Here is a 144179-nt window from a genome sequence, read left to right as displayed (position 1 = left end):
CTTGTTTCGTGGCCAGTTGGAAAGCACAATGAAACATTTAATGAGAACCATTTTCAGTAGAAATCATGGCAAAACTACACTGCCAGTCCTTAAAAAGAAGGCAATTTATTATTTTTTTTGGGCAATGTCACAGTCATTTCAATCGGTGGTACTGTTTTTGTTTGCCAGGATCTTGTATTGATGATGCGAGAGTTGGACGACTGTGTTAACAAGGTCCAGGACATCCAAAATAATATCCTCAACGGGGTTAAGATTTGGATTCAACCCATCTATCCATCATCTACCGCCTTATCCTGCACCGGAGGGTCGTGGGGGGGTGCTGTGCCTATCTCAGCTGACATAGGGCATGATTTTGGACTGTGGGAGGAAGACGGAGAACCCCGAAGAAATCACACACACACACAGGGAGAACATGTAAACTCCAACCGTGGGCCCTGGACTCGACCTATGTGAGAAAATGATGTCGGATGCTCCATTTGAGCTTGATGAATCCTGGCATTGTCATCTTGGAATATGGTAAAAAAAACCCTGGTCATTCAGTTTATTTAGGTGGGTAGATAGATAGATTAGACTTCCCTTCCTATGCCAACTGTGCTGGAGAACACTCATAGCCTTCAGTTAGAATCAAATCTCAAGTTATTTTGTTTTGTCCATTGTGGGCAATAGTAAAACACGGTGGTCCAAAATGGTAGTTGAGTAATTGAGTTATCCTCTGAGGTGGGGAAAAAAAAAAGATTGGTGATTGTGCTGAGTGGTGTCATTCTGCAGGAGGAGCTGGACCTTTCCATCTTTCATCAAGGTCAGCAGAGAGGCTGGAGCTCTGCCACACTGTGTCGATGCTCTCCCAGAGGCTAACTGGTGCATTCAGTCCTCTGTACCAGCCAATACCAACAGATTAGGGAGCTCAACACCTGGGGTGGCAAAGAGGCAGCGGAGGGTAAAGGTATCATTAGCAGTTACCATAGAGACTTTCCTCCCAGCATTGATTTATTCCTCAAGGAGCAAAGTCAAACCCCATCTGCCTGTGTACGAGAGCCAGGGAAAAGAAACATTTACCTAATGGTACGCCATAACACGCAGTTACCACACATTTGTGGACCATTATTTAAAGGATGGAATGAGCTTGCGGACACACTCCAAGAGACACCTCACTTACCTTCGGCACTGAAACGCATTATTTAAACTCATACTGTGTGGAATCGCGATACATTTTGAACTGAAAATGTGTTAATTTAATAAACCTGTTCAAAACTGTCCAGAAGCAGAGTTAATGGCAGTGATGGATTACTCCAAGCTCAGGAAATTTGGTGGAAATCACTTTAAACCTGAAGTATTCATGAGGAAAGTGAGGCTGCTTCAGTGGTGAAGGAAGTCAAGGAGGAAAATCACCCCTCTCTCTCTCTCTCTCTCTCTCTCTCTCTCTCTCTCTCTCCCAGGGTTAGAGCTGGTTAGAATTCAATAGGCAATACCTCATGGGTTAATGCGCACACGACCAATCCCCCACACCCACACATACATAATGCTGTGGACAGGTTCATAAAGACATCAACAGGCCGCTACGGCGGAAAACGCACTGAAGGAAGATCGAAATTTAGCCAACAGCACAGCACAGCACAGCAGAGCAGAGAGAGGGATTAGATCAATAGTGGCCTGAGATGGAAGTGATGGCATGCTATACACGACACCAGCTTCCCGCCCGCGGCAGAATGACCAGAAATCAGGCTGAGTGACTGGCACGGACGAAAGTGTATCTGCTGGCTTTGTTGGGGCCCCCATTCACACTGCAGACGGGACACTGTGCTGGCTCCAGCCCCAGATAAGTAAGTCAGTGAAGTGGGGGGGGGGGGGGGGGAGCCTATCACGACAGAGCATCTCTTTCATTATAGTGTCTCCTGTAATTGAAAGAGGACAGAGTACAATGTAAACCCATTAGGTCCCGAGTTAAAAGGAAATTAATTCAGAGGGGGGGGGGGGGGGGTGGGTGCTCTTGTTTTTGTGTTTGTGAAAGAGTGAGCCCGGGAAAAAGGGTGATATTTTATTCAGAAGTAATAAGTCTGAAAGACTTGTCGGGGGGTATTGATTGTAACAGTCATGCGAGTAAACAACTACAAACACCTGACCTCTAACTGAAAACGCCTCGTAACGGAAAACATAAAATAACGTCTCTCTCTGAATGACGCGTGCTGCAAGTGCCAGTCCTCTAAATAATTGAGTGGAACTTTTGATTCATGTCTTGTTTTTTTCACAACAGAGCAACAATGCTCGATTGAAAACAAAACAAAAAAAACTACAGCACATTAAAGGCGTTCTTACGTCACCACTGACGGTTGGAATAATTATGGTGTTCTTTTCAGAAAGGTGTGCAAGGCTCACCTCAGGCGTGGGGAAACACTGATGCCACCGCCCGCCTCTTTGGCTGAAAACACCAAAGTTGCAGGCACATGTTTTTGAGCTTTACATCATAACCACTGAGAAACCTTTAGTAAATCTTATAAACCTTTTCAATTAAAGGTCACATAGAGTGGTCCTGTTGCACATATATGTGAGTTATGGAGGTCTACTTACATACATTAACTTGTTTTTATGGTCAAAAACCTCCTAGTTGCTGTAAACGAGTCGATAGAAATCTGTCTTTTCTGACGCTGTGCTCAGCCGCGATATTTCAGACATAAATCTCACACCCAGAAGACAGAGTGTGTTGTGATTGGCAAGCCAGCGTAGATTTTTTCAGCCAGCTTTTTTTCAGAGATTTCGCTGAGCACCGAGATTACAATAAAACATAGCGTTCTCATCAGTGGCTGAACTGTTGGTTTCGGAACTTCAGGGCTTCATAAACGAGGTAATGACGCAGATACACACTAAAGAACAGCGATAATTGGAACTTCCGGTCTAGGTCCGCTTTAACATCCGAAAAGGTGAGTGTCTAAAACACTTCATAATAAGTACACACTATTAAGCATTAGTTAAGCATTAATACATATTGAATTCATCATTTATAATGCATGAATACTCGTCAGTATGTAAACTGCTGGACACACAGAGAGAGGTGAGAGAGCAGTCCCTTGTAAGTCGATCAAATAGCTCTTTTGTTGGAGGTGGATGCTGATTGGCTGCTTGAGTACAGCAGCTATTTGGACACAGTAAAACATTTATAAATATGTTTATAAACTACATACTAAGTGAGTATTCATGTGCTATAAATGATGAATTCAATATATATTAAAGCTTAACTAATGCTAATAGCGTGTATTTATTATAACACGTTAACATTTTCATATTAATGATGAGTTTAAGATGCTATATTGTATTCCCTGTATCAGATATCGCATTGGATTTCAGTAAGAAATGTGTTTTGGACTGAATGTACAATATGTTCTTTGATGGGATAAAAGGCTAAGTCAGATACAAATCCTGCAGAATTTTGAAACCACTTTCCTTGACTCAGGTTTTCTGTCTCTCTGTCTCTCTCTCTTCTCAGGTTTTCTTTCTGTAGTGATAACTATGTAGCTCTGTGGTTCCACTCACTGGTGTAAACTTCAGCCAATTCACGACAATCTGCTGTACTCAGCAGGTTTGGGCAGAGGGGGAAAAAATGGACCACAACCGTGAGCCTGCAGGCTACTGAACAGCAAAGGTGTGGAGGACTCCGTCTCATTCAGGCTGTTCAAGGATACTATTGCACCTTAACTTACTTTGTAAAGTCAAAGAGACATTTCCTACATCGGTATATATGCATATATTTTTCACTCGACAGCTTCAGTTTTCTAGAGAAAAAACACATGCACCGTCCTCTTAGATCACATGACAATTGAGACAACTACCAGTTAAATTTTTCTTCCAGAAGCCTCTCCTGCATCACCGCAGCAGTCGTTTGTTATCGCGGCCAATAAAGGGAAAGAAGCCCTTAGAGAGGAGAACCAGCTAAGCAATATTTATGCTGAATAAAGTCAAATTATCATAGATAATCAATGGTACATTTCAGAGCTCCCACGTCTCATCGCAATTAATCTTTACTGGTCTCACACATGGGAAATTAGCAAACACTTTTCTGCACTAAATTAAGGGATCAAATGAAAAGGGGTCATCAGTTATGGTGCCAGTACATCTGACCGCATTCTCGTATCCCATCAACATTCCCCAAATCTTCCTAGACCATTCTACTCATGTCCGAACACGACCGGCTATTATCACAACAACAACTATAGCGTCCTTACGCCATGGTCGCAGCCAGCAGACGAGATTCAGGGCTGGTCTTTGCCAGAGAAATGGGCCACAGATACTCAGCAAATGGAGATGGATGGGGCTCCATGTGCAGAGCTGCAGACAAGCTGTCCCTGATAAATGGGTTTTCACCAGGACACTTGATCTCCCTCGCTCTCAGCCTAAAAAGCAATCTCGCACTTTGCATGTCTGTGAATATTAACAAACCCTCAAACCCGGCACTCAAATGTCATCTATTGTGTCGCACATGGTGCCAGGCAAGAGAGCCAATTTGATGGAGAGGACTGTTCCTCTGTGTGTTTGAAATAGAGTGTGTGTGTGTGTGTGTGTGTGTGTGTGTGTGTGTGTGTGTGTGTGTGTGTGTGTGTGTGTGTGTTCTTGTACTTGTGGCATACTGAGGACCAGTGAGGGTTTTTAACCAACAAAGTGAGGTCATTTTTACGGGGTGAGGACATTTTGGCCGGTCCTCACTTTGTTTTCATTGAAATCACTTCCTTAGGTTGCTATAACATGCTATACTCAATTTGTTAAAAATATATACAATTTCTATGTTGGACGACATAGTATAGTGTGAATTTTTTTTTTTTAATTTTGGACGAAAGATTTTGGGTCAAATTTATTTTTCAAATTTTGGACGACATAGTATAGTATGACGTTTTTGTCAAATTTTGGACCAAAAATTAAAAAAAAATAATAATAATAATCGAAAAAGTTTTCCAACCCTTTTTGCTCTGTGGCTCCACCTGCAGACATTTTATGGTACTGCAACCAGTAGTTCTTTATAGATGTCATTCATGAAGTAGATATTTGTAATTGTGTTGATTTATAAAGTGGAAATGCTGGTCCTCACTTTGTCAGCAACCCGGTCCTCAGTATGCAGCAAGTACAAGAATGTGTGTGTGTGTGTGGGTCTCTTTTCTCACACCCCTCAGCACAGAGCAGGTATGGTATGGCTCTGGTTCTAAATCCCCATGAAATATTGCTATTGACTGGGTTCTTCAGATTCGAATTGAACAGTCGAGATTTTTCTAATTATTCCATCTCGCTTCAACCTTGAGCGTTTTCAACCCCCGGCTTTGATTATGTGCATTCTGACATGCTGCTTTATTAGTTGTGCTGTGGAGAATGAAAAGTGGTGCGATAACTTCATTCCACGGGGGGGGGGGGGGATGTCTGAGCGCTACGTTGAGTAATGTAATCAATCCAGGTTGGTGTTGGCAAATCTAATATTATCTTACATGCTAGATTCCACCCAGCGTCGGAATCGGTTGAGCAACTGTGGCTGTTGCCGAGCAACGCGGCCCAAGGTTAATCCCGTACTACTGTCCAACATGGACAGATACAGGTGTGACATTCGTCGAATGGAGCCATTTCCTTGTGATCTGTCGGCTTTGTGAATGAAAGCACGGACGACGGTCGGCTGCTCCATTTGTCCATCCATCCATCCTTCTCTTTATCCCTCTCTAACTCCACTCTCCTCCAGTCAAAGTGGCAGGTTGACCCATATGAACCATCTGTCATTCCGGCAGTGCCTCATATACGGTACCTCTCAGTAAGGCAGATGGAGATCAACAGCATATGCTGCTGCTGCTGCTGCTGCTGCTGCGGCTGTGGACGGCGCGGCGGGCTGATATGGGGATGATAACCTATGACAAGGGAGGGACGTGAAGCCCAGTGTCTACACAGACTGTATCGCTACACTACACTGTTACTGCAACCATATTAAAACCCGTAAAACCTGGTTTCATTAATGTTTTCATTACTTTAACTGTCGTCTGATCCAAAAGGTCATCTGAAATGTGTGACAAGTGAATTCTGAAATGACTGTAGATGAGCGATCATGGCATACATGCAAATTGCGTCGTCGAGGGAAAGTAAAAAGGACCTTAAAAAAATAGATAGACACGCATAACCAGATCCGAAAAACAGTCAACTTGCTTATACTAAACCCCGCCTTTCGCCCTATGTCAGCTGGGCTCATGCTTATATTTTAAACAATCACACAAAACCAGATGATTGTTTGAAAAAACGTCTGTTTACCTGCAGTACATACTGTCTACCGCTAGGGGTCTCTCAATTCAAATAATAACACAATACCTAGTTTAGGGCAGCTTGTTTTATGGGAATTGTTGTGTTTTTGTCTCATTTGTTCTCCTGGATTTTCGCGCTTTACAGGGAGAGCTTTAGCGGCGGAAACATGCACCAAAAAAGCAAAAAGTAGTTTCAACTACACTCTTAGAAATAAGGGTTCCAAAAGTGTTCTTCGACAAGGGCTGAAGTTCTACCTGGAACCATTTGTTTTTCAAGGGTTCTTTCGGAACACTAATGCTTCCAGTAAGAACTATTTTGATCCAGAGAACCCTTTAAAACCCTCTTTCCTGAATAAAGGGTTTTAAAAGGGTTCTTGGTAACACTAAGGGTTCCAGGTGGAACCAAAAAGGGTTCTCCTATGAGGACAAGCCGAAGAACCTTATATGGTCCTACTTAACACTTTCATTTCTAAGAGTGTACACACAATGGGTCGCAGCAGAGACAGTAGTGGATGATGTTTAAAGGGGGACCAAATTAAACGGTCTGTTATCTTGAATAGACATGCAGATTTCTATGGATTTAAAGAGTGTTTGAAATAGTTTGAGGTTGGTAAGTACACGACTCAACAATAATGTACCTAATGCACAAATGTTGCATGTTATATCTTCAAATATCTGACTAATAGGGCTAAGGAAAATGATGACCGATGACCTGTCCAGTCCAGGCTGTATTGGCTACCATGACCCTAAAAGCATATGTGGTATAGGTACAAGGTGGATGAACATTAACATAGAAGTATGCACTTTAAAATGTAAAAGAGGGTCTTGTTGAACAGTTAGGACTTTTAAGTGACAACACAGGTAAGTCCTGAGTTTGTCTTCCAGCTATAGGCTGCTGCACACTTACTATCTGTCTTTTTCGTCTTCAGTGTTTTATGGTGTGTTTCCTCTGAACTGAACTCTGCAACCTGAAAGATTTAAGGATTTAAGGATGATGTCCCCCTTATTATTTGTCTCCAGTGCAGCTTTTAGGAGATGAAAAAAAAAGAAAAAAAAAACTGAGAGAAGACAGTAAATGTTCTCTGCACTGTGGGTATTTGGGAAGGAGAAGAAATGATGCAATGACGCAACATTACAGATATAAATACATTTGAACAATAAATATACAAATAAGATGAAATTACACCTTCTTTATTGTGGACTTTTCAGCAAGCTCTGGAGAAGATGGTACAATCTATAAATAATTTCACCCGGCTCACCTCTGTACAGAATCTGCATGTGCTGCGTGTGCCCCTTGTAGTCCACAAGAACATCCACCTCCTACATAATTGCCCACGTCTCCTCTAAAAAAGCCACGAGAAGCTGCCGTTGGAAGACTGAACGTGCATCTCTGCTGCGCATTCTTCTCTTTTTTTGTTTTTTTAAAGCAGTAAAAACAAAACCAAGGCGCCATCATCAAATATTTAGACTCAGTTCACAAGTTCAAGCCTTTCATTTTTTTCAATCTCTGGCCATTAAATCAATTGACCTTCACGCTTATTCTCACACCACATCCCTATAATAAAAAACCACAGTGACTGACCAGAAATATAAGACAAAACCTCCAACAACAAGTATTGAAAGACCTAATGAACTGGGCACAATCACAATCGAGGAAAGAGCATGACTTAAACGCGCAGGAATTTCAGGCATTTAAATGATAGTAGCTTCCACCGAAATCCACTCACATGCCACTGCAACCCCTGCAGCGAGGCGATGAATGTGGGCTTACATTCCTCTGCGCAGCTATTTACGAAGCGCTAAAATTATCCCACAGTATGTATCCATAGTGTCCATGAACAAGGTAAAAAAAAAAAAACAGTTTACACAGCCGAACAGAACGACACAGCTACCTCACTTCCCTGCTCCGTTCTTAGGGCCTGTGATAGTTTTGGTTAATCCGAACTCTTTTACGGCGTCTCACCTTGGCGTCATTCCTCTGATCGTATACACATGAGTCACTCAAGGAACCAGACCGTGTGACAATAAACGATAAACAATGCGAGAAAGCCCTATGATGGGAAATCAGGAATTCTAATCTATAACACTCACTGAGCGTACTGTAACACTGCGTGGATGACAGATCGTGCATTGTTAAATCATTATTATGCTAAATGTGTCTAAGCTTCACTGGCTCTTAGTGGAAGAAAGTTTCTCTGATCGCAATGAATTACTTTTTTTAGTTTGTAACTTGCGGTGGTGATGTTATTATTCTGCCTCTGTTTCATCTTTGTGAACAGAACAGCTGTGTCATTTTTCGTCTGAAAACAAGCAATACTATCAGACCTGACCTGAGGGAGCGTGTGTGTCTGTATACAGCAGTAGCGCAGTAGTAGGTGTGGGTAACTTTTGTGCGCACGTCTTTGTGTTTTTCAGTCGTACTACATCCTGTTTGCAGCCATCTACCTTTATGGGCTCCATATTGCTGCTGCCTCCAACTGTCTTGACATAAAACTAATCACTTCCTCTGTGCAGCGTGGGAATGTCGCCAGGCAACACGAGATCTAAACGCCACTATTCTGAGAAATATGGCACGCAGTGTGGAGCTGGTCAGAACTGCATGGAGTTTGCATGTTCTCCCTGTGTGTGTGTGTGTGGGTTTTCTCCAGGTTCTCCAGCTTCCTCCCCACAGTCCAAAAATATGCAGATTTTGGGATTAGGCAAATTAGACACTCTAAATTGGTGTGTGAGAGTGGATGGTTGCTTGTCTCTATGTGTCCCTGTGATAGACTGGTTATTTGTATGGAAGTAAATCTGTGCCATCTGAGTTTGAATTCGAATTTCTAACACTGAATTTTTTTTTCATCGAAATTAGACTTTGAAGTTTTTTTTTTGACATTGATTTTTTTTCAACGTTGAAATAAATTCAGTGTAAAAAAATTCAATGTGTCAAAAAATTCAGTGTAAAAAAATTCAGTGTTAAAAAATTCAGTTGCAAAAAATTCAGTCTCAAAAAATTCACTTGCAAAAATTCAGTCGCAAAAAATTCACTTGCAAAAACGTCAGTTAATATCCGGGTCACCAGAGAGAAGCAATCGATCCCTGTCTCAATTCATCCAAGTATAATTTAAGTATATATATATATTTAAGCAGGGATCGATTGCTTCTCTCTGGTGACCTGGATATTAACTGACGTTTTTGCAAGTTAATTTTTTGCGACTGAATTTTCTGAGACATCGAATTTTTTGCAACTGAATTTTTTGAGACATTTAATTTTTTTACACTGAATTTATTTCAACGTTGAAAAAAAATCAATGGGAAAAAAAAACAGTGCTTGAAATTTGGTGGTTTTTAAAATTCAAAGTCTAATTTCGATGCAAAAAAATTCAGTGTTAGAAATTCGAATTCAAACTCAGATGGCACAGATTTACTTCCATAGATATGTCCAGGTTGTACCTCGCCTTTCGCCCTATCTCAGCGGGGATTGGCACCACCTTCGTGTGGAGGGTTAAAGCGGTAGAAGATGGATGCATTTGTCAATGTTTTGAATGCAAAGACATTTGTTAATACTTAAAATTCACGCATCACAGCTTTAAATTGAACTGCCAGCGACATATCTTGGCAGTGCGTGACTTTTCCACTGCGCAAATGCCAAATCCCGGTGGACCAGGGCGTCGTACGGTGCCATATGAGTGCACCCACTGTGATGATAATATTTGCGGGGCTGCCAGACCCTGCCGTCTGCTACGTGTATGTGTTTCCTGTTCTTTTTTTTCTTTTTTTTGAGCAAAAGACAGGTTGATGAGAGAGCGAGAGAGAGAGAGGGTGTTTGGGACATGGACCGATCTGTCCCTGCCCTCTGTCCCACAGAGACATTGGTCGGGCCTGGCTGTCACACCGGGTGCATGGATGGCAAAATGCCGGATATTCTAATTCAAGCTTATGCTGTTTGTCGACTTTCTAAGTATGATGCCCAGCGTCTTGGCCGAGCCGAGGGGATGTGAGTCATGCTGTGCTGAGCTGCAAGCCGTGGACTGTAGGTGCACGAGGAGGGGTGTGTCCTGTCCTGAGAGTCATGGGCCTGCAGCACGCAGATATGATGATAACAAAACAACACAAACACAGGACAGGCAGACCTCATGACTCGAAAAAGAACACTGCCATGAGGTCCCTGAATCAAACCAACATTACAAACAGAAGCTTGTCTGGTAGCGAGAAATTGCCGTCACTGACCTGAAATGCACACATCAATCGAGGCATCGTCCATTTAAAATGGTGACACTAATACATTTATCACCGAATATCCCCGAGTCCCAGACTTTACTATAAAACGAGGAGTGATTCAATACGTCAAGTGTAATTACCATGTGCAATAAAGGCGAAATACAGAGAGCAACAGCAGAGCTATTCTCTGCCAGGGTAGATTATAGATTGTGCTAATTGCAATTCTGCCTTAATTATGGACGTAGTGCTTTCAAGCAACATGTCTCAGACGCCACATCTCTAATATCTTTGTTGCTGCGGTGGCCAGCGAAAGCCAATATATCTAATTACATCCCTGCCTTTGTAGTTTACAAATTATTCAAAGAAATGTCATTGATTATCATTCAACTAACTTGTTTACAGCGTCCTAAAAAATCTTTACATTTTCACATGTTGTCAAGTGAACATAGGAAATATATAGGGAGGCCTTGGAGTGAATTTATGCGACGACTCACCCGTCTCTGTTGTCCTCCTCGTCTGGATTCGAGATGAGCTGGGAACCAGCGAGGGATATATCCAGGGCAGCCAGAGGCAAGTCTCTGTAAGCAAAGCTGACCAGTTGGACGGGGGCCACGCACTGGTTGTCCTCTTCCACCTGCTGGGAGATGACCTCCAGCTCTGAAAGTCCAGCGTGTGGAGGAACCCTGAGACAAACAGACAGAAATACATTACAATCTTGGGAAGAGAGGGCTGAGTGGAAGTGGAGCAGTCGGTTTATTGGGTTATCTGTTGTCCCAACGTTAGATGTCACTACTCTTTACACACCGGACTTTTACTAATATGTGAATATATTGTTTACCTGAGCTTTTTGGACAAGGACACGATCACCTGGTGAGCCATGACAAGTTGATCTCTATTATTAAAATATGTTGTGTAGCATATGGCTGTGCAATTCCATGTCTCAAACCGCAATAACAATTATTACCAGTGTATTATTATACATAGTGTTTTTTTTGTTTGTTTTTTTTAACTAGAATTAACAATGTGAATTATTTAATAAATGAATACTTCAGCCAGTCATCACAACAGACTGAAAATCCAAATTAAAACTAAAATTAAAATCAATTGCTCAAACACCAGATATTTCAGAGTCAGTTGGAAATAAATTAGAAATTGTATAAACATACTTTTTCACATACAAATGTAAAATAAGAAACATTTAGTTTTTTTCTTGAAGCTCTACTTAATAGAATGCTAAATTCAATGGAAAACAATGTACAGTGATTAATCAAGTCAGAAATTAATCAAGCATAAACTTCTGTTGAGGAATGCAAGAAGATAACTATAATTTGACATCTTAATCAAGAAATAACCATTTGTTTTCGTACTTTCTTTTCAGTTTTTTTGTAAAACAGTAAATTATACAATAATAATATATATATGTTAGCATTAAAACTACAACTTAAAGAGTTTCTACATACTGATGTATTAACCATTATAGAAACAAAGTATTTTGCTGTGGCATAAACCTCACATTGGGTGGTGGCCTAATAATTTATAAATCTACTGCATACCACAACTTAGAGTTAATAAAGTTACTGATATACAGAACAACTAGCAATTATTGAATCACAAGCAGGTTTGTAAAATACGATAAACGACACGTTGGGTGTTTTTTTCCCACTTTTTATTGATCAAACTGTGTTTCCCCCTCTGTAATTATATTATTTAACCGAAGCGGACAAAGTGCCATTGTCCCTGCCAACAAGGTCTTAAAAATTCAAATATGCAGTCAGGACTGTGATCCTTTGAGCTGACTGAGCCAATGGTGGACAAGGAGAAGTCACCCTGAAACGGGAGCCTCACACAGCTTGGCAGCCGTCCCAGTGCAGCCAGTGTGGAGACATCAATAACCCCAGTGCTTAACGGTGGAGGAAGGAATTGATTACAAGATACAGGGAACAAAAGCCACTGGGTTGGTAAATCCTACCACCTCTGTGCTGGAGGTGAAACAGAGTGGGAGGAAACCGTTGGTGGAGATCACTGAGCAGACCAACCTTCCTGTTAAACGTTAAGTGGGCAGTCGTGGAAAGGAAAATAGGTCTTTCTATTTACCTGACTTACTGCACGAGTAAGTCTTGTTACTCAGAGGAAATTAAGAAAACACTAACTAGAATATGCAAAACAAACTCATTCTCAAGATATAAAATACTTGTTTTCCCACTGCGTTGTTAAAGGTCACATAGTGGTCCTGTTGTACATATAGTTATGGAGGTCTACTTATATATATTAACTTGTTTTTATGGTCAAAAACCTCCTAGTTGCTGTAACCTAGCTGATAGAAATCCTCTTTTCTGACAGTGTTTTTCTGCTGCGAGATTTCAGAGTGAACTTTCACCCCCAGAAGACAGAGTCTTGTGATTGGCCAGTACTATCCAGCAAATCCGTTCTCAGAAGCGCAGCGCCCCCCTCTGGAACGGCGGATGCACTGCTCCTCATTATCAAAACATTGTTTTAACAGTGTTTAAAAATAGCTTCGTCACGACTCCCCGCCGCAGTCCCTTTTATGACTTTAAACCGGAGTCAGACCCAGAGTCAGAAGACACTGTTGCTCGTGAAACACCTCCACAACGGACGTTATTCTTCTTCTGCGGTTCAATGTACGCAACCGGATGTGCCCGGACTACCGCCCGGAGCAGGACGATCGGTTGTTCAGGAGAACCGCTGCTTACGTAACTATTACGGGATTTTCAGTGATCTCGTTGAGCCCCGAGATTACAATAAAACACAACGTTCTCAGCAATGGCTGAACTGTTTGTTTCGAACCGTCAGGCTTCATAAACAAGGTAATGACGCAGATACACACCAAAAAAAACAGCGATAATAGGAACTTCCGGTCTAGTTCCGCTTTAAGCTTCACGATCAAACCATCATATATTAACTTCCTCCACAAAACACACCTGTCAATAGCAGTGTTATGTGTGGACTTGGCACACTCCGCCAACCACAACAAGGACGCTAATCATTCACGACAGACACAAACTGTTCTGTGCATCAAAATCACATTTCCAGATAATCACAACGCAGGCCAGGAGCCATTATGTGCAAAGGCCCAGTGGAGTGCCCAGTGCCATCTAGGGGAGGGTGAGGAAGAGGAAGAGGAGGAGGAGGAGGAGGAGGCTTCACATCTGAATATTGCACCCTCCGATGATGCAGGCAAGGGCAGCCAGTAGCACACTAAAGGCTGGGATCTTTTCAGAGGCATGCGATATTAGCTAACACCAGGAGGAAGGAAAAGAAAAAAAAAAAAAAGGTTGACATAAAGCATGTATGGCTGGAGGGGGGGAAATATCACTCTCATACAGAGAAGTAAGAGCTATAAGGCTGACGAAAAGTACTAACAGTGCATTTTTGAGCTTATTGCACAGACGCACATTGAGACTGCATAAAGCACTCCCATATGTTGCATCTAATGTACACAGAATGTATTATAGTTATTATATGATTTTTAAAAAGTGCACAATTTCAACTGTCAATTCTATTCGACTTCTATATAACGTGTTTTTAAGCAATACTTGTCGTGCGTTTGATTATAAATTTGTACTTTAATATGTGATGTGTGTTTTATATGAATATTAATCGCCTTTATGCATAAGTTTGCACGTTCTCTGGCTTCCTCCCACAGTCCAAAAAACATGCAATATGGGGATTAGGTCAATTGGACTGTGGAGTGATCCGTCTATGTGTCCCTGTGATGGACTGGTGAAGTGTCCAGGACGTGACCCCCCCGCCTATCACCCTATGTCAGCTGAGTTAGGCACAGCACACCCCCGCGACCCTCATGCGGAGGATAAAAGCAGTAGAATATGGATGGATGGATGAATATTAATCTTCCAGCATAACCACAATCCATATTATTCCCCCCAGCATTACACTAAATCACCATGTAGTGAACAATAGAAAGGTAAAAAAAAATATCTATAACGATGCACGATATTGGACTTTTTGCTGGGAGTGCTTGGGCTGATAATCAATATCAATATATATATATATATATATATATATATATATATATATGCTTCCCCCTGTGCTCAAATGCAGGTAATTCATTTTCTTGCAGATATAGGTATGCATTTTATTCATTCAAAATAAATAAGCATAAATGAAAAAATAGTCATTAGCCATGTCGGGGGATCTTTACGCGTTTGTCGATATCTGATTGCATACATTTTAAAGCCAATACCAAACCAATAACTAGATCCCTAATAATTCATGGCCTGTCCAGCTCATTTCTCTTTGTATGGACATAAAAACCAAAACTAAGAAAACAGTGATTGCACTTTTATACGTTTCTTTATTAACATTCGTTCTTTATTTACTATGCGGTACACACAGATAACACCCTCCATGCGGTCATGCTCCGCTTCCGTATCACATTTCTGGGGGAAAAAAAAGACGTTTTTTTTCCACTTACATATTGTCAATTGGAAATTCTTGGCAAGACTGAGTGGTTCCATGGATTACGAGTTTAAATGAATCTCACTTGTAATCTATTCCATCCTCAATTTTCGCCATCGCCATCTGTGAAAGGTACTCAAATACCGCTGAAGTCCAATACTGCTGAACTCACCAGAAAATAAAACTCATTTATATCTTCTTCTTTCTTTTTTTCTTTCTTTTTTTTAACTCTGAATACGAAGAACTGTGCACATAAAGAAGATTAAAATGCTGACGTGAGATACATGTGAAGGGAGTGTTCAAACTTCCAGTGCTGGAGCTGAGGTTGTGACTGGAGTCGTAAAACACCTAAGACATAATCATTGTTTTTGTTTGTCATGGATAAGTTGTTTGCTTTATTATTCAGTGGGTTATTAAGTTGTAGGTGACTGACATATGCATCCAAATGTCTTGGCTGAGTGGGCTTGTCTTTAAAAAATCTCCATAAACCTGGTCGTGGACACGAAGCTGAGGACTGCGTGTGAAAAGTCTATACTATTTTGTGGTTTCCACTCCTGACAACAACAATGACTGAGTGGAAGGTGATAACTGGGAGGGGGGGGGGGGTGGTTGGAGGTTAGACTGATGTCTGTCGCTTCACATTTTTTAAAAATTGCCTATTCAGAGCGATACGTTCTCAGCAGGTCATTCCAGTGGAGCTGAAAGTGCCGCCTCAGCATGAACCGATGGTTTGCAGAAGGGCATCGGTATCATTGTCATTCTCAGTGTTCACTGCCGTGGTATTTCTGGCCAGCTGTCTGCCACCCACGCTCTCTGTCTCGCAGACACTTGGCTACTCTTTGGTGTGCACAATAGCAATTCACCTTCTGATATCATCAGGTAAGTGGGATCAATGTGCCAAATCGCTAAAATTGGCTCAAGCCAGATTTTCCCGTGGCAGCAGCAGCAGGAGCAGCAGCAGCAGCAGCGCGGTCACAAGCACCTGAAACAACGGTACATTGATAAAATCAGATCTTTTAGACGCTGCCTGCTGTTTTGTGGAACTTACAGCAGAAGAAAATTCCGCTCAAGTCCAATTAGTCAAAATATGAATCCATATAGAATATCCATGTCACCTCGATTTGATAAATTGACGTCTTAGACATTTAATTAACATTTACTATGCAGACGTCTCAACAGAAGTCGCTTGATGTATTAAAAAGGTGCCAATGTGATCCATCTATTAGCACTTTCAAAACCATGTGTCACTAAATAAGTAATTAATTCTATTAACTATCAAACAGGAAGTAACACATTCACCTTCATATCCAATGTTGCCAGATTCACCATTTTGTAACTGGATGCACAACTTCAGAGAAGGATATACACTAAATAAATATATTGCAAGAGCAGATGACTTTCTAAAGTCATATATGTACTAAATACTTCATTACATTCAGCTGTAAAATGAGCGCTGGGGGATATAGTGGAGGACATTCAAGAACTCTGATTAGACTCCAAACTCTGCGTTTCAGCACAAAAATACAATAAACACCTTAAAGGTGAAGTAAGTAGTTTATAGTGCCATCTAGAGGCGAGGCTGAAATTTACAGCAAAGAACTGCTCCTCTGCTCAACCCCTCCCTTCCTTGAGCGGCCGTAGCAGACGAAGCAGAGAGAGTGGAGGCGGGACTTCCGCTACAAGTAAAGCGACGCTTGATTTGTTCTCTCGCGTTTGTCCTTACAGGCTCCCGTAGAAACGTGGCGTCTCGCTGCTAACAGTGGCTATGCAACCGCGGCCCGCGACCATGTTATTTTACATGACTTTTTGAAATACTACGAAAATGAAACAAAAACTATTATACAGCGACTAGACAATGCAGGAGCACATAATATGTATAAAAAAGTAGATTTTGGGTTATATAAACCCATAAATACTACACAGTGTACCTTTAAATCTGAATGTAGAGGACAGTGAATTGCTATCAAAGGGAGATTTCTCTTGCAATTATTGTGCTGAGAATGTAAGGGCAGCACGGCACTCGATCATGTGACACCGAGGTTAGTTACAGTAAATGTTAGCTGACCTGCTTCAAAGGCAATGAGTTCCTCCGGGGGTGTGATGTTTGCTCTGCTGTGCACTGAGTTAGGAAAAAATGTATAAAAATGTAGACGGCAAATAGGAAGCGGGACGGCTGTGTAGTTTTTTTCCCTTTTCCTCTTTGCACGTGTTACTATTTAAATGTGAACCACAATTAGACACTGGTTTGTATTCCTGCACTGAACTGTGTGAAATATGTAAGAAAAAGTCTCTTTGAATTACGCCGTATTTGAACATCTAATACACAGAGAGCGAGAGAGATGATTTAAATCGGCATCAACTCTCGCGGTGTAAGGGTGAAAATAACACCCCGAGACCTTTCTCTGCACGAGAGTTCCCCCCCATCTGTCACTACACACAGTCCCGGCAGCATTCAGCAGCATTAAATCATGTCGTTATACTACTAACCAGTCAATATTATACACATTCTCTCTGTTACAAATGCTTTCCATCAACGTTAATGCAACCATCGTGCACTAATCTGGCATCTAAAGCCTGGACAAACTGTGCCTTTAACCAGAAGATGCAGCTGAATTAACCCATTTGGCATTCACCCTTCACTCCATTCCACCTCCTTCCACTCCACTCCATTGCCTCCCTTTTCCCTTCTTTTAGCCCCAACCCTGGCTGTCATCAGAATGCAGGGCCTGTCTGGAGGACCTCACACAGAGTAATTATTAATAAAAGAAGATGACAAGTGAACATCCCTCCTGAATGCTAAGAGATGCCAACAGGGGCTGGAGAAAGGCTGTGGCTCTCACTCTCAGTGACGCTGGACCGGGGGGCAGAGTGCCGCTTTCCCACCTAATCCCTGTTCAAAGTCATTCACAGGAGGAGCCTGGGAATATGGAGGTCACGTTTCCCGATCGTCATCGTATCCTAGCACGGCGAGATGCCCTCTTCCGATAAGACACCGTGTTCATAAATAGAGATTTAAGATTTCACGCTCTCACAGACACACGGTGTCAAACGTGTGGTACTCACTGGGTGTTGCTCATGTTGAGGTCTTGTTGCCGCAAAAATGGATGTCCACCAATAACCAACCTCAGAGTGTGAAATGTGATTTCACCACCACAGATTTCACCTGGCTCCTACCACACCTACAGAAAACACAACAGAACAATATCATGGGAACAGGGAAGATAAAAAAAAAAAACAATTCAGAAAAAGCATGTGGTAAAATGCTGAGGAACACAGACACAATAAACCCCTTTTATTCTGAACTTTCCATCTAAATATGTGAAATATCTATATAGAATTAGATTTTACAACTGATATACATACATGCACAATGACAAGTGTAGTGTCAGTTCTTACACTTCACTCCAAAAAGCCCCATCTCCAGCTACTTCAGCTCTGCTCAACTATTTTCCTGGGGAGCACTAAACTGTAATGGATTTTAAATCTCCTCCAATATACGCTCCGCTCCGTGATTCAGGGACCCGAGGAACATCACACCTCTTGCATAGCAAGTGCAGCAGGACGCTCGCTCTTTGTGCCACAGGATAGAGAGCCATTGATGTCAAAGTCTGCTCAATTAAAGGCCACACTCCAGCTGCTTTGCAGGGAGCAGACATGACACGACCGCACAGGAAAAGCCACAAAGCACTAAGCTTTGGACGTGAAATGTCCACATGCCCAGTTCTCTGCTGTCGATGCCGACAAGATGCGATACGATAGAAACTAAACTTCGCCCGGTTTGTTTTGCTGTGGAAACTTTGTAATTGACAAAAAAAAAAAAAAAAAAACTCACAGATATGAGGAAGTGACACAGAAAAACCTGCAGACATAGAGAGGTGTGGAGTCAGCGTTCACGTGCCACAAATGTGTCATGTAATAAATCACAGCAGGTAAAGTTTTACTTGGAAACAATTTGTACAGGCTATTAAATGTGGTAAGAGAAAGTAAAGTGAGGTTGTTGGATGGAACGACCCACTAACAAAAACATGTTGTCATACTTATTTGCATTATTATTGTGTATGTATAACCATAATACTATTATTATTGCACTGAGCAGAAGAACCCTATAGTTTGGGACTAAAGTAATCACTAGCACCCCAAGTTTCCACCTATGTCTATAATTTATGGACAATTTTTTCTGTAATTGTTTTATTAACGTGCAGAATTATTTTCTATGTCATTTCACCCACCAAAAAAAAAACACCCATATTTCTGTGCAATCCAATGCTTTCTGCCTGTACATACATTGTCCACTATAGCTTTAAATAACAGTTATGATGCTGTTAACATCACCTCCACTATGATCACAGGCCACACAGTTGTTAAAACACCCAACCAAAAAAATGCATCCATTTGAATCAAGCACTGGTTGGAGCGAGAATAAAGAGACACACTAACCTTTTTTTTTTTTTTTCTCCTGTGTTTGTTTTATTGCTCTACATCGTGTGACGCGTGGTCGTGACTCCTTTGCCCTCGCAGAGATGATGGTTATATCTCCCTCCTCCGTTCTGCTGCTGCTGCTGCTGCTGCTTCTGCTGGATGTTGCTGTGTGCAGGCTGCAACGACGCCGCTTATATTTGCGTTGGCCAAGCAGCCGTATCGCCTGACAGAAGACAGCGCACGACGAAGACACTTACTCGGGAGTGAAAGCACCATCCTTCAGACGACGCTGGTGGACGACGGGGGGGGGGGGGGGGGGCTGTCACTGTCACTGGATCAGGGGGGTAATAATGAAGACATCTCGGGTGGGATGCATAATGTTCTCCCACCACACGACCACGAACAGACTCGATCACTCCATACGAGCCCCGGTGGATCGGAGGAGGAGGAGGAGGAGGAGGAGGAGGAGGAGGAGAGGTGGAGGAGCGGGAGCTGTCCAGGTGCTGAAAGCGGGATTCCAGCGGCGACAGATGTGTCACGCGGAAACCTAGACTCTAATTACGAAAACACTCCAAATACTAGTGTTGGATTAGTGTGTTTAGCAGCTAAGATGTGTAAAAATCCTGCAGACGTCCCCCCCCCCCCTCACTCTCTCTCTCACTCTGGAAGCATCGACGGAGAAAAAAAAAAACCACTCTCGCTTCACTTCACCTCTTCAGCTTCAGTGTTCCTCGCGATAACAACCCACGAGCACGAAAAGAGGAAAAAAAAAAAAAAATCTCTAATACTGTGACTTGAAGTGCAGTTTGTGGAAACTGGCTGCAGCGTCACTGTTGTATCATCACTGTAGATTGGCTGAGGTTTGGATTGAATGCTGAATGCGCTGTGCACCAGAGGAATGATGTCCCATAAAAGACAAAAATAGTTAAGGGGGGGGTGGGGAGGAAAATTATTTTGCCTTGTCATTGGTGTAACAAATACTACTGCCTATATACCACACAATGAGAAATCAGTAGAAGCCAACAATGAGACTTACTCTGATGCCAAAAAGGGTTTACAGCCCTCGTTTATTTCTTATATTTGGGTTCCAGACGCTTTTGGCTGGAGCCAACTGACAAAAATGGTTTTCGCACTCTGCTGCACCTGTAATAACACAAACATGCTGGTGAAAATGTGAATAATTGGGCAATAACACAGTGGTGACACTTAACAATACAGTATTTGTGATGTTTTTATGAGAGAAAGGTATGGTTACACCATCTATCCTATCTCTAACACAATTTCCAGTTTGATAATAACCTTGTTTTTACGTTTTTACGTAGTATTATGGTGGTACTATTACAGAAATAAGCATTAGATAAAGGCTTTGTAAAGGTATATTTCCACTCATCCATCAGTCCACTGCAGAGGTTGTGAAAGAGGAATATTATACATTCATAACTTGTATTAAAGTAAATACTGGTTAAAAAAAAAGTAATGCCATAAATATAGTCAGTGGTCACTATTTATATATTATATGCATCATGTCCAAACTATTGCACACATGAGATGGTCATAGCACATATGAGGCCTATACTTAAACAACAGCAGAAACTTAAGTTTACCATCGCCTCTGGGTTGCCAGGGTGTGGTCCAAGCCTTACGAGCATCATCACGACACTTAAGACACATTTTCATGCAAAAACCAAAGCAGTAAACAATTGAACAAACTCAACCAGATGACCCGTCAATGAGTCACCTAACGGTTCTGAGCATCAAGCGTTGGTTATTTGTCTGAAGAAGTGGTGCGACATGTTTCTCAGGTGTCAGAAAAATGTTCCCACGATTCCATTCATGCCTTCGCTTGCATACCTGACATTCAGTCAGTTCCTAACCAACCCCAGACACGTTGCGCTCGCAGTCACAACAGGTGATTTCCTCACCCAGCCTCTGCTGGCGTGTCTGACGAAGGTTTCAACACATTCCCAGAGGCTTGAAATGGTTTTTTGACCTTTAATAGCCATTTGTGAATTACTCACACAGCAACAGCAGCAGCAGATGGAACTATTAATGACACACTTCAAACAATCGCCTGCCTCATCATCAATGGTGCAGCGGTGTCCTGACGTTTTAGGCTGCCATTCACAATGTGGACAAACTGCAATCACAACATTTTTGTAGGCCAAGGGAGGAACACGCCCACGACAGTTTCTTCACAGGTCCAACAAAAAGCAGTGGAGAGTGACAGATTATAATGACTCACCTTCACTAACTACCAAAAGCTGGGATTTTCAAGAGCAGGTAAGACGTCTGCTTTATTATCTTATACACACAGGGTATTGACATCTTCATTATTGACCCTTCACATTTAAAGCTACTCATGGATGTAGGATTGTTTTCATCGCTGGCATCTGAAACTTCTTGTTTTGTCATTCTTTCCTTTGTCTGTAAGAGATTCTTTACTACGCAGTGACAGAAATTCTTGTTGTATTCCCAGGAAGGCAACACAGAACACTTTCTAAATGATGGCGGGTAAAACCAACAAAACATCCACACTAAGCAGCTTTGTTAAAACGGGAATATTCACTTCTGTTACAGCTCTTTTTCTTCATGTTGCTATGTTTGTGTAGAACACGGAGCCCCGTGCAATGGGCAGGAAGTCACATACTGCATGAATGGAGGGACCTGCTACAAAATACCTGCTATGAACAGTCTCTCATGCGTGTAAGTTCAATAGATAAATGGCCACAACTAAGGATGAATCTTTATATGAGGAAATGTCTCTTATATCATATCTTACTTCAGGTGTAACGAGGATTACAAAGGCAGCAGATGTGAAGAGTACCAGCTCCCGATCAAGGTCACCAATCCTCAGGAGGCAGGTTTAATTGCTGCTGTGGTCATTATTGCCCTCTTCGTCTTAGCGTTGCTTGGACTTATTATCTTCTACGTACACAGGTAAGAACAGCAATTATTGGCCTTTTTTTTTTTTTAAAACAACATCTAATAATAATAATACTAATATTATTATACGTCAGTATTATTGTTCTTCAGCCAGGACACATTATGTTGAAAGTAATGACCATCACTTGCATCCACACACACAGGATGATGAAAGCCAAGCAGCAGAGCAAGCAGAAAAACCAGCAAGAGTACTGGAAAGTCAAACCACGTGTGTAATCTGAACATATTGGTTTCTCTTTGTGTTGGACGGGATGAGGAAATAATTATATGACGTGACAATGAAAAATGAACGGACGGAAGGAAAAAAAACTGCTGTGCTGACCATAACTTAAGTTGAGACATGTTGAAGGGGCCGATAGCTGATTAATAGTCTCACGCGATTTTTGGATTCCATCCAGTTTTGCTACAGAAAGGCGTAATTCATTAAAACCGCGCTCGCAAACAGGGTGTGAAACGAGTGTGAGTGGGTGGGAATTGGATCACACCCTTGTAACACATTGGGAACTGGTGTTACTCCTGTTTAAATCACATTTCAATCTATGTGCTGCGTCGAGAAAAAGATTTTACAAAGCACAGTTGGACTATGAAAAATATTATAGAACATCTATATTAATAACATTTATATGGATTTTTGAAACTATTGTATTAGTTAACTTATTGTATGTGTTCACTTGTTAATTTTTTGTAATTGTGTAATTAAATCATTTGAGTCTGATCTTTATTTTCATTATTTTTTTTAAATGGTGGGGGCTGCACATACACACATGTACAGTCGAGTTCCTGATTGACAAAGTCATTCCTTAGCTTCTAAACTTAACCAACAACTCATCATTCCTCAGCCTGTAACCTATTCTTAACCTAATCCTGCATCCAACCTTAAGCCTTAACCATAATTGCCTCTTGAAGAAGTCAAGACTGGTCGGAATGACCTCAGTTCATAGAAACGCCGCCACTTGGTGGTTTTAAAAACACACACACACACCAAACTCAGAGATGTAATGTGTGGAGGAGTGTGTATAATTATCTTATCCCAAGCCATTCATCAGTCCCCTTCCATCTAAAAACAGGGGCACAGGCGATCCCAGGAGTTTTCTAATGAGAATGGTGCCATGAAATCATCTACAATTCAGCTCCAAGAGGAATTACGACTCATCGGGCTTCATCGACATTGCTTTTGTTGCTCTCTCTTTTTGAAGTTTTCACACGGTTGCAGCCAAACTATGGCAGGATCTTTGCAAATAAGTACAAGTACACCGTATCTGTCCGCTGAGTCACTGCTGAAATGCCTTCAGGCATTAAATACTTGTTAAATTCAAAGGAAAATCAGGAGTTTGCTTGTGCTTGCACAGATGTGATCTAAGAAAGAGAGAGATACAAAAAAAACCTCGAGTTGACAGAGGCACAATATTAAGCCAGTACACAATAGGGTTTTTCCAAAGGCATGTCTAGATGCTATGAGGAAATATCTGAGGAGGGTGGTAAGATCACTGCATGTGACATCATTTTGGAGCCATTTCCTGCTACTTTGCACAGAAACTAAACTGATTCATTCATCCATTGTGTATGAAATACTTTTATTTCTATGAAATGAACATTAAAAAGGTACTGAATTGTATTGTTGGCTTTTAGTGGTAAAAGGTACTACTATAATGTATAAAGCTAACAACTGATGTAGGGCAGTGCCAGTTTTTTGGTGTATAAAATGCAGTGCGCTGCTTCCACCTAGTGGCACAATGACCTCCCTGCCATGGTTTTGTAAAGGATTGAATATACTTTGCAATCTGTAAAATATCTATAAAATACATGATTAAGATTCTTTCTCTTAAAACATCCTTTGGACACATTTATCAAAATTACACCCGATCACAACGTCAATCAAAAATACTTCTCAAAATGTAAACTTTGTCTTAGAGGAGTCTGGCTTTGTCAAACTCGTGTGCAATTTTCAGTGCTGTGCCATTAAGTCCCACAGACTGCATGTTAGCGATGATAGTGACCACCACTCCCTGTGGCAGGTCAGAGCTTTGTCCTTGGCGCTGCTCTGTCTCCTCACTGGGCAACACCAGCAGGACACTGCTGGCCCCTACAGCGCCACCCGTGTGTGATACGTAGTGTCTGCGCTTCCTGCACTGACCATATTTCTGCAGTTTCTCCACTACCAGCCAGGCCTGAGCATACAATCCATCTTTATCCCAACTGGCCTCCGTCTTGTCGACCGGCGACCACAGATCTATGGCAGTTTTGGGTTGAAGGAAGCCTGGCAGTAAGTCATCAGAGTCCTGTAGGTGGGCCACCTGGTAGCTGTAGAGTAGAGCGTTACCAAACAGCAGCAGGTCTCCCGCAGTGGAAAGGAATCCGCCTCCTGCCCACTTGTAGGAGTTGTCCACATATGGGCAGTTAACAACACGCCCTCTTTTGTTGAAATGATAATACCTGTGAAGTGACATTGGATTCATGTGATTATAAACACAATCCTGATAAATCAAAACAGCTTGAAATACAGAACAATTACACTCTGATGTTAAAGGACTCATATTATACTCCATTTCTCCAAGTTAAACTAGTTCCCTTAGTGTCCTAATGAACATGTCTGTGACATGCTGAAGGATGAAGCACCACAGCAGTTCAGTCGGTTTAGTAGTATCTCTCTAAAAAAACTAAATAAAATAAATAAATAAATAAGTAAAAACGAAACGAAAAGTGATCATTTGCAGGCTCTAGCAGGCACATTGCCGTCATATAGAACATGTATCCACTGGACAGATAAATCCTCTGAGGCTGGAAGTTTGTGTAGGACTCTGTGCTGCACTGTAGAGCCAAGAATAGAACTTTTCGCTGACTTTGCGAACTTGAGGTTTTCAGATACCGTTGCCCTCGCCTGCACTCTTGTGTGTTTTACGAACAAAGCGGTGCTCCGCGAGACGACAATTCCAGGAATTTAGCGTCTTGTCCTGTCAAAGGGGAGTGCGGAAGTCAACATCATGTGTTTTATCTCCTGTACTTAGACTGAGGAGGACCACAAAAACATGAGTGAGTCATCTATTTTCCACATTTTGCCGACTGATAGGACCTCCAGAGTCGTAAATCTAAGAATTTAATTGATTAAAAAGTTGATTTTGCATAATATGGGACCTTTAAAATAAAGAACAAGTACACTCCGATGTTAATTATATATTTTCCCTGTACTCTATGTTGCATAATTTAGACACAGTTTGACATGAGTTATTCTTGTTACCTGGAGCGGTGATAAATAATGGGGTCATTCTCATCAGGCACAGTGTGGAGCATCCCCAGTTCCCGAAATGTGTTCATCATGACATCCAGGAAGCACTGGCCAGCAGCTCGCTCCACAACAGCACTAAGCAGGGTAAAGGCGTGGGTGGAGTACAAAAAAGTGGTGCCTGCATGTAGCAAAACATCAATCTAATGTATACTGCTTAATATATTAACACTGAAAATGCATCATTATTTGCATTCATTTATGTTTAGTACGAGAATATGATATTTACCAGGTTTATAAATGAGGGGGTCGTCCCTGAAGAGGTCCAAGGCCTGAATAACACTTTCAAAGTTGTCCTTCAAGTAGTACTCCTCATGCTCAAACTCTTTCTTCTTCTGAGCCGGAGTGGCCTCTTTGTTTTTAGAGTTCTGCTCTGTTGTAGGTTTATTTTTGTTTTCAGATACGCTCTTTTCAGCCTCCTTCTTTTTCGCTGGTGGCTTTAATAGTCTCTTCGCTTTCTCCTTGTCCTCTTTCACTTTTTTGGCATCCTTCTCGTAATGTCGTATCCCACTCAGGTGGGAAAGAATCATACGAGGGGTTATAGTGACCTGAAAAACAACACACAACAGACAATGTCTATGACAACTGAACACAAATATGAACAAGATAGAGCGGTTGAGAAGGAAAAAAAACAAATACATTTTTGCATTAGTTCTAATGACTTACATCTTGTCCATCAAACTGTTTTTGGGGAAATTCTGGGACATATTTCTGGACCGGAACATCCAGATCCAGTTTCCCTTCCTCACATAGTCGAGCAGCAGCTGCAGCTGTGAGGGGTTTACTGATGCTGGCAATTCGCATTATTGTCTCTGAGCTGCATGGCACACGGTTCTCCAAATCAGCATAACCGATCCCTGAATTACAAAAAAACCTTCTATAAAATCATGTAAGAATGCGGTTTCAGTGATTTCCAATAGATTTTTCCCAATAACGATCCAATTATTGCGAGTGCCTTTTATGCGACGTGCCATAAAACTGTATATTGTCTTGTCCCATACCGTCTTGAGAGACACAGTTGGACAGATGGGACTGTTAACATTGGTACTGTGGTCTTCAAATGTCTTAATGTGGCACCAACCTTCACACCAGACCTGAGCACCATCCACAGAGACTCCAACCACCATCCCAGGGGCTGCCACCTCAGCCTGACAACAGATAGGAAAGACAATGAGCAGTGAGCACACATGGGCAAGAGTGTAGATCAGGGGTCGGTAACCTTTAGGATGAAAAGAGCCATTTTTGTCGCCTCTCCACCCAAATAAAATTAATTTGGAGCCGCAAGAACTACAACATGTTCAGTTTATACCCAACCTCTGGACCCCGTAGACCTGGTTCTTACATTGTTTCATTGTTTGTGGCAAATTAAAGAAATTCAAATTAACCCACTTTGAAATAAATGAAGCAAATATTTCGATTGTATGTCGTTCAAATGAGCAGGCAACATTAGAGATTTTTTTCTGATTTAAAGTGAAAATTTGCGTCACCTTAAGTCACCTTTTACTGGAACATATAATGTCAATTAATGTCATATTTGCTCATTTCTTCTTTCTTTTTATTTACTTAGTATTTCCACAATAAGCGTATACAAGTTGACAACAAGCTGTCAAGGAAATAAAACAAAAAAACGGGGGGCTCCTCTGTTGATAATGTTACATTTAATATCCAGTGTCTTTACTTATTAATGTGTAGCGTCCTCTATTGTTTTGATAAAAGCAGTCCATTTCTCCCATTTCCTGGGAAAGGTCACTCCTCTAGAACTGAGAGAGAAAGTCATCTTTTCCATTAAACACATTTCCTTCACTCAGTCCATCCATTGGTTAAGGCTTGTTTGCTCATTTCAATAAAGAAAAAGTAAAGTAAACATGTTGGCTTTAGGTTGCTCAACATTTCGCTAATGATTGTTTTGTCTCCTGAACATGGGACAGTTTGCAGGAATGGGGGGGGGGGGGCTTTTTATCACTTGAACCCCTGTCCTCTGAAATGTCTGTGCACGTCACTGGCTACATTGCTAATTTTACAGAATTTTAGGAGACTTGAGCCTCCTAGGTTTGAGAGCTTCTGGCACAGGCAAATTCGGGTCAACAATGGGACAGTCAGCGGGTCACAGGCCTACCTCTGAGCCTACCTTTATCCGCTCCAGCAGGTCTCTGCTCTCTCTGATAGCAGCACTGTAACGATCAATCCTCTCTTCTCCGGCAGCTTCGTCGTCACACCAGCTGTATTTCAGTCCCACGGCTAAAGCGACCCCCAAACCGAGCCCACACGTCCACAGCCGGCACCTCGCTCTGTATTTATATCCGTTTGGACTCGGACGCGGAACGAAAACACTCCGCCGTTGCTGCTGCTGTTGTTGTTGCTGCTTCACCCGCGGTCGTAGCTTCACCAGAGACTCTCGCGGTGAAAACAGAGGACACGGAGCAGCACACATGCGGTGAAGCAAAAACAACCGCGACATGTTTGTTAAACGACGTGACTGTTACGTGGTGGTGAAAGCTGTTGAGCGACTGTTACACACCTGACTTGGCCGAATCTAACTAACGGTAGCCACCAATGGATGGTAGCCACTTGTTTACTTCCTGTATGCATCATTGATCCAGGCCAGATGAATCGAGAGACGATAGAAGTCAACATCCGACTGGCTATGAAGAGCTACATGTAACTGAGGGATGTAGGTCATGATATTTAATATATATACAGATGGAAAGGAGTAAAATATTGTACTCAAGCAAAACTATCACAGTGATGTCATTTAACTTAAGTACAAATACAAGTACACATCTAAAAATGCAAACAAATAAAGTAAAAATAAGTAAATATTAGCTCATATAAAATACATATTGTATTTTAAACCAAGGCCCGTACTAGACCAGACTGATATTGCACCTCAGTGTTGTAATTTTCTAAGGAAATGTATTCAAATTTGAAGTAACCAACTGACTTATAGTGAATGTGTGGCATTAGATGCCTCAGCAGTTGCTTGATTGGTGCAGATTTCAAATGTTTTATGATATACAGTGAAGTATTTTTAATCTTCATAAGATTTTAATTTCAGAGCCACCTAACCTGCTTCTGTAGAGGATACCAACTGATCCTATAACCTTCATACATACTCACATGTAAATGTAGGCCTCTCTCTCTCTCACTCACACACACACACACACACCCTTATCTCTGCTGTTGCAATAGGCCGATTTTGACAAGAGTTTGTGACAACTGCAAACTGTTGCAAACACAGTGGAACCACAGCAGCTGCTGTATTTAAGTGTACTTGCATAGTGTTTATCTTGTATACTGTAGGTGCTGTCTTCTTAGATTAAAACTTTGTAAAGGAGAAACGTGTTTAACTGTGGTTTACGTTAACACAATCAATAAGTAAATAAACTCCCGTGGAACCTATTAAGCATGGCAGTTGATAGTGATACTGAGTTGACTTGGTTCAGTTGTGCTTAAACAAAAAACTAAAATTAACAAAACCTTTTACTGAGGGTCAAGTGAAAGTGAGTTTTTATGTACTGAAAATAACACGCCTATACAGTTTTCATTTACTTTGCATTACCTCAGGTAATTCAATCACTTCAAAGTCCATCAAAAAAAACAAATTAATTTAGGTCTCCGGTAAGGACAAACTTGACAAATGCACCACAAACAAAGTTACAAAAAACTTTCAAAACGTGATTTTATTTTAAAGTTATAATTTGTACATTTCAAATATGATAAACACTTGAAACATCTACATTAAAATAATGCTAAAACAATGCAGAACCAGATGACTGTAATCATATTTAACAGGGAAAAAATGCACAAGTTTTGAACAATGTTTTTACAGAAAAGTAAAACTATACTGAAATGCATTAGCATTTTAAGTCATCGCTTAAGAATACAGTAGCACCAGTATACATACGGACAACAGGAAGAGCCAATGTATACTTATGTTTGAGGGGAGTTTTTTTTTTTTTTGAATTCAAAAAAAGTACAGGATGCAAAATGTGCATGATGTTGAACTTTATATTAAGCGCAACATTTATTTGCTTCATCCTTTGCATGTGCATAATCTGTAAGTTTTCCCTTTGGTTTTTCCCCCTTGGTCGAGTTCTACTGAAGGCAGAGCGGTGCAAAAGGAAAAGCATCTGGCTGGTTGTTCTCCTCCATAGACAGGGTACAAAGAGACGGGGTCATGGTAAGCAAGGTGCAAGTACAAAAAGCAAAACCCGAGTATGTGTGTGTGTGTGTGTGCGTGTGTAAGGGCAGGTTGGGGGTCAGACCATGGTTTCACAAATTATTCAGTTCCATTAGAGTCTGGTCCAGCATCTGGTGCATATCGAGGTTTTCTTCTTTAGCATGTGCGAGTTTCTCTGTTAGAAGAGCAAATGCAGAAGTTTTAATCTCACACAAGCAAGCACAGACCACTCAGTTAGTGAGGTTACGTTGATAATGAAGCTGGCTCCATCATTCATAAGGTTAAATGCTTTTCTTTACACACGGCATTGACAGAACACACTAGAAACACACCGAGTAAAAAACAACCATGCAGCAAATTTCACACAAACAATAAGTGATAACAAACTAGTATTATGTCACAATATTAAAATTGGAAAATTAGATCATCCCTGATGTTCTGGAATATATACAAGGACAACTTAAACTCAAGGAGGTTTGTATCGCACACTGCATCACACTCACATTAACAAACAAAAAGATGAGTCACACAATTACAGTCCTCATTCAAGGCTACTCGTACTTCATTAGTCACAAGGCGGTTTTTATTAAGTTGCTGGCAGAGGTCTTTTTGCAGTTGGAGAGCAAGTAGAAAAAAATAAGAACAGGTGGACAGGAAAAACAAGGAAAAGAAGAAAGAGCGATGGCTGTGGATACCTACCTTCTTTAGAACGATTCACCTAAGACTTTTTACAGCTTTGTCAAACACACTGAAAATGTTTGAACAGACATGACCAAGAATGCTTCGATGTTCTTTTTTTTTGAGTTTTGCAATTCAATTTTTTTTGTATGGTAAGAGGGTGTGTACATAAAGAGGTAAAATAAAAACATGGCAACACTATTTAATTAAAGCAAAAATCTTTATATTTGAGTACTATGAGTAGTAATTACGAAAAAAAGTAGGTTATGTGAATGCTGTGGCTGTCAGTAAATACAAAATTGAATTAAATTAAATTAAATGCAAATATACTATAGCCTAGAACAGACAATCATGTCGGATCAGCATTAAAACTGTAAACTGCTACAGAGAATAAAACAGTCTCCAGTCTGAGTTTGTTTGGACAGTTTTAAGTTTCTTCATGTGGCTAAAAGCTTGTTCTATAGTCTCACTAATATCTTAAAACCACAAAATACACAGAATGAGAGAACTGCTTTCTGCCCATCTTTCTGTACCTGGCTTCATGGAAATAAATGTGATAAAACGACTCAGAATGCGTGACTGTATATTTATTCAAATATATGACAGGATACTGTGTATCATACATAGCCCATGTGTCATAATCACCGATATAATTTTCATCCTTTTTTTCCCCCAGCAACCACTTGAGACTCAACAAATCTCACATACTGTTCTGTCTCCCGCTATTACACCCGGTAATTTACTTCACCACAATCTTCCTGATAACAATCCAACACTAACTCCCTCCAGCTCTCAAAATCTCTCCAGTCAGCTCATCCTGCCACAGCACCAAGTAATAAAAACTTCTTGCATGCATCAATCTCAAATGCTAAAGGGAGAAGACAACTTGGCTCAGCTTTCAGTCAAGTACCTGTAATGTGCTTACAGTACAACACTAATGGACATCCGTTGAATCTACGAAACTACACCGAGGAAATCCAGGTGAAGCTCGACTAAAACGGTTTGTTGGGATGCAGAAACAAAAACAAAAAACATAACGTCCTGGATTGATCGCAGCCACTTGAAAATAAATTAGAACGACAGATTAAAGAGATACAGCTTACATAGAAGGAAGGATGTTTATTTTTTACACAACGCAGAAAGATTCTAGGATTCTGTACAAGAGATGGGATGCAGTTAACGTTGACGTGAGGATGAAAACACGAGGAAGGAAGGAAGGAAAGCCCAGACAGAGAGGGAAGGGAAAATGGAGAGAAGGCTGGGGAGAGCAGACAGATGCTGCTCAGCCGGCAGGAGGCGTCTTTGATGAGGTGTAAACAATTTATCTGTGTGGAAGAGAAGAAGTACAGTGAACCAGGGGGTTGTGTGGGACCTGGGGAAACTTGAGATGCGCACCACAATACACCAGAACCACAAGAGTCACGGCACAATACCACAATGCACAATGGGAACGCATTGTGACACGGGAACATGCCGGCGAGCACAAACAAACACCCTCTCTCCGATGGAGACTTGTATGCTAAAAAAAAACACTGCGAGCAACGCTGAACGAGACAAATACTGGTGCACTCTGACAGTCTCAATCTCAACACCAAATGTCGAGGGACAACATTTGATTCGGTAGAACGGGGATCTCAACCACAGTCATGCATAAATACGACAGTTACGACTGGTGTGATGACAGAAAAGGCGAAGGGGAGGATGGGGGGGATCTCGCAAATGCCTTTCTTCTTTATAGAAACAGGCCATATTAGTAGTGCAACAGGAAACAACACTGAACTTCATTCATTGAAATGCTTCATCAGCATTCGACAACATTTCAATTGTCATCCTGTTGCATTCGTTGCCTCAGATGTCAAAATATCATGTGCATAAACTCAGAGTATGTACTTTTTACTTAAACTTTAACACAACTCACGGCTAAAAACACAAACAGACCCATGCTCTGTTTGTTCATGCACTGGATCACTTCAGCCCTGTTTATTGTATTCGCTAAACGACGACGGCACGGATAAAAGGGCAATTCAGCTTAAATTACACAGACACAGAATAACATGATGTCTGTTTTAAGACCTACTCAAAGACTATAGAGAGGGGAAAAAAACACCTAGCCATTGTAAGTCTAGAGGCAGATGCAAGAGTTGGATGTACTACATAATATCAGTGAAACGAGGTAGGGCAGTACAGAGAGGGAGGGGAGACGGTGAAATGAGCAGGCACAGCAGGTTGAAAATTACATGGAAGTCATGTCGTTGAGGGCGTGGTCCAGCTCCTCGCTGATGGCCTTGTACTTCAGTTTCTGGGAATACAACTCATCTATTGGTGGGCCGGGGGAGTAGTGGGAGGGTAGTGCAGTGAAAGAGACCAAAGGTGGAGGGGCACATTGACAAGGAGGTGAAGGGTGAAGTATCCAGACCATTGACAAGAGAGGGAAGAAGGCGTGAAGGTGTGATATGGAAAGGAAAAAAAAAACAAAAGGAGAAACAGAGGAAAAAACACAGTTACACCACAAATAATAGAATGGAAGTGCAGAAAAAGGGGCGAACTCCTCTGCAGCACTATGTGAAAAACATCAAAACCATTGTTTTCTACCATAACACTTGAAAAATATCAGCTAGGCTTTAAGAGAAATGCTAAGGGTCCCCACAACAATAATGTGGCTGAAAAAGAGCCATGATGAAATTAAGATGAAAGTGGAAATAGATATAAAGTGGACAGCAAAGAAGGCTGCTTAAAAAAAAGCATTTCAAACTAATCAGAGTAATTTAAAGAAAAGAAAAAAAATCATACCTTCCAAGTCATCAATGGTCTTCTCAAGCTTGGCTACTGATCTCTCAGCAAACTCAGCACGAGTCTCAGCCTGTGGAGGGGAGACAGATTTATGAGTCAGGCCAACACTGGTGATGCGATTCAGCATCTGCGACCTCTTTAAGGGCCCGCGGAATTAGGAAACTTTACCTCCTTCAGCTTGTCGGTGAGGACCTTGATCTCCTCCTCGTACTTGTCCTCCTTCTGTGAGTACTGTGGGACAACAACAGGGACACAAGTCAAACACGAGTCGAACTCAGAGTGCCCTAATATATTCAAAATGATACCACGCTCATCTTTTAAGACATTAATGCTCATATTAAAGAGATCGGGGCTCATTATGTCGCCGATCACCAAACCTACAGAGGATCTGTGGAGTTTGACAGCATGCACTTGGCAGAACGGTCACACTTACTTTCTCAGCCTGGGCCTCCAGTGACTTCAGGTTGTTGGTCACAGTTTTCAACTCCTCCTCAAGCTCAGAGCATTTGCTGACATTTTAAATGAGGGGTAAAGTAGTGAAAGAGAAGAGGAGGAAGGAGGGAGATGGATAGAGACAGTAAGGAAGACAAACGGGTGGAGGGAAAGTAAGACAGAGAGAGAGAGAGGGAGAAGACACAATATAAAAAAATAAGAACTACAGGGTGTAAACAAAAGGAGGGAACCCCAAGAACCATAACATAGCAGGAATGTTGCTGTTGGCGTCACACAAAATGAGTTGTGTTAAAAGGTTTATTTGACAAATGCTCTCAGAGCTAATTATCATGCTTCTCTTAAAAATAGTGTTATTCTTGTACAGTCCCTGCCATGTTAGAGGCGTGAAAGAGTCTAATACTCAGAATAAAAAAAGGAAAAAGTGAGGGAAAAATGACAGATGGCAAGCAAAGCGGAGAGACTTCATTCAGCAGGATGAATGAAAGTGAAAAAGGTCAATATGTTAGTTTGTCTTAGTACCTGCACAACTGTGGAGTTTAGTGATTTCATGCTTTGCTCCACAACCCTTAGCTCGTCCTCCAACCTCCGAGCTCGTCTGTTAGCGGGGTGTGGCGCGCGCGTGTGCAAGCCAAAACCATTCAAACCATGGGGAAGCATGCAAATGGTCAGCACAAACAGTGAGAACACAGGCCACACTGTTGAAATGGATACATCACATCGTCTACTCTGAACGTGTTAGTGCCAAAGGCTCGGACTGTTCTAGTGCCAGGGCTCATGCAAATAAGAATGCAGATGGAAGTCGCAGGCCGTGTGGCGAAGGTGAAACAACTCACCCTTCTACGAGCTCAGCGCGCTCCTCTGTTCTCTCCAGGTCGCCCTCAATGATGACCAGCTTACGGGCCACCTTTAAGTGCAGCACAACAAAGCGTCACAACACAACGAACACTGGAGTTCCCTCAATGTGAAAGTGTACCACTCTAACATGATCTTCCACCAAGTTCGATGTTCAAATGTGTTTCGGTTAAGATTCATTACATCATCAAAAGGTCTCCATTAGGTCCATAACTGTCGCAGTTGAGTGTCGATTACAAGTGTCACTGGCTGAAAAGCTCACCTCCTCGTATTTGCGGTCAGCCTCCTCAGCGATGTGTTTGGCCTCTTTGAGCTGGATCTCCTGGATCTCCATCTTCTCCTCATCCTTCATGGCCCTGTTCTCAATGACCTTCATGCCTCTGTGGGAAGGAACACATGATGCAAATGAGATGTTAAGATTCAGGTGCGAAGATCCTGATTAATCACCCCGAGGAGACACGCATCTGATGCACTGTATTTTTAAATATGATATACTATTTGGAAGTAAATTACTGATTAGTTATCACAAAAAATGGCTGCATGATCTGTCTCCCAGGATCTTTATAACCTGCCAGAAACTGGGAACAAAATGGCCGGAGACCCAAAACATGCAGGAAACGCACCTCTCGCTCTCATCTGCAGCCTTCTCAGCCTCCTCCAGCTTGGTCAGGGCAGTAGCCAGACGCTCCTGGGCACGATCCAACTCCTCCTCAACCAGCTGGATACGCCTGTTAAGGGAAGCGACATCTCCCTCAGCCTGGGGAGAGAAGAACATCGTGTCAAAATGCCATCTTTAACGGGAAAAACCTGAAAATGACACATCAAAGCGCAGACTTACAGATCAGCCCATACAACGTGTGCTTGTTTTATATTAGGTTGTAGTAGTGGAGTTTGTGTGTAGTGTGTGTGTGTGGTTGCTCTGAAGGGTTTCTGTGTGTCACCTGTTAAGAAAACCACTCCCAGGAGGCTCCTCACTAACAATGTCCCCCGAGCTGACACATTTGAATACCCTGCCTCATTACTGGACCCGAGAGAGAACTTTAACAAGACTCAGAGAGTCAGAGGGTTCTGAGACAGTTACACAGGAAATGACTGCGCACATGGAAGCACCTGCAATCAGAGGGGAGGCTCTGTGCATGGTGCACAAGTGTCTCAAACATAAACCTCTAGTCCGGGGGTTCTATTTACTAGCTACCTACTTATTACCAGCTTATAACCCCAATAATACACTAAAATTCACCATATAGAAACCAGGTAAATACCCAGTATTTTTGTTTACACTTATTGGTCTGTATCCAGTAATGTCCAATAAACATTTAACAAGCTTAGTCGCTCCTGGATTAAAACTATCAACTGTAATTCATTGCGGGCCGCCAGAAATGTTTCTGCGGGCCGCCATTGGCCCTCGGGCCACACTTTGAGAACCAGTGCTCTAGTCACATACTGATCATATGAAGAATATTAATATGCGAGCTGGCTTTTAGTGTGATCATTCGAAGCCTACTCATACTACTACTAATCTACTTCTGCTTCCTGGTGTCTGTCTCAGCTGACATGAGACCTGCGTTTGAGAACAGGATATAGCTCTTTTCAGGCAGTTTTAGCCTGTGCGGCTAAGTCTGCACCACGAGACCAAAGTACACCTCGAGGTGTGAAGTATGACGAGGAAGTTAGCTATTATCTATGAACTAAACCGATGTCCTTTGTTTGAGGTTGAACCGTTTTTTGTTGTCGTTTTTGTTTTTTTTTTTTCAAATGGCTGATGCCGATCTTAAGAAACATGGCAGTTGATGGTTGATATAGGATTTATTTGACAGACTCTTTAGTTATTTATCTATGCATATAGAACTTAAAAATAACAACAAATATTTTGAAAATTGCTTAAATGCATCGTTCATCTGCATTTTTTTTGTTTGCAACGCAATGCACAAGAATGTATACATATTAAATCCATGAAACAGGACATAGAAAAACGTAACTTTATCAAATTACAATGGTTTGGGGATATGATGATGAATATATCATAATACTAGGCTTGCGATAGATTACATGTCCCTATGATAACTTGCTGGTTTTTAACTCTCTTTTCCACCATCTAAATGATGTTCACAGAGGGAAATCACTCTGCAGCTGAGACAACCTTGTTGGCCTTATATGGGCAAATCAACGCGCATAAGCCCACACTAGAGCAATATTGCCACAGGTTTGAGTTGTCACTTCCTGGTTTCTGAAATCGTCATATTTTCAAATGTGCCACCTCGCGCCTGCAGCACAAAAATTAAGCGGAACTCACAGCAAGTGGGACCGTTATGTAGTAAAGTGCGTCTGAGGTGACTCAAATAAAGTAGGGACAGATTAGGCCAACGCAGTGTGACACACACACACACACACACACACACTGTTGTTGAGCTCCTGGGCACCTGAAGGCACCAGAGGCCTTCACGTTACCTATGAGAAGAGTTGATAAACCCTCACACACCGACTACTTTGTGGCGTCTTGAAAGAAAAGCTCGTGTTACAAGCAGCGCGGCGGATCAAAGAGAGCATCAAAAAGCCCGCTATTTCACTGACAAACTGGCGACATTATTACATGATGGATGTGTGGTTTAAAAAAAAAGCTGCTTTCTGTTTGCTTTTTTTGTATTTTTTTAAAACACGCTTACTTGTTCCCTGGCTTTCTTCTGCGCCAGCAACTCCTTCTGTAATCTCTCGGCTCTGTCCTCAGCACCGTCTACCTGCTCTTGCAAAGATTTGATTCTTCGTTTCACCGCGTCCAGCGTGACTCCGGCCATTCTTTAACTCCACAAAAGTGAGTCTCAAAAACGACCATTAAACGCCGTTTTCCGAGAAACTGATAAGCGACGGCGCGGTGACGTCTGCGGTTTTTCTGCTAAAAGGCTGCGTGAAGACACACAGGCAGACAGACAGACGGACAGGAGAGGAGGGTGCGCAGGCTTTTCTGGAGACGCACTCGCTCAGCAGCAGTGACTACTGTTTTTCTCCAGGAAGTGCTACTAACATCAATCTTTTTTTTGGTTTTTCTTTTATATATATATATATACAATTTGTGTTGAACAAAGCGTCAAATCTGTTGTATCCTGTATCTTCATAACATGAGATAATGTGAAATTTAATTGATACAAAGTAGTAAGAAAGTCCATTTTAATGACGAGAAAGAAAAAAAAAACCCCGGTCATGATCATGCTTGTGTTGGGAAACTCATTGGGCTACAGCGCCCTCTGCCGGTCAACTCTCCATAATGCAACGTGGTAATGGAGTATCACAGAAGTCACTATTAAATACATACATAATACAAATTATTATATATAATTAGTATTATATATGTACATATATTAATACTAACAACATATATATATTTATATATATATTTTTTTTAAACTAATTTGGTCTTCAACCTCCCTACAGACTACATATGCACATTATCCAAGAGCTATAATCTGTGGACTGTCCTTAATCAGATAAATAAATAAATACTAGCATTACTTCTACTAAATACTGTTCGACCACATTCAAAAATATCATTGTGAGCAAATTAGAGGAGGGTTAGTTACTGTACAACAGTATCTACTCCTCTGCGCGGAATAAAAGGCAGCATCAAGTATTATAGGTTAAATTAAGCAAAGCCCGGTCACTATAGGGCCTAACTCCCTGAAGCAATCCAATTAAAGGATTATTACAATAGGGTTTCCTCAGAGGCCACATTCCCGTCGCGGTGAGCCAACATCTGTCTGCTGCACTTGGACGTGACCCGTGGGGTTATTTGTCATGAGAAAGTGTTTATGAAGATCTTTGCAATGCCTCAATTTAAATTCTTCACATAGTTTTACCGAGAAGAATTTAAGTTTAATTGCAAACATATCCTAAAGGAATATTGTATTTAACATTTCTGTACCTAAATAGGTTTCAAGTCTATAAATATGTTGCCTGTGACATGTTGATGGATAGCAGTGTGTGTGAGTGTGTCTCTCTGTGTGTGTGTGTGTGTGTGTGTGTGTGTTTTCCCTTTGGTAAGCAAAGAGCAGCAGCCTGTAAATGTGAGCTCTATCTTTACCATATAAAGCAGTGGGCTATATTTATCCAGCCATCTCATTGCTCATGTTTTTACTCTATAAAAAGACTGAGCCTGCCAATAAGGCGGAACACAGCTCGGTCAAAAATAAAACATCCCATTATTATACACTATATGGACTGTTAGTGTTTATCTTTTTATTATTATTATTATTATTATTATTATTTGAATGTGTTTCAGTTTAAGAGAGTTTGGGCAGACCTGTAAGTGATTGTGCATGTGGTGTTTGGCAGAAACATAAAGCGACAGTTCAACAAGAGTTGCACACGTGATCAATCATATCAATTTGGAGTTTATGAATTAAGTTTTTTTTTTTTTTTTTTTTTTTTAAGAAGAAAATATTCTTTATGATAACAGATGAAGTCACTCTACCACATATTCTGCTACTCTGTGCTATTGAACTGTCGCTTCACACACACTCGTATAGTGATGATGAAGATGAGGATGGTGATAACAGGGTGAAGGTGTGTGACAGGGTGAAGGTGTGTGAGGGAGCGTGGAGCAGGAATTGGTGCCATTGTGAATCCTCTCTCTCGCTTTACTTACATCTGTGGCTTTCTTCTCAGCCAGCTCAAGTTTCTCCTGGGCATCTTTAAGAGCCTCGGAGTACTTGTCCAGCTCATCCTCAGTTCCCTTGAGCTTCTTCTGCAGAGCTACCAAATCGTCCTCAAGCTGAGGGCCAGTGTCAGTGTTCAGCACAGTGTTCAGAGGTGATCAGATCAGCGAAGGAGGCGGAGGTGCGTGAGCGCGCAAGAGCGCACGAGAGGACAAGCACAAGGACAGGGACAGGGACAGTGGAGAAAAGACAGAGAGGAGAAGACAGTTAGAGGATGTCATGCACGTCACGATCAGATACCTTGGTGGCGATTTCCTCCGCAGCCAGAAGCTTTTCCTCAGCTGTTTGAAATTCCTCAAACACTTTATCTCGCTCGTCTTCAGTTATGCGCAATTTCTTTTCCAACTCTCTCATATCGTCCTCTAACTACACATGCATTAGAAAAAACAACACGGAGTTAAACATTATATGAGAATAAAACATTCATTATAAAGTTATATTTATCTTTAAAAAAAACATTTTAATCATAGCATTCTTTTGCCGGCTATATTTACAACACCAAACACAGCTGCGAACAGGATTTAAATCATCCAAATGTGAAAGGGAGGAAAAAAAAGAATAAAGGAGGTTATTCTTATTGAATCCTCATTTGGAATGATCCACAATTAATCCGCATTAAGGACGCGATCCATTTAAAGGGCAGCATCGTTTTATCTTTCTGCTACTGGTAATCCTGCTTTGTTTTGTTTTTTCTATGGATCTTTGAGAGTTTCCACCAAAGAGAGGGAGGGGGTAGAAGAAGAAGAAGAAGAAGAAAAAAACACTATCAGCCGACCTGTTTGCTTCTGTCCTCAGCTGCTTTCTTGTCTGACTCGGCCTGCTCAGCTCTGTCCAAGGCATTCTCCTTGTCGAGCTTGAGCATCTGCATCTTCTTCTTAATGGCATCCATGGCTGCTTTTTGCTGTTCGGCGGCACCAAAACGTCCAAATGAAAACCTGGGAGACTGGGAGAGGGGCCTGGGGCGACTGTGCCTAACTGAACGCTAAGCTGGAGTACAGAGTCTGCCTGACTGTGCCCTGTCAAATATGTACTTTCAAGGGGGGGGTGACTGGATTCCTTTGGACATCCAATACTTTTTTTGGAGGAGGCGTGTGTGGGTGCCCGGGCGTTTTTTAAGGATCTGCTCAGTGATTCGTTGCTCCCAAACATTTGACTTTTGATACGCCTTTATATGGGATGTGATGGACAAGAGGGCAGCTCCCACGGAAAGGCATCCCTAATGGTAATGTAACAGAAGCCATTTAACCAAGAAGACGCACATGGAGACCTGGACCATGGATTCCTTTAAACACCATTAAATCTCTGCTCGCCACTTAAATTATTGCTTTGTTCCAGCCCATTTAAAAAGTGCCAGTTTAGACTTTTTGTCCAAATCTGGTTTTTTTTTTGTTCAACATTTTCAAATCACAGTGTCCTCCTTTCACCCCCCCCCCCTCCCCCCCCCCACACACACACATACACACACACACACACACACTTTGTGACAGGGGAGTGGATCCACATGCAGCTGCTCAAACAGTGTGACCAGGCTTTTGCCACCGGTGTGTGTGTGTGTGTGTGTTTGGGTGGATGAGTGATTACAAGTTCCTCTGGGATAGATTGTAGTGGGCTGTCTGATAAGAGATGCTTTTGGTAAGCCCCGCGAGCCCTAGAGGCATTGTTCACAGGCTGAAGGGCTCAAGACAGGGAAGTGTTTACCTGATAATGTGTCGGATATCCTCCCTGTAAACTGTGTCATTTGAATGTGGCACCACGAGAGCAGCCAGCCCCCGTCCACAAGGGATTATGAGTTTTATACTTAAATTAGGGCTGCAAAGCCACTGATTTACTTGGCATTTAGAGGCATTTTAATTGCTTTGCCAAACCACAAAAGAGGAGTATTTTAATTGATGTGTGTCATAATAGGTTCAGGAAAAGAACGTTACATTGCTTTTTGTTACACAATTCTATAGGCTATAGGTTACACTGTTATTATCACCACACATGGGTTTTACATGTACATTTTAGATGATAATTTAAATACGTTATAATCCCCTTAAAATGTTATAAACATGTAAAAAATACAGAGGGAAATAGGAAGCCAACACAGTGGCTGTGGTAACCGAGGACACACCAAGTGTCTGGTGGTCTTCTCTAAGATTCCCGAGGATATTTTTAGGAGCTCCTTCTCTTTCATGCACCTGCCTTGGTCTGTAATACAGACACAAGAGTCTCTGCCAAGAGTCCAAGGTCTAAGGCTATTAGATATGTCCCTAAAATAAGCCTGGTCCTGCTCCGGTCTGTTTTGTACATTATTGTTGCCGTGCCGAGCAAAATCACCACTTCACACAGAATCGAATATTCCACAAGGTGTAAAAAATACAATATGGTAATGGGAGAGAGTTGTGAGACGCTAACTATTTAGACACTAAACAGCATCACAGTTAAGTTAAGTTAAGTCAAATGTGCTACTGTATATTCCCATAGCACATTTACAGTCGATCAAAGTGTACCAACATACATACATAAATAAAATCAACAGGAATATATACTTGAAATTATAGAATAAACTATGCATGCTTAATAAAAGACATGTCTTTATATTATTATTATTATTATTATTATTATTATTATTGATCATCCAGGCTAAACAGACTGTAAAATACTACAGGTCCTGCTTTATTCCATGTTTCTTCCTAAAAAAAAAAAAAAACAATTCTAGTATTATATGTATATTCTAGTATTCCACTAGATTAGTGTAAACTTTAGCAACGTTTATTGTTGCAGCTGAATATCCCTCACCTCACCTCACCTCACCCTCTCTTCCAAATGTGCTGGAGAAATTACCGTCAGTTCACATCCAAACATGAAAGATGTTTACTTTACTTCCAATGTGGACTATTAAGAAAAACATGGTTGTCCAAAATGGCGCCTGATATGAAGATAAAAGGCTTATTCTGGGTTAATGAAAGAAAAAAAAAAAAAATCTGTGATTGAACACTACAGCGTGTGTGTTTGCATATTTTACATAGAACATTTTTTGTAATGTGTATTGATGATGTGATAGTTTTTCACTGACAGTACAGCACTGTTTTTTATCCTAATCATCTTCAACAACATTTTAACGGTAACACTTTAGATTAGGGAACACATTAACTAGGTGCTTATATAAGTAGCATACAAGCCCTTTATTAGTAATTATTCTACATAAATAAGGTGTTAATACCTGCTTAATATTTATGAATAAAGGGCTAGTATGTGACCTATTTGCATGTTAGAAAGCACCTAGTTAATGGTGAACATGTGTTCCTTAAACCTTTAAGGTACTACTCAACCATTTGGTCGACACTTAACACTTAATGTCACTTCTTCTGAATGTTGTACTTTATGAATTACGCAAACCAGGTTTATTATGAACAGACGTCTCAACCGTTTGGTAGAGGCCTGTATCTGAAATACTGTAGGGTCTAATTAAAAAAAAAAAAAATATATATATATATATATATATATATATATATATATATATATATATATATATATGATTGTCGTTATTGTTATCAAACAAAAAAAAAATAATAGAAATACAAATAAAAAAAAAAAGTTCCTTCGCTGTATTCTTGGTGCGTACCTTAAAGGGTTAATAGAAAGTGTTACCGTTTTAACAAATGACAACAAAGTAATGGCACACGAGACTGACTGTGGCCTTCCTGTCATGACAAAATGCTTCATTATGATGTTTTTCTTTGACTTAATGGCCCAGTAAAAAACTACCCAAGAGCCCGAATACACTTGTTTTGATTAAAGTGGTCACAAACTCTCTCCTCCAGCATAAACGTTAAAAGCTGCGGCATTCTATCTTAATACACACTGGGAAATGAAAAACATTTGCACAGTGAGACGGGGGATAGTTCATTTTACTTTGTGGTCTTTGAGAAAAATAAACGTCTAAAGTGTCCGACCAGAACAGCCAGTGAAAGCATCTGAAAAAGTGTTGCTTTAAAGAGGGAAAACCAGGTCTTTGCCATCAGTCATGTTAGAGTAGAATTAATTGCCGTCAGAAGGCTTCAGCTGTGTTGAAAACATTGAATGCAGTTGGCAGCCAAGAATCTTCTCACTACTCATCCTCCTAGGCGTCGAACAGCTGAGAGGACGTAGTCTTGGTTTTCTTGAATGAGGAGTGAGTTTCACTGTGAAATAAAACACAGATTGATTTTCTGGGCAGATCTAGGATCCTCTGGCATGTTGGAACATGCCACAACCACTTCTGTATCCACGATTAAGTCATTTACATGAGACAAAAGGGAGCAGCAGTGAGGTTGAATTCATATTTTTTTACAAACATTAAACTGTCATGTTGATAGTGTATGAGTCACAGTTACAGATTAAAATACTGTACGAGACAACTCTGGCGCTCTAGAAACATTAGTCCATGCATGTAATAAGAACAAAATGTGAGCATGTAAGGGGTCAAATGACCCCAGTGTCACATGTGCATTCAAGAAAACTGACAACTGGCAGCGTTTCTGTGAACTCACTCCAGAGCTTGTGGCCGCGAGGCAGCAGCGGCCCGGAGCTCAGTCTCTGCTCATTTAAATGACACAGAGCAGCTTTTCCGAGTGCCTCCACACACGTGAAATGAATAGCGTAGCACTGTATTAGTTAATCTGTTAGGCCTATACTGACAACCCACTATGCACGTGGAATGTCCGGTTCGACTCAGTCGCCACTCTGGGACGTGTTGAGCTTGGCTTGGCTGTGGTGCCTGAAATCATGTTTGCATAAGGGCCCCCCCCCCTCACCCCCCACCCCCCCCACCCCCCCGGGGAGAGACAGTTATGGTTCTCTCATGGCTAAAATCTTGACTACATTAGAGAAAACTATGTGTTTGCTTTTTTTTTTGTTGCATTGGCACCAGTCACACAGACTGTGAGATTCAGGAAATGGCAGAAATATCTCGAATGGTTTGATTTCCAGCAACATTGTGTCCCAGCAGCACGTACTGTAATATATGGTCATTTTCCTCTGATGTGCGACTGGTTTCAGTGGACACAAACCAGCGAGGGAACACAGAGCATAGCCTGGATTCTCACACCGAGTGCACAGACACAGAGAGAGACTTTGAGAAGCACCATGCTGGCAGGCTACTCGTCGAATGCCATTTGAAGATTTCTGCAGACATCGTCCAGATATATATAGCGAGAGAGAGAGAGAGAGAGAGAGCGCCTTGGCTCTTTGGGACGTTACCCATGGGATTAGACAGCTCCATGAAGGGACATAACCATTTAGCATAGCACAAATGGAGATGGGGGGGGGGGGGGGGGGTGGGGGGGGAGGGTGCAGTCCAAGTTGTAACCCAAGCCTGCTCAGTGCTCTCCTGCTGCCGGAGTTATTCCCAGTAATGTTCCATCCATTTAAACTGGTAGTCGTAAGACTCAAACTGGTATATTGGTTAGCACAGGTGGGCTCAACTAGGCCTCAGAGACAGCAGGAGTGTTTTTACATGATGGCTGTTGCATTCTGTGACACTTTGACTCACACAGTTGAGTGAAACGGTAAATCTGTCACGAGGCATGTAAATCTAACAAACTTGTCCCCCAAGAGATTTTACTTCAATTTATTCAAAGGTCCCATATTATGCAAAATCAACATTTTAACAATTTAAATCCTTATATTTGGGACTCTACCAGAGGCCCTACCAGTCGCCAAAGTGTGAAAAAAGATGACTCACTCATGTTTTTGTGGTCCTCCTCAGTCTAAGTACGGGAGATAAAACACGCAATGTGGACTTCCGCGCTCACTGGGACGTCACGATGCGCAAAATTCCTGGAATTGTTGCCTCGCAGAGCTCTGCTGTGCTGGAGAGGGGCAACGGTATCCGAAAACCCGGAAGTCCACGAATAGTTCTATTCTTGGCTCCACAGTGCAGCACAGAGTTCTACACAAACTTCCAGCCTCAGAGGATTTATCTCTCCAGTGAATACATGTTATATGACGGCAATGTGCCTGCAAATGATAACTTTTGCAAATGCTAACTGCTGTTAGCTCCCAGTAGCCTCTGTGTTTGATGTCATTTCCTGTCCCTTGGTAGTTTTACTTTTGTTTTTTTGTTTTTTGTTTTTTTTAAGAGATCCTACTGAACAGGGCTGTGGTGCTTCATCTTTATGGTATTTTGACCAAAGCATGTCACAGACATGTTCATTAGGACACCAGGGAACTAGTTTAACTTGGAGAAATAGGGTATAATATGGGACCTTTAACTATTGAGTTCATCGCAAAGTTAGACTTATATGGCTTGAGAGTCGCTCCGAATCCACGGCTATTCCGCGCGGCCATGCTTAATAATGCGAAAAAAAGTCAAATTCCTGGGGATACGAAGGTCAAATATCTCTGCTCCAGGTGCTTCACTCGGAGATGTGCAGCATTCCTTCCTGTGCCAAGATATTGCCACAGCACAAGTAGCCGCTGTTAAACGAAAGGCTCTGTCATCTCTCACACTGCAAAGGGCTGTAATCGATCTCACCCAGACCCAAAGCAGTGTGGTTTTGTAGAGAGTGTTTTAAATCAGTGTTCCCAGGCCTTTTTTACATGGGGACCCACTTTTTAAAGACAACAACTTAGTAGGACCCGATTCACAAGAGCAAATATATGGATAGTGTCATTTTTCTATATTTTTTTTGCTGCCATTTCTGTAACACCAATAAATCAGACTTTTTGAGATGTGTTGATTGAAAAAAAAAAACTCCCAATTTCCTTTGTATGCAGGTTATTAAACTTCATCTCTGGGTCCTGACTCAGTCTCTGCAGAATGTTCCATATTTGATTGATTTCTTTTTAGTATTTGATGTATTTTTTTTTACACCGATGAAAGTTTATCTCTACAGTTTGAAATACAGAAGTGGCGACCTCAATAAATAAACGCATGAATGTATAAATAAATGAATTAAAAACTGAGCGGCAGCACGAAAGCTGCTATGACTTAGTGAGAGGAAACGAGCCGAGATGTGGAGTTAAAATACCAAACATGCAAGCTTCCAGTGCTGCAAACACAAATGTGGCGAGAAGTCATAATGGAGGCATACTTGTGGCCTCACGCAGGACTCCTCCCAGGCTGTTTGTTTGCGTTCTCCGTTCTACAGTCGGGGGACACACAGAAAGACAGGAATGCCAGCCCGTATCTGATGCTGCTCAGTCAGCTCGACTAAAAGAAGTAGGAGGAGAAAAAGCATCGGAGGGGAACTGTCACGATTCATTTCTAGCCCATATGGGAGGCCACGCCAGATTCCGGGTGTAAAATTCAATTCTCATGACATCCAAACATGTCACAGCAGGAGAAGTGGAAAAAAACACACGAGCCCGACATTCTGCGAATCCATCTTTTTTTCGATTTAAGAAAACAACATTTGAATTGGGTTTTGTTTGTACACAGGAAAAGGGCCAGAGGAACGTGATGGGGAATAAATGATTGTTTACAGGCAGCTTGAATTCTCTTCTTTTCCAGATAAGAAAATCCCTTTCAACTGCCTGACTTTAACACACACACATACATACACACGTGCTCTCTGTGAGATCTTCATCCTCTCACTCGTCATTTGTTCTGTATCTGCAGTTCACAGCTGCTCAGCATCTTGTTGATGGCTCTCTTTAAATATTTGCTTTCTCTCTTTTGCCCCTCATGTCACAGGGCTAGAAGTTTTTCCGTGTTTGCACACAGAGGGAGAATCTTTCATATGTGTGTCCATATATGGGCTCTCTCTCTCTCTCTCTCTCTCTCTCAGGGCTAAGTAGAGGAGACAGAGGAGCAGAGAGCTAAGTTGCGGGGGCTTTTGAGAGGTCCAAAGACATACTTGATATTTCTTTCCATTCCACAGGCCTATAAAACTTCTTGGTATGCACTTCCATCTCAGCCACTGTTCTCCCTGCTGCAGTCCTCCTGACTGTAAAGTCTTCTGGCACGGCACAATGAAACAATGGCAAAATGAGGAGGATGTTAAACCTCTGCGGTTTTTCATTGTATACTTTAGTGTTGTTCTCCAAAAAAAAAAAAAAAGTCCATCTAAACACTTCCCCTAATCACAACATAAAAACAGTTCATAAAAAAAAAAAAAACTGGCTAAATGTTTTTAATTAAGTTCATAATTATACATTTTCAGACAGTCAAATTGACCCTTTGCTTGGCAGAGGGAAAGCCATTATGTGCGAGCGCATCTGAGAATGTGCGGCGATGAGACATTCCAGCGCGGTTCTGAGTAGCTGTTTGAAAGCTCGCTGTGTTCACCGTGACTGGGTCACAGCGGTCGCTCTGCAGCGAGGAATGCCACAGGAACCCACGGCTCTTTGCGGCACCTGCATTCTTGCACCGCAGCCCCACGTTTGATGCTCGGAGTCGGTTCACCGCACACATGCTATAGGGGTCTAGATACAGCGGTCGTAAGTCAGTCATAAAGCATCTGTCTGAGGGCACAGGCATGAGAATAAATACCCATCCCATCTGCAGCGGTCTGGGTAGTTCCTGTCCTGAGGGCCTTGGATGTCTGAGATAACAATATACAGAACGATAAGAGGGATAATTACGCTCATAGGCTGCTCATCAGAAGGGCGGGGAAAGACCAGTGGATGAGGAATCGCTCACATCCTCTAGTTAAAGCTGCAGTGTGTAAGCTTCAGTGTTTGTTTTGTTGTTATTATTCTGCCTCCGTTTAGTCGTCGTGAACAGAAATGATCTGAACTTAAAGGGGAAATAAGTAGTTTATAGTGCCATCTAGAGGAGAGGCTGAAATTTACAACAAAGACCTGCTGCTCTGCTCACCCCCTCCCTTCCCTGAGCGCTACGGTATCCGCAGCTGGTCAAATGTCGTCCTCGTTGTCTTTCTCCGTGTCAGCAGATGAGGTTCGTGAGATGAGGGAGAGGGCGGAGCTACCACGGCCGTAGCAGACGAAGCGGAGAGAGAGGAGGCGGGACTTCCGCTACAAGTAAAGAGACGCTTGTTTTGTTCTCTCGCGTTTGTCCTTAAAGGCTCCGGTAGAAACATGGCGTCTCGCTGCTAACAGTGGCTATGCAACCGCGGTCCGCGACCATGTTATTTAACATGACTTTTTGAAACACTACGAAAATGAAACAAAAAAATATTATACAGCGACTAAACAATGCAGGAGCACATAATATGTATAAAAAAGTGGATTTTGGGTTATATAAACCCATCAATACTACATATTGTACCTTTAATCATTTATCTGAAAACAGACTCTGTCAAGCAATACTATCAGCACTCAAGGGTGGACGAGGCGGCAAAAAGTGTCTATCCTATTCAAAGTGCCGGACGACCTGGTGTTCTGAGCAGCAGAATTAGCTTCTGGGACTTTTTCCTGGGTGCCTCTTTTGCGTCAGTCACATGCAAACCGTCTGTTTGCAGGCGTCTCATTTTACTAGCACAATTCTGCTGTTGCTGTGTTGACAAAAAAAAAATCAATCACTTCACACGCGCCCAGCATGAGAATGTCGCCGGGCGAAACAAGATCCAAACACGGCTGAATGTAAGATTTCATTATGTTTAAAAGTTGCGCACTACGGTATCAAGCATAAAAATGCATTTAAAATGTAGACTAATGTATATAAGTATTATAGGCAACGTTTACATAAAGTTAAAGAAACACCAAAAGTTCATCGATTGTTTGATAAACGTTCCATCACTGAACGAGACTTCCTGGATCCAGATTGTAATCACCTGAGTATGTGTGAGTGAAAACAGTACAGTAGGAGACAAGAAGGTCCATGTAAGACACAGCCGTATGGAAAAGGTCACGCTAGTTAATCATGTCTCCTGTCCCCGCACCAGATCACCTCATGAAAATTGGCAGCAACACTGAGGAAAAATCTGCTGAGCACTGAGCGACTGTTTATTAAGGTTTAATTAAGGGAGGGGAGGCCACAGGACTGAGAGAAGAAAAGGGAACCGTGGAGGGTTTTTTTTTTTTTTTTTTCCTCCTCTGTAGAAATGTGGTCTGTCATCCAACAAGTGTTGAGCAAAGTTTCCTTATTAAGACAGAAGGGTTTGGGATGGACCAGTGTTCTATTTCACTCTAGACAGCTTAAATCCCAGGAGACGCTGCAGATCGGTTCCAGTCGGCAGCACAGTCTGAGCCGGACGGTTCCCCCTGTCCCGCAGCTCACTCTCCGCATAGTTTCAGGCACGAAGAAAACCCGAGGACGGAAAAAAAAAACCTCTGACACAAACCAGTTGGAAAAAGCTCAACTACAGAAGAGAATCAGAGTCAGATAATATCGTTTAAAAAGACGTGCCTGACGTTACATGTGGAGTCCAAAATTAGCGCTCAAGTTTTAAGTCTTAGCTCAGTCCCAATATAGCCTCGCTGTCATTGCTGACTGAGAAATACTGTGTCCCCCCCTTTACACTGGGGGCCAAAGGAGACGTTGTGCCGTCATTGGAGAAATGCACTCGTCCCGGGGACGGGACGGCCACTCTGGCCACTCTGATGCACACTAAATCACTGCTCACACAGAAGCACCTCCCACCTGTTATCCCATGGAAAAAGGATGAATTCTGTCTCATGCAGAGTTACATAAGGATTAGAGTATAAGTCGTATTTCTCCGTGCAACTTGACACTCAAAATACCTAGTTCTTTCATATCAAGCTTACGGGTGTGTCGGCGTTACGAATGGGTCAGGATTTTGACATTCCGTGCAATCTGACACTGGAAATGCCACTTTGATATATTTGGCTCGCAGGGGTTGTTTCAAAGGAACTTTGGGAACCCCAGAAAAACGTCACTACATCAAATTGAAAAGCAAATAAGTGGCATTTGTCCGAGCTCCAACATTGGTGTAAGTGCAGACTCCTGGACTGTATAGATAATTGCCATATTATATAAGAGGTTCTCACAAAAGTGGAGTTGTGTAAGCAGCCATTTCCCGCGGGGCCTTCTGAGCTTATGGTCTCAGGCAGTTGCCAACTTTTCCCAAACACTGGCTTGATATTAAAGATTATGTGAAGAAACCAATGTTTCACATAAAGCACTTGGGTTTGTCTCTCCTCTCCACTTGGTTGAATTCAATGTGATTATAATCTATCGTTGTTGAAATGAGCAATTACCGAAATCAACCACTATTTTATTATTTGGAATGACACAATTCTGGGAATTTTCAAAGACGGAAACTTTCCATGGGAATTAATGGGAATTTTAAGGGAATAAACATGAATTTATGGGAATAAACAGGAATAAACTGGGAATTTTTCAAAAGTGAAGGTTGGCTCTTCATAGGGAACTTAAATATATTTGGGGGAAAGTATATTCAAGCATAATCTTGACAAAAACAAAACAGATGCCATTCAAGCACACTTAGCTATCCGTGCCATTCCTCAATCACACACAATGGACATAGCACACTGCTTACTGCACAAGACTATTGACGGCACACATCTGAGCCGGTGGACGAAGTAATGATGATATTATATTTGTTTAATGTTTAAATTGCAACTATCAAATACAAATGTAATCATCTACACTCTTAGAAATAAAAGTGCTAAGAAGAACCATATAAGGAGAACCCTTTTTGGCGGGTTCCACCAAGAACCCTTTTAAAACCCTTTATTCAGGAAAGGAGTTTTAAAGGGTTCTCTGGGTTAAAATGGTTCTTACTAGAACCATTAGTGTTACCAAGAACCGTTGAAAAAACCCTTTCTTCAGCCCTTGTAGAAGGACCCTTTTGGAACCCTTATTTCTAAGAGTGTCGTACAGTGGTTCCCAACCTTTTTTTGCGCCATGGACCGGTTTCATGCAAGATATTTTACTCGCCCCTTTGCAACCCTAGGAACGACACACAACTGTAGAACCTCTCGAGTTTTGTGAGATTGCAGCTCCACCGTATGAAGGGAACACGAGCTATCTTCTGCAGCACGGAGTCTGTTTACTATTCTCATTAAATCACTGGCTGCAGACTGGATTATGGAGCCAACATGTTGGGCAAACTCGCCTGATGACCTAAAATAGTCAAGTCATCCAGTCCTGAGTAAAAAGGCTCTCTAAGATCCATCAGCTGCTGTCTTTCAGGTTTACGTTAGACGAGCGCTTCTTCTCTGAGCAGGTATGTGAGTGTAGGGTAAACAGCAGGCGTCCTAACTCAAACACACTGACCTCGCTCACTTAGCACTCGGCAGCCTTTTCTTTGCATCAGCCTTCTAAGAGCAATTTAAATTGCCAGTACAGCACTAGTGTGCTTACATTAAGTCCACACACACTCCATGTAACAGCATCCCTGGAACACTGCCTGGAACATGTGCCTTGCAATTCAACAGAACATGAGAAAACATGGACTGGAGGATGATGGCTTTCATCACTTCAGCCAACAATTGTGGTTCAGTAATAAAAGCCAAAATCCTCGTGGGTAGAACCTGAACGGTGAAAATACAGGAGAAGTAACATAAACGTCGGGAGAAAGCAAATTAGACGGGTTTCTGGGAGGTTTCTGTAATTTTCGTAATAGCTTGTTAAGTACCTTCTTACCTCGCTCCACCACACCATCTTTGGGTCTGGATTATGTGAAACTTCCTGACAGAGTGGACGGATGCCAACCACGAACTAACTCCACCGTTTTAATCAGTTTTCGACCAACCTGAAAACGCCTCGTCTAAACCCCTTTCCTCAGCCACAGAAACCCCTCATAAACGTCTCAGAGAGCAGGTGGGCTTGAAACGCGGCCACCAAAGACAAACGAGGGGGGGGAACATCCCTCACATTGTCTGACGTTTATGACTCGAGAATAACCTCTTATTATGACAAAAACAGTCAGATTTAGATGTTGTCTATGAAAAAAAAAAAAATCTAAAAATCTAAAAAGCATGCTTTGGACAAATAGCCCAGCCCTAAACCTAAAAGCTTTTTCCTTGCATGCATTTTTTCCCAAACCTCACTTCCTCTTTCATCCCTTCTCTTCAGAACTGGAGGAAACCGGCTAAGGGCAGAAAGTCTCTCCCTCTCTCTCTCTCTATGTTGTAAAGAAAGACAACTATGCCCTCCTGACGTTGTATAATTTTATACTAACACTGGCTTCCAAGTAAAAAAAAAAAAAAAAAAAAAAAGTCAGTTCACATTCACTTTCTTTATTATTTTCCGTTGAAGTAATATGACATAAAGTGGCAGTTTCCCAAAAAAAGCACACAGAGAAAGTGATAAAGACTCTAGATTTGAAGAGTATTATTAACGTGCTATTACTGGCTGTACACTGAACTCTCCATTTCACCAAGGCTGTTCTTAGCACATGACTCCATTCCTTCACAGTATCACAGCCTGAGCCTAACTCGTCTCCAAACCGGGTCCACGTAACTCAACTGGAATAACTGAAACATAAGGATTTACAGTAAGAAACCACTATCGGCCATTTTATTGTCGCTCTCGCGCGGCTTTAAAAAATGGAGATACGGCCCCCGATGTTGTTTGCTTTAGCTCGGGTGTTCTCTCGGTTTTTGAGAACTTGAGCATGGAACAAAGCATGAGCTAAATGGCTGCCGGGGGGGGGGGTTGTGGGGATTAAAGCATAGGATGCAAGACATGCACACACCGTTGCTGCTAAGGATTATCTCATTAGGTTGAGAATATATCCAAAGCGTAATGCAATTTGAAATGTTTGCAGTATTGTTTCACCCCGGAGTTTCTAGCTTCGAAACAAGCTCCATATGAGTCTCTGGGGGGGGGTCAAAGGGGGTTAATGGTGTCATGTCACAGTGTGACAGATCAGGTGAGCATCTTTACTGTCCGTCCTGTGATAGAAAGCACAAATATAAGAAGCCTGGGAAATATTGTTAGAGTTAAAAAAAAAAAAAAAAAAAAAATCAAAATAGGGGTGGTTGAGTGCAGGAGAAACCCGAACTCCGTCTTTTACTCTTCATCGCAGTCATCGCGCTGACCGTGCTTACCTTACTCTGCCAAAATGGAAATATTAACAGTAAAACAGCAATACATATTATAGCGATTAGCGAGCGGTTTGCTAATTAGCCTTAAATCACGGGGTTCAGCAACAATAAAGAAAAAAAAAAGGGAGGATTTGACCAGACCACACGTCTGCTTCACATCATTAATCTCCTGAGGTTTTTTTCGATCGTTCTGTACGAATGCCAGATTTAACCAGACAAACATCCTCCATGGTCCTTGAGACGGAGACACAGAGAGGGTGAGTGTTAGATGGGCACTCCCAGTTAAACACATGGCTTCAGTTTCCCCTCTTTTCACTGTGTGGCCTGGCCTTGTATGAGACCAAAACACTCAAACAACCAAATATGGTGTTCATTAGGATGAATCATTGTGTTGCGCTCGTCACCTCTCGCCATCGTTTACACACTCTGGCCTTGTGCACCGTTGGATCAGAGACTCAGTTTTTGCTTTTTTTTTTTTTTTTTTTAGACAAGTGTGCAGGAATAACGTTTTATTAGACCGTTTGTGTCTAATGTACTGATTATTGACAAAGATCAATAGCAACACAGAGGTTTTTTTTTTTTAGATTTGCAACCGTGTTGAGTAAAATCTCATTCTTGACCACAACGTTTAAATGGAAATTACTGCATACTTCAAGGTCTGGTCTGTGAACAAAGAGAAGGAGAAGAAAAAAAAAAAAAAAAACACATCCTCTGTGTCCTTATTTGGTCTGACTAACTTTGCCAATCCCTCCACTAGAACACATTTCTCCAAACATCCACTGACTGACCCCTCCACACTGAGCTGTGAAGGACGATACTGACATCTGCTGGAAAGAATGCAGCAACCTCCCCCCCTTCACTTCACATCTGTAACGTCAGCTACTGTATTATGATGCACCGACAGGAAACAGGATCAAATGATTCCGACCGTTGTTTGAAACTCTTTTTTTTAATTTTTTTTGTGAATACAAAAAATACTTTTGTGACCAGATAAATATTATACATACAGCATAAAATCATAAAACAAATGCAGTCTCTTAAAGAAAGCACAACACCAATTCATAACAGATTTTTTTTTGTCTTCCTATTTTTCCTATTTCTGTTAATACTTGGACAAAATCAGTTAAGACAACATATTTCAGGGTAATTATTACATTTACTGATAAAAACGTATTGTTTTAGTAGTAATCAGACGGTGAAACGAGGAAGGTATTCGAACACAAATTGCCACATGCTCATGGAATGCAGTCTAGTGTTAGTTTTTCTGATATGGTCTCTAAATCCTAAGGTTATCCACAGATGCCCTTTTCGTATCAGCATTAGAACATTGTAGACAGGTAAGTCACCAGCCAAGGCATTGTGTTGTATTGTATGGCAAAAAGGAGTAGGTGACAGTTTATTAAGACCCCGGCGGGGATTAGAATGGCATCGTGTTCTGACTCAGAGAGGAAAACTCAGACTCCCACCGAGCCTGATCTCCAGCTGCTCACAGGACAGACTCAAGTAAGGCACTAGTACACAATGCAGACCAGGCATTGGCATGGACAGACTAAGGAGATTAACTGTTTAACATTTTTGCAATACATATATATGTACATATATGTTTACATGTATGTACATATATATATATATACAGAAATGCTTAAATATATGTACATATATACGTGTGTATACATATACGCGTATATATGTACGTATATACACATATATGTGTATATATATGTATGTATATATACTGTATGTATATGTATATATAACACACACATATGTACATATATATATATATACACACACATATGTACATATATATATATACACACATATATATGCATAAATATATGTACATATATACGTGCGTATACATATACACGTATATATGTACGTATATACATATATACGTACGTATATACACATATGTGTATATGTATGTATACTGTATGTATATGTATATATAACACACACATATGTACATATATATATACACACATATATGCATAAATATATGTACATATATACGTGCGTATACATATACACGTTTATATGTACGTATATACATATATATGTACGTATATACACATATATGTGTATATGTATGTATATATACTATATGTATATGTATATATATATATATAACACACACACATATGTACATATATGTATAAATGTATGTACATACACATATATACACATATATGCATAAATATATGTACGTATATACATACATACGTATGTATATATACTGTATGTATATGTATATATAACACACACACACATATATGTATATATATAATACACACATATATATATATATATATAACACATTTATATACCAAAGAAAATAAAGTTATTGAATCCGTTTCCTCAACCAGAACTCAAATCTAAATCCTTCGACTTTGCTAAGCGAACGTTTTCACATTTAACAGAACAGAAGCTCTAAATAAGTCTTCAGTGCGTAGGTTTGATGAGCCAACTTCAGTGCATAACGTATGCTCGTTTCATTCAAATATGAGCGCACACATCCAATCGTCCAGTAACAAAACGTAGACACTCATTATCTTGCGAGAATATTGCTATAGACCGGTTGCTATAGAGGTCTAAAATACCATCACCGTGACAGTGGGGTGTGACTGGTGGTAAATAACTGTATGGTTGTGTGTTCATTAGCCAGCGAACCCAAACGAAATCTGGCCAGTGTAATGTGACGCGAGAGGGATTAAAACATGAACAAACATGAGAGCGGAAATGTAAACATTATTCAATATTCCCCTACACGTGCGTATATGAGGGTGTGTGTGTGTGGGGGGGGGGGGGGTTTGACAGAAAGCACAACGTAAAGCACAAGGAACATTATTTGGTCACGTAAAGTCCAGATTCTAACATAGATTGCACTTGTCTGCTCTTAAACAACTACTTTTTTTTCCTTTAGAAAACGTCTTTTTTTTTTTCAAGAATAAATATATTTATAGCTATTATTGGCCTTTTTTTTTTTTTTTTTTTTCTATTCCAACTTGTTATTTGCTCCCATTTGCTTTTCATTTGACCCGATTTACTTAATCAGAGCAAACCGTTGTTTGGTGTCAAGCCGACGACATAGCTTAGTTTCAGAATCCGACATTTGAAATGATTTCTTAGGCGAACAGCGAACCCAAATTTCACATTATTTTTTTCTAAGTAAAATACAAGTGCCTTTCTGTATACTACTCTATTGGTTAGTAGCATCACTGATATGTATAGCCATAGGGTGCATGCAAAGCAGTGGTGAAATGAAAAATCTCCTTCCTGCCTTTTTAATAACTTAGATGTTTGGTTTTTTTTTTGTTGTTTTTTTAACATCTACAGTTCATAGTTTGTTTTTACAAGCTATGGACCTTTAGGTTTGTCACCAATTGATCTCTATTTGCTCAGAACCTTCAGCCGTTATAGAACATTCAATGATTATAGAGGATTTCTGCATTCGTAACGTCTTCAGTTCACAACTGTGACGGTCAGGAATGCAGTCAACACTCACAAAGCGATGTTTATCAGATCACACACACACACACACACTCTCCACTTGCTCATATTGACAACTTATTCAAATGTCAGCGCTATGAACCGACAGATACACACACGCACATGAAGTCGACACACACACACACACTTATACACACACATACACACAAACTAAAGCACAGGCACTTGTTTCCTCACTAAACAGGCCTGTTTCAAGTGCCGTATATTACTCTGGAGAGTAAAAAAGGAGCCATTTGTACACCGGCAAACATCAGCCCAAAAGAAGAAAAAAAAAAAAGAGGATTTCGTCAGTGCAGCAAACTCGGTTCCTGCTGAGCCCAGAGTCAGCCCTCGTCCTCCCTCAACTCACTGGGCAGGAACTTGTACTGCTGCTGTCGGATCTGAGCCAGCTTCTTCCGAGCCTCTTCCAGCTCCCGCTCCTTCCTCAGCATCTCCTCCTGAGCTGCGATGATCTGAGTGAAACGGGAAGCACACGCGTGACTGTTAACGTGCCCTTTCGCTTATTTTAAGCACATTCTCATACGACGGCTTCAAAAGGACAAAAAAAAACCTAGTGTACAGCTCGGCATAGCTCAGCCTCACACCACACAGCCTGTACAAACTCTATTAGAAGTTCCATTTTAATATGAAGTGATGCCACAACTCCTGTGTAGACGCAACCTGCAGTCTAAAAATATTTTGCTTTTCAACTCCAAAACTGACTTTAAAACTAAACCTTGACTTTGAGGTCACAAAAAAAAGTCTGCAAAAGGAGTTGCAGCCCTGCAACACAAAATTCCTGGATTACAGCAACAATCCAACAGGACAGCGACCCTGCGGTTACAGTTAAGGCAAACAAAGGTGTGTTTAAGGACAGAATCTGAGTGTTATTTAATTAGTGTAGGTGTATTATGTGTATAAAAACAATGATCGATAATTAAGAAGGAAAATCAAAGTCACTGAAGAGTATACAATAACAAAAATATTTGATATATCATCTATGGCTTTTCTGTGTCGGTCATTTTATCAATATGGCATAATAAAGCATATATAAATACATTCAAAATGAATTAAAGCAGTAAACGTATAAAAAACAAAAACAATTGACTGTTTGGTCTAAATGTGTATGAAATATACATTTAAGCGAGAAAAGATTAAACATGAATGAGTTTGAGACAATGAGTCTCATAGGTCAAAAAAAACAGAAACTGACGAGCTAAAGCCCAGCTAAGCTGCACCACTGACTGAGATGGTAAATTAATCTGTCAGGATGAAAATTAAAGCTGCCTGTAGCATCCTGGAGTTCTGAGGGGGGGGGCAAACCTGTCAAATTTCTGCAAGGATGAATTAGAAGGAGATGATCTGCTGTACTAGAAAGACACTATAAATCAGCTAAATGCTACCGTCTGGTAAAAAAACAACATAAACTCATCACAAGTGCAGAAAAACAACTGTGATATTTCAACGAGAGCTGTGAACATTCAGTCAAAATGGCAAATCACACAACGCGATTGATTTTCCTTCTGAAGACCTTCTCAGGAGTTTGTCTCACCTGAGCTATGCCGCCGACAAATTTGGTCTTTACCACCACGGTGTTATCTTCCATCTTGTCAAACGCCGCTTTCTGAGCCGCCTTCACCAGGTTGTCTGAAGCTCGCTTCACCGCGTTGCCGGCAGCCTTCACAGAAACGATTTAAAAAGTTTTTTAAAAAGTTATTAGCACGCGATAAATTCATAAATAAACATAATGAATTCCCATATATAATCTCAGTGTTCACCTGTAGTCTCCTCATGGCTTCAGAATCCTGGTCCGCCTTCACCTTGCAGGCCACCAGCAGCTGAGCCGTGGAGGCCGCAACCTGTTTGGCTGAAGAAATGAGCTTCTCCTCACTGGCGTGGCCCTGAACTGAGGCGTTGGCCGACTCGCACAGGCTACTGGTGGCTGCTGCGACCATACGCGCCTACATCGGACAAAGAGTCAAGCATTTTCACGTTGTTTTCTTTTAATCCGCCACATTTATGTGTGAATTTACTTGTATTTTTTTACAGAAACGTACCGCTGATATGAGACCCTGTGACCACTGGCCGTCATCGACTGCATTGGCGAGATTAGAGCCCACCTAGAGTTTGAAATATTCCATTAAATATCATGTAGCATGTTGATTTCCCAGAGTGTCCAAGTGTGTGTGTGTGTGTGTGTAAACTGACCTTGCCTTGTGCCACCAGTTCTCTCTGAGCTGCAGATGCAGATTTAACAAGAGCACTAGTTGCTGCAGCGATGGACTTTGCCGCCTCTAAGATCTGCTCCTCAAAATCCAGCGTCTCATCTGCCTGCTGGAGGGAGGATCACATAGCAATTTAAGAGTTAGGAAAGGAAATGAAAGGAAAGTAAGGAAATAATCTTTATTCTCATTATACAACCGAAATTGCACAAAAAAAACCGCAGGGTCAGACGGAGTTGAGCAGAGCCACAATGGACCGACCTGAACCAATGTGTCACGATGTTATTGATTTATTTGCTGTGAAATGCATTATTGTTATCATTATTACTGTCTGCTTGTATTGAAATTCACTCTCAATGAGAAGGAGTAAATATTCTCAGCCCAGAAATAATTTATTAATCTATGTATTTAATAGCATTAAAGGTCCAGTGTGTAACATTTAAGGGGGGTTACTGGCAGAAGTTGAACATACACTACTGTTCAAAAGTTTGGTCTCACCTATACATTTTTTGTGTGTTTTCCATTAAAGCTCACACTTTTATTCATCGAAAGACATAATGAGACATAATTAGAAATAAATTTGTAATTCAAAATAATAACTTGCCTTGCCCTTTCGTCAAAGAACCAGCAAAACTGTTTTCAGCTGTGCTAACATAATTGCACAAGGGTTTTCAAGGGTTTTTTAATCATCCAATAGTCTTCTAACACAATTAACAAACACAATGTACCATTAAAACACTGGAAATGGGCCTCTATACACCTATGTACATATTCCATTAAAACGTTTGCAGCTAGAATATTCGTTTACCACATTAACAATGTATAGAGTGTATTTCTGATTCATTTAATGTTATATTCATTGAAAAAAAGTGCTTTTCCTTCAAAAATAAGGACATTTCTAAGTGAGCCCAAACTTTTGAACTGTAGCGTAAGCTGCGAAGGCCAACATAGTTCCCTCATGTACTTGGGAAAGGGAAGGGAAAGCGCTGGAGTCCTCTCACCATTAGATGCCACTAATTCTTACGCACTTGACCTTTAAAGTAATAGAATGGATCCACATGAAGACTATAAAATCCTTTTATCACCCTATAAAATATCCGCTAAGTGCCAGTCTTTAATTGCAGAATGTAATCCCCCTCGTACTCTCCGCAAAAAAACAAACAACAACCGTATCCTCAATGGAAGCTACGACCCTGAGCATTATCCGTGGACAAAATACACACAGCACAGTCTGAAAGGTTTGGGGTTTTTTTCCAGTGACAACAGAGCGGCATTTAACAAACAAATGACCGTCTGTGCCTCGGAAGTCGACACACGTTTTTCTACACCTCCGTAAACAACATAAGGCACATGTGGCTGCAGACAGGGCGGGACACTGTAGGAATATGTTTGATATATAGTTGGACTGAATAACAACCTAATATATCAAACATATCAGACAGAGCCCTGCAGAGAAGGCTTCCAGGTCTACAACGGCTCAGAAAAAGGGGGAGGAGGAGGGGAGGAGTGGACACAAGGGAGGGGGAAACATGCCGAGAACAGGAGAAGCCTCCGTCTGTACAGGATGGGAGGGGATGAGCGAGGACGCAGAGTAAAGAGAAGGTGGACGACACATCCAGTCTGTTTTTAGAGAAATGATCGATTACATGACAGCTCGTAGCCGTAATACCTCACTCATTAACTCCCGTCTCCGAACACGATTAATATTGAATAAACAATTGTATTATGTTGTTCCTCTGTGAAGGAATAATCTGTGGACTGAAATACTAGGATCAAACATTTAAAAAAACGCTAATTTGATCAATAACCGTTCTGCACAATACACACTCCAGGATTGTTTTTTTTTTTAATTGAATCTTTATTTATTCATTTAATTTTTGCTTCTGCATGTGAAAACAAATTGTGGATGGATGTGAGGCATAGCTGTTAGTAAAAGTAGGATTTCCCCCTTCAAATACTGTTTTGGAACGGTTGCTTCCTATTAGATCACTAGAGGGAGACAGTGACATCCAAAAGAGGGAAAACCCTTTCACTCACTAATCCCCCTTTTCATAAGTGCAGTCTGTAGCTGCGGGATTATAGTATGAGACAGAGCATTATATGGTTCTTTATTAAAACTGGGGGTAACCTAAATATGCAGCGCTTCATATCACAGAGGGAAAGGGTGGAAATGACAATCTCTGCGCACAGGAAGAGGTATAGAAAAGGGTGGGGACGACGACACAACAGACACACAATGAGGAGCATAATGATCCAACTATTCAGTCTCCAGAGACAGATAAACAAACACACAATTAACATGCAGCAACAAACCACAAATGCAATCCTGTAATGTATACAGAACTGTAAAAAAGGGTCAGTTTACTGTCCAAAAGTAGTGGCATTTTTTGTCTGTTTTTTTTCCTGCGTATTATGTGTTTAGGCTGGTTTGTTTTGTTGGTAATGGAGGAGGTGAATGTCAGTCTAAGTGCAGTTTAGAGACAAGGAGCAGTGCAGTAAAGCAAAGGAAATAAAGTTCAATAAGTCAGAGGCGCCTCAGTTTGAGAAAAAGGTCATCACACATTTGAACCCGTTCCAACATAAGCTCGAGGAGTTTCAAAGTCAGTGTCACCTTTTTTCTACCTTTGGCTCACGTGCTCTCCCCCGCTGATTGATGGCAAAAAGCTGTGTATGTGTCTGTGTAGTCGGGGAAAGGTTGAGAGCGGGGCACTTACCTTGGGCTTGGCTCTGGGTTTCAGCTGTTCCAGTTTATTGGCGGCAGCTTCAATGGACGCCGCTGCACCGAGGAGCTCGGTCTCAGCGATGACGGTGGGGTCCTCCGGGTCCACGCAGTCTGATCCTGTGAAAAGGCATCGAAAACGTGCTCAGACGCTGGTTACAGCATGCTCAAAAACCCTCAAAATAAAACACCAGAGGTATAATTCTGCCGAGCAACATTTTATCTCATATTAGAAAAAATAAAGAAGCCAACATTAAACCACATGTTGCTTTTCACGCACTGTTTAATGTCATCGTCTACTCTACAAATAACCGTTTGTGTGAATTAAAAGGTAAAAGAAGTGCGCACTTGATAGATTATTTACCATTTATAGGTTTTTAAGTGCCTATAAAAGTGAACTGTTTGGGAACAGCTTGGTAAAGCAGATGGAACAATGTTTTCGTGGATTTCTTTGAGCTCTGGGGAAATTTGTTCTGCAAACCTCACCGCTCCACCCAACCCCACACCCCCCCCCCCAGCCCTCCGTTGCTTTCTGACTCTATGAAAGGCGATCTGAAGGAGCGAAACGCACTATATCCCACTTACCTCCATCTGAGGCAGCCAGGAGAGAGCAGTGGAGAGGGAGAGAGAGAGAGAGAGAGAACACATGGGACATTAGAGAGGTGAAGTGGATAGCCCCGCTGGGTCTCCAAGCTGTATGCCGAAATCTAATTCTCACCCAAACACAATCTATTACTCCTGTCAGATGTGGCAGTGCAGTTTGTGGAGAGAGCAGGTCCGGTATGTTTCTGTCACAATAATCCTACAGAGTTTCATTTCGGAGCAATTTGCGAGGCGATTGCTCTACGGTGCAATCTCAATATTCTAAAGTGATCCAACGTCTACATCTTTATTAGGAATGGAGTGAGACTCGGGAACATAATATTTTTCCACACACGAGAAACTCCTTTGACTGATCTCCAGCATCATCACAGTCCTTATCCTTTATGCTGACATCAGTGAGAATGGGGGGGGGGGGGGGGGGTCACACTTAACTAACTTGTCAAGCCAAACTCTTGCGAGGGTAAAGGAGTGTGTGACAGAGAGTGTGTGTGTGTGTGTGGCCTCACCTTTCATGGCCTCAGCTGTCTGGACGAGCTCTGTCACACAAACGGCCACGTGTTTCGAGTGTGTGGTCAGCTGTTGTTTCTGCTCTGGCGTGGGCTTCTGCAGCACCTGAAAGCACAAGAGGCCAAAGCAAACGCACACAAACACACACACACACAAACGCACGCACGCACGCACGCACACACGCACGCACACACACAGTACAGTTAAGCACTGAATCAGAGAGCATAGACGGTGACTAACATAAATAATAAGAATGAAAAACCATCTGTTCTGGCGTCTTTAAAAGAACCCCAATCGAATTCTTACATAACAAAAACAAGTCATAAAACACATTTATGTATTTATTTCTACATTTTGTTCTTAGTTGCGAGTCGCCACTCACTACGCATTCTTTCTTAAGACCAAAAACAAAAACATGGCGCTTTGACGGCGTGTCACGATCAACATGAAATTCCAATCACTAATTATGCATACGCGACGATTTAATCATTAAACAGCAGACGTGTAGGTGTGTTGATTTATGCGCCGACACACTTGTTCTTATGTCCGCGTGTAGCGTTTTATGATGAACTAATGAATTTCATAGGTGCTCAGGAATTAAACAATGTGTCACATTTCACATCCTCAAAGAAGCAGTGAGCCGTGAGACCTTGATGATATAGTTCCTGCAGAGCCACAGCGAGCTCGGGAAAGACTTGACAGGATATAATCTTGTTGATTAGATCTGTGAAATCTTACCAGGCGACACACACACACACACACACACAGGTAACAGCTAGACACATCCACATGCTCCCACACACGCTATTACATTATACATTCACGACACGTGTTTCTAACCTGCAGCACTTGATCCAGAAGACTGATGTATCCGTTGGTGCACTCAGAGCCAAACTGCAGGGCCTTGTTCCTCAGCTCCTCGCTCACTTCTTGGTGGTACGCTGCTTGCTGGAATAATTAGAAAATATTGAAATGGCTAATCTAAAAAAACATTGTTTTTGGAGGAATAATAAGATTTAATCAAAATCCTTGTCGCAAAGTGAAAAATGTGCAACGTGCCTTCATGTAACTGTACTTTTAAAAACCATAATAAAATGTCTGTTTCTTCAAAAGCACTGTGTTCCCTGTCGCAGCTATTCCTGCGACACAGACCACACGAGCGTCCATGAAGTTGTGACTCGACTAGTTTGCTCTCAGTGGGCTGGACTCACAGGTTTTCCCTGGCACTCGAGTGCTGCCTGTGCGAGGCCTGATCTGGCAGACCGCTGTATGTGTGTGTGTGTGTGTGTGTGTGCGTGCGTGTGTGTGAATTGGCACCTTGCATGTAGTCAGCATATCAGAGATGGCTTTGCGACTCAGGTTGGCAGTTGCAATCACGGCCTCCTGCTGAGACGAGTTGCCCGCGGCCACCGCCTTGGCCGTTGCCGTGGTGATGCCCTTCGTCATGCGGGCGAACTCCTCGGGTGTGCTGGACTTGTCTGGGACGTCCTTGGAGTGGAACACCTGACATGATGATGATAATAAACCACACAGACACAGATGTTTTGGTACGGGCATGAATGGGCCCTGATACGGGAAATCCGTTGTATATGTAAAAATTGGATGCGGTAACATGGGTTGTTGTGATGCGTTGAGATTTGTGACCGGCCCCGTGTCAGTGTTTGAATTCAAAGACGTCAACTGCAACCAGGCACTTATTGGAAGATACTAGTGCTGTGCAAAAGGTTAACGCGTGACACGTTTCCATGACGACTAACCGGGAATAAACGCGTATGGCGTCATGTTTAACGTGCCGCGACACCGGAGTCCAGGCACCGTTTACCAGTAAGCTACGTTAGCTGCATTAGCTCCTTTTAGCGCCGTTAGCGCACCTGCAGTCGAACTGGAGCGGTCTGTTTATTAAATGACAAGAACAGCGCTACAAATAACCAGCGTACCTGTGTACTGCGTATGTGTGCCTCTGTTTTTTAAAGTTACTTTACAGACTAATTTTAACAATCCATGTAAACATGACCTCACGCGCGTCTTTTTTCGGGTCGGTCGTCATGGAAACGCGTCGCGCGTTAACGTGCGATAACGTTGCCGCCGTTAAACACCGTTGACATCTTAAGATACCCGGAACTACAGTTGTGTCTGTGACGGGCATATCTCGCTGACCGTTAGTCAGATCGCCCTAAGATTTTATACATGATTTGAGCATAACTTGGCGAACCCGTTTCCAAGGGTAAACTAGCGAGGCTACGATTAGCATTAGCTTAGCTAGCTGTTTTGTAACTTCTGTCAGCCACGCTGGAATCTCTTTACGAGGAGTATTTGATTTATGGTGTGCACATACTTCCTGATATTATAAACCAATGTTGAAATCAACTTTTTCACATCCATTTTTATGTGTTAAAACGAAAGTTACGTATGTAACTACGGTTCTATGAATCCTGGATGACCGCCAGAGGCGGTGCTTTAGCACTGGATGTCTCCATCTTGCGCATGCGCAGGTCGAGTGTTTATACCAACAAAGTCACCCATGACCCCTGATGACGCCGGCTAGCCTATATCTTCCGGTGACATCAGAGGATCTGTTCCTGCAGAATCTTCTCGCGAAACCACGAGGATTCCGAGTGACAGAACGCTCTGGCGGTCATCCAGGATTCATAGAACCGTAGTTACATACGTAACTTTCGTTCTATTTCATCCTTACTGACCGCCAGAGGCGGTGCTTTAGCACTGGATGACCATAACAACAAAGTCACGAGGAATGCCAGTACGTACCTCAGTGAGAGTAAAGGTAGAGGCGGCACATTCACCCTATAGAATCTGGAGAGGGTAGCTGGTGATGCCCACCAGGGGCACGCCGCGCAGAGCCGCCCATGATGTAGTGACAGCCCTAGTAGAGTGGCACCTCCCCCGGATGGCAGGGGATAACCACCGTGTTTGTACACCTGAGTGATGATGTCCATAATTCTGTGTGAGAGTCACTGTTCGGAGGGAGCACGGCCTTATTAGTACGCCGTAGTAGAGAAACAGCTGTTCTGACCGTCTCAAGCTCGCGGTCGAAGTTATATAGACTCTTAAGGTCTGGACAGGGCACGGCCGTCATGACCTTTCCTCCCCTGCTGGGAGGATAAACTGTGCCAGGATTAAGGTTTGACGATGACAGAACCTGAGGAGGAAAAGCCCGTATTTGGCCACAGAGTGACCCCTGAGCCATCTGAGTCTGAGTTCGACCTCAGACATGAGTCCCTCACAGAGAGAGCATGTAGCTCCTCAGCACTCCTTACTAAGTGATGGTGAGGAGAAAGGCAGTCTTCAACTCAAGGGGGGGGGGCAGCACCGGGGCAGACCCCAAGCCAGAATTCTCTGTACCCTTGGTAGTTGTAGCCTTGAGGCTTTCCTTTAAGGAAAAGGACACGAGTCTGTGGCACTCCACGGTGTTGTCATCAACTTGAGTGTGTCGAGAGGAAAAGCCCGCCACATAAGCCCTCCCGTCCGCCATTCGGGAGTGGCTGTAGGAACTACAGAATTGTTGTAGTTGTATAGTAGACGGGGCCCTCGCCCCCGTCGGAACACCAGGCAGACAGTTTACACCTGTTCACATACTGCATTTGGGTAGAAAGCTCCATAGTTTTCAGTGTGGTACATTGGGCTGTGTCTGAACACTCTGCCCGGAGGTCGTGCCCTGCAGTGGCCGACCCAGAGCTGGAGGCAATGAGGGTCAGGATGCCAGACCTGGCCCCCTAACTGAGACAGGAGATCCAACCTGTCTGGGAGACGCCGCGATGAGCTGCAGCAGAGCCTGTGCAGCAGAGGAAAACATGTCATCCCTGGCCAGAAAAGGGGGCCACCAGTAGCAGGTTGTGGCCCTGCTGGAGGACCCTCTGCAGTGTTTGAGGAATCAGCGGCTCTGTGGGAAGGCATAGATAAGAGCTTCTGGGCGATCGTGTGCGAGAGCATCCTCGCGGCTGAGAAGGGCTGGCCTTCTCTGTCAAGGAGAACCAGAGGGGGGCAGTGGGTCGTCGACTCCTCTGTGGCAAAGAGATCCCCCTCTGCCCTGCCGAAAAAACATCCCAGATATTAAATACCACCTCTACATCAGAGTGTGTGCAATTATGTCAGAGAGAGACGGTTGAGACATTGTCTGACCGTACTAGCACATGCCTCTACTGAAGGAACTGAAGAAAAAGCTGCAGTGCCATGTGCACTGCCCGTAGCTGTGAGGGATACATCTGTGTGACAGTCTCCCGAAGGGATGTAATGGTGCCCATGGGCGTGCCCTGAAGAAGAAACCATCTCACCCTCCGTGGGGCCAGAGCAGGCCGAGGAGGCAGGAGGCCAAGGAGGCAGCGTTGTGATGCCTAAGCTTCCTGTGCTGGCGCCACTTGGCATACAAGTGGAAAACTGTTCGGCCACCTCTGAAGGGGGCGTAGTGGCAGCGGGCCTAAGGGAGCCACAGTGGCAGCAGCTGTTAGCTTGCCTAAGAGGCGCATATACTGGGTGTAGCGCAAGCAGCGGCCCTTCTGAAGAGGAGAAGGAGGAGGAGGATGTCGTCCACACGCCGAAGTGATGGACAGGCCCTCATGGCAACAGCATCCGGAGTCACCCCCCTAGAAAAGTGTACTCTGAGAGGGAACCAGGCAGCTCATTGTGAAAATCACTCCGAGGATGTTCATGCCCCGCGACTGCAGGGGGGAGAGGGCTGCTGCCACACACCTGGCCAGCACCAGTGGTGAAGGGAGAGGCCGAACGGGAGCAGTGAGCACCCTGGACTGATAATGGCGGCCCTGAGAGCAGGCTGCAGAAAATGCCTGGTGCTATGGGGACGTGAAAGTACGCGTCCTTCAAGAATAAGAGGTAAACCATTCCCCTGTAAAAGCCAGTACGCAGAACCACTGCATTACTGAGCATGTGGAACTTCGTGAACTTCAGGAACCTGTTGTCCCCTCAAGTTGAGTGATAGGGCGGAGTCCATCGTCTTTCTTTTCCATGAGAAAGTAAGTTGAGTAGAACCCCATGGTGACAGGGTTTTTTTCTGCCGGGTCGCGTATAATGGTCATTTGACCAGGCTGTAGGTTGGGGGTGTCGGAACTGAAATTTGTACCTGTGGGGTTAAGGTGGAATCACCTAAGGGCCTGTGGTGAAAACAGTCCAGTAGCTGAGCTGCTGCTGGAAAAAAGAAGCCGATAATCAGCCACTGAATCTCCCCTGAGCTAGCCACTGGCGGCGAGTCAAAACAGTGGGGGAGCTGGGCTGGTTCACGCCTGAAGAGGCACTGGCGGGAGCCGGCTGAGCCTGTGGGGCCATGCGAATGGTGGCACCCATGAAGTTATACCCGCCACTGCTGGCTGGGGAGCGGGAGCTCACCCCAAGGGTGTGTGAGGCAGCACCTTGGGGAACCACATTGGCCCCATTGTTGGTGAACTCGGTGGCTGAAGCCGCCACGGAGAGTACATCTTCCTCCGGTTCGACCGTGGCAGCGGGGAAGCGGAAAAGCCTGCGTCCACTGCACCGATCCCAGAACTGGACGGCTACGAAGAGGGTCTTCATCTAGTTTAACTCCTCAGTCAGCTGGTCCCCCCTGGAGGCCAGTTTAGACTCCTCGACCCTCTTCCCAGAGGGGGCGCCCACAGCCTCTGCAGCCGAGGTCGATTAGGCTGTGCTGGTGGCAGTCGCTGGGCTGGGGTCAGCTGGTCCGGTTCCGGAACATGACCCAGCAGGTGTTCCTCAGCCAGTCTGGCAACCCGCACTGCCCTGGGCATGAAGCTGCAGTTCATGCACGGATCCTCCGACAGCCCCTCCCTCAGGTGTTCGAGGCCAAGGCACGGAGGGCACCTATCATGACCGTCCTCCGGCTGCAGGGAGGCCATACAGGTCGCACAGGAGTGGTCACCAAGCATGGTGCCAGTCGGCGGCTGTAGAGTGGGAGAAGCAACAGATGCTGGGAGAGGGAGCGAGAACACTGCCTTCACCAACAGGTGTCGCACGGCCGTAGTTAGGGTAAGTGGTTCTTCACACTAACTATGAGGCCAACAGCGTCCGCCTATGCTGGGAGCGGGAGCGAGAACACTGCCATCACCAGCAAAGGTCAGCTTGCTGCGCCAGTACAGACTGTCACCACCGAGCAGACACAGCTCGATGTGGCTGTTACTGACGGTAAGTAGTATACACCTGTGATGGGAGAGGGAGCGAGCACACTGCCTTCACCAACAGGTGTCGCACAGCCGAATACAGTTAGGATTAGTGGTTCTTCACACTAACTATGAGGGCACCAGCATCCGCCTATGCTGGGAGCGGGAGCGAGAACACTGCCTTCACCGGCAAAGGCCAGCTTGCTGCGCCAATACAGACTGTCGCCACCGAGCAGACGCAGCTCGAGATGTGGCTGTTACTGACGTTTAGTAGCATACACCTGTGATGGGAGAGGGAGCGAGCGCACTGCCTTCACCAACAGGTGTCGCACAGACAAGTACAGTTAGCCTTAGTGGGCTCTTCACACTTCTGCTAACTGGAGGGCAACAGCACCTGCCTATGCTGGGAGTGGGAGCGAGAGCACTGCCTTCACCAGCAAAAGGTCGGCTTGCTGCGCCAATACAACCATCCCGCCTAGCAACACAGCTCAAGATATGGCTGTTACTAGAGGTAGTAGTATACACCTGCGATGGGAAAGGGAGCGAACACACTGCCTTCACAAACAGGTATCCAATGCAGTTAGCCTTAGTGGAACACGTCTGCTTACTACAGGGGACTAGAATGAAGAGTACAGCCAACGGTGTATCATCATCATCAACACAGTAAAAACCCAAAGCAAAAGCAGTACTCACTGTACAGTTACTCCCAGATAACTGTAGTACAGATGTCAGGAGAGGGAGCGAATACACTGGTTTCACTGACATATGTATAATGTACCGATTACACATACGCAAGGTCAAGCAAGCAGTGCTGACACTAGCGCCTGTAACTAAAATCACAAATGTCGGGAGAGAGAGCGCACACGCTGTCTTCACCGACACAGGAGAGTAAAAAAGAGAGACAGTACACACCGTACAGTTACTCATAGATACAGCAGAAGTACAAAGTTGGAAGAGGGAGCGAGTACGCTGGCTTCACAAACATACAACCACCACGAAAGGTGGGCCGGGTACAACCAGCTGTGTACCGATTACACAGCCTCTAGGTCAAGCTTCTACGGATATAGCAGAAATACAGATGTCAGGAGGGAGTGAGTACGCTGGCTTCACCGACATATGAAGCTACAACTGGAGGTGGGTACGAGCAGCGGTGTAGCGATTATGCAGACGCTAGGTCAAGCGAGCAATGTTGACCGCTAGCGCAACAACCCAATGTCGGGAGAGAGAGCGGACACGCTGTCTTTACCAACACATGAAATGAAAAAACAAAGCGAGAAACGGTACACACTGTACAGTTACTCACGGATAACAGTAGTACAGATGTCAGGAGAGGGAGCGAGTACACTGGCTTCACTGACATGTATAATGTACAGATTATGCAGACACTAGATTAAGTAGCAGTGCTGACACTAGTGCCTGTAATTAAATCACAAATGTCGAAGAGAGAGCACACACGCTGTCTGCACCGACACATGACAGTAAAAAAGGAGAGAGGCAGTACACGTTGTACTGTTACTCATAGATACAGCATAAGTACGGGTGTCGGGGCTTCACCGACATACAACTACAACGAAAGGCGGGTACGACCAATTGTGTAGCGATTACACAGACTCTGTGTCTTAAAGCAATGCTGTCTTCATAACATGGAAAAGTACAGATAAAAAACGGTACAAGTTGTACAGTTGTATTACTCACAGATATAGTAGTACAGATGCACTTTCTTCACCAACATATGACCGCAACAAAGCGGGTACTATCAGCTGTGTACCGATTATACAGACGCTAGGTCGAGCAGGCAATGCTAACCGCTAGCGCCCGTAATTAACACACGGAAATGTCGGGAGAGAGCGCACAACGCCTTCACCGACTAATTTTACAGAGAAGACATATTCTCAAAGGAGGCGAAAGACGCCTGGTATACTCAGCCAGTTGTAGCGTTGGCTGATCCAACTTCTATTGCGGGGTGTTCACGGCGAACCGCGACGAACCTCCCGTCTCCGCTCGTCGCAGCCCTTGGAGGGCGAGCAGCTCGCAGCTCCGACAGATTGTCACAAGGCTACCAGCGACGGAGCGGCAATGAACGCTTTAATTCAGCTAGAGTTCGCTGACATGCGTCTACCTGCAAAGCGAGAAGATGAAAAGGAACAGATCCTCTGATGTCACCGGAAGATATAGGCTAGCCGGCGTCATCAGGGGTCATGGGTGACTTTGTTGGTATAAACACTCGACCTGCGCATGCGCAAGATGGAGACATCCAGTGCTAAAGCACCGCCTCTGGCGGTCAGTAAGGATGAAATAGAACAGACAAACTGAGGTGCACATGAATGCTGTGTGGCTTCAGAAATTGCTAGTGTTAGTGCAGTTAACGAAATCCAAATAGGAGTAGAATTAGTAGTCATAGTGTGTCAAATGTGTTCCTCCTCTGAGCCTTGGGGTCTTCTGATAAATGTAAGTAGTAAATTATGAGGGAAAAAAAAAAAAGGAAATTCTCAGCCTGTGCCTGAAACCCAGACCCTGATAAGTAAAAAGAGCTGTGAGAAACCTTGCGGGGCTGAAGGAAGGTGACAAGGAGGTGGACAGACAATAGTGAGAAGGAGCTCCACTGATTTGTTGAGAATAATACCCATATATATATATATATCCCTGACCCTCTTTGTAGAAAGGTTGTGTCCCTTTAGCTGCCTCCCACAGAAGAAATGGTTCGGCCTGTCAGGCACTCTTACTGTCAGCTCTTGCTTGATGCACTCAATGGTGGCCTCCAGTGCCCTTGTCCCGCGAGTGGCTTCATCCTCCACTGCCTTCACCGTTTTTAGAAGAGACGTCACGTTGGTCACCATGACCTGTCAAATAAAATAAATAAAAAAAGAGAGTATATCATGAGAATGAACAGTCAAACCAGGAGGTGGCGCTCTTTCTCCTCAGCTGCAAAGCCCCACGGAAGAGGTTGATTTCTAAAATGAAAAGAAACAGAAGCTCTGGTAATAATATGGTTCATTCTCTGACAGTGACAGTTAAAAAAAATATAAATATATTCACATCTTTATTGGCGGTAATATAATTAGGTTAGTAATTTGAGCAACATGATCACCAGGGGTTTGAAGACGTCTCCTCTGGGGGTCACCATATGTTGCAGGAACAGACGCAATCTGTCAACATGACTACAGACATGGGTGGCCCTAATTATACTAAGATGAGGAAAAAAACAGAAACTCTAACTCAAACTGTTACAAACTTACTGCACACGCTGTGGTAAGGGTGACAGTTGTGAGTAAAACTATTAAAAATAATAAAAATCGCAGTATCTCAAAATGTATAGGCTAGATAATGTAGATGTTGAGAGATATCCTCAATTATTCACTGTTTTGATCTTTGAAGCCGCACCATGGTAACACACAGGTCTGATCTTTGGCTTTTATTCAACAGCAGGTTGGTAGCTGTAAAAGTCATAATGGCAATTAAGAGAAAAAGGACAACTTTATTGTATAGTACAGAGAGTGCTGTATAAGGAGGTTATTCAATACTGATATTTTCTGTATTATATACATGTTTTACATGCAATATAAATCACTATTAACAAGGCTTTTCAGGGCTTTATTCCCTCAAAAAGCTAACATCTTTGGCTTGGACACGCACTACTAAGCATTTAGTTTGAAAGAGGAGCAATAAATGTGTGATTTTGGTCATTTCTTGCACCTCTGTTATTTAATTGGAGCTTTTACTCGCGTTAACAGGCCCTGCGGTTGCACACAGAAAAGCACGTACGCATGCACAAGATGTGTCAAACTGAAATGTGCACTAATAAAAAAGAGAGCATCAGCTGAATAATAAACCGGAGACTGTATCACTGAATAAACCCAGATATGACGTGTGTTTGAGCGGTCTTTCCTTTTACCTTGGCGGCACTCTTCAGTTGATACATGGACGGGTCGTCCGCTGCCTTGCCAGCGGCACATTTGGTGGCACCGATGAGCTCGGCCAGAGCTTTGGCCACATCACGAACCGCATTTATCAGAACCACCTGAGGAGACAAGAGCCGGAGTCAACGCGGCACAACGGTCAGAGCATACAGGTTTATCCGTCGTTCCTGAGGGAGAGGATTTACAGTTTATCACTTCAACCTCATCATGATACTTCAGACTCAGTGCAGAGCAGAGATAGAGGCTTATACACACGGAACAGGAAGAGGAGACATGGAGTAATGTGGATCAGATCAAACCTACATTTACATAACACAGAGAATACAAAACTGCATGTACAGGCAGATAAAAGTAATTCAGTGGAAATGACTTCGAGGGAAAGTATTACTCTAACACAGTTTCATGCTGCAGAATTAAAGAGTAATAACTGAGCTTTGTTGAAGATTAAAAAACATTTGAGGTTCTATTAGATATCGTCCGGTTTAAACGGTTTCACATCTTCATCACCTGGGTCTCTGGGTCCTCGGAGCCCATGCTGGTCGCGCCTAGTTTGACCACCTCAGTTAACTGGGTGATGGTCTTGGCTGAGGACTGGGCAGCTTGGGCCAGTTTGTCCTGGCTGGATGCGGCTCCAGCGACCAGCAGCTTGGTGTCCTCCACGAGCGCCTTGGCTGTTTTCAAGATGCTCTCCCTGAGGGATGGGACACATTAGTATGTCACAATCTGCTTCACAGTCACTCACAAGTACCGGCAATAGAAAAAAAAAAAAGATGTGAGCGTTTAGTAAGGACAAATTTCTATTAGCATTATATTATGCGAAATCAATGTCAGTACAGAACTGTGTCCTTCTAAGCGAGCCATTGAACGGCGTACATTAGCTTTGGTGAAATCAATGTAGAAATCTTGCTCCTGTAGGAATCGACACAGTGGATTTTATTCTACCTGTGTTGTTGATTTGACGTTGATTTGATGCAACATCTCCATTTACTTAGGCTTCTGAACAGGCACCAGGAGTATTGCACAGAAATAGAATGGACAAATCCAGCATAACTGAGATCTCATGACTAACTCCCTTATCCGCCTATGAAATAGAAATTTTCTCATCCCTCTATTTTTGAATCCTACTCTTCTTTGGTCCATTTTTTAACACTGCTTGTCTTGCATGTGGCGTCAAAGTCACTGCACCTGTGGTCAGCAAAAGACTCTTCATTCTCAGGGTTCAGTGTTCCAGCTGAGGCAAACATGATGGTGGTGTCCAGGTCAGCGATGATGCCAGAAACAGCACAGGCTGCAGTGATACAGGCCTGAGTGCCTTTGTTCCCCGCCTGCAGCGCCGACAGTACCAAGGACACCTGGAACATGTGAAGCACACAGAGTCGCTGCTTTTGGAAGTGTAAAACCGCTATAAACAACACCTGTCTCTGTAGGAACGGCACCTATTTAATTATTCATAGGGATATTTTTTTTTTTCTCTCTCTCCTCTTTACAGGCCTTTACACAGCAGGTAAGTGAAGCTGCAAATGGTTGGAGCGAAACATCTGGACAAGCTGGATTGAAGAAGGAAGATGGGACTAAAGAGAGGAGGAGCGAGGTTAAGCATGCGTTAAATCAGATTCTGCTGCACAATCGTATTAAGTCGATGACCCTGACTCTGCAAATCAAATCACTCTTTTGAAGACTCGTGTCTGCCCGTCTCTCATAAACAAACGGAAGTACGTACATTTCAGACACAAGCATCAAGAATCGACAAGCATGAAACCACAATTTATTTAAGTCTGACACGAGCCCTGAATCAAGTGGAGTGCATGTTCATGTGTGAGTAAATCACCAGTTATTACTAGCTAAAATAGCCTGCATCTGACTATACTAGTTCAAAAGTAAGGATTACATCCTCCCTGGTCTTGCACACTATCTTCTCTATCATATTATTTTAGCAGGAATATTCTGTATATCCAGTGGCGTCCCAGAGAAATGCATTAAAATTGTTTTCCTAAAAATGCAAATTTTGAGCTGATGCAGCTGCCAAACTTCAAACAACAGAAACTGAGAAATTATGACAAGAAAAAAAAAAAAGGCAAAAAAGAAAAAAAAGAAGCTTCCTCCTGCGTGTACACATAGCTTACCTTCTCTGTGACTGCACGGGCACAGTCAATGAGCTCCCGTTTGGAGAAGCTGTCAGTGGGGCTCAGCTGCAGGGCTCCAGCTTTCTGGACCAGGTAGATACAACCATGTCCCAGCTCTTGCACCCGTGTCTTTATCTGGAAGCCAACCTGAAAGCATAACCGGGCATTGGCTTAGACGGGATCCAATCGTCTCTAATTTACACTCTCATTGTATGACACGATCACAATCATACCCAGTGGGCGGTTGAAAAACCATTTCGAGCACCTTTTTTCGAGGATGAATGTTGGCACTACACCTTTAAGTTCCAGACTGAGATTCATGGGTGGGTGGTAATTCACTGCGAGCATCGCTATAGGCTTAAGGACTTGTGGAAGCACAATGTTACTATGGTAACCAGCAGGCTTTCCAGCAGCCTGTTATATACAAGATATTGATAAGAGGTGTGCACTTACCAGTGCAATGTTACAACACTGCTGCTGCTGCGCTCTTTAATACTACATGCAGAAAGTGCTGAGAATGAAAGTTTGTAGAGGGGCTAGGTTTCTAAAAGGTAAAAGAAAAGTGTGCATTTATGTGCGTTTCCATCCACTGCTGTGACAAGCAAAAGTGCAAGCCACCACAGACGGAAGACAGAGAAGGCACCAGTCACTCTTTATCCATGTTGGCGTTTCTTTGTTTCAGTGCTTCTTGCACTAAATGGTGGAATGTTGTGTGGTGTCTTCATCACTCAACACATACCTCGCCTCTATCCTCTGTCCTCCATTTCCACTGCACTTCCAGTGCAGTGAATTATAGAAGCCGGAGTGATGTTTTCATCATGAATTTTTAAACGTCATCCTTTGTTCGCCGAATGTGCTTCAATTGCGCTCATTTGCATTTTACCTTCTATGGAAACGCCATCTTTTTCCCGTTCCCCCTTCAAACATGAAAGTTGTCCATGTTTCTGTTCAGGCTTCTTTTTTTTTATTTAATGCGCTAATCGAAAATGCACCAACAGGCGAATGGAAAACCACCTATTGTCTAAAGAAGTCTTAAGAAAGAGCGAAAGAAAGAAACCATCAGCTCTTATTGGTGTGGGTGTAAATATAATACATGCTCTCAGATCTATCAGCTGACATTTTAGGGTAATAATAGTGGTGTGTTGAATCTTTCATCCCGAACAAAGAGGCCCATCCTCCATGGAAAAAGACTGGCTTCTTACCTCTTCGGGCTCTGCAGTAGCTGCAGCGAGACGTCCTTGGTGTGCTAGTTGTCCATAGTCCACTGTCACTTGAGAGGCGAGGCAACCAAGTTCTTCTGGGCAGGTCACCGACTTAGTCATCTAGCCACAGAGAGAACAAATATCATCAGCAAACGTGGAAAGATGTCTCTGTTGATCTTATAATGGAAAGCACACGCTGAAGGTCTGAGTATAGATACTCTAGGCCATTGGTACACGCACTCACCATCTCCTGGGCGGTGATGGTGATAGCCTTAGAGAACTTCACCATTGTGGTCTGGTAGTCCACAAAGGAGCCCTCAGGTTCAGGTGGCGTCCCTTCGTCCATCTGTGAAGGGTTAGGCCTTTAATGCTTATTCAATAGTGGGATGAGAGAACCATCTGATGTCTTGTTGTCACACACATACTATACAAACTATACCATTCACAGCCCCATATCTAGCTGGAGTCGGATGACAGATGTATCCTCTCAACCCCTAGTGCACCTACGGCAGATCTGTGCCGTAGGTGCACCCTTGGTAAATTGCCGCAGAATAATACACTCCTTATATGGACATCCTGCGGGTGTGTGTTTATGTCACATATTCAGGCTTTTTTTTGTTGTCTTATATGTTGGTGATTTAAAGGTGCCATATGTAAGAATGTTGCCAAAAACAGTTACTACATTCAAATTCAAAATACCGAGGTCTTTTAGGTTTTGTTTTCTGACGTAACTGGCAACCCGTGGTTGCTCGGCAGCTGAGACTCTACTGACCGCAACGATTGGTAGACGGCGGTAGGTGGCGCCACATGCCAAAACATGATTTCATAAACATGCAGTCTGCAAAATATTTTTTTTTATGCAAATATTTTGGCTGTACTGTTGTTGTTGGTGAGTTCAGTTTGTTATATGAACATTATTCATTAGGAGGATTTTATGGCCAGCTGATTTAGATTCATTACATAATACACCTTTAAAGTCATAATACATTTTATATTACACATTTAAAAAACAACAACAAAAAAAAATGTGTTCATTAAAACGAACTGTGACATATTTTCAAATTTCACACATCAACCCGATTTAGATTTTTTTTTTTTTTTTGTACATTTTGCTCAGCTGTGTCTATATAGTTGGTGAAAATGGAAAATAATCATTATTATCAGATTGGCTGTAGGGTTATGCTGAAAAAAAGAGGAGAATATTAGACACTATATTGCACAAAATTAAACACTACATTTTAACATAGAAATGGAAAAAAGCAGCCTAAAGGCTGTGTGTTCTGCGGTTTAATTACAAGTAATCTTAATTGTTGAACAATAGTGCTGTTATTTTAGTTCAAGGCATCGTTTGTGATTACGTGTGAATCTAACCCATCATAACATCTGAAATATACGGACAGTGTTGACACCAATTTGAGTTTTGTTTATTGGTCGTGATATTTGTAAATATTGTACTAATCAAATTTGTGCAAAAGAGAGAATTAACAGTTGTTTTAATCAAGAAAACACTATATCATCTAAGTGTTTATAATGTATGACCGAGTATAGGCTACAGATCTTGTCGGTCATTAACCGGAATGTCAACAAATTGACATGTCCCTGAGCAGGATGAGTGACAGCTAACATAATCAGTGGGCTATGGATTCAAAACTTGTCATCTAATGGATTAATGAGACAAGAGACACAGACAAGGACACGCTCTCAGTATTCCCACTATGAAGCTCCCTTTGTCTCCAAACTAATAAAATCAACCTAAAAATCCATTTAAAATCCATTGAACCCAAACTGAGAGAGACTTTTAATGAGGTATAACACCAACTATGCATTCAACAACACACTCATACTCACCCTGCCCATGGCCTCAGCAATGGACTCCACCATGCCCCCAACCATGCCCCCCTCACTGGCGGCCTCGTTTAAAGTCACCATGATGTCGTCCACGGCCTCCTTCATTAGCTGGGATGCTTCGGAGATGGCATCGTGTGTGTGCGACGCCTGAGGACCACAGTCAGCTGATTAACGGTTCTGTGACACCGCCTTGGTTTAGCCAGAAAGTCATTTATCAGCTTTATTGCAGTGGAGTGTGTCCCTACAGCTGGTAAGTACTCGTGTCTCACTAGAGGACACTTGTAATTCAAGATTCAAGCTGTTTACTGGCTACACAAGAAAGTGCTGTCTGTAAAAAAAACCTTTGCCGGGAAGCTCCCAATAAATGGAGTAAGTTAGGGAATATATTAAATAAAGACAGCGCAATGAGATCAAACTCACAGCAATAATGAAATAAGAATACAGTCTTTCTGCGATGAATGTTTGATGCGGTTCATTAAATGTTACACAAACGACTGCACTTTTTATGGGATCAAGTACTTATTAATTATTATCATTGGTTATATTGATAATGGAAGCTGAGTTTGAGCAACTGTAAAAGAAAAAAGTGCAGTTAAAAAAAGCATTAAAAACAAAATTCCGACGGTAATAGGGAGCATTCCCCACCTGATCCTGGAAAAGAACAACCTCTTACGAGTTTTTCTGTTGATTCCAATGAATTAAATAATCTTTCAAAAACAGCCCACAGATTAACACAAATCGCATCAGTTTATATTTGATCAGTGTAATTAGATACACCGAATATTGTCAAACAACAATATGTGGCCCTACATTACACAGTCTTGACCTGCTCATTTTGGTACCTTTGGATTTCCCCCGCCTTCCTTAGCAGCATAGAGCATCTGCAGGGCCGACTCGGACAGGGTCTTGGTCTGGTCCAGAATGGTCATTTGCTGCTGGTGATCGTGGAGCTTCGAAGCCAGTCCCACTGATGCCACAATGAGCGGATCAAAGTACCGGGCCAGCTGGGTCACCTAAGAGGACAAGTTTTAGAGAGCTGTCAGACGAAGGATTGGGTCACAAGATAGAAAGCAGACAGAATAGGTGATTCTTTCTAAATCCAGAGGGGATGAGGGGGATATATCTTCAGACCGGCACCTTGTGTCCTAGTTGGGCAGCTTCGCCTCGGGCTGTCGTGGAGACAGGATCAATCAGATGCCCAATCTCCTGCACAGAGGAAGTCAGCTGCTCCTGGAGCGCCTGGCGGTTACAACAGAAGAGAATTACGATTTAAGTAGCAACAGAAAGACTACAGATCCCATTAAGTTTTTACTCTTAAACAAGATAGAGCTGATGGGGGGGGGGGGGGGGGACTTGAACTCACTTCCATGGAGATATCATCTCTGCAGGGCAGGCTCTGCCCAACAGCAGCTAGTGAAGCTTGCTCAATGTCCCGGATACATTTATTGATGTTATCAATGGAGTAATCACACTCCCTCTGTCCTGGGGCCTTGTCCCTGTCACAAGATATATTGAAAAACATTATTCAAATACAGTTCTGTATCTTTTTGTGCAAAGGAATACTGTAATAAAAATCACACTGCTCTGTTAAAATGTAAAATTATTCACCGATAGCACCTTGAATTCTGTAGGACAACAGTTATTTCAGCGGAGTATAAAGAGCTAGATTCTGTCTAAAGGCGACTTCATTTCCAGCACCTCTTCAAAGTGCTTATAATCATATATTTATTTTGTCGACTCCAGATGAATATGAATCTGAGATGCTGCAAGTACTTATCGGAGTCTGGTCTGGAAACCAGCAGCCATTCAGGTCTTCAAGCTAGGCCTGACTAATCAAATCATGGGTTTAGTTTCATATTTGGCAAAAAACAAAAAAACCTTTGCATACCAGTTGGTGCTCTCAGGAAAAAAAATCTTTATTATCAATCAGGTGACCAAAATGCGGTCAGTTTCTGGGAATTTGGTTGTTTTGTCAATTCTGTCGAACACTGAAACTGGACGTGCACGCCTGTGCACTATCAATGACATCAATCTTCTCATCTAACTCTCATCAGCAAGACAGTGAGCAAAAGCATTTCACAAAATCGCTTAACTAATCCTTAATGAAATAAAAAAAAAAAATAGGATTGTCAGTGCTAAATCAAACACAGGCTACTCTGAAGCTTGATTTAAACTCTGCTGCTCAGCACTTCTGATAATTGTCACTTGACAAAAACCTAAAGAGTTGCCAGACGTTTTCAATTAATGTTTCAGTAAAGAATCTCTTTCATGTCCATGATGCACACACTCGTCCTCCATCTCTGTCAGTGCTGCATTGCCCTGATCGTGTGTATCCTTCTGCCATTCGTTATACAGCATTGTTGCTACTTTATCTTCATTTTAATAGAGGATGAATGTGATGAAGTTGTTCATATAGAAAAGCCAGATGAGATTTTTTAAATTTATTTCTGCTGACAGGACAAAGAGAGAACAAGAATTGGAGAAAAAAAACATTGATGGAGCAACAGGGACAATGTTGAAGATGAGACACAGATGGTGACTAACAATTACACTGTGGAACAAAATATTCTACAGGTGCACAACATGAGAGGAGAGTGTTGACACTTTTTTAATGTCTCATCTTCTCAACATTGTTCTGTTGTTTTCTCTAAGGTGGTGGGAATCTCTGCAGGTTTTTTAAACAACAGTTAAAGGTCCCATATTATACCCTATTTCTTGAAGTTAACCTAGTTCCCTGGTGTCCTAATGAACATGTCTGTGACATGCTTTGGCCAAAATACCATAAGGATGAAGCACCACAGCTGTTCAATCACCCTGCCAAAACAGCCCTGTTCAGAACACTCTGTTTAGTAGCATCTCTTTAGGTCCACCTTAAAAAAAAAAAAAAAAAAAAAAAAAAAACAGGAAAACAAAACTTAAGGGACAGGAAATGACATCAGCCACAGAGGCTATTGGGAGCTAACAGCAGTTAGCATTAGGAAAAGTGATCATTTGCAGGCTCTAGCAGGCACATTGCCGTCATATATAACATGTATCCACTGGACAGATAAATCCTCTGAGGCTGGAAGTTTGTGTAGGACTCTGTGCTGCACTGTGGAGCCAAGAATAGAACTTTTCACAGATTTTGCAGATGTTTTACTGACAAAGCGGAGCTCCGTGAGACAACAATTCCAGGAATTTAGCGCATTGTGACGTCCCAGTGAGCGCGGAAGTCAACATCGTGTGTTTTATCTCCTGTACTTAGACTGAGGAGGACCACAAAAACATGAGTGAGTCATCTTTTTTCACACTTTGCCCACTGATAGAACCTTTGACTTTGCATAATATGGGACCTTTAACACAAACCTATATAATCTGACACAGACAGATGTAGCCGTGGGTGCTATAAATACAAACCTAATGGAAGTGATGAGGCTCTTGATGGAGTCAGAAACTGTCCTGGAGTGGCCAGCGAGTATGGACCAGGTGGGAGGATCTTTGGGGTTGAGGACCAGCGAACGCGCCGTTTCTAAAAGGTAAGTGGAGCTGTCGAGCATGGAGCGAGCCGAACGTACAATAGGCTCCTGTGCTGCCGAGCCCTATGGAAATAATGAGGTTACTGCAAGTGAAATGACATACTCGAGATTTGTTAACATTTCTTGACTGTTTGGGAGAGATCAAAGGTGCGGGGTGAGAATAGCTCTGCACAGATGCAGGAAGAAACACCTTTAGTCTCCATGATGCAAGCCAAAGTCTCCCTCGACAATTAGATTAACAAGCTGGAGATTAGAGCAGCTGTGCTGCGAGAGAGTGCCGTTAAACACTGCCCTCCAACAGATTACAGCCATAAAGCTTTCAGAGGACTGTGCAAAAACTGCTTCGCTCACACCAGAAAAAAATACAAAAACACATTTTTCTCCTCGAAGAGTCTTTTCTCGATATTAAAAGAACAAGGAAAATTGGAGCTCAATCCAATTCCTGCCCGTGTTTGCTGTACAAACCTTTTGGTGCCGGCTCAAATAAGAAGGGGATTGAGTGCACACAGCCACAAATATAGTTGTTAAATCTCTCTGAAGACTCACTTTAATATCCTCTATAGGATGAGTGAAAAAAAAAATGTACAAATTGGATTCTGAGAGCAGCACACAGCGTGAAAGATTGCTATTGATTTAGATTCGGTTTGGTCAGTAGCAACCACCTGAACGGAATTTAAAAAATGAAGTCAAATAAAGTCTAGATGGGCCATGACAAACAAGCATCAAAAAGGATGAATACCTCATTGCTGATCTGAGCTGGGATGCTTGCAAACTCCGGGTTGTTGGCAAAGGTTGACAGGTTTTCTACAGCCTCGAGGAGAGGTGCCGTAGCAACACGGCACTTATTTCTGTTCTCCTCAGAAAAATCTCCATCTAACGCCTGAAAGAAAACAATACCGTTACACTATCTGTTTATTTTTAGGCTGTATTTCTGCGAGTGGTTGGATCCCACGCGCAAACCGCCGTTCCTCGATTGATGTATCAAACAAATTTACACTCAACGTTTTGATCGGTCGGAGAGTTGACCTTGATGGTCTTGACGAGGTTGGCCGTGGTGTTGGCCACCTCTTTGGCCGACTGCACAAACTGTCTCCTGGCCACCGGGTTGGACGTTTTCGAGGAAGCCAGGCGACAGGCGTTGCAGAGAGCTGAGGTGTGTTTGGCTACAATTGTCGCTGCAGACAAGACCTGGAAAAAAAAAAAACAGAATCGCACAAGAAGCAGAGTTGTGTAAAATCAGGCATTCTAATGATGAGACACGCAGAGTAAAGCCGATTGGAACATCTTACCTGTGAAGGACTGCTAGCTGGGTCCACTAAGTTCTGACAAGCCATCTGTATAGCCTGGTGGGCCCGAGCAAATTGAATGGGATCAACCAGCCCCTCGTGTCCTGAGTGACTATTGGGATCAGATACGCCTACAAGATACGAAGCCTTCAGAGCAGATGAAAAAGAAACCAATTAATTCTCAAATTATGAGACAAATCACACACCTCTCACATGCATACACAAGCAAACCAATCCATACGTTCTCAAAGAATCATATAAGCTATACATGGTGCATAATAGGGGACATTTCCTGAGAGAAATAAAGCTAGAGAAGTAAGGATAATGCCAGATGAAATCAGACTTCCTGAAATATTGAGTTTCTTTTTATCTCAGGGAATATAGAACAGTGTGTGGATCATTGTCTGATGAAACATCAAAGCGCTTAGGTTTTAATTTAAATTATTTTCACAGTCGCCCTAATGTTATTCTAAGCTGAAGTAATAGAATGAGAGCGTAAAAGCATAAACGCTGTCAGGAATTCTGTCGGGACTCAAAGACTCTTTGCTCAATTTAAAATGAACTGATAATAATTTATCTCGTGTGTCTGCTTTTCTCAGAAGCTCAGAATGGACAAATTGAAAGTCTGGAACAGCAAAACTAGTCCACTGATCAACAGACATAATCTGTTCATCTTCATTATTTATCGTTTTACTGTAAGCGGTCTTGTCTGGTTTTCGAGTGATTTGATTGATCAATAGTCGATCTGAAGTTAGTTGTCGTCATTTACCCTTAAACGATGTGAAGCACAGATGTGGCTCTGAAACAGTGGAGTTAAAGCTGTGGTCAGAGAAGGCCTCACATTGTGGTTTGTGTAAGGGTCAGAGGTGGAAAAAGTACTTAAATATTGTACTCAAGTAAAAGTATCAATACTTTGACGAAATATTCCGGATATTACGTCATTTTTTTATGCTGTAGCACAGTGCTGGTGCTAAAAGGATTCATAAAGTAAAGTACAATACTTGAGTCAATACGAACTCAAGTAAAATACAAAATCCTGACTTTAAATTGTACTTAAAACATACAAAATACACAAAAAAAGTATTCAATACAGTAACTTGAGTAAATATATTTTGTTACTTTCCACCTCTTGTAAGGGTTAAACCCCCCCCCCCCCCCCAGTTGTTCAGCAGTTTAATGGGATAAAATCAGCGCAGCGCATCACCAGGTCAGAGGTGCCCACCCTTCAGTGCATTCACAGCCAGCGCTGCAGGAGGAAGGGCATAACGGCTCCTCTCTGACCCGAGCTACAGCCTCATCACATCCCTGCTGTCAGGCATACGGTTCGGGAGCATCAGCACCGGAAACCAGGAGGTTCAGAAACAGCCTATAGCCATCAGGCTTTTGAATCTTGAACAAAAATCTCTAAATTGTTTGAACTGCAGCTTTTTTCCTTTATTGAAATTTATACTAGGAGGAACCTGTTTTAAAAGAGAAAACATGCAAAACTTGGACCAGGTTAATAAAAGGATAGAAGGATGCCAATCTCACCTGTCCTGCAGCCTCTGTGAGTCCACATAGAGCTTTGGATGCTACACCCACGCTCTCCCCGAAGGCGACCACATCACCGGTCTTACAGTGCTGAGAAATACCTGCCATCGACTCTCCAAGGACCTGAGGCGTTTTTCGAGACGGAGAAAAATGAGTTAAAAAACGGGATCTTTAGCCGTCTACTACACAGAGCGTCTCTGACAGTTTAAATGTACTGTGCACACAATTATTTTTTAAAGCCCGTACCTTTGAGTTTTCCATGACGCTCTCGATGCAGTCAAAGTAGGAGAGTTCGTTGACAGGCTCGTTGGGATTATCCAGGAGTCCTCTGACAGCCTGTGCACAGGGAAACGGTTCTAACTGCAATAGACACACCGCCGCACAATTTTTCCAATTTTGCGTTTGATAACCGCACATTTTCATCAGCTGCATAAATTAGATCTGAAACAGCCAACACTATAAATGTAAATCAAGCTGATTGTAAAATGCTGCCATGATGCATTTTGATAACCAAGGCTTTTAAACGCACCGGCTCCATTGTCATTTTTGGTACGACAATGAAGCCGTATGCAGTATGCAAAATCTGAGGCACTTAATATAGTTCTAAATTCAATCACCAATTACAGTGATTGTCTCTTTACGAGTAATTGAATCCAAAATAGATGGAAGGCAAGGGTGAAAGTATGCACTTAGTCACTGGTGAAGGAAATACAGTGAGGGTTAACAGACATCATAAATAAGGCTTTTAGTGAAGGAGGTCTACGAGTGCACGGTCCAGTGTATGCGAAGACGTCTACCTCCAACTCCCTCAAGGCATTGTCACACTCTTTTTGTCCTGCAGCTTGCTGGGTACAGAGCGTGATCAGCTGGTTAATGCTCTCTGTCACTGCCCTGAAACACACACACACACACACACACACACACACACATCGAGGCGATTTAGCTTCCACATGTGCCCTCTGCAATGCATGCACAGCCTAGCTTCCCTCACACTAACATAAACACACGTGCGCTCTTAGCTCCCCTTAGTCAAGCATGGCCTCTCACTGCACTAGGCAAACGAAGGACACAGGAGAGCCAAGATTGTCTTGAGTTTGTGTTCAGCCTTGCTGAGCACAGACAGACTCTATCCAAAGCTTCCATCTTCCTAATTAGACAGAGAGAAGTCAGTGAGGCCTGAAGCCCTGCGGGATCAGCTGCTTGGCTTCTTTCCACTAAGGGGGGGGGGGGAATACAGGGGAAATAAAGTCCCTGCAGCAACGTTGAAAAGAGACAGCTTAGGAATGACACGCTGATGCAGCTGGGAGACTTTTGTGACACTTAAGTATACTTGCTGCAGGCGTGAATCCGGCAGATCATGATTTAAAATACAATCATTCAGCATACTGTCAAACACTGGAAGACGTTAATTAGAAGTAATTGACGCGATCAGATACACATCAGGTGCTATTTGCATATCATCGCACCTTGCCGCCACAGCTAGAAGATTCTTAGCATTGGCTGCACCTGGATCCACAGACAGGGACTTGGCAGCCAGCAGCAGCTTACTGGATGCCATGGAGATGTTCTTCAGATTGCCAATGACTTGGATCTGATCATCTTGACTCTGTGTGGGAAGAGAAATGCAAGTGCTCTTTAAACAGCTCTATTATGTATGCGTAATTAAGGTCTTTAAGGGGCTAAATATTGGCAAGAATGTTCTTAATGCACCTATCTCCTCTTTCCTCTATCTTCAGCAGGAGCGTTTGAGCATGAAGCTTGGATGTCATGCAACATCAACTCCAATCCCTGACCATTTTTTTTACCCAAATTAATGAGCAAAATAGCCAAGAACAAGATCTCATTACCCCCCGACTACATTAGTGCTCAAGGGGACAATCATGTGCCTAAGTGAATTAGAATAAAACATCTCATTAACAAATTACTTAAATAGCTTAGGTGCTAAAGTGACACGAAATATGAGCTCAATAAGAAAGGATTTACGTCTTTTATGTGCGTCAAAGGTCAATACTCTCCTCTCTGTGAAATGCAGGTGGCAGAGGATTATCATTGAAAGGAGAGTGTGAGCAGAGGGGTTCGTGATCACGGAACCTACCTGGGTGTGTCCTGCCATCTCAACGCCAGCATCAAGGAACTCATCAAAGTCTTGGCTGAACTTCCCGGAGGCCGCAGCCAGTTGGCTGCTAGTCCCGCGAGAGGAGTGGACAACCTCGCCTGCCGAGTGGTTGAGTTCGGCTGCCGTGTGGTTCAGATCAGTCTGGGCCTCCTGGAATGTCTTGCTGCAGGGAGGGAGCTTCAAAGACAAGACACTCATTAGCCATAATGTAGACCATGAACGTTCGCAGGTAAAATAGGAACACGCAGTTAGACCATGAGGTGATCCCTGCATGTGTGTGTGTGCAGCACAGACTGTTCAGTTTGTGAAAGTACACGAAATGTAAATGACTCCCGCGGGAAAAACACAGAGCAGGACTTACAATGTCCACCAGCAGCTTCTTGCTGGCTTCTCCAATGCTCCTGAGAGCCATGTCAACATCCTTCTGGCCTGGCAGGCAATTCACACAATTATTCAGGGAGTGTGACACTGCTTTGGCCACCTGTAAAGGAGCACAACGGTCTATAAATGGATTGCCATTAGCACTTCTATCAACACAGAGTCTCGGATGGATGCTATAAGGGAAAAGACAAACACAAATTGGGATCACGGCAGTGCACAGTAATCCATGTCACCAATTTATGCTGCTGTCACAGACATATGACGAACAATATGTTTATGCTGTAAAGGGCTGCAGGACAATGAGCAGCTTTACTGTCGCACTCCTGAGGGAAGGAAAGCCAGGCAATCTGAGCAGACTGAGCAGAGAAAAAAAACATTGTAGTGGAAAGAGGACATTGGAGCAATGTGATTTCCACTTCAATATCACGGTGACTTTACCTGTGCCAGTCTCTGCTGACTCTCAGCATCTCCAGGATGAACCAGAGCCTGATGGGCTTCGTGAATCAACATGGCCGATCCCTCCATGACACACTGGGCAGAGTCGAGCATCGCAGCCGCAGCCTGTGGCTCCTTGGTGCTGGCGGCCACACCTCTGGCTGCTTGGGCCAACGTCCTTAGCGCCAGTGCTGTTTCTCTGGCAGCGACACCTGTGAAAAAAAAACAAAAAAAACCAGCAATAAAGGACAAAAAGTGACAACGAATGGTTTCAATGAGATGGACGAATGTTAAAGGGGTCATATTATATCCTATTTCTCCAAGTCAAACTAGTTTCCTGGTGTCCTAATGAATGCTTAGGTCAAAACACCATAAGGGTGAAGCAGCACAGCAGTTCAATCACCCTGCCGAAACAACCCTATTCAGAATACTCTGTTTAGTAGTATCTCTTTAGGTCCACCTTAAAAAAAAACAAAAAAAACGAAACTTATTGGACAGGAACTGACATCAGCCACAGGGGCTACTGGGAGCAAACAGCAATCCACTGGACGGATACATCCTCTGAGGCTGGAAGTTTGTGTAGGACTCTGTGCTGCACTGTGGAGCCAAGAATAGAACTTTTCGCGGACCTCACGGACTTCCAGTTTTCGGATAACGTTGCCCTCGCCAGCCCTCTCGCCTGTTTTACGGACAAAGCGGAGCTCCCTGAGACAACAATGCCAAGAATTTAGCGCATTGTGACGTCCCAAGTAGCACGGAAGTCAACATTGTGTGTTTTATCTCCTGTAGTTAGACTGAGGAGGACCACAAAAACATGACTGAGTCATCTTTTTTCGCAGACTGACAGGGCCTCCAGGGTCCCAAATATAAGGATTTAAATGATTAAAAAGTTGATTTTGCATAATATGGGACCTTTAAGAAAATAAAATAATACAGCAACCCAGAAATATAGAACAATAGCACTCGTTAATCCAAGAAACGTCATACAGCATGCTTTATAGAGTATATACAAAGCAAATATGACGATACCTTTTAATGTAAGTGACTATATGTCTGCAGAAATGCAAACTACCACTGTACTTAACACCTCAAATTCAAACTCATTATTTTTGCTTTGCAGCCTTTTTTTCCGAGGATTACAAAGGGAGTGAGTGTGTGTGTGTGTGTGTATTTCCTCTAATTGTAACAGCATTGTGAAAACAAGCTGGCAGGGGCGAGCAGTACCCCACTGATACTGAAATGCCCTCATTGTTTAAATAAATGAGTTAATATAATAAAGATGGCCCCATGCAGGAGGTGCCCTTAACTTAGTATACATAGAGCTGAGAAAAAAAAAAAGGGCAGCAAATTACATTAGCAAGCCAAGTGGAGCCATTTGCTGATGGAATGTTAAATGTAGTGAAAATAAGATTAATGAGTAGCGAGCAGCACCCTGGGCCACAACATGAAATGCTGCTTGGGAGCATTCATTGTTAAAAATGTTTTTCTTTCCCTGTCTTCATCTCTACTCCCCTGAGATCTTCAATTGAGCCAGAATTATCAGTTTAAGGCAACAGTAAGAGCACAAATAAAGGAGATTTATTTTCTCTGCCTCACTCCTTTTCTCACACGCCCATTTCACAAAGCTGCTTTTACAGTCAGCGATACATTCTGTTTGTTAAACCCGTCCAGTCCTTCCCAAAAAAACATGAATAAGGTCGATTATTTATACTTGTACTCGGTGCAACGGTAGCACGTACCTTTTCAATATAAACAAATATATGTTACAGCAAATCCATTGTCAAGTGAGCTCACACAATCAGCTACACGCAACTCCCTCGGTGTTTTCTCAGTATAGCGGCGTTTAAATCTGTGTTTTATGTCAAAACAGACGGAGGCAACTGTAACATTGTGTTGGTAAAGTGAGACAGCTGCAAACATGATGGAAAATGACTGAAAACACAAAAACGGAGATTTTACTGCTCAAAAATCCCCTCAGGTTTGGTAGTTGCATTAAAAAAAAACGTTACATTTCCGTTCACAAGACTAAACGGAGGCGGATCAGCGACAAATCGACTACTTCCACACTCCAAGCTTGAACGTCAAACTCTGTGCCGCATGCATGTCTTTTACCTGTGTAATGTTGATTGCCTTGTGCAGCACATGTGAGCAGCTGGGCCATGGAGGAGCCCACAGCCTTAGATGTACTTCCCAAATCCTGAGCACACTTCTCCAGCTGTGCCAGGAACAGAGAAGACAAACACCGTGTGACTCATCGCTACGATTGCCTTCTTCGTTCTTTCTTCAGTTTGATATAATTCAGTACAACGTTTCACTTGAACTTCACAGACATCTCTACGTGTGTTTTTTCTACGCACTGACCGTTTCCCCGGGAAGAGGTTTGAGTTGGGCGTCGATCACAGACATCTTGGCATCCTGAAGCTCACTCTTGAGCGTCTGTACTGTTTTGAGGGCCGAGTCGATCTCCAGAGGACCGCATGCTTCATGGGCCTTCAAAACAACACACACACACACACACACACACACACACACACACACACACATACATGTTACTCGCATCCATCCCATTATACAGGGTGGAGAGTTAGCCGTGAGATGAATCCTGCCGACTCCGACAGTGTTGTGCACAGATACGGTACCTTCTGAGTGGCAGTCCTGAGCTCTGCCAGACAGGTGGCCAGATTCTTGGCACACTGGCCCAGTTGCATAGCAGCAGCCTGGTCGGCCACAGTTGGAACTGCTGACTTTGCAGATGTTACCATCTTACTTCCAGGCTGAGGGACGGTGACGGGGGAAAAACAACACAATACAAATCATAAAAATAAAGCCTTTCTTTTGTGTGTGTGTGTAAGACTGTAAAGGATGATGATAGAGTGTGACTGTTGTTGAAAGGATTAACCTGTAAGAAGCTCTGGCTGGCAATGATGAGGGCGAGCTGAGCACCCAGCTCCTCAGGTTGTGACTGGCTACTCTTCATGCCCTGCACCAACTGGGGAATGTTATCTGCCACCGCCTGCATTCAAACATCAAATCCACATCATCACATCTGAGCGAGGAAAAAGTGCATCTAAAACTACCAACACCTACATATTTCATAGCGATATATAGTAGTTTTCTAGTAGGTTATTTGACAGTAACTAAGAAAGGCACGTAAGAAAGAAGGTGTGACCATACCTTGCAGCTGTGTACGAGCTGTTGGTGCGAAACTGTGTTTTTGTTGGAAGCGGCAGCATTTTGGGCAGCTGCGATAGTTTGAGTAGCAGCCGCCGCCGCCTGCTTTGCAGCGATCTGTTGAGAAGATGCAAATGGAAGCCACTTAGGTTGAAGTAATAAGATGGCACCTGCTTAAGAGAGGCTTTTCTGTGCAATATTATGCTGTCTTGTCCTGTATTTAGAGTTGTTCTAATCAAACTATAAGCGGTCAAATAACAGAACATTGCTTTGCAATAAGAGAAAATGAGAGTGTATCATGCTGCTTAAACAATGTGCTCCCAAAAGCAAACCACTAAAAATACACTGGTTAGCTCATATTAATTCAAGCGCAGACACAGCACAACCTCTGAAGCAGTGACAAGATTGAAGATATTCTTCATGCTGAGTGGCTGAGGAGGCGATGATGCAAAAAGAAACATTGAATAAATTACACCATTATTCTGAGAAAAAAAGAGAATGGGCAATATATATATACACACACAGTATGTTATCTTAGGCACAGTGTGCTCTCTGTATTCTTAACAATCTATATATACTCTATATACATATATGTATACATACATACATACATATACATATATGTATATGTATATGTATACATATATGTATATACATACATATACATATATATATATGTATATGTATACATATATACATATATGTATACATACATACATATATATATGTGTATATGTACTGTATATGTAAACATATATACATATATATACATATATATATATACATATATATGTATATGTATACATACATACATATACATATATACATATATATGTATATGTATGTATACATATATACATACATATGTATATATGTATACATACATACATATACATATATATACAGTATATGTATACATACATACATATACATATACATATATATATATATATATGTATATGTATAAATACATATACATATACATATACATATATATATATACATATACACACTCGTATATACACATATATATATGTATATACATATATATGCATATATACAGTATATTATCTTTGGCACAGTGTGCTCTCTGTATTCTTAACAATCTATACATTGTATCACACTATGCACACTTGATTATCTGCACATCGACTGTATAATAGTGTTCCAGGAAAGAAAAAAAACATGATGGGGGATCTTAGCACATAAATGTGTTTGTGATAATTACTTCAGTCACACTTCACAGATTTGAGACACTTTACTGGCTCGCATATTTCCTCGATGGAGGCGGACTGACGTGCATGTCACACGCCAGACTCATCCTAACACTGGGTAATGCACAGAGTACAGTGTATGTGCCTGGAGATTGAACTCTCTGCAGCAAAGGGGTGGCTAATCATTAAGGGCAAACTGATACCAAGGGCTAAACACAGATCTTCGCAGGCAGATAATTCTTTCACAGCACTAATGAGAAGTATTCGTCACTGCAAACGGGGGGAAGAGAAACCGACAAAAATACTAAATGGGACACTTTTGAACAAATTACTGTTGAAGCATTTTACTATTCTGTATGTTCTTGCCCTATATTTTGCAACCTTTTATTGAACACAGGTGCTGTATTTGTACAACAGCAATGACAACATGCAGAGGTGAGATGTTTGTCTGACATGACTGCTGTTCGGGGTAGAAGGAGGGCTGTGTTTTGATTACGCTCACATCAGGCAAAGATGAGAACCTGCTGACTCGCTATGACTCACCTCCAGCCTGTTGACCAGTTTTTTCTTTATCGCGTTCTGAGCTGCAGCGTTCGTGGCGACACGGAGCCCCTCAGCAGCCTCCCTGAGCCGCTGCTGCTGGTTCTCATTCTCTGGGTAAGCAGCCGCCCCCTGAGGACGCACAAACACACACAAACACTTTAATCCACAGATGCATATGCACGCACACACACGCACACACACATGGACCCATACAGTGTACACAATGACACATACTGTATATGAAAACAACCGCTATCAAACCATGGCAATGAAAGTTTAACAACTGTGGTTTTACATGCCACAGAATAGATGCAAAGAGGCATTTAACTGTGCTTCCTGACGGTTTCCAAGGAAACTGTCAGTGTCAGAGTCCCACTTCCTTTTGATAAATGCAATGATGTGATAATTAACGTGTCAGTGATCAAAAACATCTAAGGAGCATAAAAAGAGTTTCACATGTCTTGGAATTTGGCACTGATCATATCCTAGTTGACAGTTCCACTGATGCTGCACTCTTTTTTTTATTTTTTTTTATTGTGGATGTGAAATGATGCCGGTAGTTAGTGCACGCAGTAAAATGTCAAAATGTGTATTCAATCAAGTGAAAGCGAGTACATCTTTGAACACTGCGCACAGTGTAAACTGGATAGAAAAAGAAAACAAATGGATAAAATGCAATCATTTTGGATCAAATTAAAATACAAAGAATGGTGTCCTTGTGTTTTAATTCTGATAATGAGCTATATAAACCCCAGCAGCGGTGAGGCATTACAATGAGAGGGTGAACGTGTCACTCTCTTACCTTTGCAGCCTCCACCATCCGAGCTGTGGCATCAGCCAGGAGTTTGGCCGCGGCCAAAAGTTTCTTGGAGCTGTCGACGTCCACTTCTGCCTCTGCGTCAGATCGCATGGCGTTGACCAAGTCAGACGTGGCCTGGGCTAAGACTCGGGCCTGACGCACCATCTCACCTATGCACACAAAACAGAAACATATACATATTATCAAAGGTTCCATCAAATTCGACATCATTTGTTAACTATTAGATTTGTGGAATTATTCTTTTTTTTCCACAAACCTCTGTACAAATTGTTAAATCCAGGTCAGGTCAGTGATGGATTAAAAGGTGTGTCTAATATGCATGGAATCTTGGTGTAATTTCATTTCCTAATACAGTAGTTCTTGTCAAATCTATGTGCTCATTCGGATTTAGAAAGAACCATGTAACTTTGAGTATGTAATGTTCAATAAACCTGGTGCAATAGACCTTTTTTACACATGAAATAGGAGGACAAACACCAATATTTCAACTCCAGTTCCAGTTCCATTCCAGTTTTGAGAGCCAGGGTCATACTTTTGTTCAAGTGTAAATGTAGGTCAAACTAAATAGTGGAATAAAGTGATTGGGGAATAAGTATACTGTATGTACATATACTGTAAAGTATAGCATTGCTAAAACAACAAATCTATACCCAAGACTTTTACACAGTACAGGGTATAGCGTTAAATGCAACATTTCTGGGTGTTTTGTCAAGACTTAATAATCACCGTCAATGTAGATATGCTTAATCATTAACAAATCATCACATTTCTTATTTGAATCACACAGTTTGTCGATCTTTTTGTGTGTGGCAGTTGATTGTTTCATCATAACACTGAGCAGTACGACATCAGTGAGAGGTGCCCTGGCCCTCGGAGCCGCATCGCTGCCTTCACCTTTATGTGCGTTTGCAGCTGTACGTTGTCTCGTGAGTCATCTGCCCACGCACAAGTGAAAGTCTTCAGGATATACAGCATGTAACCAACCCCCACACACACACACACCTGCTATAAGAAATATGTGTCTCCAAAACACCCACCTACAGCTTGAAATAACTCACCCAGAGAAGTCCATAAGCGCTCAGATGTATGTGTGCATTATAATCTACATCCCTGTGGCCTTGGGGATTAACAACAGCTCTACATGAGCCTTAATCACTGAATGCTGATCTATTGTTATTTTTTTTTTCCCTCTCTTTTTGTTTTTTGTTGATTTAAAGAAGAAAAACATTTGTGTCCTTCCAAAAATGCTAAGGTCATGTGTTTTCTCTTAAATTTTTAAAGCCTCCCTGATGCTGATTGGGACCAGACTCAGGGCTCTGTAGTGGTTTTGGATGACATGTTCCCTACAACCCCTTGAGAATTGGCTGGGTTAAGAAATTCTTCAGCCTCATTGCTTGAACCATAACAAAATAGCCCGAGCTTTGAAAATGTCTGAAATGGAGTTTTTAGATGACTTAATAATGGACACAAGTATGGACAACATCCTTAGGTCCTCTGTTGCAGTCAAAACACAGAAAATGTCAAAGTGAAATCAGGTAGAATGTGTGTGTGTGTGTGTGTGTGTGTGTGTGTGTGTGTGTGTGTGTGTGTGTGTGTGTGTGTGTGTGTGTGTGTGTGTGTGTGTGTGTGTGTGTGTGTGTGTTTGTGTGTGTGTGTGTGTTCTTGTACTTGAGGCATACTGAGGACCAGTGAGGGTTTTTTACCAACAAAGTGAGGTAAATGTTATGGAGTGAGGACATTTTGGCCGGTCCTCACTTTGTTTTCATTGAAATCACTTCCTTAGGTTGCTATAACATGCTATACTCAATTGACAAATTATCTGTCAAAAATTTTGGACCTAGTATAGTACGACTTTTTTGTCAAAATTTGGACCAATTTTTTTTCTTCAAATTTTGGACCAAATTCTTTTTTTTCAAATTTTGGACCAAATTCTTTTTTTTTCAAATTTTGGACCAAATTTTTTTTTTCAAATTTTGGACCAAATTTTTTTTTTCAAATTTTGGACCAAATTTTTTTTTTCAAATTTTGGACCAAATTTTTTTTTTTAAATTTTGGACCAAATTTTTTTTTTCAAATTTTGGACCAACTTTTTTTTTTCAAATTTTGGACCAAATTTTGGACCAAATTTTGGACGACAGTATAGTATGACGTTTTTGTCGAATTTTGGACCAACATTTGAGGTCAATTTTTTTTTCAAATTTTGGACGACATAGTATAGTATGACGTTTTTTATAAAATTTTGGACCAAAAATTAAAAAAATAATAATAATCGAAAAAGTTTTCGAGCCCTTTTTGCTCTGGGGCTCCACCTGCAGACATTTTATGGTACTGCAACCAGTAGTTCTTTGTAGATGTCATTCATGAAGTAGATATTTGTGATTGTGTTGATTTATAAAGTGGAAATGCTGGTCCTCACTTTGTCAGCAACCCAGTCCTCAGTATGCAGCAAGTACAAGAATGTGTGTGTGTTTTTTGTTTTTTTAGCCGTTGATATTCGTTTGTGAAGTAAACAGGTTTGGATTTTTGCCTCGAACTCACCAGCATCACCCATAGAAGTGAAAATATTCTCCGTCACGTTCATAATTGTGTCCGTGGCCTGGTCATAGCGTCCGATGGGTTCTCCACAGCTGGCGTAGTGGCGGACGTGTTGCAGCAGGTCGCTGAGAGACTGGCTCACCACACCAGCTGCTGCGCCGACTTGCTTCAGCAGCTCGCCGTCGTCGCTTGCTGAGCGGCAAGCTTTCACACACGTTTCCATTGATCGGTCCACCAGCTTCCCGGCTTCGACAAGCTGCTCCTGACACACTTGGGAGCTGATGGTTGGACTCACCACCTGCGACACACATATTTGTGAAAATCCAGAGACTACTTTGGGATTTTCTTGGAATCATTTGTGTTTCATCCAACCAAGGATAACAACTTTGACTTTTAAAGTGAAAAACTGAATGGTTATTCATTAGTTTCTGATCAAAATAATAGTTTTTTAAATCACTTTTATTGTCCTAATGTCGTATTCTAGAACCGTTTCACCAATTTCCCAAAGAATACTGTTGAAATGGTCTGTCCTTTTCAGACAAAAATGTGTATTATTTAACCTTGGTAGAGGTTTGAACTTAATTCATGCTGGGGGACTCCCTGCTGCTCGGTATGTCCCGTACTTACTCTGCTGCAGCGATGAACAAGTTTTAGTTCAATACCTTGGTGCAGGCGACCAGCTGGGAGGTGGACAGGGCGCACTGAGTGGCAGCTGCGATCACCCGGTTCTGCAGGACGGTGTCCTCCGCCACCTGGGCCACGTTCTTGGCCTTCAGCACCAACATAGCAGCTGCATTGGCCACCGCTTTGGCCAGATTCATCAGGGTGTCCTGCAACATATGAATCAGTGTCCTTGACTGAAACACGACACAGCTGTGCACATGTGACTGAAGGGATCTAGGATAGAACATGGTTTTAACTCATTTTGCTCAGTTCATATGGTGTAAATACTGGGTAACTCATGCACAGTGAGCACCAGATGCTTATCAGTAAAAGGAAGAGAGATTCCTGTTCTCCAGGAATTCGCACTAACATCTAAAAAGAGACATCTAGGGAATTGGTAGCAGTTAACGTATGTTTGAGAGACTGTAATGTCATAAAAAGGCACTTCTTCTGACACATAGTTGGAAAATCAACATAAACTAACAGTGTAATAATGAAGCCTGGGGTGATTGCATAAGTGTGTATTGACATTTTTAAGGGAGGCCTGAGAAATTGAGTGTGTGTTAGTCTGCCTTCCTGTTTGGCCAGCACTGTCACAGGAACCGTGAGTGGGTGGTGTCCAACCTGGAACTTCTCATCGGTCTCGCCCTCCCCCATGTGACGGAGAAGGTCCCCACTGGCCTGTCCAATGCTTCCTGCTGCAGTCAGCACCGTCTGCCTGGGCTGTGTGGAGATGACATCACCACATTCAGTAACATCGGCCTTGCCTGCTCTTACACAATCCTCCAGGAATTATCTAAAACAGACTTTTGGGTCAGGAATCATCTTCTTCAAAAACAGCTTCAGAGGGACAGCTACGTGGCTACCAGAACTACAGTGGAGGAGGAGGAAGTCCCGAGTCGACAGAAAAATAACCAGTGGGCAATCTCACCTCTGCAGCTGCAGGCTCCACAGATCTGAGAAGATCTGACACGGCTCCTGCCAGCATCCTGGCAGCACCCATGAGCTTATGTCCACTGCCCACCTCATCATCCATTAACGCCGCAAGCAGTTTGACGCCCTTGGACATTTCCGTGAGATTGGACGAGATGGTCGTGATGGCGCAGCCCACTGCGGTGTAGTCCGTTTCCATGGGCTCACCTGTGGGGCGGATGGGCGGCCATTATTACACATTACACCTCCACTGTGTGCATCATGATTTGTTTTGCAGCTGCCACATTGATTTAGCTAACCCCACGGGGGGGGGCGGCGCGCTCGCCGTTCACTGTAACACATGCGTCGTTTGTCAGATTTATAATTAGAGCCAGTTTGCAGTGGTTCCACAGACATGAGCGGGTTGATGCAGCAAGTGGCCCTGAAGAAGGAAAACTCTGTGTGAGGTAGAAGGGGGCAGCGTAGGTGCGACCAGACAGATGGAGAGGTAAGATTAAAACCTTGCAAGAGTCTGGAGCTTGACTGGCGTGGTGCCAAGCAACACGAAGAGAAAGAGCTATTAAAGGCCCATTGTATAGGATGTATGTACAACCTTTTATAACGGTTCCACCTGGAACCCTTTTGGAGGGTTCCACCAAGAACCGGTTTAATACCCTTTATTCAGGAAAGGGGTTTTAAAGGGTTCTCTGGATCAAAATGATGTACCGGGCTTCGAGCTTGCGACAGCAAGGTAGCCGGTTTGATCCCCGACCAGTCCGGGGCTGATGTGCCCCTGAGCAAGGCACCTAACCGCCTCACTGCTCCCCGAGCGCCGCTGAATGCAGGCAGCTCACTGCTCCGGGTTAGTTTGTACTTCACCTCGCTGTGTGTGTTCACTAATTCACGGTTGCAGTAATTGAAATTTCCCCATTGCGGGACTAATAAGGGAATCTTAATCTTTTCCCTCTGTAGGTCTTCATTGTGCTGAATTTTTATTTTTACTCAGTAACGGATAGAATTTATAAAGTAACTAAGTACAATACTTGAGTCAGTACGTACAAATACAAAAGCCTGATTTTAAATTGTGCTTAAAAAATACAAAATACACAAAAAAAGTATGTATTTTGTTACTTTCCACCTCTGAAAATGCTCTAATCTTCTTTTCATTTACAGTGTATGATATGTACTCACAAAAATAAGTAGCAAATAACACACACGCGGCTACTATTTGTTTCTCGACTTCACTTCACAAATTCTCTTTTATGTTACTAGAACACTGTCAATTAAAAAGTTTTCCCCGCCTTGCGGACAGCTCTTCCAATCACAGTGCATCAGTCAAGCGCACACACGCCCACACACTGCTCCATTGATTCCCCAGAGATGCCGAGCTTCCTTGGAAGTGACAATTTTGCCGCATTTCTCTGATCACCATCGAGCTCGTCGCCATTGAAAAAAAAAAGCTATTCTTTGTTGTCCCAACTGAAGCTGAGCTTCCACTGATTAGAATGTAGCGTTTTGGAAACGTGTGAGGACAAACTTGTTCTGGTTCTAGCAAACTTTTAGTAATGAAATGTAAATACAACCGTACATATTTGACCAATTGTAGAGATATGTTTCTGTCATAGAGTAATTGTCTGGTACATATAAAAGGCTTATTCTAAGGCTACGAAAAACAAACAATTGTTATTATATATTAATAGGTAGTATATTTAATTTCTGCCAAAAACAACCCCCACAAAAATGTTACATACTGGACCTTTAAGTCAGGAAATCCAGTTGCAGATTTATTTCTTTGTATTAAATCTTCAGTGGAAAATGATGAATGCATACTTCTTTAAAAAGACCCTCTTCAGTGAGTATTCGACTTACTTAGACTTGGGAATGTGTATTTACTAAAGCAGACATTGGTGTTACATCAGTGTAAAGCGAAACAATATTTATAAAAGGACCATTTTGTTTAGAGCTTTGTTCAGCTCACTCCTCATAAAGCAGAATTGTGGTGTGTTGCAATACATGAAAACTGAAAATGATACGCTGCTGAATGAACGCTGTGAAGAATTCTGCTGAGTGCTCACCTGCAGTGAGATTGACCACAGATGCCGTTCCAGCGGTGATAGCATCAACTTGAGAGTGGATTTCATGTTTGGATTCATCCACTTTGTTCTGAACCCAAACCCTGGATGCCTTTGGGTGGAGGAGGAAAAAGGAGAGGTCTTGGCTTTCATCACAGTGGGTGATTTTCAGCTCATATAAACTTTTTTTTTTCTGCGGGATTAAAGGGCTCTGGCTTTAACACCTACATCTTTGGAAACACTCGGCATTAAATACAGCCTGCACGGTTACAGTCACTTTGACATCTTAATTATATTTGAAAAAAAACAGATTTTTGATGCACGATTCTCTCAAGCTCTCCCTGCTAAGCAAAACTGGAGGCTGTAATACCAAAAAGCCCACATTCATTTTTTTTTTTTTGTTAGAAGAGTGGAACTTGAGGAATTGCTATAAATGATGCATGTGTACGAATATTTATCCATGCAACACTCTTTCCCTGAAACACTTTCAGAAATGTGCAGTAAGTAGAAAGGATTCTTACTAAGTCATGACCCAGCGGAGGGAGATTATCAACATGTCCCAAGTCAGACTGGGCCTGCTGCACAGCCTGCATGCTGCTGTTGATGGTCCCCATTAGAGCCTGTTGAGCCAGATTCTGTGACAACAGCAAAAAAACAGAGACACATGATGTGCAAAAAAACCTTCTTTCTAATGTCTATAAACTGCAGGAAGCAGCTCTTACTGTGAGCATGACAATTTCACTCACAAGAATATTATCAGATTTGCATTATTATTATTATTATTATTTCTAAATTTGGTATGGATGCATTTGTGTGGGACTCGAAAGCTTTGATTTACCAGTGGAGGCATGTGTCCTCTGTGCATCTGCCCCGTGGTGATTTGCTGCTGTGCAGACGGCATAGTGCCCACATTGAAGGTGTCAGGGCCACCGATCGATCCTGACCTAATTATGCCCGGAAGTGCTACTGACCCATGCTCCACGCGACCGACCCGATTGAACTGCTGCTGCAAAATTGTGGACCTAAAAAAAGACAAAGGGAGTAAACGTTCATACATGTAATATGCCACTTTTTATAGACTTTTGTGAGTGGTTTCATAAATATCTCTATTTGAACGCAAGCCAACGTTTTGTCCCATTCTGATGAGAGAGTTCATAATAAAATACACATAATATTAAGTTGTTACATGCAAATTAAGGATATGTGTTGCATTCAAACGTATATCCCTCAACTAACTATTTCATTACTGCTGGAATGATGAATATTGATCTATTTATCTCGCCTTTCACTGTGAGAAAAACTCATTAGCTCAGTTCTGAATTATCCCTTTTTCAGGAAAAGCATCTCTATATTTTGTACTTTGTAAGCCGACTTGTGAGGGTGTTCTACAGTTGGATGTTCACTGTTTAAATGAATGATAATTAATTGAGATCAGAACATAGAATGTGTGTTTACAATTAACCAGAATTAGAGAAAAATAATGTAATTATAAAAAATCAACAGTTGAGGTGAGGTGCATGTGTATTTTCCTGAAAATACACATTGTGAAGAAAACTCTCTATATAATATTCTCAGACTCCACAGATGATCCTGCCTCTTCTGGTTCATATTGGCTCGTTTTTTGAGAAGCAGCAATTATGTCTTTGTGCTCAGAGCCACAACACAGAGTAAATTGGCTCCTGAGCAGCAGGAATATGATGCCTTATTCTGCCAGAGTGGCTTCACTAAGAGCTGTGTGTGGATTGTTGGTAAAAAAAAAAAAAAAAAAAACTAATTTCCAAACCATTGTGTATTGGTTATAAAGCATCGCGAGGAAAGCGCTGAGCAAAATTAATGAATGAATGACTGAATTGCGATGAGATCATATCGAAGTGTGACATCTTAACCTTTTTATGAACAAAGATTAATTGGTGGTTTTGCCTCTTAATGTGTGACAAAAACAAAACTCAAACGAGGAAGGACTAATTTTCTAAAACACACGATTCTTGCAGATTACTGAACAACAGTGTTAGTTAGTATTACTTTAAAATTCAAAGTGCTGCTTTTGTGTTTAACTCCTCTCTAGGGGGAAATGCGCTGGTCAGGCATGGTTTAAATTCATGAAGAATAAGTGGACTGAATTAGAACAGCAGCAGAGCGCAGACAATAGAATCGAGAAACGACACTCGCACGACTCACTTCTTGGGGGAAACGGACTCCTCCAGCATGGTGGATTCCTCATCGCCCTCAAGGCCAAAACGATCCTTACTCTGCTTCTGTTGGAGCAAACATCACAGCGAAGAATAAAAACATAAATGTACCTGAAAACTGCACGCATGCGCTGCGTTAACGCAATCGGTCTCGCTATACTTGCCTTTTTGAGAATGATGTCGATGTATCCGGCGATAAGTTGCGATATCTGCTCTCCCTCTGTCGTCTGAACCGAGTAATAACTCTCCTGGTACTCTCCAAAATCCTAATGCAGTAAATATGCAGAAAATCAAAGTCACAGAGAGGTAACACGTGTGTGTTCTATTGATAAAACATTTTATACCTAACGGGAGCATTGCATTCTTCTTACAGAATGAGAGAAAAATGCTTTACTGGCAGATTCTCAGCAAACTTGGCAGCGTTTGAATTATTTCCACCACTAACAAAAAAAATAAAACATATTTCTCCAAAGAGCTGATTAAAAATGAGAAGTAGTCAAAGCCTTAAGACTATTTTAGCATCACTAGCATAATCAGCCATCTTTAAATGAGGTACTTCTCACCAGTTCTGGATGAAAACAGACAGCAGTGTGGTTGCCAACAGCTGGTAAGGAATATTGAAAAAGCTTTCAGATAAATAATACATCCAAGTTCTGCTATTTCTTCCCCAAGCATCTATTGTTAACTTGGATGCAATAGCTGGCTAGGATGCTCAAAACATTCAACACTGGAGGTCTGGATTGGGGGGGTGGGGGGGGGGGGTCTCCAGAATTTTTTTAGGATGCTGTTTATTTCGGAAAATGAAACTTGTTGGAAAGGCTGAGTGTGTGACGCAGAGATATCGCTCTGAGCGCCGAATGCTGGATTAGGAGTTTCTATATTATTTGACTTTCTGGTCCCGAAGGGCCTGATGCAAACAGTACCAGGGTGAAGCTCTTGGGGGAGGCAGCCCATCTCTTGACGGTTGTCAGAGGCCACTCCTGCACCACATCCTTCGTCTTCTCTTCCACTCGCATCACTGACTCTTTGGTTATCCCCAGCAGCCGCGGGACAAGCTTGTTTTTACCCTTCATCTTTTCCTGTCAGATAGGAGGAAAAAAAAAAAAAAAAAACATCAGGCAGCGTTTATGTCGGCGCCGCACACCCACAAGGATGATTCATTTCAGGTGCTAAAAAAAAAAAAATCACGGTGTCTTTTTTTTTTTTGCTGGCGCTATTGTTAATAAACAATACTGTGTCTGTGACTTAAAGCCCTTACATGGAGGAAGAAGGGCAGCTGTGAAGTGACCCAGCAGAGTTCAGCATTGTTTAACGGCTGCTTTATTGAGCAGAGACTCCGCAGGCTTCACCGTGCAGAGCACCGTCGTGGTGTTTTCCACCCGCTCTCTGCCTGACCAACACCGGCGCCCCTGCAACACTCTGCCCACTGGAAATCTATTACAGCTCACTTTAGAGACCAAGCCCACACTTGGCTCTCTTTCAAGGGTGCAGAGGACAATAGAGAAATTAGTGGGTTATAGAGATGGGGGGGGGGGGGGAGTTTAAAATATATACACCTTATATCTACGGGCTTTTGTTGTTTTATCGCTGGGTTAAAATAGAAAGCGACGAGAATAGAGCTAAGGCCGATGAGTGGATGGAGTTCTAGGTTGAGGGCTGTCAAACACAAGGATAGATAACATTCATCCGAGTGTTTGCGATATCTAAACGCACTGTTTATTTTAAACTTCCATTGTTTTCTGCTACGTCACGATAATTGTCGAGGCAGAATTCAAGCAGGAAGTTTGATTTTCTTATCTGAAGTGGCGCATCTGAGGTACGGCACAATTTTAAATGATCCTCCTTGATTACTGTTTGTGTACACTCCCATCGGTATTTTTCGAGTCGGTGACGTTTGCAGCAACAGAAGAGCTTGGCAACCTCAAATCGGCAGTGATTACAGGCTGTCAGATGAGAAATAATAAAGGCTCAGATGTGCTCGAGCACAGAGCCAGGTCTGTGTATTTTTTGCCTCTGTTGAGTGCGGCTGGAGTGAATTATTTAACAGAGTCTTGAAACGTCCATCAGTAAATCTCCTCATCGAAAAGCAAAAAAAAAAAAAAGAAGCGTTCATACGTGTGGACGCACATGCGCTCTAACACGCTAGAAACGTCAAGTCAAACATTGAATTTATCATCCATTAAAACAACCCGAACCATCTTTCCTCCAAGTTTCCAACCCGGCCGCTTGTCACAGAGCGTTTTAATTCCTGTGGGTGCGACTTCTTCTCACTCGCGTGCAGCACTTCCATAATTCTACTTTTGTTTTTGCCAAACCAGAACAGAATTGTCACAAGAGTTTTTTACAGCACTGACTGAGAGCAACGTGTAAAAGCTTCCACTCGGAACTGATTTCATCCGTCATGCCGATTCGCGTCGTGATTATTGGGACCACAATTTCTTTTCATAGCGTTGGCCATGATTTGAGCCTCTTGGATTTGAGGTTTGTTTTTCCGTTCGATTATCTGATCTCATCGGATTTCATTTCACCTCAAACAAGGAGGGTTATGCTTTTGGCAGCTTGACTCATTGTGTAAAGGCCACATTTGGACAACATTTTTCTGGAGATGAAACCATAACAAAGGAATGATTAGATCTCGGTGGTGATCCGGATCCGGATTTTTTTTTTTTTGCACAACAAAATGTTGACCTTGCAAAACAGGGGAGTTTACCGTCACAGTGGGAAACGGAGCGGTCTTGGGGGGGAGGGGGGGTTCACTTATTCTGAGTGCTTCCTCTAATTTTGTTATGTTTCTCCGTTTCAAAATCTGTCATGCAATGCACTCTGTGGGTGCATTACATTACCATAACTAATCAAAATGAAGGCCGGGGTGACCCAATAGCTACATGATTAGGACACGTGGGTGCATAAACCTTTGGTTAAACTCCATGTCTTTTTTCCCCTAATCTCTCATCCTGTTTTCTATGTTTACACAACTGCATTTATCAAAAATAAAGACAGAAAATGCAAAATGTACCTCTAAGATGATGGCCCATACGATGACAAAAAAAAAGCATGATTAAAATGCATTATCCTTTAGAGAAAAGAATAAACACTTTTTGGAAATGCGAGCATAACTGTCTGTGCCACTGAAGCAGATGAAATTGAAATTGAACACATTTTTCTTCATTTTACTCGTTCACAAAATTTGAGTTCTTACCTTCACCAGGAAGAAGGACACGCCGTATGTCTGCAGGGACCGGGCCAGCTTCACATATTTCACTTTCGCCTCAATCTCGGTCATCTCTCCACAGTTTTTATGTTCCTGCAGAGACGGCAGCTGTTACTATCTTAATGTCACATCTACATGTGTTGTATTCTGTCAATCTGTGTTTCTGCAGAGAACAAATTACTATAATCATTATGAGCTGTCCGGGATGTCAAAAACACTTTTTTTTTTTTTTACATGCAACATTCAAGTGATATACTACACACATACTTGGAATATTTTCTTCTCGGACCCTCTCTGCTTGATGTACTCTTTAGGTAGGAACTCCTTCAGGCTGTGGAGATAAATTACATTTTTACATGGTTTTCAGCTACAGGCATTTCCTTTTCTATTAACATGCCTTTACATATGAGGTCATTCTTGTCCTAGTGCTGACATATATGAAAACGGTTGTAACAGCTGACATCACCCCTGAGCTTTCAACTGTGGGAAATCCCAGAAACAACCATCTGTACCGATGACAATGTACACGTTCAGAGTAAGTGTGAATGTTGCATGAATGTAGGAGAGAAAAAAAAAAAAGGCAGCTTACTCTAGGAATCCGGGCTTGTGCTTGTGCTCCACGTGAGGACCGAACTGGATCTGAGCCTGGATCCCTGCGAACTCGCAAGCTTTATCAAAGGAGACGGGATGGGATCCATTCAATATATCATCCCTAGCCTGAAGGAGACATGAGGGGGGGGCGGGGAGGTAAAGGAGAGAGGATAAAACACACTTACAGGAAGACGTTGGAACAACAAAGTCCAGAGATTTATCCAAAAGTCACCCAATAGATCTCTGTAATGAGCACTTATTGGCCCTCTTTTATCTTTAACGTGTTGCTGCTGAAACCCTTTGAACCCACTGTTCTTTTGAGCTTATTCTCAGCCTCTGAAGCCTCTCCTCTTGGTCGTGTTACGCATCTCAGTGACGTCAACTCTCCGGACCATGATTTATATAAGGATAAGGGGTAACGCTTTCTTTTACAGTCCCCTAATTACCTGGTATTTAGCTGGTAAATTCATGGTAACACTAAAGTGTTGCTAGGTAATTACCAAGGGTAATAAGATAAGTAAATACAGTGAAACAGTTGCCAAAATACTGGGTAATGCACGGTAATGTACTCGGTAAGTAAAGTAAAACTGTACTGTAAAAGAAAGCCAAGCTTGTTTCCATGTAATTACACACATTTTTAGGGTTAGGTTTGTTAGATTACCCCTTGGGTAAATAGCTAGTAATTAGGTACCTGCTTATTACCAGTTTATAACCCAATAATACACTTACATTTACCATAGTTTTGCCATAGTTTAGCTGTACATACCTTCTTATTAACAGCAGTAATAACACGCTATAATTAACTATATAGTTACCAGGTAAATGCCCAGTATTTTGGCAACAGTTTCACTGTATTTACTTTCTTATTACCATTGGTAATTACCGAGTAACACTTTGGTGTTACCATGAATTTACCAGGTAAATACCTGGTAATTAGGGGACTGTAAAAGAAAGCGTTACCGGATAAGGTATTCAAAACCATCATGAAAATCATTTTCAGCTACTGGATTTATCAAAGCTTGATCAGGCGTACGCCAGGATTTGGTGGCAAACGCAAAAAACTGGATTTTTGCACCTGAATTTTCACCAGTTTCAACTAACATTTGATAAATGAGGGCCAGTGTGTGCTTTGAATGCACTGTGGCTTCAGAGAAGTGGCTAGTCGGTGTCCAGAGCTAGGATCTCATCATCATAGACAGACGTAGATCTTTCACACACATAATAAGATGTTTGTTTGTGACGATAAAATACTTTCTGCAATTTGTCATCACAGCCCATTATGTGTTGAGGAAAAAGACGATACAGAAATGCATCACACTATCCCATTTGCATTAGATTGGCAATCAATATGTCGGGAGGAAATCTAATCACTAAATGTTGTTTTTCTTCTACCGAGAAGAAAAAAAATGCCTGTTGCTGTGCTGCGATGACATCACTTCACTGCATGTTTGAGCCAGACTGTCTATTATAATATGTCTATATAATCCTCTCAATTTAGGTAGATGGAAAGCGAGAGGGCCTTGTTGACATTATTTCCAATGGTTTGTCAGTATGTGTTGTTTTTCTCCAGGGGGCAGTCAGCTCCGCCTATCGCTCCCTCTCACTCCGTCTCTCGTGCGCCGCTGCAAAATTAATGACTCCAAAAGCTGAGAGGTCTCGCTGACAGAAAGCTTCCATCAGTGCTTTTAGCATTAGCATATCAGCGCACACAGCATGGACCCGACTCCTTACAACCCATTACATCAATGAAAAAAACTAAGCAGGAGCTTACTGCTGTAATGAGGACAACAATCTCCTGCACTCACAATCAAGTCCTTTCCCCCAGTATAATTCACAGAGGAGTATATATATACGCTCTTAGTGAACACGAGAACACTCCAAAATCTAGCCCTCACACATTCCCCTCACTCTGGTGCACAATGGTATAGCTCTGCATCATTTTAAAGCAGGGGTGTCAAATTCAAACGACCTCGGGGGCCAATGAGTGTCCGGTCTGGTCATGAGGGGGCCAATGAGGTCATAACGACATGGGAAAATCATATCACAATATTCCATCACAATAATAATCACAATAACGATATTCATGATGATATTTCACAGAATTGCAAAGTAAAAGTGTTTGTTATGACATGGAACGATATATACAGGCTACAATAAAAAACAAACAAACATATTTATGATGAAAACTGAAATTAAAATGTAATAATAACATGTTATTATATGTTACATACATTTAAAAGTGTGATTCATATAATCTTATATGAAAATATTGCAACAACAACAACAATTATTATATTCTGTCTATAATCCAGCTACAGGTGGAGGAGGTCGTGGGTCAGTTCTCATTATAATTTGATATTAAGGGAACGGGCCACATTAAATCGACTTTTAAAGGATTCAAGGAATAATGGATATTTGTTTTTTTAATCAGCGGGTGGTGGATGCAGATTGGTTACTGGGTGTGATTAATTAAGCAGTGGAACCGTTGTTATTAAGATACTAAATTGTGGTTGTAGAGGCCGCTTTATGAGTGTAGATTACAAACAAGATACAAACAAGATACACAGAAAATTACAAACACAACTACCATGCATGTGAATATCATCATCTTATTATCTTCACGATTCATCGTTTACATGTGCACTCTGTGCGTTAATAATAGTGGGATTCGGGAAGTTTGCTAAATGGGTTTGCACACATAATGGTTTCATGGAGGGTTTTAGAAAACAAAAGTGCAAACTAGAACTCACCAAAAAGGTCCTCCTTTATCAGGAGGATTGGCTATTAGTAATAAAACCCTCATAGAAAATGGTTCTGCAGATAACTTTGCCATAAAAGGCTTTAATCTGTGTTGAGGCTGGTATTGAAACGTGGAGCAGTTTAACAGACGGTGTTGTCAAGTGTGTATCACCAGAACTCAGTGATGAGTGTCAGGTCATGATGGACATGCTGCGAGAACATGATTGGGAGTTACAGGTCAGCTGACCATCACAGATCTGTGGGTGAGTCAGCCGTTGTGACGCGTGAATGAAACAGCCGAAACATGGGGCTCATGTGGGCCATTCTTCATTTTCATACAGCTATTATGAGTCTTGTTCATTGATAACCATAAAGGATAACATTACGACACTGAATTGATCGATGGGGAGTCATTTCACAATATTGCATAATATGAATATGTACATTTTCAGGTATTCTACAGTTAGTGAACTGGTGACATGTCCAGGGTCTACCCCACCTTTTGCACTATGTCAGCCTCATGACCCCTCGTGTGGAGGATAAAGTGGTAGAAAATTGATGAATGAATGAATTAAAGTAAAACAAAACTTAAGGGACAGGAAATGACATCAGTCACAGAGGCTACTGGGAGCTAACAGCAGTTAGCATTTGGAAAAGTGATCATTTGCAGGCTCTAGCAGGCACATTGCCGTCATAACATGTATCCAGTGGACAGATAAATCCTCTGAGGCTGGAAGTTTGTGTAGGACTCTGTGCTGCACTGTGGAGCCAAGAATAGAACTTTTCACGGACTTCTGGTTTTTCGGATGCCGTTGCCCTCGCCAGCACTATCCCGTGTTTTACGGACAAAGCGGAGCTCCACGAGACAACAATTCCAGGAATTTAGCGCATTGTGACGTCCCAAGGAGCGAGGAAGTCAACATCGCGTATTTTATTAGGACCACATATAAGGATTTAAATGATTAAAAAAGTTGATTTTGCATAATATGTCTCCTTTAAGTAGCCATGTGTTTCCTCTGTGACGAGCAGATGATCACCACACCCTAACTAGGAATCGATGCACAGCGATCAAACAACCCTAATTCAAATACAAAGTTTATGGTTTTAAGACCCACAATACTGTGATTTGAAGCATGTAGTGGCTTCTTCGAAACTTCAATTTGGATAATTTAGAAAAATGAAAATCCCTAATTTGTGCTGGCCTTGTTGCTCCTTTTGCCATGGCAGGTCACAAATACGGTTAATATGTAAATATTTGGTGAAGTGCATAACTTGAGTTGTGTGTAATAGGAATCTATCTACAACACTGAGGTCAACAAGTCCACCATGACTGGAAATGAACGCAAGTCATAAAAAAAATTATAATACTGAGGATACAGTAAATCAACTGAATTCACATTGTTTTAGAAGGACAGTTGCCAATATATGAGTAAGGGATTATGTAAATTACTATTATGTAAATGTTTCATGGCTTGGATAATAATACAGTGTTATTCTGAGCAATAAATTGCAAATGTAATATGAATTTGCCGCCACTGCGATTGCTCATTCACCTAAAGTTAACTAAACTGGCTTTGGTCCATGTCTCACTCCATTTATCCGTGCTGTTCTTATTCCGACAAAACAAATACGCCTCAAAAGCAAAGAATAACAGCGTTGAACCCAACTTTACACTTTGAAGGAAAAGATGGCAGCACTAAAGATTCACTTGTACGGATATGTATTATTTACAACACTTCATTTGTTCATAATTTGGACTATCCCATCACACGGTGCAAACCCAGATCATTGTACAAATGACAGAGAGGGAGTGGCTGAGTAGTAAAGGAGATTAGTCTGTTACTGGCAAAGCTTCCATTATGGATGTGGATGTGAGTGGGTGGGATGAAATCATGGAAGCTTCACATCACTAATAAAAAACAAGCTTGTTTTAAACATCGCTGATTTGCAGGGATGTCACAAAAATGCCACCACCACCATCTGGTGAATCTGAATTCAATTACCGAATTCTGCTGAGGTTCTCACAATTACAGGGTGATTGTGAGCGATACAGGATATTAAAGAAGAACATGTGCATGAATGTGGAAAAGAAACCATGGGGTAATGCTACTCTCTGCTCTGGCCTTTTAAAACAATAACAAATTAGAGCCACAGCCGCATGCTAAGAGTCTCTGTGATCATCCTGTGTGACAGTCTGTATGTGTGTGAGACGGAGGAGGGATGGACAAACGGAGCAAAAGGAGGCGGGGCAGGGGGGGTGGGGATGTTGTTGTGAGAGGAAATATGAGTGTGTGGGTGTGTGTGTGTGTGTGTGTGTTGAGGGGAGAGCATGATATGATGTGTGCACTGTGCAGTAATCTGTGCCAGGGTAAGAGGGTGGAGATGTGTGCAATTATGTCAGAATGTGTAGGAGATGGAGCAGTTGTGGAGACAGGCAAAATGGAAGGGAAGGAAACAGGGGGGTAAGGAAGAGAGAGAGAGAGAGAGAGGGGGGGGAAAAACAGGGACAGACAGAGAGATGGGCGGAGAGCAGCCGGAGCAGACGGGGAGGGCGGATGACTCCATGTCTCTGATGAACACGTTCAGCAGGCAGCAAGGACTGAGACGATGGAGGGACTACTAAAAAATACTCTGAGCACAGTTTTCTTCGGGCGCACATCTATATGCAAGTCATTTGTACTAAGATATTCAGTTTCTCAGACTCTCTGTCTGTCTCACAGCGTCCATCCGTGTTGGGGAGTCTCGCACACTTATGTCTGAGTCCAGGTGTCAGTGGGGAGCTGTCCTCCCCCGGATGAAGGGGCTGATGTGAGCAGAGTCGTGTGTGCACACTCCGACTAGTCCCCGCCCGCCCTCCCTACACTCAGGGAAACTTCCCTGTTACCCAGTTATAACCTTAACACACATGCAACAACAGATATAGCAAATAAGAAGAAGATGAAACTCCACAATGCCAAACTCTTTCCAGTAGATCATTATTACATGTACTGTGTGTATGCCGCACATGAGACAAATCCACATCTGACAGTATGGATAACATGACGCAATGCCTCATAAAACTCTTAAGGCCTTGAAAACAAATCCATCCAATCCCACATGAAACAGTCAATGTTTACTTGACGTTAGAATAAACTGAATTCGGACTCAAACTGGACTTTAAAAATACATATAAACATGTCAGACTAGCACACCCAGATGATACAATTCAGTTGGACTCAAGCTGGCCTGGGCTCTCTGTGCTTTTATTTGGACTGATGAGAAGACTGAGTTAATGCTATGCCAGCTCAAATAATTTAATATTTTAAAGTTCATGGATAGTCGGAAGTTTTGGAATGGTGTTCAACGTGCTAACAACTGGCTGCCAGCTAAACTGAAAATCCCCTAATACTAACATGCTGAAGTGGGCATATTGCCACAGGTCAAAAGCACAGTTTAACCCCAGGTTTAAATGAGTTTTTGTCCATGAAAATGATGGCATATAAGACTATTTAATTTATGATCTTTCACGATGTATGTGTAACAGAAAATGGGAAAAAAAAGTATCTGTTTCAAAGTCTGAGAACGATATCTAAGTTTTAACTTCTTGTACTCATAGTCATAAATTGGCGGAAGAAAAAACTGAAAAATGTTTGGGGAAAAAAATAGGGCTCCAACTCTGCTTCTTTTTAATCTTTTTGAGTATGTGCAATGTAAAATTGAGCAAATAAAATATTTGACATATTTGATCGACAACACTTTTAGTTCATTATTTGTTAGGCCATAGATCTCAGGGCATTGAGGTTATGCTGCATTCCAATGCACATAAAATGGTGTCCTCAAACTTACTGCTGTGACTCACAGAAAGTTATTTCAGGTTGCATGCATTCAAAGCAATTCTAAACGTGGGGCACAAAATGGAATAAAAGCAGCAGCGCTGACATGGTAAAGATTTCCTGCTTTCAACTGAAAGCCAAAAAGAGTCGTGTGATGTTGGGAAGCGTATAGGACTACTAAAGTTTTACTTAAAAGGGGGGTGGGGGTAGTTTATGAAGTGTTTATGAAGTGTTATCACCTGACTGCATTTCCAGAGTTTAAGCTTCTTTAATGTCATTGATTCGCCTAGTGGTGACCAGCTGGCAAAGTGTTTACTAGATATAGAGGCAGATAACTTTCTGAGAAGACAGAAATGGAACTAATAGGACAGTGAGCATTAAACTTTACACAAACAGGACTCCAAATGTGTGCCGATATCACTCTAGGTGTGTTGTACAACAACTTTAAGGTGATGATATATCAGTATTTTCAGTATTATCAAATCAAATGTATTTGTACTGTTTAGCCCCAAATTCACAAGCCACTGTTTGCCTGAATGAGCTTTATAATCCTTAGAGTCTCATTTAGGGAACAACTCCTTACCAGACAAAATGCATCTTGAAATATATTCACCAATTAAGTTTTTATATTTAAGGATTAACATTGTTGTGATGCTGTTTCGGCTAAATAAGAAGGAACAGAACCAACGAGTCAGAACGAGTCTTTCTGTACCACATCTGAGCCAATTTCATTTCACTCTGTCCAGATGGAGCCAAAAGTAAATAGAACATAAAATGCAATTATTTAATTTAATTACTCTCCAGTTTCAACTGGAGTTACATGTTCCGTCTCCTCTGACAAACCTGAAACCACAGTGTAAAGTCACATTTTTCAGGCTTAGGGAAAACGTTTCTCCACTGTGTTTGCAATGCCAGCTTCAATGTGTGTGTGTGTGTGTGTAGCAAAGTTCACCTGAACATAGAGCAGGTTGAGCTGAACAGGGTCCCGCGAGTCCACGTTCTGGTCCGAGTAGAAGAACTTGCGCCGGAGCAGCAGAGTCTCGCTCTCCTCCACTCCTTGCTCCCTGAACGTCCTGCTGTGGTCCAGCCAGTTCACTGCTCGATCGACAACACACAGTTAGCGCAGGCGTTACAGGAAGGTAAACGATGATTCAAAACAGGAGGGATGAAAACACATCAGACGGAGGTGACACATCAACGGAGAGAGACAATTAATCACAGAGAAGTGAATATCTTGAGTCTTTTTTTTCTGCTGAGAGGAGACTTCGTTTTCAATCAAGGGTAAAAGGGTGATTTATATATTCACGAGTTTCAAAATGTAATTGGTGTCCTCTGGGCAAATGATAACAGTGGCCATTTCATTTAACTTACTAAACTTCAGCTTCTTTTGATACGTTCATACAATAAATGAGACTCGAGTGGTGCGGCACACGTCCACATGACGGCACCGAGTCAGATTTATTACCGCGAGAGAACGAAACGGGCATTAAGTCATCGGGATATCAATAATGACACTCACAGTCATCGTCTGTGTGGAGTTTGGCTTTGAGCTTTTCCATTTTCCTCTCATCGCGGAGCAGCAGCGTTCTGTCTTTCTTCAGTGTGCCCATTCCTTCCTCCTTCTTCTCCTCCGTCACCTCTTGAATGAGGGAGTACTCTTCGTAGTTGGTGATTCCTGCGAAAGGACACGTTAAAGACGGGGCGGACACAGGTGGACGAGCGGCTGCCTCGGACCGGCGCAATTGTTGCAATCACAGAAAACGAAGCAATTCTCTCAAAACTCCATCTCTCGGTTATAAAAACGTGTGGAGTGTGGAGGAAAGCTCGCATGAGCCAGAAAATCAAAATGCGAAGGCAAGCAGAAAGATTTTCCCCGAAAACAAACATTTTCCAATAAAGCTATCTGCCAGGCACACATCGCTCTCCTTACTTAAACAAATGGGCTTGATAGCAGACCATCATAATTGCAATATACAGCTTGGGGGAAAACCTTCAGTGTCAGACAACTCTGCCTTGGGAGAATCACTTAAACATTCAGAAACAAGCTCAATGGACGTAATAAATCATGTCCATTGTACCTGATAAATGTGAATCGGACTTGCTTGATAAAGTCCTAAGGGACGTTCAAAACGGGTTGAGAAATGGTAAATGAATATAGCACATAACAACACAGTAACATAATGCTGCTCAGTGTAAATTCAAGTGGTACGCTTCAGACTAAAAATAACACAGAGAATGAATAATTCAAGCCACAGACGACAGCTTTTTTTCGAGATTCATATTAGCAGCGGCCTCGGAGCCGTCATTTACCTATTCTGCTGCAAATGGTGACAAGCAGCTCCCCGACTGTTTTGGAGTCGTCCACCATGATGGTTTTAATGGCTCCGTCCAGCATTTTGATCTTTTGCGGCCGCTGTTTCTTTTTGTATTCCAAGACGTCCTGAGGAGAAACAGAACAGACAACCTCTGTGTGATCATTCTTACACGGTAAACTGCAATCGGTCACAGCAGGCAAGGGGAGGAGGGAACATAACTCATGTCTCTCTGGAGTAAACATAAATCATATTATCAGGTGATAGGTGACACCGTTGGTTCTGCGCCGCAGACTATACGACTTAATCTTACGCCATTTCGCAGCATGTAGTAATCCAGGGTTCTTCCCGACTCCAGCCAGATTCCTTTCCTGGGATCATCGTCAGACAGGAAGAGGCCGTAGTCTGAGGCTGGAACACAGAGTGAAACAGGATGTAAATGCTTATACATTACATATCTATCTATAAAGCAAGTTGGGGAATATCTCGCTGACCATTAGTCCTAAGACTTTGGATATGGGTTGAGCATGGCCCGATGGTGTGCACCCTTGATTTTCCCGTTTTTTGGAGTAATTTCAATTTTTTCGCTGATTTATCACGCTACACCAGGCAGGCAGCGGCTCATCAGCAGCAGCTGCGCTGTCTGGGGCAGGTGGGAGTGAAGCGGCCGTTGGTGTCCATTCACCAATACGCGAGCACATAATTTATTTAGCATTACCATGCTACTATTTGGGCCCACGATTGGTGTAGTGGTTAGCGCTCTTGCCTTTGCAGCGAGAAGACCCGTTTCGGTTTTCAAGCCCCGTTTGGAACGACTTCGGAAAACAAGGGCCTTTCTGCAAGGAGTTTGCATGTTCTCCCCATGTGTGCGTGGGTTTTCTCCGGGTTCTCCAGCTTCCTCCCACAGTCCAAAAACATGCGATATGGGGATTAGGTGAATCGGTCACTATAAATTGACCGTAGGTGTGAGAGTGTGAGTGAATGGTTGTTTGTCTCTATAGCACCCCCCGCGACCCTCTAGTGGAGGATTAAGCGGTAGATGATGGATGCTACTATTTTGCGGCTAACTTGGTGAACCCGTTTCCAATGGGAAGCTAGCGAGGCTACGATAAGCATTAGCGTAGCTAGCTGTTTTGTGACCGCCAGCCACGCTGGAATCTCTTTACAAGGCGTATTTGATTTGCAGCGTGCACATACTTCTTATATATATATATAAAGTATAACTGCACTAGTTATATAAAGGATAGATTATGTACAAACCTTGTCCTGTCTGCGCCTCTGGGACTCTCTCTCTGATGATTCGGCATGCATCGTACACAGGCGTGCACGGCTCGAACTGCATCGTCTTCACCACGTTGCACTGGCGGACACAGATCTTCAGTGACAAGGCCACCATCTTGACGACTTGTATCACGGCCTCGAGGACCAACACACCTGGAAAACAGCCAAGTACGAACATTAGAGGACGGTACAGAGTGTTCGGAAAAGTCACACTGCTAGTTAACACCCCCAAATTATGGCTGCCATTATTAAAATTACCTCTCGTAAAAACAATCGTACTTAAAGGTGTGAGGAGGAAGTGTGAGGAGGAAGCCTCCCACCAAAAGACACAGAACAAATCGTCACAATTATCTCCGTGTGGATATTTTCATCTCTGTAACTAAATTTACTGTACAATATAAGCTGCAGCTCCTCACTCTCTCGCCTCCTGCTCTGATATTAAAGGGTGTTACACGTGCGGCGAGTATCTGCCCGATTGAAGCATGTGTAGAATTAGCTGAACCAAGGCAAACTACATCACCTTACAGCAGAAAAGCGAGGGAACATTTTTTGCAAATCTCTTCAAAATAACAAGAGCCAAGTCAAAGGAAAGAGGAAAAAAAAAAAGAGAAGACATTCCACTGCTGCATCATTATTCTTTCTTCTCCCAACTTTCCCTTTCCACCACGACTTCACAGTGAGACAAATCAGTGGGTGTTTTATCACAAACTGCAATTAGAGTGAATCTGTTTAGAGGAGACAGAGACGTGACACTGCAGACTGTCCTCTTCCGTGACCTTGGCTTTATCAGGGAGAGGGATCGAGATGATGAACGGGGTCGTCCATATCAGGAAGGTCTCCTTCCCCCTTTTATAGAACAACAACCACTGAGGTTTTGCCAGTTTTTTTTGCGTGAACATGAATAAAAAACATCCAAAGAAGAACCACCCTCACAGATTCACGTTCCTACGGCGGCGTGGGGGCGTTGTTTCGCGGCAGACATTTTGACAGGTCGTAAAAAGGAAACGCACAGGTGTAAATAATACATTTGTAAATGGCTGAGTTCCATTTATCTTCCTCAGTTTCAGGTTGCATGCTGGTGCACTGTCCTAACTGAACTGAACAGAGCCGTCGCTCAACATTTCCAACTTTCTGGCACATACAACTAATAACTGTTGGGATTTTCAAATAATCTGTTTATTATTTTCTCAGGATTATTTTTTTTTTTTTTATCATTTAATAATTTCTCAGAATCCCAATTTGGCATTAGAGTTGAAACAATTACACGATTATTAATGCATAATCATTTCATCGGTTTGAAGCTTTTTTCATTATTAAAACAAGATTTTTGATCGTTTTAGCATCTTTAATGTGTATATTTTCATAATTTCTTTGCTCCATATACAAAAGAAATCATAAAAAAACTGAATCATTATCAGTATCATATCATTATTTCCAGTTTTGACAAACACAATCAATGTTTTCTGGCATCTTATGGACCAAACTATTGCTCTATTAATCGAGAAAATAATCGACAGATTAAGCGTTTATGAAAATAATCGTTAGTTGCAGCTCTATTTGGCATATTTAAATCCTTTGTCTTGAAAAGAAAAGGGTACAAACTACAATTATCTTGAGTAAAATAAGTTGTAATGGACATTTAATAGTATTTATTTTTGTGTTTTTTTCCTAAAAATGTGAATTAAAATAAAATAGCTGAAGGTTATTTCTGGTGACCGTCCTTCATAATCCACTCTCTCTGACACTAAAAGAATTTTCCCTCCATAGCTGGACGCGAGGCCAAAAGTTCAAACCTTTACACAATCCAGACCTCAGTCAGACTTGGACACAAAGAGTTTTTTGTGTCTTCACAATTCACATCTCATCCGCAGCCGCAGCAGACAAACATCTGAGAGGTAAAATTTGCTATAATCTGGTTGTGAATGATTCTGCCTGTGACTGTCGTTCTTGTCACGGGCCATGGGTTTCCTTCTCCCAACAGGCCCTTTTTTACCCTTGCCTGAATTTCTTTTTATACAAAGTGGGGAAGACAAGCTCAAAGAAGACGAGGGAATGGCACCACATGAGCTCCTCTGTGCACAGGCCGTAGGAGAAGCCCCACCGAGTCTTTGTCATCACGTTCTTTCCTCAGATACTCTCCCTCTATAGGAAAACAGCTTGAGACCTCAGAGTGACAACACAGCAGGACACACGGGCACTTATGTGGGCTCTCAATGTACACGCACGCACGCACGCACGCACGCACACGCACACACAAACACAAACACACACAATGTTTTTTTGTACTTTATCTGACATTTCTCAATGAGCCAAAGTCACCACTGGCTAGAGGTATATAAGTAAGATTAGTGCACGTGTACTAATTAATTATTCTTTTATTCAAAAAAAATTTTTAAATTTAAAGGTGCCATATGTAAGAATGTGGCCAAAAACGGTTACTACATTCAAATTCAAAATACCGAGGTCTTTTAGGTTTCGTTTTCTGATGTAATTGGCAACCCGTGGTTGCTCGGCAGCTGAGACTCTACTGACTGCAATGATTGGTAGATGGCGGTAGGTGGCGCCACATGCCAAAACATGATTTCAAAACATAAACATGATTTGCAGTCTGCAAAATATTATTTTTAATGCAAATAGTTTGGCTGTACTGTTGTTGATGGTGAGTTCAGTTTGTTATATGAACATTATTCCTGAGTCTGAGGGTTTTATGGCCAATTGCTTTAGATTTATTACATAATGCACCTTTAAATATCAGTAAAAGGCGAGAAAACAAATACTAATAATGAAATGAAGAAGTATAACACTTCACAAGTGAATGCAATTTCTATATTAAAACAGAAGAAAATAACAATGCCCCTGTTCTGCGGCTGAAAGGAGTCAGGAGGACAGAAGTGCATATAATCTTTTTTGCCGCTTTGGTGACAATATTCACATTAAACCATTTAAATAAATCAGGAAACAAATAAAATAGGAGGATGACTCGCTTCAGAGACTAGAGTACTAGAAACCACATGAAGAAACCCAGAAGGAGACTGATAATCTCCAAGCTTACAGAAGCATGCAAGATGCAAGCACTTCTTATTTTCTCTGGAATCCTCGTGCAAACACTCCAATCCAGCCAATCTCCTCATTATCTTGTCCAAATGCCTCTAATGCTTCTCGGAATTATTTACAATCGTTACTGGAAAAAAACGAGGTAAGCAACTTCAACATGAATAAAAAAAAAAAATCAATAATGATGTATACTTCATTTTCAAAGCATCAAAATCTCAGGATTTATAAGAGCAGCTTCAGAAATCATACATGAGACTACTGTACACACACACACACACACATGCTACTGTACTTGCTGCATACTGAGGACCAGCATTTCCACTTTATAAATCAACACAATTACAAATATCTACTTGTGACATCTACAAAGAACTACTGGTTGCAGTACCATAAAATGTCTGCAGGTGGAGCCCCAGAGCAAAAAGGGCTGGAAAACTTTTTCGATTTTTTTTTATTTTTTAAATTTTTGGTCCAACATTTTACAAAAACGTCATACTATACTATGTCGACCAAAATTTAAAAAAGAATTTGACAAAAAAATTTTGGTCCAAAATTTGACAAAAACGTCACACTATACTATGTCGTCCAAAATGTGAAAAAAAAATTTACCCCAAATTTTTGGTCCAAAAAAAAAAAAAAAAAAAAATTTGGTCCAAAATTTGAAAAAAAAAATTTGGTCCAAAATTTGAAAAAAAAAAAATTTGGTCCAAAATTTGAAAAAAAAAAATTTGGTCCAAAATTTGAAAAATAATTTTTGGTCCAAAAAAAAAAAAAAAAAATGATGGTCCAAAATTTGAGAAAAAGTCATCCAAAATTAAATTTTTTGACAAATTGAGTATAGCATGTTATAGCAACCTAATGAGGTGATTTCAATGAAAACAAAGTGAGGACCGGCCAAAATGTCCTCACTCCGTAAAAATTACCTCACTTTGTTGGTTTAAAACCCTCACTGGTCCTCAGTATGCTGCAAGTACAAGAACACACACACACACACACACACACACACACACACACACACACACACACACACACACACACACACACACACACACACACACACACACACACACAGTGTATTTTAGAGTATTTCTGCTTTGGCAGCATCAATAAGGAGGTACAGAAATAGCAGTGATGCAGATGCAAACACAGCCACTGCGGGGGATAAAAAGGACGCATTAGTAAAATGACGCTCAAGAAAGCAACAGCGACTGCAAAAGGACGACAATTAGACTTTAACAAGCAGTGATGCAACTGAAAATAACTACACTGCTCATGTGGAACAGTCAGTAAAGCAGCAGGGAAACGGTTTGACTGCAGCTTCAATAATACCTAAAAAAAAATAACACTCTACAGCCTGGCCTGCTATTACTATTATTGCTGTGTAATTTGTGCACGCTCTATGTTGTATTTTGGCTGAATGGATGGGTGTAAATTTGACCTCAGTAGTTATCAGGACTGCTTAGAACAGCAGGATTAAATCATGTGTCCATTGACAAAATGCTAATTGGCTAAACTTCTCGCTCTCTCTCTCTCTCTCTCTCTCTCTTCCCTTCACATCCTGCTGCACTGACAGCCTTTTATCTCCAACCTGCTTGAAAGCAAGGTCAGGTTCCTGCACGGACATAGAACGTCTCCAGAGACCATTACATGTTCCTGGAACATAAGACAGTTGGGTTGCGGTTTGTATGACAGCAAAGAGGAGCTCTTGGTTTGAGCATGTGTGCATTCAAACCCAATACTATACTGACGTCCAGAAAAATAAATTTCTGTAGCTTTTCCACTGAGGAGAGTCAAGGTCAGGTGTGGCAATATTACCGTATTTTCCGCACCGGATTATAAGGCGCATAGAATAGAAGATATTGCAGTCAAACGTTTGACTGGGGTTGCGTTATGCATCCACTAGATGGAGCTGTGTTAAAGGGAATGTCAACAAAACAGATAAAGTCAAACTTTACCAATGGATCCATATATATAAGGCGCTCCGGATTATAAGGCGCACTGTCGTTTTTTTGAGAAAATTAAAGGCTTTTAAGTGCGCCTTATAGTGCGGAAAATACGGTAGTCATTATTATTATCTTTATTATTATCATCATCGTTCCAGAACATGAGCATGTTGCCTCTAATTTTAATGACCGTTCGGCTATAAATGAGCATTTACCGTTCTAATTTGATTTAGTCAATCAAAAAGTATACAAGAGGAAGGCATAAATCAAGCATCTTGATTATGAGCATGAGTCTTATTTGATTTACAACAATTTGTAAATAATATATTCTTCTATACGAAGCACATCATTCTGTCATCTCGCCACATTAAAAACATGGAGTGAATATAAATATGGTGCACTGAAGCAAAAAAAAACAAAAAAAAAACTACATGCTGCAGGTGAATCCACGTAGAAGATTAACAATGGGTGTAACCGTACAGCTAATACAATAAAACTTATTATCACGTCTCCTTTTCACATTCAACTCTTTCAAATTACCACTTTCACAACCCTTTTTTTTTTTTTTTTTAATCAAGATACCCTGGTGCTCTACTGCAAGGATGCAGAGAACCTGCAACCTTCTACCTGAATTCCCACCTAATAATTAATAAGTCAAAGGCTTTCACCTCGCCACCCTCGTCATAGCCTCCAATACGTTCCATGAATTAATTAGTCGCTGCTGCTGCAGGAAACGGCGATCGCCGGACAGGAATGTGAAGCACAGCTGACCCTTTCTATTTATCCTTCTATTTCATAGTCATTTATGCAGAATTATTTCACTGCAAATTTTTTAGCCAAGGAAAAGGTAATTTGCTCTCGATGCAAATCGCTGTATACATTTGCTGCCACGAGCCACTTTGCCACTGCAATTTAAAGGGTATAGATGCAGAAATTATAAATCTTGCCCTTGTCGAGGGGAGGGAGGGAGGGAGAGAGAGAGAGAGAGAGAGAGAGCAGCTCCTCTTACACTAAAAATATCTCCTGAGGTGGAGCATCCTCCAGCATCAGCACGCTTTGAAAGAGACTCCACAGCAGAAGCAGCTCAATGAGCCAGACCGATTATTGGCATAATCTTAAAAAAAGACTAATTTCATTAATTGATTTAACATACATCGCCTAAAATAAATGAAGATACACATTTAAATCACAATCTCTAAAGATTGTGCAAATCTAATCTGGATATAGATGTGAAAAATTGTTACGGTTAAACTCGATTAAGTATAATGTGGAGATTATATGAATTTAAATAATCCTGGGGTCAATTAAAGCCAAGTCACGCCACACCTTTTTAAAAGGACAGAACGTTCACACTGAACCAAAGTGCACAACTAATTAATGACAAGTAAATGAATAAGAAGGAATCAGAAGTGTGGTGATTAAATCCATCTTAATGCAATAGAAACAATCAGTCGGGATTGAGACAAGAAAAGCAATTCAGAGCTATAGGGTGCAGCGACAAACCTCAGTCCCTGCACTCTTAGAAATAAAAGTGATAAGTAGAACCATATAAGGTTCTTCAGCTTGTCCTCATAGGAGAACCCTTTTGGGCTCCAGGTGGAGGGTTCCACCAAGAACCCTTTTACAACCCTTTATTCAGGAAAGGTGTTTTAAAGGGTTCTCTGGATCAAAATGGTTCTTACTGGAACAATTAGTGTTACCAAGAACCCTTGAAAAACCCCAGAAGCAACCTCAGCCCTTGTAGAAGGACCCTTATTTCTAAGAGTGTACTGAGAGTGTGAGAGTGTGGAACTGAAAACAGCTGAACCATTAAGAACAGGGGCCTCAAACTCAAAAAGACCTGGGGGCCAGTGAACTTCTAGGCTGGTCAGGAGGGGGGCCAGTCGAGTGAAAAAAGTTCCAACAGCTCAGGAAAAATTAACCGTTTGGTGACTAGAAATGAAATGTATATTTAATATTTAACATTTTTGACGCAAAATTAATCTGTAAACAACAAAATAGAATCAAAACATTAGAGTAAAATAACACGTAGACAATAGTAATTCAAACACTAGACAAGGTTTTAAATGATTAAATATGATTACAAAATATAACCTGATGTATTATTGTTGTTCACTGTTGGTCATTGTTTGTTTCATTATCATTTTAAAATAAGTGCAGGGCTGCAGGACATCGACTGGGGGGCCACTTGTTTGAGACCCATGACTAAGTGCTTTAAAATACTTTAGATTAGGGAAGACATATTCACCATTAACTAGGCACCTACGAACATGCATAAAAGTAGCATACTAGCCCTTTAATAGTAAAAATGAAGCACATATTAACACCTTATGTAGGAAAAAATCTTAATTCATGTCATAATAGATGTAGAATAAGGTTATGTAGAATAAGGCGTTAATACGTGCTTAATGATGACTAATAAAGGGCCAATAGGCTACTTATATATGTTAGTAAGCACCTAGTTAATGGTGAATATGTGTTACTGTTTTTTTTATTGATTACATATTTTACAGGTAACCAGTGTGAGTGGTTCGTACGTTGACTCTTTGGCAGCTTTGGATCTTTACTCATGAAACTGTTCACCTGTGCAGCCAAGACGTAACGACCTAAAAAACAACGACGACAACAAACGCTGCTTTAATTTTGGAGGCGATGCAAAGCTTTTCAACACCGCTAAGACAGTGTCACCGTCTCTCATGTGAACTCATGTGAAGAGCGAGCTTCCAGACAGAATCAGACAGCGCAAGAGAGCGGGGGGGCGGAGGAGAGCTCCACCCGGCATCTGCAGTCACTCACTCAGTCAATGAGCTGCTCCTTCAGTCACTCACTCACTCACTCAGTCACACAGCGGTGGGAGTTAATCGTAGCCTCAGACACACACAGATGTTGCATCTGATGGTGCAGATCAGCCTCCCCCCCAAAAAAAACACCAAAGGACTCAGACCATGATTTCATTTTCCTTATCAACCATATATCAGAGCCATAAAATGCGGCATTAGCAGAGAGTGTGGTCTCTGCTCCTACATCTGGCTTTTGACTAATGACAATTTCAGACAAAGTGATGTAACAACAAGAACGTGAAACATGTTTGGACTCAAAGTCCAAAAAGTCCAGCGTTGACGTAGAATCATCCGCTGAAAAGAAACGAAGACGTATGCGAGCGCCTCGCATGAAACACCGTGTGAATACAGCACAGCGGGTCCAACAGCGCACATTTCACCGACTCTTGTCGTGCCAAGGAAAATGTTTTGTGTGTAAGCCGAATTTACGGCCGCAAAATTCTCAACAGCTGCTTGTCAAGTGGCTTCCACTGCTCGGTCCACTCAAGGTTTGCCTGCTGTTCACTGCGAACAATACGAGAGGCTCTGATGTTGAACTTCTTTTGTGTGTTCAATCTGGAAAGCATTTTCCCACCACAGTTACATCCAGAGTATGATTTCTTGACCGCAGAGCAACAGATTTCTAATTTTGGTTACATAGAGTAATCTCCTTGTACTTGACTTTACAACCCTGCTTTAAAAAAATGAATAAAAAAATAACTTCCAGTTCACACATACAGTGACAGCCAACTTTGTACTATGCTTTAAATATGTACACACACAGAGTTTCTCACCAAAGCATAGCTGCTCGGTTCTTACACTGATCTAAAAGTATAAGTAACAGCTGTGACATCAGCAATTGGAAATGATGGTGTTTTTTTTGTTTCAGAATCCTAAAATAAAGTATTAATTTTAGAAAAAAGCACATGTATTTTCACTAAATATCTGAGACATGCCCTTCTCCTCAAGAGCAGATGTATATTTTCTTTAATTAACAAATTAATCACTAACTCATGGAAGCACATGGCAAAACAAAAAAAAAAGAATAATTTTTTAAAAATTTAAAAGAGGACAACAGACAACAGAATACTGTACTACCATTTATCCAGAATGACTAAATAATGAGTGAATATCATCTATGTATAAAGCAAGTTGCATATGCGAGCACATATTTATTTAGCATTAGCATGCTACTATTTTGCGGCTAACTATGCAAACCCGTTTCCAAAGGTAAGCTTGCGAGGCTACGATTAGCATTAGCATAGGGCTAACATAAAACAAACACTGTGCAACCTCATTAGGCACAACTTAATTTTTTTTAAAATTTCGATTTGCAATACCGTATCTAGCTGTTGTGACCAGGCAGGCAGTGGCTCATCAGCAGCAGCTGCGCTGTCTGAAGGAGGGAGATGGGAGTGAAGAGGCTGGGCTAACTTGGCGAACCCATTTCCAAAGGTAAGCTAGCAAGGCTACGATTAGCATTAGCGAAGGGCTAACGTAAACAAAAACTGTGCAACCTCATTAGGCACAACGCAATTTTTTTAAATTTTCAATTAGCATTAGCGTAGCTAGCTGTTGTGACTGTCAGCCAAGCCAGTGAGGTTGCAGTGATTGAACGATGTTAACGCCTTAACGTTCCTTATCATTCATTACCATAACTGAAAAATCTTCTTCACTGTCGGAATATATACTTCCACTAGGGCGCTGCACTAGAGAAAAAAAATCAGAGGACACAAACTAAGCAGGGACGCTACGTATCGTCTTGCATGGTTTTCACATTATTGTTTTCAGTTTGTATCACTGAATCTGGATCGCCACCAACACCTTATTCATTTCTTCCTTGGACCACATCCTCAGAGAATTTTCATCTAATTTCATTCTTAAGTTTTTGAGTCATGCTGCTCGCAGACACACAGAGCAAAAAAAAGAAAAACTGTAATTATGTCCTCTAGAAACCACCCATGAATGAATGTGATCATCATTTAATCGCTTATTGAGTGTGCATATTGTTATGTGTTATACAGTATAAATAAGGTAAGTGTGTATATTATGACATGCTCGGGGGACGTCAGATCAATTCTAACCTTCAGCTTTTGTGTTCCACTCACTTTGACACTTGAGAGTCTTCCAGTCATGATAAACAGAAGCACAGTAGAGAGACTTGTGCTAATAGGCCTCCTACTTCAACTCTCCCCTGATCCGAGTGATAGCGGAGCTCTGTGGCACCAACACAGTATGACATTAATTGAAATGCAATTTTTTATCAAATGTAGACATGCAGGCACAGGGAGATAAAGAAAGTGCAGGGGGAAACGACTACACATCATTAAACTATAATTAGTGACAGAATATAAAAGTATGCGAGTGACGCAGCTCACGAAATCATTGCATCAAAAAAAAAAAATGACAAAGGTCACAGTGATCCACCAACCGTTGTCTGTGTCTCTCAACATCAGTTTAACACTCCTCACACATACATGAATATCAAAGCGGGCCAAGGCAGCCTTTTGTTATAAAAGCACCCCTGCAAAACATTACTTTAGTAAAAAACATGGGTGGAAGAGAAAAAAAATGGAACAAAACGAAGAGCACAAAGAACAAAGAATGTTGCATACGGGGAAAAACTACTGGAAACTAAGTCGAGGTTAAGAGAGTTGCAAAGTGTTCAGGAATGCTTTGTTGAGTAGTTCAGTACACACTCACTCACTCATCGTCTACTGCTTTATCCTCCACGTGAGGGTCGAGGGGGTTGCTGGTGCAAAAGGCTGGGTGTGCACCCTGGAAAAGTTCTATTCTTGGTTCCACAGTGCAGCACAGAGTTCTACACAAACTTCCAGCCTCAGAGGATTTATCTGTCCAGTGGATACATGTAACATGTGACAGCAATGTGCCTGCAAGAGCCTACAAATGATCACATTTCCAAATGCTAACTGCTGTTAGCTCCCAGTAGCCTCTGTGGCTGATGTCATTTCCTGTCCCTTAAGTTTTGTTATACTTTGTTGGGTTTTTTTGTTTTTTTTTAAGGTGGATCTAAAGAGATACTACTAAACTGAGCGTTCTGAACAGGGCTATTTTGGCAGGGTGATTGAACTGCTGTGGTGCTTCATCCTTATGGTATTTTGACCAAAGCATGTCACAGATATGTTCATTAGGACACCAGGGAACTAGGTCAACTTGGAGAAATAAGGTATAATATGACCCCTTTAAAAATAATTTGGGCTCTAAACAGAATTTGATTCACCAAGTAAATTGCAAAGGCTGCAGTCTAATTATCCTTTTTTAATTGTTCCGTCTTCTATGCAAAATAAAAACAGAAAAACATATGTGTTGGAAACAGGAACGTGAACGGAAATTCACAGCGAGATAAAGGCAAAAAAAGAAGTCCTCCAAATTCTGCTCTTCAAGATTTGGTGTTAAAGCAAAAGAGCCTATTTTGCAGTATTACTGATATATTAAAAACATTCTTCGAGGGAAGTGGACAACATTAATGACAATCTGAATACTGTCTAATGAGGACATCCAGAGGCAACACTTCTGATCTACACAGAGAGAGACAGAGACAGAGAGAGTCTTGTTTTCATGAGTTTAGAGGACATTGCATCGACTTCCTGGAGACTTACTCTTACCTTAACCATAACTGGCCGAACCCGAACCATAACCACACCCTACTTCACCTTAAAATGTAATAATTTACGTTATGGGGGATTTGCTTTTAGGTCCCCGTGACACGAGTAACACCTGGAACACACACAAGAGTGCAACATAATCTTACGTTACAGATTGAAGTAAGCCTTTAAACACAAAATGTGTGTTCAGTGTACAAGCTTACTGCCCAGTGGGAAATTAGCAAGCCTAACAGCGTACATGCACACAGAATACAAACACGGCAGCCTTCGCCGACTGAAATAACTTTATCATCCTGCAGTGGGGCCACATTAGATGACTCTGTCACACCTCTGCCTTCCACACTCTGTGTACTTTGTCCAGAGTGTCATGTCCTGTAAATCAGGTGACTCCAATCTCCTGTCCGCTGGCGCTGCTGTCCCGGCGCTGCAGCCTCTCACTCTCTCATACCTCAGTAGCCGACTGCCTGCTACCACTTGCATGCTGATTACAGTATCAAGAGCAGTGGAACGGAACATGCGCTGGCTTCACTCCAAAGTGCGATACACACCGAGGGACTCTATCAACATTTTTACATCCTCTGGCGTGCTGTAAAGAACAAAATGTGAACAGCGGAGGTGCACTGTTCTGGTCGTTGGAGCAGCACCGAACATTTAGTTAGTTTTTAACTGTTTAGTGCAATTCCGATTAGTTTCTCTTGCACGCGCGAGTCTAGATAATCATATGGACATATCAGAGTGGTGTGTGTGTGACAATAAAATCCCCCTGTTAACAGTGAGACACCATATTGTTGCATGAGAGGAGGTTCAGGGAGAGGCCATGTTGCTGACCCATTGTTTCCAGATCAGCGGCTCTACCCACAGTTGCCATGGCTGCTGCTGCTGCTGTTGCCCACCTTTTCCTGGACATATGAGCCTGGACAGCAGCAGCAGCAGCCACATCCACTCTATGCTTGAGTCCACATCTGCAACTAACCCAGAGGTGATTTGATATAAGGTACAATCGGCATTGATTTAAAGGGGACATATTATACCCTATTTCTCCAAGTTAACCTAGTTCCCTGGTGTCCTAATGAACATGTCTGTTACATGCTTTGGTCAAAATACCATAAGGATGAAGCACCACAGCAGTTCAATCACCCTGCCAAAACAGCCCTGTTAAGAACGCTAGGTTTAGTAGTATCTCTTTAGGTCCACCTTAAAAAAAAAGTAAAACGCAACTTAAAGGTGCACTATGGAATGAATCTAAAGCAACTGGCCATAAAATATTTGCATAAAAAAATGTTTTGCTGCCTGCAAATCATGTTTATGTTTTGAAATCATGTTTTGGCATGTGGCGCCACCTACCGCCGCCTACCAATCATTGCAGTCAGTAGAGTCTTGAATATATGGCACCTTTAAGGGACTACTACTGGGAGCTAACAGCAAGTTAGCATTTGGAAAAGTGATCATTTGCAGGCTCTAGCAGGCACATTGCCGTCATATATAACATGTATCCACTGAGGATGGAAGTTTGCGTAGAACTCTGTGCTGCACTGTGGATCCAAGAATAGAACTTTTTGTGGACTTCCGGTTTTCGGATAATGTTGCCCTCGCCAGCACCCTCGCGTGCTTTACGGACAAAGTGGAGCAACGGTAGCGAGATGAACAATTCCAGGAATTTAGCGCATTGTGACGTCCCAATGAGCGCGTAAGTCATCATCGCATGTTTCATCTCTTGCACTTAGACTGAGGAGGACCACGAAAACACCAGTGAGTCATCCTTTTTTTTTATACTTTGGTGACTGATAGGGCCTCCAGAGTCCCAAATATAAGGATTTAAATGATTCAAAGGTTGATTTTGCATAATATGGGACCTTTAAGGGTGTCAGGTTTCAGATATCAAGGTCAGAGAGATTTCATTTCCACGACGGCTCTCAGCTGAATCTGGCACAAATAGGCTACATGGAAGATATTTAGCAGACATTGATTATCTTTGATAAGAGTGTGTCTGAAAAAAAAGTCTCACTTAAGTCCCACAGGAGAAAAAAAATCATCAACATTTTGTGGGTTAAGCTGCAACAAGAGCTGGGAGAGTGGATTGATCCCCACAGTGCAGTTAAAAAGACGTACAAATACAAAGACAGGCGGAGGAGGAACCTATAGCGAAGGCACTGAAGCAAGAACCTTTTGCCTCCACTCAATTAACCAAACAGGTTACCCGAGCGTGTTCCCCTCCAAAAATGATGTACGACTGGTCAAAATCAAGTCTGGACAATAAAATAAAGTTGAAAGCAAGCCATTCAAAGGCAAAGGCACACACACACACACACACACAAAAAACTTGATTATTCTGTTAACATGGGAGTACATTCCGAGCTCAGTATCACTGCAACTCCTTCGCAGCTTTGTTTTTCTCTCAGTCAGGACGGAAAGCACAGGAGAAGGAAAAAAAAGTGTTTAAATTGGCCAGAGAAGGCATACACAACAACCTTCCTTCAGACAAATATACTGTCCACTTCACAGAGGTTTTTTTTTTTTTTTTTTTTTGCACAGGACGCCTGCCGAGAAACTGGGTGTCTTTCCCTGAAATGTGCTTAAAAGATAAACATGCTTCATCTTTTTTTTCTTCCTGGTACATTCTATCGCTAAAATCCCCCCGGTGAAGAGAGATGCTACATATAATAATAATAATAATAATCGTATTTCTCATTTCAAGTGAAAACATCACTTTGTGAAGAAAAAAGCCCATTCCATAATTCAATAAAAAAAACATTACAGCATGGCCATAAAGAGGAAGAGATATTTTAAAGTAAACATGATAATAGCAGAAATTCAGTCCGTTATGCTTGCATGGCTGAGTTGATGAGTGAAATTCTCCAAAATAAAATCCTTGAAAGACAGAAAATGTATAAAAGATCTCCTTGGATGTGCTTAGGAAACTGTTTTTTTGTTGTTGTTTTTTTTTTTTTTTAGTTCCTGGATTTCACACCCCTAAACATGTGTTTCTAAATAGGGGAAACAAACATCTCTGGCTTAAATCCCTGTCACAAACATCTGGTTAAGTAACCGCCCGCCCACACGCAGAATGGATATCCTTAACATGTTGTGCAACAGGACACGGTCAACGGAGAGAACCGTGATGACTACTTGAAATTCTTGGTGTGCAATGCTTTTAGCACAGTGCCATATGGACATGGGGGGGGGGAGGGGAGGTGGGGGACACAGCACATCCTCTGAACACAGCTTGCAGCTGGACCTATACTGTGACAGAGGAGCCACGCGATACCGAGCGGAGCATGTAAGAGATACTGCCATGCTTAGTTACGGACTCACTGTCTCACTATTTCATGCTCCACATCTGCCGGTTGCCATGGCGATGCTCAATTTGGGCAATTCCCAGGTCAGGTGGCTTCTGTCGGCTCCAAAGGAACAAAATGTGGCCTTTTCTAAGCGCAGTGCAGTCTGCCAGAGAAACTAAACAATGATAAAATGTCCTGACTTTCATTAGCGGGTTCTTAAGATGGTAAGTGAAGTGCTTTCAATGGCTCCTCTCTCTCTCTCTCACACACACACACACACACACACACACACACAGGATAAAATGTCACAAGATTGGTCAATTGAAGTGCATCAAAACTGCTTTTACTGAATTGCCGAGATTTGAGTGGATAATTTATACCAGAAAATACGAAATAAATCCCAGGCAATTTTCGCAAGACTGCTATTACTGCTGAATCACAGCTTTTGTGACTCAGCAAAAACAAAAGTTATAATAAACCAAAACCAACACGAGTGAAATAAACACCTCTCTCACACACACACGGTAGAGACCACACTACATAGAAGTCGCAAGGAAGCAGGATTTGCCATTTATTAATTGTGTAAAAAATAATCACAAACCTGGGAGAAAATGGCCGCATGTCAGACGTTCTTTACAATGAAAGGCTGGTCATTATGACAGCACGGATACAGTTGAATAAGCCGGTACGGGTCTCATACAAACAGAAGCAGTGGGAGCTGATCATTAGTTGCAAGCATCTGCAAAGGCGGGTCCCAGTAGCTCAGTCGGAGCCTGTGTGAGAGGTTCTTCATCTCAATGGGGAAGTCCTGAGGAAATATATAGCGGGCCAAGTGCTCCCCAGTTCCCTTCTCTTTAACCTGATTAATGTAATGAGCTTGGAGGCCGTTGCTCGCACAACATCTAATGTGAATGCAGACAAACACACCGTACTCGATGACACTCACTGGCTGACAAATGCCAAGTGGCTCTGGCCCGGCATAGCAAAAAAAAACAAAAACTCATTGGCTATAGAAATCATTATGGTAATGATTAAGAATTTGTGAGAAAAAAAAACATGTCAGAATGCCAAGACAATGATGACAACTAAAACATCAATACTCCTACCTATGAGGAATCCCAAAGTAACGTATCACTCTTCTTTAAGTGAACACTTCAGACATTAAAGTCCTTGATTTAAACGTTATATACCCAAGAGCCAATTCAGCTCATATGGTTCCTTAAGCGGGCTGCGAATGCATTAAATTGATAATATACATTAGTTACTTTAACAAACAAGATTTTGTCTCTGCATAGCAATTCTCAATCCATTATCGATACCACTTATCCTTTGACAATCAGAGGGGAACTGAAGCCAAAACCTAGACAGCGTGAGGACGGAAGCAGGTACACGGCGAGACAACTCCAGGACCAAGCGAGAGGACATACTTCACACAGAAAACTGAAATGTGTTGTTCCATCCAGAGAGCTGGGTGTTTATCTGGACTTTAACACTGGTTCTTGAATGGTTACCAATTTCATTTTATCTGTGGAAAAAATAATAATAATAATAATAAAAAAATCACACACATACTGTTATATCAACTTCATCATTGATGGATGAAATAGTAAAACCTACTCAGCTCACACAAACAAAACGGGCAAATTCATCCAGTATTCACATGTGGATTTCCATTTACCCCATGCTACTTTTAAGAAAGTGCATGTTAGATGAAGTCAGGGAATAACTCTAGCTTTAATTATGATGAACAGACTCATCACGCTCAACAGTGATGAAAGACCATGGTATAAAATACACAATAACAAGCGTCTCTGCAGTTGCAGGCCTAACTGAATGTCATAATAGCGACATTATTATTAGAGTTCATATAAACGCTTTTAAATGACAGGGTAATTCATCAGTCCATTAACATTGTTGTTTGGGAATGTGTTGTACGCACAGCTTAGCTGTATGAAAGTGATGGAACTGGACATTTATGAATTTGCTGAAAACGGTTACACAATATCATATTATAAATGTTTTATTCAACAATTAAATCTGTACCTTCCATGCTGCCATTATTTTATTTGTCTAGGGACTATCTAACCAATTTAATATTCTTGCTGGAGTTATATGAATTAAAGATTAACATTTTTATTTTCAATGCTTCAGCAAGAACGCTCCGTCAAACAATATGTGTGTTCACAGGACTCAAAGTCAGATTGCAAGCTTATGACAGTACTTGTCATTTTCTCTTAGCACAACTTTACAAAAATGACAGCAGTGAGGGAGGTCCTGTATAATCACTGTACTCTTGTGCATTATTTTCGCTCGCACAGAGCATATGAACTATGTACCTCAATTTACGTAATTCAAGTGTATGCAGAATACTGATGAATAAATTGCATAAGCTGTCCTCTGTCAACATGAAAGTTATTATTTAGATGCTTAAGTAAATAAACTAAATTACAGTATTTGTCTCCCTGCAATCCAACTCTGATACGCCGCCCGCTGTAGACGAAACATCTGGTGGAAGGACGAGAAAAATGAACAAGTCTGTTCTAAAACTGAACATTGTTATTGAAGCTGTGATATGACTCCCGTCCTTAAACGAATTTATCTTTATGATGATCGAGATATGAACATGATCCCTCTCCACATCTACCGCTTTATCCTCCACATGAGGGGCTGCAGGAGGCGCTGGTGCCAGCTGACATAGGGCGAAAGGTGGGGTACAGCCTGGACAGGTCACCAGTCAATCACAGGGACAAACAACCATCCAATCTCATCACTAACACCTACAGTCAATTTAGTTTGTCCAGTTTTGCCTATTCCCCAAATCTGCATGTTTTTGGACTGTAGGAGGAAACCGGAGAACCTGGAGAAAACCCATGCACACGAATAAGGCCCTTGTTCCAACCGGGTTCCACTTCTGGGTGCATCGTTCTTTTTTCTTTTTAAATAAAGTTGCATGGATACCACATAGATTTATATCACTAGTGCTAAAAGACCATTTGTTACTGACTGAACCAATGTTGAGACAATCCACACGTCTGCACCTCTTCACTTACACCACTCACTAGGGGTGGGTCAAAATATCGATTTCGTGACATATCTCCAGCTCTCCTAGGTAAACAGTCCCTGCCAGTTTCACCCGCCAGTAGTTCACTACCTGATGTCTCGTCCCGGCGGCGCTGCTCAAAGAATGAGGGGAAACTTGGGCAGAAGTTACCTGGCTGAAGAAGAAGAGGGAGTTTACAGTGCGATAATGCGAGAGTGGAGAAATCTACATTAAGAGATGCTCCATCCACGTTCAATACATACATACATACTTTTGGCCTAACCCTAAATGTTGTGCATTCTCGTAAGGGGGAGTGCGATTTTGCCCTTATAATCAACCCTCAAAATGTAGTGATCTCCGATGCAGGCTTAAAAAGAAGTGGAAGATGAAATCACCCATGATGCTTTGCGAATCCAGCGAGCTGGCTGATTTTTTATTTTTTTTTAACGAAGATGGCGGCCACATCTGCAGAGGAACAATTTTGTTGAAATTATTATTATTTTCGCAAATAAGCATGTTACAATGTGAAAAATGTGTTGGAATATGTTGGTTTGATATACATCCAAAGGACCATTGAGCATCAACACTAATGTCAGAAAATAACTGACGATTTATGAAAGCAGCTAGCTAACTAGCTAGCTAGAGAGTATGCCCATCATGTAGCGCTACATGATGGGCATACTCTACTCAGATGTAGTAGAGCTAGCTAGCTAGCTAGCTCTACTACATCTGGGTAGTTTTGTCAGTGTTTTGGATGTGTGTACCGGCGTTCACTTGAAATAAATAAATCCTGCACTTTTAACTCTTCATGGATATTTTGTTTCCTTCAGTTAGTTATCGTGATGTTTTCTCTATACGATCGTCTTGCAACATATTGATTATCATTGGTATCATATCGTATACCCTGTGATTCCCACCCCTACCATTCACTGCAGGTTTCTTCTCCAGTAGCCTTCAAAAAGAGGAGCTGGGAGTTGAGGATCACTGAAGTCTTTTAAACGTACTCTCTGGCTCTGCTACAGGTTTCTGGCTAATTTCCCGCCACAACACTCAACAAAAGAAACTTTCAAATTCACCACATCACTTCACCGAGCATGACAACACAATTTGTTTGCACAATGGTGAATTTATCATTTTGGCTGACAGTCAAGAGTCAGCGGACCAGAGGTCATTCTTAAAGCCGTGTTTAAAAACTGATCTACGGCACGGCACTTTCCTCCGAGTGTCGTGCTTTCTTCATTAATTGCCTCGATGAATTCTGCCACACAGCGCACAACTCATTAACACCGGCACACTCGTAATTAGTTAGGCGGGGCCAGTTGAATTCTCATTATTTCTGCCATTTGAGTTACTATAATAACATTTTATTATCCAAATACTCCACACTAAACTCACCTACGCAAAAAATGAGCTCGTTATCATCAGCCTATTCACAGCGTTATCCTCATTCACAGCATTTGACATTTTATTATTCACTGAAAAGCGTAACAACAAAATAGATGGGTAAATGGTAATGATCTACCACTGAGATGATTTTGTGGGTTTGAATTCCACTCAAGGAAAAAACTACACCAGGTAAAAACACAGGAGAAAAATTCAACACATGAAAGAAATGATAATATCTGAACAAACACGTCTTACAATTTATCCTCACTTTAGTCCACACCTCGTTAAAAATCCACCTCTTAAACATTTCTGCAGAGCATCTGGAATTATTATTAACTTACCCATTTATGTCACTAAGTTCCTCCCCGTGAAAAATGGATGAAGATGGTAATTAAAATAGCGTAGCTCCAATATACCCAGGAAAACATGAACAATAGTCGACGACAGCTGTGGTTTTTATTCAAAATTGTGACTCTTCGTAACATCTGTTAATTCCTGTTTTATTTTGTCATCTAACTCCTCTCATTACAGATCAGTTTACTTCCTGTCATAATTCCACCCTAATTACTTTCACCTGTGTCCAATTACCCACACCTGCAGCATATATAGCCTACCCTCATCATTCAGTCTCTGCCAATTGGTCCACTTCCTGTTCCAGTTGCTACATTCTTGTTTTGTGTCTCTTAGGGTCGCTTTCACACCTATAGTTCGATTGCTTTGGTCCGCAACAGTCAGAAAAATATTACAATGTAGCAAACGGACGTGGGTACGGTTTGCTTTCACATATGCAGAGTTCTAAACAAACCAAAACAGACCGCGAAGACCATCAGCACCGGAACCCGACTAACCCCGGACTTATTGTGTGAATACGACTGGCTAGCTGGGGGATTGAAGCTGGGCAGAGAACGGCGCAAAACCGCGCCGATGATGTTCCGAGGTGCTGACGCACCCGGTGGGAATCCGGGGTTATTCCGTATCTCATACCCATAATGCATTAAACTAGACCGTTTGGTCCGATTTGGTTTGGTTGCTTTCACACCAGAGGAACTGTACCTAAGTAGGGCGGGTAAAGGGGTCCGAAACCCCTTTGGTAAAAAAAAACCTGTGGACCGGTTGATTTGGTGCGCACCAAAGGACCGAGATTACATTCACACCTACGCAAACGAACCGAACTACAGCATGCTGTAGGTGTGAAAGCACCCTTATTCACAATTTCTGTAAAATTAAGACAAAAATATACTTAAAGCTCACATATAGTGGTCCTGTTGCACAAATTAGTTATGGAGGTCTACTTGCATACATTAACTTGTATTTATGGTCCAAAACCTGCCATTTTCTGCAAACGAGCCGATCAAAATCTCCCCCACACTGACGCTCGTCTCAGCCACTGTGTTTTAGACTGAAATCTCACCACCCAGAAGACAGACTGTGTTGCGATTGGCCTGCCAGCGTAGAGCCTCCCCAACTGTCTTGTGATTGGCCAATACCCCGGAAGTGACATAATTAGCACACCCGCTCTCAGAAGCGCAGCTCCCCCCTCTGGAACGGTGGATGCACTGCTACAGTGCACCATCCACACTACTACACCGCCACAGTCCCTTTTATGACTTTGACCTAAGAGTCAGAAGACACTGTCGCTCGTGAAACACCTCCACAATGGACGTTATTCTTCAATGTACCCAACCGGATGTGCCCAGACTAGTGCCCGGAGCAGGAGGATCTGCTGTTCAGGAGAACTGCTGTTTACTTAACTGGAAGTGAGATCTCGCTGAGCCCGAGATTACAATATAACACATCGTTCTCAGCAATGGCTGAACTGTTGGTTTCGTAACTTCAGGGCTTCGTAAACAAGGTAATGACGCAGATACACACAAAAAAAACAGCGTTAATTGGTACTTCCGATTTAGGTCCGCTTTAAAACTTTCCATTTACTGTCGGAGAAATATTTTGAACACACTTGAAAAGATGTTTACACAGTTAATGATCTGGCACAGGTTGTGCCTCGTGCACCAGCAGGTGAAGTTTGTATCATGCCATTGTTGTTGTTCCAAAAGAACAAAACTTGTGGTGCTGTGCCGTGTCAAATGGATTAGAGCGCAGACGTTTTCCCAACATAATTGAAATTCATATATTCAGTTCAGGCTGTTAGCTGACTGTAAAAATGCAACCTTACAGTAACCCGGCAAAAAGAAATCTGAGGAGTCGGTGCTTTAGCTTGTAACCCAAGTGAAGCACAGCGTGAGTTCTACAAGCATTTAGCAAAGATGAGACAATGTCAGATAATATATAAGTCAGGAGGTAGACTAAGCAAGTCCACAGTGTTTCTTCTGAAAGAAAACACAACACATACTTAAAATGGTTTACTGGGGGTAAAGGTTTAAACCACACAACCAAGCACATGATTTCCAAGACCAAAATAATGGCATCTCTCATAGTAGATTGCAATTGAAAAAGAAAAAAAAGCACAGTAATGTGCTCAGGGCACGAGAACAGATTTTTCAAATGGTCCAGCAACATTCAGTGCCTTATCATAGAAACGCACTTCACGCTTTTAAATGCATTTGCTCCAGACTTGACTAGATGAATGAATCAGATGCAATGCTGATGCTTCCAATGCTTCTTGCTCTCAAAGTGTTGTGAAAAATTACATCTAAGGCATTTGGTCATCATCACAGTAACATTACCATACCTCAAAGGAAATGTTCAAAAAGTTCTAAAATGTCAAAGTTCAAAAATGTATCCACACAAAGCCACAAAACAAGACAAAGAAAAAATATCACGGATATTTGTCGGAGATGTAGTGAGTCCACACGTCTGGGACAGTTAAAGCAGATCAAGCATATCGTTATCTCTAAAGAATAAAAGTCAGTTGTTGATTATTAAACTTGTTGATGAGTGTTATTTCTGTTTTCGTGATTCATTTATTGCTAATCAGCAAATTATTAGACATAAATTTGCAAGACTGAAAAACACAATTTGTGTTGCATAATGTAGCTTTAATTTGACAGCATTCATATATTACAAACAGTTTATGTTTGTAATAATGAAAAACGAGCACAGGAATACCGTGCAGCAAATAATATAGTATTTCATAACAAAAAATAATGCTGTTTAAATAATCATGAATACAGTTAAAGGACTACGATTGTTTGACGTTGGGTCTAGCATTGTTTCTTCATTCTGCCACTGATGGGGAAACAGAATCCGAGTCAGAAAGACCGCAGGCTCTGGGTGAGCACATGGTCAGGCAAGCATGGAGGCGGGCAATGAATTCTGACCTCCTCTGTACTCTAATAACCGCACAAACCATCCATTTCTCGCCACAACTCTCTGACAGCGGTGGTAACACCCGACTCATTGGCACAGAGACGTGTGGGAGAAGCTGACAACCTCCATATCCAACCATGGTTAACAAGACAAAAAAAAAAAGTTATACTTCACAGATCTGAGGGGAAAGACAGGAAGACCGTGGTACTCGGCACCATCTCTGCCTCTTAAAAAAACTTCCACATCTAATTGTGAGGCTGAACACACACACACACCTGTGACACTCCACTTGGATACGGATTCTTTAATCTCTCCTTTTTTTATATGACATTGTAATGTAATCGCCAACTCGCTACCCAGGGAGCGAGCCAGAGAGGCAGGAAATGAAATCAATGCTGTGTCTCTGCACTGGGTGTTACTTCATTAGCATGGGCACTACAGATGTAGCAGTAAATCTGATTTATGAAAGGGCAACGAAGGAAGCGCCGCCGACAGACGGAGGAATTCATAATAGCAACAGATAGAGACACCTAATGTCTTGTGTTTTACCACGTCTTTACAAACGTGTGAAAGGCGCACGAAGAAGGAATAAAGTGCAGTCTTCGATGCTTTATAAAGTACTATTAGTGTCTGATTTGCTAAGGATTCAGATGATTTCAACCAAATATCATTACAGAAATTAATTAAGAACTTTATCGTCTGTAAGCAGAAAAGGCAGGTTGACGACATGACCTCCAGAGACTAATTATTTCAGGGCATACAGTGTGTAATACACAAAAATCAATTATAATTTCACTGCACTACAGTTTGATTGTACATGATATAAATTAAAAAAAAAATGTGTGGATGTTGAAGTCAGTGTTTCGGTTAAGTAATCTGAGTCGAATAGGGTTCAGTCTTAATCCTTAATTATGAATATCCTTTGTGACAAGGTACATATAATGAATTATGAGCATTAACAAATACCTTTTCCCCACAAAAATGGGCAGATAAATCAGACACCGCCTTCTTTAAACGCATTTTATGGACCGGTCATGAACCAAACATGACATTACCCTATTTGACGGGTTCGGATTAAGGATCTTGTTGGTATGGCCTGTATATTTCTACACTTTACTTTATTGTCTCTATTTTTTTTTTTTACTCTCTTTTAATTATCTCATTTGAACTTTGATATTCCGTGGTGAGTTTTATATCTGGAAATTGACTTGTTTCTGTAACGTTTTATACCATCTATGCTGCCTATCTTGACCAGGACTCCATGGAAGAAGAGATCTTGTATCTCAATGGGACCTTCCTGGCTAAATAAAGGATAAATACATAATTAAAGATCCCATATTATGAACATGTCTGTGACATGCTTTGGTAAAACGAAACTTAGGGGCAGGAAATTACATCAGCCACAAAGGCTACTGGGAGCTAACAGCAGTTAGCATTTGGAAAAGTGATCATTTGCAGGCTCTAGCAGGCACATTGATGTCATATATAACATGTATCCACTGGACAGATAAATCCTCTGAGGCTGGAAGTTCGTGTAGGACTCTGTGCTGCACTGTGGAGACAAGAATAGAAGTTTTCGCAGACTTCCGGTTGTCAGATACCGTTGCCCTCGCCTGCACTCTCGCGTGTTTTACGGACAAATCAGAGCTCTGCGAGACAAAAATTCCAGGAATTTAGCGCATTGTGACGTCCCAATGAGCGCGGAAGTCAACATCACGCTTTATCTCCTGTACTTAGACTGTACACAAAAACATGAGCGAGTCATCTTTTTTTCACACTTTGGCGACTGATAGGGCCTCCAGAGTCCAAAAACGTGATTTTGCATAATATTGGACCTTTAAAATAACATAAAATTGAAATATCTAATGGCAAATATTGTGACAGATCATAATCGTTTAATGCCAATCATCTGTTCTTTATTTACTGTGTTGGAGCATTATCACATGAGAATCCATCAAAATATTAAATTACACAATAAAGCAAGAACTTAATGATGATTGTGTCCAAATTGCAAGTGTCATTTATTTTTCAAACTGGCTTAGAACGACCAAAAACGGAGCTTTGTTTTTACAATTTGCTAATTGCGTTGTTTGCGAGGAATAGGTCATCAGCAAGATTTCTAAATAAAAAAAGCTTTCCTTTGATTAACAAGCAACGCAGCATATGTAGGGATACATCTGGCCACCAGCTGTGCAATGACCACAGCTTTTTGAGGTCAGTTGGTTAATAACCTTCTGGAGTGATGACATTTAATCCTACGGTAGCTATGGAGACGTTATGGAAAAGTCACAGCCCTGTATGGCCATACAGTTGGTCGTTCATCCAAGAACCGCTGATATCGCATCCCCTTCCCCATTTCTGAAAAACAGAGATTCCAAATGATTAGTTGTGCACTCCCATGGGACCAGGAAGCCAAGGAGGAGGGGGGGGGGGAGATGTGTAATTCAATTAGTCCCATGGTTCTGCACCAAAGGGAAGCAGACGTATCCATCTCGCTGTGACATGAAGGACGTGCAGACCCGGTATGTGCGCAGCAGATACCGGCAGCGAATCATTAGTGCTGTTAGTTTGAACGAAAGATAATTTCACTCGTTAAAAACAAAAACAACGACGAAGAAGCGCAGGAATCTGTGCACCATCAACACAGAGCAGTTCCGACCGATGGTGACTGCGAGCAGAGCAAGCTGCCTAACATGACGAGCCAGCGACATTTTAAGCCAACTCTCTGAGCTCGTGCCATGTGTCGAGGACACCGTCTCCCACTGAAGCTGCATACAGATCACTCTTTCAGAGCACAGCCTCCTCCAATGTCTCTTTGTCCCTCCTCCCAGTCGGGACTTTATACAGCTTCACAGAGCCTCGCTCCGTGAGATTCCTGTAATTTATGATAGCCTTTTCACTGGCACAGGGAAATCAAATCAGACTGTAAATACAGTGCATGTTTCCCAGTATGAGCTCTTCACACAAGACCGTAGATCACAAGTAAATGCCAGAGATCCCGACAGTCATTAAATAACAGCATCAATAATCCCACATGTGGCAGAGCTACATTTGATTTCGGGTTATGAAAAGGGGCAGAAAGCACGGGTAACGAATGAGACACGGGGGGGAAACAAATGAGCGAAAGGAAAACGACGACTAAAAGGGAACCAAGCTACACGTCAACCTACTTCATAGGATCACCGGTCTTGGTCGTTTGTATCCGACCGACCTTTGACTTCAGCCCGGCACTGACACCTGATTATGTAATAGGACACCACACCCAGCAGACTGAGTGGAAAGCGTGTTATCTCAACCTATAACCCATCATGGGTGGCATGTCCAGTGTGGGTGGGCAGTTTTCCCCCACTTTGCTACAGGTCCATCCATCTCATATCTGAGGAAACTGAAGACCAAGCATAGAGGGAAGCCAACAGCTGCCATGTAGTGGAATAAACAGATGGTAGCAGTGGCAAGAAATTAACACCGTATCATTTTAAACATCTACACAGAATCTCCAATTAGGCGGGTAAAAGGAGAAAAAAGATAACCGTCTGCAACTTCAACACTTTTCTTGTATTCGATTTCAGAAAACTGCACCTCTCAGGCTTTCCCTTGTCTTGATGATTGTTGTCTATCTGGTTTGTTTTACATTATATATTCTCTTAGAAATTATATGCAAGGGCAGCAAAACCGCAAGCACTGCCGGGAATCTGCCCACAGCCATCAGCACGCACGAGAAAGGTTTCTCCGCGAATGTAAATACTGCTTATTGCGCTGGCGCCTTCTAAGTAATGATAAAGGTAAGCGTATGCGATAACAACAATGAATCATTTAGTGATGCGAGGTTGTCACGAACGAAAAGACAGACAATATATGAACATTTCAGAAGCAAAGGATTATTCAAAAATGCCATGAAATTAGGGACGAGGTGGGAGAAAGATGTTGAAAATGTCCTCTTAATCCAAATTAACAGCGTTACCTTCAACCTATGCCAGTTGCATTGATAGAAATGATCAAAACTTCTGAAATTAAAGTTAAATATGCTTTTTAAAAAACGTTTTAACGTCAGGATATAATTTTCCCAATCAAAGCAGCTCGGCCAATGTACTGCTGTATCCAATTAATATTTCAATCATTTATTAGAAGTACAGATAGTGCACTTTGACCAACTCATTAAGCATAAATGCACAGGGAAGCTTTCGTGCACAAACATGCAGATGTGCCCTATTTATAGCAGCGTCCATGGTGTCCATTGCATATAGAACAAGGCCGGAACATAATGACCACTTGTGTGGGTGGTTCACCGACTCCCCGACATTCAGATTCAGAGCTGCGAAGTGAACTCAGCAGGGCCTCCATAAACAACACCGTAATTCTATCGAATAACAGTTGTGCCGCACTGCACAAGGGTTCATAAGCAGGTGTCACAACAGAATTAAATCAGAGAGCATAATGAAGGTAAACAACCGACCGGCTGGCTGTTTTTGTCGAGTGTGCAAACAAGTGCCGTCTTTCATCGTCTGTCCAGATCAGATGGCGTAAACATACCCACTTTTCATCACAGCATTTTGTTATTACTGAAGGCTAAGACGTATGGTATGGTAAAATATTGATTATATATATATATATTGAGATTATATTATAAGTGGAGTAAATATATATATACATATATAAATACATATACATACATATATACATATATATACACATATACCTATATATATACATATACACATGTATATGCATAAACATACATATATACATATATACACACATACATACACATATATATACACATATTGATTATACACATATATTATATTGATTATATATATATATATATATTGAGATTATATTATAAGTGGAGTAAATATATATATATATATATATATAAATACATATATAAATACATATACATACATATATACATACATATATACATATACATATATATACACATATACCTATATATATACATATACACATGTATATGCATATACATACATATATATACACACATACATACATATACATATATATACACATATATATACACACACAAATTAAGCTGCAGACCAATCATGAGCCCACAGTGACTTAAATTAAAGAAGAATTTCAAGAATTAATGTCGCATTCGATTCAGGAGGATCAGCACGCCGGCTCGAGTTGCATCAACACATTTATGAGGGCGGACAGATGCAACTGTTATCCTATAACACAAAATGTTACTACATGAACTATAATTAACTGGGAACCTTTGGCAAGTGTTTGTCCTTCAAAGTCTCTCCGGCATCTTAAAAAGGGCTGCGATCTGTAATCGTCGAGTAAGTAATCTGACGAGCACTATACTTTTTACATTCACTTCACAAAAAGGAGTCAAAACATTCTCACATGTTCACAAACATCATTAAATATAAGAATTACATTTATATTTTACGAGCTCTGTGTCATTTTCTAACCACATTTCTGACGGATACGGAGTCTTCTCTTTGGCGGTGTGGGGTCAAGCTGTAAACACAACATGAGCATATTATCACCTAATTATGTTCTTATGAGCTGCCCATTTGCAAATCTTGGAGAATTTGCCATGGTAAACTGATACCAGTTTTGTTCTTCACAATCACCTAATGACTGTATGAGAGAGGGAGAGAGAGAGAAGGGCTCTTCAGCAGTTAAATGCTCCACCGTGATCCAAAATTGTTTTTGTGTGTGTGTTTTTTCTTTTTCACTGAAAACAATTATCTGCTGCAGCTAAATAAATAAAAAAGGTCTAGTAGCGCAGCTTTTAGAATAATAAGCTGACAACCTGTCACTACATTTTGGAAGATCTGTGTAACTGGCATTAATACGGTAATCGGGTAATAAAGAGCATAATGGAGACAGTTCTGTTTTCAGTTTAAGAATTCACACGACTGGTTCGAATACAAAGTTCTTCTTCACCACGATTCTACACAGGAGTTGTATATCTGGCTACGCTAAATCTAAATTTACCCGTCCTACCAGTGATCATCTTAAAAAAGCATTTATACGTGCATCCCTACAAACTCCCGAGTCAACTTAATCATTCAATTTCCAAAAACAGAGCAATGAATGTAATCCTATAGCCATTACCTTCCACCGAAGGTAACCAGAGATTCTCTCTGCCCTTAGCACAAGGTCACGGCACTGCTGACAAGCTGAATATACAAGGCTAAAAAAACACCATCACTTATACAGTACAGCTTCCAGTTGCTAAATGCACTTCGGCCGGGGCCAATACGAAATCATTCCGACATGAATGTGTCAGAGAGCCAGAGCAAAGCGGTGCACGGTTGTTGTTGTTTTTTTTTTTTCTTTGAGACTCAAGGTGCTGACACTACATAGCTGTGAGAGGAGAGCAGCGAAAGCACGAGGGGGGGGGGGGGGAGAGAGAGAGAGAGGGAGATAGTTCTCGCTCGGTCAGCAACCCTCACCGTCTGCAGAGGATCAGGGGCAGAGGATGGCAGTAATTTCAGTGCTGCTCTTCAGACAGGAGAGTCCTTTCCCCCCGAGGCAGTCACAATATCTGCCTAACAGCTGCTGTACACATGCAGAGGACCCGCTGGCCCTCAATTAACCTTGATGTGAC

At 41.9% G+C, this 144179-nt stretch overlaps 5 protein-coding genes across 5 annotated transcripts in view; 1 reads left to right on the top strand and 4 right to left on the bottom strand.

Moving 5' to 3' along the window:
* tmem266 (transmembrane protein 266) overlaps positions 1-11333 on the bottom strand; it is a gene marked incomplete at both ends in the record, with an annotated part of 50131 nt that extends 38798 nt beyond the window's left edge. The window contains 2 exons of the mRNA XM_083893707.1: positions 10949-11137; positions 11293-11333. Of these exons, the coding sequence (XP_083749833.1) occupies positions 10949-11137; positions 11293-11333 (230 nt within the window). The remainder of the gene's footprint in view (positions 1-10948; positions 11138-11292) is intronic.
* Positions 11334-21814: 10481 nt separating this feature from the next.
* Positions 21815-22867, top strand: nrg4 (neuregulin 4; the record flags this gene model as incomplete). The annotated part of the gene is made up of 4 exons (XM_083893706.1): positions 21815-21821; positions 21920-22013; positions 22095-22247; positions 22397-22867. 4 exons carry the CDS (start codon positions 21815-21817, stop codon positions 22467-22469), a joined length of 327 nt encoding a protein of 108 aa, XP_083749832.1. The 3' UTR covers positions 22470-22867.
* Positions 22868-23864: 997 nt separating this feature from the next.
* On the bottom strand, positions 23865-28065 carry lactb (lactamase, beta). Its single transcript, XM_083894211.1, has 6 exons — positions 27662-28065; positions 26615-26681; positions 26200-26390; positions 25763-26081; positions 25489-25654; positions 23865-24686 (listed from the first exon to the last, which is right to left on the bottom strand). The coding sequence occupies exons 1-6, from the start codon at positions 27989-27991 to the stop codon at positions 24161-24163; spliced, it is 1599 nt and encodes a 532-aa protein (XP_083750337.1). The 5' UTR covers positions 27992-28065; the 3' UTR covers positions 23865-24160.
* A 3430-nt stretch (positions 28066-31495) lies between these two features.
* tpm1 (tropomyosin 1 (alpha)) lies at positions 31496-40195 on the bottom strand. The gene is made up of 10 exons (XM_083893472.1): positions 39968-40195; positions 39123-39248; positions 35110-35243; positions 34749-34866; positions 34468-34538; positions 33615-33690; positions 33350-33412; positions 33182-33251; positions 32629-32707; positions 31496-31716 (listed from the first exon to the last, which is right to left on the bottom strand). The coding sequence occupies exons 1-10, from the start codon at positions 40079-40081 to the stop codon at positions 31713-31715; spliced, it is 855 nt and encodes a 284-aa protein (XP_083749598.1). The 5' UTR covers positions 40082-40195; the 3' UTR covers positions 31496-31712.
* Positions 40196-56926: 16731 nt separating this feature from the next.
* tln2b (talin 2b) lies at positions 56927-115292 on the bottom strand (the record flags this gene model as incomplete). Its single annotated transcript, XM_083894042.1, has 56 exons — positions 56927-57062; positions 58142-58267; positions 58368-58550; positions 58647-58709; positions 58798-58923; positions 61526-61650; positions 62640-62745; positions 63481-63588; positions 63958-64143; positions 71483-71599; positions 72652-72777; positions 73184-73367; positions 73862-74028; positions 74800-74946; positions 76002-76121; positions 76246-76347; positions 77850-77996; positions 78692-78862; positions 78987-79088; positions 79213-79345; positions 81246-81427; positions 82104-82244; positions 82391-82552; positions 82654-82797; positions 84181-84303; positions 84427-84516; positions 84978-85071; positions 85647-85786; positions 86276-86473; positions 86658-86777; positions 87116-87324; positions 89225-89327; positions 89474-89602; positions 89752-89886; positions 90012-90125; positions 90287-90400; positions 92041-92169; positions 92843-93009; positions 95399-95693; positions 96058-96225; positions 96683-96781; positions 96990-97198; positions 99046-99154; positions 99564-99677; positions 99881-100064; positions 101221-101297; positions 101396-101497; positions 102155-102310; positions 104431-104535; positions 104710-104773; positions 105032-105159; positions 112537-112679; positions 113104-113259; positions 113895-114024; positions 114210-114307; positions 115157-115292. The coding sequence occupies 56 exons, from the start codon at positions 115290-115292 to the stop codon at positions 56934-56936; spliced, it is 7635 nt and encodes a 2544-aa protein (XP_083750168.1). The 3' UTR covers positions 56927-56933.
* Between the last annotated feature and the right edge of the window lie 28887 nt (positions 115293-144179).

The sequence above is a fragment of the Microchirus variegatus genome, assembly GCF_963457635.1.
Source record: "Microchirus variegatus genome assembly, chromosome: 8".
Lineage (NCBI taxonomy): Eukaryota > Metazoa > Chordata > Actinopteri > Pleuronectiformes > Soleidae > Microchirus > Microchirus variegatus.
This window is presented reverse-complemented; position numbering and strand designations above follow the sequence as displayed.

Coding starts and splice junctions, on each gene's coding strand:
- lactb (XM_083894211.1), bottom strand. CDS start 27,991: ATGTCGCGGTTGTTTTTGCTTCACCGCATGTGTGCTGCTCCGTGTCCT. Junction 26,682..27,661: donor ACCTGCTGGAGCGGATAAAG/GTAGGCTCAGAG, acceptor ATCTGTTGTCAG/GCTGAGGTGGCAGCCCCTGG. Junction 26,082..26,199: donor AACAGTTTGATGGACAAGAT/GTAAGTCATTAG, acceptor GTTGTTTTTCAG/GTCACTATAACCCCTCGTAT.
- tpm1 (XM_083893472.1), bottom strand. CDS start 40,081: ATGGATGCCATTAAGAAGAAGATGCAGATGCTCAAGCTCGACAAGGAG. Junction 34,539..34,748: donor CTGACCGCAAATACGAGGAG/GTGAGCTTTTCA, acceptor CTGCACTTAAAG/GTGGCCCGTAAGCTGGTCAT. Junction 33,252..33,349: donor TCACCGACAAGCTGAAGGAG/GTAAAGTTTCCT, acceptor TCCCCTCCACAG/GCTGAGACTCGTGCTGAGTT.